This window comes from Peromyscus leucopus, chromosome X (genome assembly GCF_004664715.2).
Source record: "Peromyscus leucopus breed LL Stock chromosome X, UCI_PerLeu_2.1, whole genome shotgun sequence".
Classification (NCBI taxonomy): Eukaryota; Metazoa; Chordata; class Mammalia; order Rodentia; family Cricetidae; genus Peromyscus; species Peromyscus leucopus.
This window is the reverse complement of record NC_051083.1, coordinates 98,931,112-99,075,290: the sequence shown is the minus strand read 5'-3', so window position 1 is coordinate 99,075,290 and position 144,179 is coordinate 98,931,112. Positions and strand designations below refer to the sequence as shown.

The following is a 144,179-nucleotide window of genomic DNA, read 5'->3' as shown; positions in this document are numbered from 1 at the left end:
GCCCATACCCAATGCTGGAGTTGAAAACAAGTGCAGTCAAGCTTGGCTATTTACACAAGTTCTGTGGTTTCTCACTTAGGTCCTGTGCTCTTATCCACTGACCCAGCTCCCCAGCTCCTTCTGTACTCTCTTATGGCCTCAGCAGTATTTATTCTAGTAAGTTTAATAATTGCCCAATTCTTCTTTTTAGCCCAGAGTTTTCTTTGAGATGCAAGTCAATGAACTTTTAGAATGAATGTTTTCAGGCTATTCATTTTCACAGCTATAGTATCAACATCAGAATACTGAAAGTCTGAGAATTGAAAAAAAATGGTTTTAGAAAGATAAAAAGAATAGTATCTACAGGAAAACTTATTTTGAATGTTCATTTGATACACATAATTTAATCTCCAACCTTTCTTTTGAAACTCATGCTTTAGTATTTATTGAGAGTTCCATAAATATGAAACTATGGCACTTATATGCCCAATGGAAAAGTAATTTAGAAGTCTGAAATTGCTACTAGCATTGCCAAAATTGTGAATTTGCTCAGTTTTGTTCTGCATGTATCTGAAGGGATTTCAAAGGTTTATCGCTTGGTAATTTTTTTCAATGATGGTGCTTATAGTTATTTGTGCTCATTTGTGCTCTTGATTTCATAATGGCCATGACAAATTATGTCATGTCTTTGTAGAAATTATTCAGCAGGTGTTTCACAGATTCTGACAGCTGGATTTCATCCTATGCATCAAATAAGCACAAAATAAGCATAAAATAATCACTTTATGATTATTTGATATTTCCACAAGGCTAAATGTTACCGTTTATTTTTTGTTCAAAAGTACTGAGACAAGATAATTTGACACTAGTGTTTTGTAGTTCTGCATAAAGACCACGTTAGCTTTCCATTGGTTACATAATTACTTCCTAAATCCACTATGTTTGTAACAAGTAGTTTTCAAAATAGTAAGAATGTCTCTTTTTTATTTTATAATTTAATTTTACATATCAGCCACGGATTCCCTTGTTCTCTCCCATCCCGTCCCCTCCCCTTCCCCTCAGCCCACCCCCCATTTCCATCTCCTCCAGGGCAAAGAATCCCCTGCGGATTGAGTTCAACCTGATAGACTCAGTCCAAGCAAGTCCAGTCCCCTCACCCCAGGCTGAGCCAAGTGTTCCTGTACAAGCTCCAGGTTTCAAACATCCAACTCATGCACTGAGCACAGGACCTGGTCTCACTGCCTGGATGCCTCCCAAACAGATCAAGCCAATCAATTGTCTCACCTATTCAGAGGGCCTGATCCAGTTGGGAGCCCCTCAGCCATTGGTTCATAGTTCATGTGTTTCTATTCGTTCGGCTATTTGTCCCTGTGCTTTTTCCATACTTGGTCTCAACAATTCATGCTCATATAAACCCTCCTCTTTCTCGCCAATTGGATTCCTGGAGCTCCACCTGGGGCCTGGCCATGGATCTCTCTACATCAGGTTCCCTCAGTCACTGGATGAGATTTCTAGCATGACAATTAGGGTGTTTGGCCATCCTATCACCAGAGTAGGTCAGTTCGGGCTTTCTCTCATCCATTGCCAGTAGTCTATTGTGGAGGTATCTTTGTGGATTTCTGTGGACCTCTCTAGCCCTTTGCTTCTTCCTATTCTCATGTGGTCTTCATTTATCATGGTCTCTTATTTCTGGTTCTCCATCTCTGTTCTTGATCCAGCTGGGATCTCCTGCTCCCCTAAGCTCTCTTTCCCTCGAACCTTGCCCTTCATTACCCCCACTGACATACAGGTTGTTCATATAGATCTCATCCATTTCTCTGTCATTGGGTGATCCCTGTGTCTTTCTTAGGGTCATGTTTTCTAGGTAGCCTCCCTGGAGTTGTGAGTAGTAGTCTAGTCATCTTTGAAGCTCAAATGGCTGAAAGACATTTAAGGAATTGCTCAACATCCCTAATCATCAGGGAAATGCAAGTCAAAACAACTTTGAGATACCACCTTACGCCTGTCAGAATGGCTAAGATCAAAAACACTGAAGACAGCTTATGCTGGAGAGGATGTGGAGTTAGGAGAACTCTCTTCCACTGCTGGTGGGAATGAAAGCTTGTACAACCACGTTGAAAATCAATATGGCGATTTCTTTGAAATTTGGGAATCAATCTCCCCCAAGATCCAGCTGTACTACTCTTGGGCATATACCCAAGGAATGCTCAATCATACCACAAGGGCACTTGCTCAGCTATGTTCATATCAGCATTTTTTGTAATAGCAAGAATGTCTCATTAAGACTGGTAGCGTCTTCAGGAACGAACTTACGTAAGTGAATATCTGACAGTGTTTGGCAACTTCTCAAGTATATTTTGATCAAGTGCATTCCTTGAAACATGAAAAGTACTTAAGGTTATCAGAGGGCAAGTGGGCATTTTTTCATGCACTTGACTTGTCAATTGTATCCTGAAGAGTTTAAGATCTTAGAACTCAAGTCTTCAAAACTCTCTTTTCAAATTGACAAGCAAAGTTCTATCTGATAGCAGTGAAGGAGCACAAATATATGGAATTAATTTTTATGTAAAATAATTGTCTAGACACATATATTGACAAAAGTTTGTTTTTACTAGTAATTGTACAATTCACAGATTCCTTCAAATAATTTCCAATTGAAAAATAATAAAAAGTGAGTTAGTAACTCATAACCCATTGACTCTACTAATCAACTAAAGGTATTCCCATTTCAAAGGCAATGACATGAGAAAGGTTAATGTTTCAGATTTTCTGGGAACATGGAGTTCTCTGTATATTAGTCTATTTTTGTGTTAATACACAAATATTTCCACACCTTGCTCTCTTCTATCCTTATACCATATTACCAGTACACATACATACAACTATCATTGATATCAGTTTATAAAAAAATCACCAATTTTGACGATCTTTAGTTTTGTTTCAAGAATAGAAATCTTGTTAAATTTCATTAAAATCCCAAAGCAAGGAGGAATGATGTCTCATTTATAGATAAATGTTTATCTCTGAAAGTCAAAGTCAGTTTTTACAGTTATTCCACTTTTGGAAGAAGAACAATGGGACCAGAGGCCAGAGAAGGCGAGGTCAATGAATGTAGACCTCTGCACTGAGACACCTAGTTCTAAGCTCATCTCCAAACAACAGAAACCCTCAATAAACACTGAGAAAGATTCCTATTTCAATGTATAGCAGCAAACTGAGTAATTTTCAAGAATGTTACCCAAAGCTGCTGTGAAGGCCAAGGGTATTGGGTGGGCTCTAACTAATTATCTATATATGCACACAATTCTGGAAGTTCCTTTCCAGATCATATCTGCCTACTGAAAGAGAGCAATGGTTGTTCCTCATTGTCTGATTTCTGTAATGTGCAATTATTTTATTGGTAAATTTCAACTAGAAAAACATGGGAAAGTCATTACTAAAAAATGTGGTACTGTTCTTCTCTGTGTAGCATAGGAAGCATCTGAGGGTAAGTGATGCAGAGTTAATGGCATACCGTATTGCCTACCTATTGAGAATAAGTTAATGAGGAACAATAGTGATAGTAATTGAAGGACCAAGAGTGAGGTGTCTATAGGTGTTGTAGTATCACTATAATGAAGCAACATGACCCCTGTAGGTAGTGGGCAATGAGTTATTGTGACACTTAGTACTAAAATATAAAAAAAGATTTTTCTAATGTTCATGCCATCCTTATATATTATCAAGCGAAAGCATGTTTCTGTGAGTATTCACAACAGGAGGAAGTATGTTTTTTGTTTTGTTTTGTTTTGCTTTTTTTTTAAAGCAAGGATTATAAGATCCAGAGGTTGTAAAAGACAAGTGCAAAGGAATATTTTCCAAGGGTTACAAGATGTGGTACATAAGAACAAATAGCAGCTCTTTATTTGTCCATGCCCACGACCTTTACAGAATCTAACCAACCAAATTATACCAGGAGTCAGGGAGGAGCCTATGAAGTCTCTTTTTTTTAATTTAAGAAATGTTTTTATTTATTTTACATACTAACCACAGATCCCCCACATAGCCTTCCTCCTGCTACCCCCCAACCCTCCCTTCTTGATCCACCTCTCATCCTCTCCTCCAAAAGGGCAAGGCTTCCTTAGGGAATCAGCAAAGCCTGATACATTCAGCTGAGAGCACCATGCACCTTCCCCTTGCCTCAAGGCCTAGCAAGGCTCCCACAGTAGGCAATGGGCTCCAGAAATCCAGCTCATACACCAGGGATAAGTCTTGATCCAACTGCCAGGGGCCCCTCAAAACAGACCCAGTCATACAACTGTCTCTGGTATGCAAAGGGCCAAGTCAGATCCTATTCAAGCTCCACAGTTATTAGTTTAAAATTTGTGAATTACTATGAGCTTGGTTCTATTGTCTCTGCAGATGTCCCTATCATGATCTTGACCTCCCCTGCTCATACAATTACTCTTCCCTCTCTTTCAGCTGGACTCCCAGAGCTTAACCTGGTGTTTGACTGTGGATTTCTTCATCTGCTTCCATCAGTTACTGGATAAAGGTTTTATAGTGACAGGGTATTCAGCAATCTGATTATTGGGGTAGGTTAGTTTAGGCACCCTCTCCATTATTACAAGTAGTCTAATCTGTGGTTGTCCCTGTGGATTTCTGGGAATTTCCCTAGCACCTGTTTTCTCCCTAGCCCAATAATGTCTACTTCTATCAAGATATCTCTTCCATTGCTCTCCGACTCTGTCCCTTTTCCAGCTTAACCATCACATTCCCTCATGTTCTCATCCCCCATCCCCTCCCCTCTATTGCCCTCCCTTGCCCCCAGTTTACTCATGGAGATCTCCTTTATCACCTATGAATTTATATCCAGATCTAAGGAACTATTAGTAGTTGATGGCTTCTGGCAGAGGGAGAGCCAATTTTTTGTCAGGAATGCAATCTCTGGTAGGTTGACCATGCTCCAGTAGGTAACCCACATGCACACACATGTTGTTAGTACTAAATCAACCCAGTGCATTAAGTGGTGGGGTATTATGGGAGGAAGTGGAGAGTAGATTTGATCAAAATACTTTGTATTCATGTATAGAATTTGCAAACAATACACACCAAACCAAAAGAATTTAAAGTTAAAACAAAAATAAAAGAAGGCAGTAAATTTTAAATATTAAAAGAAATCTGATTGTAATTTGCTAATTCCCTGTGTCTCAGACAAAAAAAACTGGAACTGTAAAAGAAATTTATAGTATCACTCTCAGAAGAATATATTCCAAGAGTCTCTATGGATTTCTGAAACCAGTGAACCACATACATCCTTGTATACATACACAGTTTTCCTATATAGACATAACTAAGATATCATTTGATTTATCCATTCAGAAAGAGATTAACAGGAATGACTGTTGATATGGTAATATGCTGTGTGATAAATGCTTTTGTACACTGGTTTAATAAAACATTGATTGGTTAGTAGCAAGGCAGGAAGTATAGGCATGGTAAGCAGAAAAGAGAATTCTGGGAAGAGGAAGGGTTAAGTTAGGAGTCACCAGCCAGACACAGAAAAAGCAAGATGACAAGGCAGAACTGAGAAAAGGTACCAAGCCACATGACTAAAAATAGATAACAATTATGGATTAACTTAAGAGCTAGTCAGCAATAAGCCTGAGTTAATGGCCAAATGGTTCGTAATTAACATAAGCCTCTGTATGTTTATTTGGGTCTGAGCAACTGTTGACTGGGCAGGACACGGGAAAACTTCCAGCTACAATAATACAAGAGACAATTATAACAGTGTACTGTAATGAAAATTATGTTGAGCTGGGGAGCGGTGGTGCACACCTTTAATCCCAGCACTCAGGAGGCAGAGCCAGGTAGATCTCTATGAGTTCAAGGTCAGCCTGGTCTACAGAGCAAGATCCAAGACAGGCACCAAAACTACATAGAGAAATTCTGTCTCAAAAAAACAAAACAAAAAAAAAAAAGAAAAAAGATATTCCTGTTGAATAAAGTTGACCATATGTAACTGAGATCATAGATAAGGAGGAACTAAATTGCTTTTTTTTTTTTTTTTGCTGACTGGAATTTTGAAATATATATCTCCTGCTCAGTTGATTTTTTTTCCCAGTAATAAACTAGTAGCAAAGCGTTGACTCATGGAAGATAGTGATTTTTTTAACATATTCTCTAGAGTGGGTCTCTTCTCATTTAGGTGCTCAGAGAAGGGCAATGTTATTAAAAGGCAAAAGGTTTAAGAGAAATTGTGTAGTTGCAATAGCTGTTGAAGATGAAGACTCAATTTATAAATGTTTCGTTTGGTTCTTTAGTACTCCAATTGACATTCCTATGGCTTATGGCCATACTTGAATTACAGTATTGTTTGGAATTTTATTGTTACAATAACATTTAGATGTATCAACAGTATACTTTTTAATTTCCTAGAATATCCACTTGCCTTAAGGCTCCCTCCATGGCAAGATAGTCCTTGACATTCATTGCCTCAGGACACAAAGTTTATAGGAAAACGTTAAGAAAAACAACAATTTGAAGTCTATTTTGGGGCTAGTGGAAGAGAAATAGGTTAGAGAGATAACTTCCAAATGTCCATGTATTAACAATCAGAAGCCAAAGCCATAAAAAATTTATTAAGAAGAATACATAATGATGCATAAGCAATTTACCACTTACTAAAAGAAATAAGAAATTCTCTGAACTGGAGAGAGTGGGAGAATATAAGAAATGAGAAAGAAAATCAGTTGGTACTTTTGAGACCTGATTCTGAGCATTCATCTGTGCAAAATATGTCCTTGGTCAAATTGAATGGAAAAGAAAATCTATTTAGATTTGTCATCAGATAGAACAATGGGCTAATACTTTAACTTTTCATGTGACAATGAAATTATTTTCTCGTGCTTACTGTGGTTAAGCAACAATAGCATAGAAATGGTGTGTTTTATGGTGTTGTGTCTAAGACAGATAGCCTGAAACAATTCTAGTAATTTCCTGAAACCCAAGGGAGGAAGGGAAAAGATATCAAATCTTTCCTGGTGCCAATGAGATGGAAAATACTGTGGTTAAGAAAGGGACACTCAAAGTATGACAGTATTAGCAGGATGTAGTGATGTGCATGTGTCGTTACCTAGATCATCTATGGATTGCAGCAGATGCTAGAAGGAACATCTGCCAAGAACCAAAAAAGCAGCCATGTCTTCTCAATAACACCAAATCCTTGGAGTTTTGATCCAAATCTGGGATGAATACAAACGATAAAGAGAAAGTACAATTTCTATGAGAAAAATCCAGTTTAATTTGAATCACCTTAGAAAAATTATTCAAACAACAGAGGGAATGAAGCCTCAAACTATGAATTAAGATCTGTTTTAGAAAAAATATTGTATACCACAGACTGTATTTTTATAATTTTCGACTCTATTTTATTGTATTCTTTGAAGAAAGGGCCTGTATGATAAATAGAACATAAGCATAAATTTAATTGAAAACTGTTGAGTGTTATAAAACTAACAAAAATTATCAATGGGATCCAATTAAATAGTGAAAAAATGGGCTACATGCTTTTTATTTCAAAGGATTTTAGAAGAAGTTCTTTAGCAGATACCTAATGAATATTTTTAGCTCAAGACCTCAGAAATGAGTGTGTAATGTATTCTGACTTATTTCTGAAGATGAACTTTTTCTAAATATGGTACATTTGGGATTTTGAAGGTAGGCTATATATTGAAGACTATATATTGAAATTGAAGCTTTGGTATTGTAATGATATAACTATACAGTGCTTATTTAATAAAAATATCTAATGTTTAAATACATATTGTCTTTTTCATTACAACCTTCAATTATGAAACAATGTATAACTCTCATGTTTTAGCCAAGTGGACTCAAAGCCCTCCTCACAGGCCCATTTGGATACTAAGTTTTTGACTTACTGTACTTTAGAAGCAGAAAGTGGTAAATTGTTTCCTTTGGCCCAAGTTGGTCTAAGAATATGAGCATCTTATTTTATAACTGCACATTGTTCATTATTGAGTGATTTATTCATTTTGTTGGTACTAAGGATAGAATACAAGGACTTTTGCTTGTAGGCTCCATCATTGAGTCTGTGAGTGCATGCATGTGTGCATGCGTGCATGTGTGTGTGTGTGTGTGTGTGTGTGTGTGTGTGTGTGTAAGCTCTGAACTGGATCAATGCATTTATTACAAAATTTGTTGCATAACTTAAAAGCAAATTAATCTTTGATTATGTCAATTTGTAGAGAGAAGCATTTTATGATTATGAATGATGAATCAAAAAATATGTTATTTGTTATTCAGATACAGCTCAAGAACTCTGAGATATTCATACAAGTCTGCAGTAGTCTCATTTGCAAGAGTACTCTAATTCCTGTGGAAGAATATGTGAAGAGAAATTTTAGTGGTGTATTTGTCAGGACTCTGATGTTCCTGCCTTAAGGACCTTGCAAAATAATTGAGAATTCTGGAACTCTATAGGCAGAAGTTTTGAAAATTTGTGAGACAGTTCCTATATATATATAAATCCATACAACTTCGGTTTGACACAATGTCAGAATGGGTTAAGCAATGGCAATACCATTGCACATTTTCTGGATTTGACCAACTTTTCCCAACAGAGGGAGCTGTAAACCTGAAAGAGGAAGATCATTTTGCAGTTACAAAACTTGAGAGCTCTTAGAAATCAGAACATCTCTGATTGGCTCACCAGGTTTCTTCTGCCCAGCCTGCAAATCTTGTTTCAATGGTTGAAGTTTGGAGGCATATTCAGAAGAGTTACATATTTTATAAAATGTCAAGCCACAGTGGCTAAAGTAGGGGTATTGAGTTCCTGTAGGAAAGAAAGACTGAAAGGTTAAAAACAGGGACAGATAATTATGCGTCAGGATTCCAATAAAGGTTTTTGTTTGTTTGTTTGGTTGGTTTTGTTCGTCATTTAAGGGATAAATGACCATGCCCAAAGCTCACCTCTCTTTCAGTAATTCATACATATGATCTAGGAAATCGGTTTATACAGTTCATATTATTAATAAATCTGTGAAAATTAGCTGCTTTGAAGATAGCAGGAGAATGCTAGCATAGTTTGCTTAGCCATGTCTTTCACATACTCCTAGTTAAAAATCAAGAAATAACATCCAAATTAAAATAATTCCTTCATTCAATCATGCCGTAAGCACCTTCAATGCATCTGCATCATACTGTATCTCAAATACACACATAGTATTCATATTTTCAATTCCTATTGTACAAAGAAAAACAAATTTTCATATTTTAAATAACTCTCATTGTAGAATTTTCCAAAGTTTTTTTTGTAGTTATGACCCATGGACAAATACTATATAACATTTCCCTAAAATTATTTTTATTTATAATTTAAAAAATAGACAATGCAAAAAAATTTACAGAGAATTTTCAGGTGCTTAAAGCACTCTGCCTCAAACCCTAGTACAATCACAGAATATTAATGAATCTGGATAAAATTACCAAGAAGGAAATTTTCAGCTTTCTTAATTTATGTTTCATCCTTCTTTATTGACAATGAACAAAAAATTCTCTAAAGCAGATAATTAAACCTGCATGTACTAAGATGGGCTGTCCTATTACTTGTGTGGCTAGTAACAATTGATTGTTTTGTTGATTTATACAATTTTGTTCTTTCTCTCATATTCATCTCATAATAAAATTATACCACTAAAATATATTTCTAGGTACTATTATAGAGTACTTGCCTAGCATGCATCACACACTAAATTTGATCCCAAGAATAAAGAAAATGAAAAAAATTCCTCCAACATAAACAGATAATAGTACAGCAGAAGTAAATAGAGTACCCTTTTTAGACATTTTAAAAAAATTCCTCACTAAGAAAAATGACTAAGGGATTAAGAACAATCTCTCCTTTCTATTACAAAAATCCCATTATAATAGCCCACCTTTAATAAAAATCTCTTCACTGCCTCTTAAAAAGAAAACAGGCTAAGTTTTAGTGACATCAAATGATGGGAAAATTCTACAGTCCATCCCCAGCCTGTACATCAAATCTGTGTTAATATCTTTAGGTATTTAGGTGAATGGAAATCCACGAACTCATGATTGGCTTGGCATGTTAATCTCCTGTCACACTAAGCCATTTTAAGACACCTAACTCAAGAATAACAAAAAGCACTCAGCTCTACTCTTCTCATCTCTTAACTTCTGGAGACATGACAGAGGATGTAAAACAAGAGTGATGGAAGAGTTTACCATAGGCTCTTCTTGTCACTTATTTTGAAAGTCAGAGCAATTTGTAATTTTCTCTTCCTGGCAAATCTATCCAAATGGGACTTATCTAAAATGTGTCAAAGTTTCACAGTGGTGTCATTAGCAGAAAAGAGCATATTGATGTAAATGTGTTTGTCTAATCTTATATCCTACATGCAAGGCTATACTTTGAGACAGGATAACCAAACAAATATAATTCCCTCAATAATTGGAATCAAGCACTTCTGAATAAAAACCCTTATAACAGAAATATATTGTCTACAGAGGGTTTGTGCTGACATGAAACATGGTAATCTATGTTTTGATCTTTATCTCAGATTATATTCTAAGCAGCATAAACAAGCAAAGTATGTAGAAGAAAATGAAGGTCTGAAGAAATAATGTCATGAAAAACATCTACCTTTTTTATTCTATTGCATTCTAATGGACAACAAATTGTAACAACAGGTGAGAAAAAGCAAAGTGGAATAGTATATGGCTCTTTGGAAGATTTGGCCCCCAGTTTCTAGTGCCTTCTCTCTTCTACATCACTGAGTCCTGGAATGACACACTACTCAGTTTTTGCATCTTTTATTCTTACATATACTCTTTCTCTGGAGTCAAGGAAAAAGAAAGCTATGGGTTCCTTAAATTTTTCAAATCTCTGTACATATCCCTGCCTTACCCTCTAGTAAACTCCCTGATCTACTGTCAGGGACTTTCAAATTTAAATGTCCTTTCTGCCTACTTAATATATCCTCTTGGATAGCTCCATATACGTATCAAGTTACTTCTTTAAGTAGTTCATATCAAAGTCAATGACACTCAAATCTACACAGTTTTCTTTTAATTAATTAATTAAAATTTTTATTGAAAATTGATTCTTCTCTCATATGATACATCCCGACCATGGTGTCACCTCCACCCCTCCTAACAACCCCCACCTCCCATCTACCCTAGATTCACTCCCACTCAGAAAACTCAAGTCCAAGTGGATCAAATACCTTAACATAAACCCAGTTACACTGAACCTGGTAGAAGAGGAAGTAGTAAATAGCCTTGAATGCATTGAAAGAGGAGATAACTTTCTGAAGAGAACATCAGCAGCACAGACACCGAGATCAGCAATTAGTTAATGAGACCTCATGAAACTGAAAAGCTTTTGTAAGGCAAAGGACCTGCCAATAGGACAAAACAGCAGCCTACAGAATGAGAGAAGATCTTCACCATCCCCACATCTGACAGGATTGATCTCCAAAATATATAAAGAACTCAAGAACAAATCATCAAAAAAAAAAAAAACACCAAATAACCCAATTTAAAAATTGGGTACAGATCTAACCAGAGAACTATCAATAGAAGAATCTAAAATGGCAGAGCAATGCTTTGAGAAATTTTCGACATCATTAGCCATGAGAAATGCAAATCAAAATAACTTTGAGATTCAATCTTACATCAGTCAGAATGGATAAGATCATATACACAAATGGCAGCTTATGCTGGAGAGGATGTGGGACAAGGGGAACACTATTGCTGGTGAGAATGCAAACTTGTACAGTCACTTTGGAAATCAGTATGGCAGTTTCTCAGGAGACTGAACATCAATCTTCCTCAATCCCCAGCTATACCCCTCTTGGGCATATACCCAAAAGATGCTCAATCATGCCAAAAGGACACTTGATCAACTATGTGGTTAGCAGCTTTATTTGCATTAGACAATGTGGAAACAACCTAGATGCCTTTCACCTGAAGAAAGGATAAAGAAAATGTGGTGCATTTACACAATGGAGTATTACTCAGTTGTTAAAAACAGTGACATCAGGAAATTTGAAGGCAAAAGGATGGAACTAGAAAAAATATCATCCTGAGTGAGGTAACCCAGACTCAGAAAGACAAACCTGGAATATACTCAATTCATAAGTGGATATTAGCTGTAAAGGATAACCATGCTACAGTACACAGCCCCAGAGTGGCTAACAAGGAGGGCCCAAAGGCGGGGTGCATAGATTTTCCTGGGAATGGGGAAATAAAAGAGTTCTCCTTAGTATACTATGAGCAGGTGGAGATAGGGGCATGAGGGATCAGGTTGGGGGATGAATGGAGGGGAAAAGTACTGAAAGAGATGTCTTGATATGGGAGACATTTTGGGATCAGGTAGAAAATTGATCTCAGGGTTACCCCAATGAATCTACAAGGATGACCCCAGTTAAGACTCCTTGCAATGGTGGATAGGCAGCCTGATCTGGCCATCTCCTGTAATCATAGTGGTGACTACACTAATTGTCATCAAAGAGTCTTCAACCGGTAACTGATGGAAACAGATGCAGAGACCATAGCCAAGCACTGGGTAGAGCTTAGGGATTCCTGTTGAAGCAAGGGAAGAAGGATTGCATGAGCTAGGGGGATCAAGGTCATCACAAGGGATCCCACAGAAACAACTAACCTGGACTCAGAGGAGCTCAGAGTCTGCATTGACAGCTAGGGAGCCTGCATAGGCCCCTACTTATGTGTGACAGTTGTGTAGCTTGGTCTACTTGTGGGACTCCTAGCAGTGGGAGCAGAGCTTGTCACTAATGATTTGGCTGGCATTTGCAAACCTATTCCTCATACTGGGTAACCTTGCCCAGACTTAACACAAGGGAAGGAGCTTAGTCCTACCTCAACTTGAAAAGCCATGTTTTGTTGATTCCCATGGGAGGCCTGCCTTTTTCTGAATAGAAACAGAGGAGGAGTGGCTGGGGGCAGAGGGCAGTTGGGAGGGGATGGAAGGAGAGGAGGAAAGGGAAACTGCTGTTGGGTTGTGATATAAGTGAATAAATGTAATACAAAAACCTACCATGCTTCATGGGAAAACTTTTTTTGTCATTTCTAGCATTGATTTGGACTATATTACCCTTATCCTCTTCACTCCAAGCATCAGCAATTACTTCTGTGGCCAAGCATGTCTCATAGAAAGTAGGAAGTTTGTATTCATTATCAACTTCAATGAGTCTCTGACAGTTTGTAGCTGAGGAGATAGTCAGCTTCATTTTGGCTTAGCCAACTTCCTATGGGCACCATGAAAAATAGCTCTGATAATTAATGTAGGCACCAAGAACTATAAATTTCCCTTGTAAGAAGATTGCTTTCACTGAGTTCCAGAGCTTTGTTTTGTTATGTCTTCATTTTCATTTATTTTCAGGATTTTTTTTCTTTGACCCAGTCATCATTCAGTAATGAGTTGTCTGATCTCCATGAGTTTGAATATTTACTAGAGGCTTGTTTTCTTTCAGTTTTACGTTTTATTTCCTTGTATTCAGATGGGATCCCAGAGAGATTTCAATCTTTTGAATTTGTAAAGATTTGCTTCTTGTCCCAGGATGTGTGTTCTATTTTAGAGAAACATCTATTTGCTGCCAAGTAGAATATGTATCCTTTGGTGTTTGGATAGAATACTCTGTAGATATCTCTTAAATCCATTTGCTGTATGATGTCTGTTTATTTTTTGTCATGATGTCCTATCTATTGGAGAAAGTGAAATATTGAAATCATCCACTATAAATAACTGGTAATAATCTGTTTCTTTTAGTCCAGTAGTATAATTTTATAAAATTGGGTGCACCAGAATTTGGTACATATATGTTTAGTCTGTTAATGTCTTCTTAATTAATAATTCCTTTGTTCAGGATGATGCCTGTCTTCATCTCTCCCAAACAGTTTCAGTTTGAAGCCTATTTCTGTCAAATATTAGGATGGTGACACCTGCCTGCTTCCTTCCTGGTTCCATTCCATTAGAGTACTCTTGTCCATCAATTTACTCTAAGACAGTATCTATCTTAAAGCTAAGATGTATTTCTTGCAAATAAAAGATATATCAGAGTTTGTTTCTTAATCCATTCAATCAGCCTCCATCTTTTGATTGCAGAATTAAGGATACTGATATTTAAATTTATCCTCATCCAGAATGAATCTCAGCTGAACTGCTGCTAAAAGCCTAAAAGCTTAACAGGGCTCCAGTTCCTTATATAACTTTCTGCCTCCTGCCATCACTTCATGGGATTAAAGGCCTGTGTCACCATGCCTGGCTGTTTGAACTTACTTAAAATCCAGATGGCTCTCTGCCTCTAGAATGGTAGGATTAAAGGCATGTGCTACCACTGCCTAACCTCTATGTTTAATATTGTGGCTGTTCTGTTCTGTGACCCCCAGATAAGTTTATTAGGGTGCACAATGTATTGGGGAACACAATATCATCACACTAGAGCCTTGTTAATCTTTCAGGTTTTTAGCAGCAGTTCAGCTGAGATCCATTTGGATGAGGACACAGAAGTCCACTTTGGGGAGAAAAGATCAGCTGAGGAGTTGACAAGGTGAGGTTAGCTGTGGCTTGTTCTGTTTCTCTGATCTTTCAGCATTCACCCCAATACCTGGCTCCCAGGTTTGTTTTTTATTAATAAGACCCTTTAAGATTCATGTTACATAATTCTCATTGGCAAAAAATTCTGGAGGACTGGTAAGATTTTAGATAGAAGATTTTGCCATGATCTTTCATATTGTTGACATATTTGTGATGAGACCTTGTTATGTGGACTTCTTTTGTTAGTTCTAAGTCTGATATGGACAGAATAGATTGGGGCAGATGAGAGGGCATGCAGGCATTTTGAGTCTAAAGGTTGGAAATGGCTTGAGTAGAATGAAATCAGGTGAACTGAGAGGATAAGACTGGAATACTGGATGTTCCTCCTCATGTAAGTCTTGAGTATGGGAGTACACCTTACTGGGTGTAAAGATTATAGTGGCATGGGAGTTGCCCATGGCAAGTTGCCACTTGCATTAGTGAGTAAGTACACTGGTACAGATAAAAGCCTAGAAATTAGTTATTGTATAGACAGGGGTAGCCAGACTAGACTAGAGCACTGTATGTGGGACCTGGGCTTAGAACTGGAAGGCTGGGAAGAGTGCATGGATGGGATAGGTCAGGAAGACTTGCTGAGCTGTCCTGGAGAAGAATGTGCGAGACCTAGGTGAGTGAATAAAATGAATCCAAATTAATCATTTTCAACTGAGAATGTCATCTATTGATTCTTCTCCTTAAAATATTTTAAGATTTACCATTTCCTATATAATAAAAACTAAATTTCTGTTTTGATTGTTTCATTCTTTGGATTATTTGAGACAGTGTATCTGGCTATGTCACCGACTTACGTTGGGAATCACTAGGTCTCTCAAGTTGACCAGAAACTTGTGATCAGTTTTGTAGTCTTTCCCTTCTCTATGGCTCTATGGCCCACCATCAACTATACTGAACTATTGTTCTCTATTCTCTGAACTCACAACAGGCTCTTTTGTCCCTTAATTATTCTTTTGTTTTAAAACATGGTGATTTCTATAACTTGTCTCCACTCTCCTCATAATTTCTTTTTTTGCTTGTGTTTTTTTTGTGACAAATATGTTTATTAGTTTCCTAATAACACTTGGATTCATGATTCACATGATAGATCAATAAATGCTTACAATAATAATGATAATAAACAACAAAACATTATTGGGATGATTAAAAAGACTGAGCAAGATATCAATAAAAAAATATCAAACAGTCTTGTCATGCTTTCAACATGGACTCAGCAAAAGTGCCTGTAAGCACTGATGTGGTCCAGATTCTTCGTTCCTAACCATTCCTGATGTCTGTTTTTAGATTAATATTTCCAATGAAATAGTCTCTCTTAAGAGTTATGAGTTATTTCAGTCCTTGTGTTGAGTTATGGTATTTGAATCCCCCATTCAAAACATTTTCATCTACACACTTACTCCCCAAAATGACTTAACACTAAAGAAAATAAAATAAAAATAAGACACATAGTAGTAATTACAATCTTTAATAATTTTTCTACTGAATATTATATATATATATATATATATACAATTTACCCCTCAGAAAAAAACATATAAATAGATACAAATAGAGAAACTAAACCTTGATAATATTAAATTATATATCTCACTTGTTGAAACTGAAAAACAGAAGAAAAGATGTTAGAGTTCAGGTAATACAGATACACAGCCTTGACATTTATGTACTCCTAAATTCTTTAACTGGAGATATTTTAATTGCCCTCACCTGAATGAGTAATCTTTAACAAATTCCAAGCTACAAGCAACAAGACTTCAAGAATATGGAGCACCCATTGGTATGTAAAGACGAGTCATTTTAACCAACAAGTTAGTTTTCTGAGATCCCTTGAAATGACTGTTAAATGAAATGGCATGATTTGGTTTGGTCCTCAGCACAGATCTAGTGGTATTGAAAGAACAAGGTGACATTGGTTTTATATTCCACATTTACCACAGGCAATTGAACTACTTCAAAATAGGAAGCATTCATGAGGGAAGTGCTTCCTTTGTCCATCAAAGCAGTCTGACTGAACATCAAGTTCTGTTTCATAGTCAAAGGCTGACTCAAAGATACAGTTGATAAAGGAAAAAGTGTAACATGTGGAAAGAAATTAAAAACACACAGGCCATTATTGACTTTAATTTAATTCTTGAATATTTCTGTTCTAAATAGGAACTGAGATTATAGCTAGAATTTAGTGTAATTTTTGGTAAGGCCATCTTTGAGATCCCTGGGGTACTGTGTTATATTGAGAATAATATAATAGACTTGAAATTAGTTTGAACTTTCCATTTTGCACCATTAGTCTCTCAATGATGTGCAACTATTTGCCCTACAGAATAATAAACCTAGAGAATTGGACCTAGTTAAGAACTCTAAATGTTAGATTTTCCACTTACTTTATTTGAGCAGACTTTGTGCATTTATAGACAGAAATTACAGTGTGGATTTAGATCTCAGGAGCTATGGGACAGATCACATTTCTTTGCTGCCCCAAACTGCTTAATGCAGCATCATATGTTCTGTGTATAATTTCACTTCTCCACGAATCTAATCGTAGTTATGGTGAGAACATAATACAAAAAGAAGATTTCTTAAACTAGGAAACCTCATTCTTAAAAGTGGTAATAATGTGTACACACAACAGTTTCAGAACAGTTTACAGAGCAAAAGGAAGAAATAACTTGCCTTTTCCCATGAGTAGATGACACACATGAATATTTCTCATTAATATAAGTAGATCTGGTTAAGAGGATGGGGCCAAAGCTGATTGATTTAGTTTCACAGTAAAGGACACCAATCTTGTATTTTCTGCTTTGTTTTTCATTAACATTTGGAGAAAGTCAAGGTGACTTAAAATTTGTCTTTGTGATTATTGAGGATTGATGACCTCAGAAATGTTCTGAGCTATGGTCTACATTCATAGTTTGCATTAGTAAATTTACTTTGTTTTTCCATCAATTGCTTTGGGACCTACCATTTTTGTTCCATCTATAACGCCAAATGTATATAAGTCAAACACGACAGAATACACAGGTGCAATTTGAGGCGTTATTCTACAAAAAAAATGTTACCATGCACTTACATGTCCCTGTTATTAAAAATGCAAGATCCTTTGGAGAATAAAATAACTGAGGGAATTTTTGCAGCTTTGATATCAAAATCTCTGTCACTAACAAAGAAAGAAAAGTGAGAGTTCCCATAGGTTTACCATAAATGAATAAGACTCAGAGGCAGAGAGGAACTTCTCTGGTGATTTTTCAAATCAATTTATGGCTTAATATTTTAATATGTACCAAGAGGCTCATTGAATATAATTATGAATACATAGAGTTGACTGAATAGTAATTTTCCTAGAAAAGAAATAATGCTGAGCAGAGGGGAGTGCCACTGAACGCAAAAATGGACTTTTGTGCACAGTCAATTTAGTTTTGTTTTTGAGCAGTGCTATTGATGAAACATAATGCTATTTGGAAACAAAGAAGGAAAACAATGTGTGGCCACCAAAGGCACAATTATGCAGGTGTGTTAATAGCTAGTTGCCTACTTAACCATACATATAAGCATGTACAGGGGAGGATTCTGGAAATCTTTTGCCTTCATCATACCTACTAACTACTTGAAATTCGCTGATACATTTAACAGGTACATTTTAAAAGGTGACAATTAAGAAGAGGCAAGGTCCTTATTATTCTTGCTTTCCATGGTATACTGTTTTGTGGCATTAAGTGCATAAATCAACAGGAGCGTTTTTGTGACTCACAGATTTGAAGAATATTATGTGGATACTTAAAATAGGTAAAGAAAAAGTCTGAGAAGTTTCCCCACTTGACTATAGAATACAAACTTTGTTTGTATATAAATAGACAAAGAACATCTGTAGAATATAGACATTCTCTTAGACAAGACTGGAAAGACAATAATTCAGTTCTAATTCTTTAAAATTCTTCAGGGAAGCAGATCCACTACTAAAGTTTTATTGCAGTGACTACCACAGTTTGATAGCCATTATATTTTTGTCCTTTTCATTATACGAAGAAATTATTTATAAGATCAAAATAATATTTATAGTTTCTAATGGGGGAATTTTGCATATGAAAAGATGAACCTATGTGACACTGTTCTGTCTTTATCACTCTTGGAGTTGGGATAATGCCATTTTCTGACTTTCTCTCAACATTTCAAAGATCTATTACAATCAGAATGATCAGACCTTCTGGAATGATTTGGCAGTCAATCAACATCAGAACAGGCATTTAAAAAAAAACACCTTCATTCATTTTACATACCAACCACAGTCCCACCACAGAACAGGCATTTTTTAAGATATATTTTTTTTCTCAAATGTTGAAGATGATCTTTGTTCTGAATCTGCTTTGCTCTTTAACAAACATCCTTTGGACAGCTATCTGTGTGAGAAAGTGAAAGTAAGCTTTCTGCTATGGAGGATTTCTAAAAGTCATCAATCATGAGAAAATGTAATTAGCCTACAGCTAAATCATCAACCAAGGCATCACTGATGATTAGTTTTTAAATTTGTAATTCCCAATATTGAGTGAACATCTGTACACTAGTAGAAGATTATTCATCCCTCTTATGTGACTGTTACCCTTTTGGCTTTAAGTAGCAGAAGAAACAGAAGAGATTGTTCATTTATGCTGGTTATTTTTTGGCCAACTTGACACAAGCTAGGGTCATCTTAAAATAGGAAGCAGAGAGTCAATTGAGAAAACACCTCCATCACACTGGCATGGAGGCAAGTCTGTGGGGGCATTTTCTTGATTAATAATTAATGTGGGAAGACCCAGGCCACTGTGAGCAATGCCACTGCTTGGAAGGTGGGCCTGGAATATATAAGAAAAATACCTGAGCAAGCCAGTAAGCAGCATTTCTCCATGATTTCTGCTTCAGTTCCTGCATCCAGAATGCTTTCCTGTTTGAGTTTCCACCTGGGCTTCCCTTGGCTATATACCAAGCATTCTGTTGGATAGTAGAGTTTGGAAAGAACCACGGAAATAAGAGTTGCCTAATATTTAGTTGTACAACATCTAGTTGAGACAATAGCAAATAGTAGAAGAATTATAAATGCCAAGGAATAACAAATATTATACTGGAGAATATAAAATATGATGTGTAATGATAAAGTCTGTTTAATAATTAATTGTGAGTGTATGTATATGACTTTCTAGAATAAGGTTCTAATCTGAAAAGTGTCAAATTTTGCTAGGGAAACCTCAATTATTCAATGGAATGAATAAAATACTTTACCCACTGAAGTGATTAGGCCTGAATTGCAACACTATACATTAGTCACAAGAGTTATTCAACGTTATGACTGAGTGAAAAGTTGAGTGGAGTGTGACACATAAATGTTTAGGTACAAAAGTTAGGACATTTACATCTATCTGTCTGCTGTCTATCTACATACCTATCTATCTATCTATCCATCCATCCATCATCCATCCGTCTATCTATCTATCTATCTATCTATCTATCTATCTATCTATCTATCTGTCTGTCTTATAAAATGTATGGTATATGTACGACTCATTTAAGTATGAGTTTAAGGTATTTTATCACTCTGATTTTCATCTCTAATATATGGGGTTAATTGATACTACTATCAGCCACTTTATGAAATGTAAACTTATGCTAAAGTTTAAGGTACTATTATCAATACTTATAGATGTAACCAACCGTCCCACCAAATAAGAAACACAGAAACAATGCGAAAGAGAAAGCCGAGAGGTCAGAGCTCAGAGCCAAAATCTCACCCTTCCGCCTGCGGTGTCCCAGCCTCCCGAATGAGCGCCCTATTTCCTGACTGTTCGTCTATTTAAAGAGACAGAACAAGCCACAGCTATCTCACCTCACCAGTTCCTCAGCTGGTCCTGTTCCCTCAGACTGGAAGCTTCTGTGTCCTCATCCCAATAGCTCTCAGCTGAACTGTGTTGCTCCAAAGCCTGAAAGCTTAACCAGCCAAATGCTTCTAGTTTCTGGGTCTCACGCCTTATATATCTTTTTGCTTTATATCACCACTCCCTGGGATTAAAGGCTGGCTTTCTGGGATTAAAGGCGTGTGCCACCACCGACACACTCTTGCTATGGCTCTAATAGCTCTGACCCCCGGGCAACTTTATTTATTAACATACAATCAAAATCACATTTCAGTATAATTAGATTACCACCACAAATACTACTGAAAAAGATTTAGTTGATGCAAGCTGCATACACATAAATGCTTTTATTTTCTTTCCTTCAGTTATAGCTTGGAAAACTATATATATTAGAATAGGCCCAAGACAGAAACAAATATTTTCTCATTTCAAAGATTAAAAATACTCATTAAATTTAAGGATATACAAAGGAGACTGGGCAGGAGTAAAAATATAAATCATTGGGATTCCCTGCCAAGCCAACAGTTTTATATTTTGTTATCTTTTGGAACTTTTCAAAATAGTTTATCACTGTTATCAAGGAACATATTCCAATGATTATTTGTTGATCTAATAATATTGACACTGCTCATCCAAGGGCAGTAATAATATGGCTACAGTCTGTTTTACAGGACATAAAATGGTTATGTGCCAAAAGATGAAATAAAACAAATGGCAGCTTTGGCAATTTTAATATGCCATTTATAAAATTACCTTATATCAAATATATACACCACTTTTTCAACTAATGTCCTAAATAATGATTAAGTAGTTATCTGTCAATATATGTGAAAATAATCTATTATTAAGTACATTCTGATGGAAATAGATTGACAAGCATCATTTGACAGCTGGAAGTTTGTTCAACCAGTTCATTACACTTATCAGCTATTAGATTACAAATCATACTTGTTGAGTTTTTCATTTACTTGCAAAGTTTTCATGAGAAACTAAGGTTAAAATGACACTAATTCCCTGGCTCTTGTATATGAATAATCATTTGCCTTTCAATACTTAACAATAGTATTCATTTATAAGCACAAACACATTTGAGAAGTTTTTAAAGTCTGTATCCATCTCAAACGTAAAAACTTCCATTATAGTACAGTGACAATTAAATCTCCACATAGATAGTATAACTTTCTGCCATTTCCTTTGAATTATGATAGATGCAAATCTTCTTGTGCATTCATATAAAGGCATATTAAAGTGATACTGGTGGTAAGCACTACAGACTTGTCTAGCATGCACAAGACCCTTGTTTTAATTCTCAGTACAACAAACTAACCATCCAGCCAAGCAAAAACAAGATGAATCTCAAAGTTCTGCACAGTGTATAAATGTCATATATTTTAACATATAAGACTTTAGACTAAAACATTATGCTCCCTATAATCAAGTATAAGTTTTTACCAAATGTGAGGAAGAAACAACATTGATGCAACAAATAGATCTTTTAAAAAGTTTGTGAAGCCATCACTTAGAAATTCAATTAATAACAAGCATTCACTCCTCATTATGGATAATTACCACTAAATATGGGATGCTTTCTGTCAAATCTAATAACAGTTTTTGAAATATAATTTTCCAAGACCACAGGAGATGCCATGTAAAAATCTGATAGAATATTACAATATGAACTCTTGTCCTTAATACTTAAATAACCAAATCTCAGTTAAATGTAGATCACAAATATCTGAAGAAGTATAGTGTACCTCTAAAGTAATCACATACAAAAATCACTAATACAAAGTGCATATACCTTCCCAACACATGGTCACACAGATGGACTCAGTTAAGCAACACAAAAGAATATGAATGTAGAAAAGGGGGCTGTAGAAGGGTATTAGCAGTGGCAAAAGTTAAGAGTAATTAGAATGTATTTTATACATATATGAAAAATGATAAATAACAAATTTAATTTTTAAAAGACCTTTATTGCTTCCTCTCAACATATACACAAATTCACTAGATATACGTCATAGATTTGTTTGTCTCATTATAATACAATAGTAAAATTCACATCAATATTTAAAAGATGAACAAATTGAGCCTTTACAAATTAGATAAATCTTTATCCTCCAAAAGAAATACTTAGAAAAGATAAAAGTTTTAGGGGGAAATATGGGTATGCTCCTAGTTGACATAGGGAATTATCTAAAATAATAAAGAATTTTACCAAAGTATAACAAAACCCAATTAAAAATATGTCAAACATGTTAATATATGATTAATAAAAAATGATCCAGAAATGCGGGTTCAATTGAATGTACTGTTCAAGATTCCCTTTCTCATTTGTGAAGGCTTGTCACATCTCTGGCAAATGCTTTGTGGTCATTATGGTGGCTGTGCACATTCTTCAGTGGTTGGTCATCATGGTGGTCTCCCAGAATCTGCTTTTGTGTTTCATTGCAGCCCCTGCCTCTGACTAGATTTCATCAACAATGAATATTCTGTGCCTTTGACCATTTTCCAGTTATTCTGCAATGCAATTGTCCAACATACAGTCCGGTGACAATCATTTTGCATTCCCAGAGCATTCTGTTCAGAGAGAATTAGTATCACCAAGATGCTCACTCAACTAGAGGTCTTTATAAAGATGGCCTCTTTTCTCTGTTCTCATTGCCAAGAAGATTGATCACCCTGTTGCTGTCATGTGCAACTTATGCTTACCTCTTCTAGTTTTCTGTTTAAAATATTTGTTATTAAATGTAAAATCCCACTTCTCTGATGTTCTCTGCTGTAAGCTGTGGTCCATGTTATCTTCTGGGCTTTCTTTCCCTGGGCAGATAAACCTTTCTACATCATGTCAGTCTTCAGGAAAGCACTCTGATATTTTCTGGTTGGCTCTGAAAAGTTTATTATTTTACATTGCTATTGATGCTAGAGATATTTTTGCACAATACCCAGGTGTTCTGATAGCTTTTGTCTAACTATCCTTGATTTATTAATACTCAGAGACCATAGATGATTTTTCAGGCTTGTCGTTTGTCAAGCCCCATGCTAATTTAATGATGAGGATATAAGACCATTAAAAAATATATCTTTTAAAGCCTGATGAGGTGGCACTTGCCTCAAGTCCAATCAGGAGGCAGAGACAGGCAAATCTGTGAGAATTTGAGGCTAGCATGATCTACAGAGTGATTTCCAGGACAGCCAGAGCTATACAGAATAAACCCTCTCTCAAAACACCAAAAAATCTTTTAAAAGAAAAATACAAAAATTAAATTTCAATATCAAAACTTTCATTAAAAAATAATTCATGAATCAAAACACAAGCACAAAAATTGAAATGCTAACATTTTTTCAGATTCTGTATTCTGGTTTCTTCAATTATCGGGGCTTAAATTAATAGATTTTAGGCAAATTTAACTTCATCATTTTTCCTTGCTCATTAAAACCAGCCTTTAGGGTTTCTTCTTTTTGTACTCCTGGAAGGAAATTCACCCACGTCCTAGAGGCTTGCTTTTCTTCTTAGATCATAAACAAATAATTTCTTTATCATAAAAAGGAATGTCCTAATTCAAAGTTATGGTGACATAATTATTTAGTCCAGTATTGATAATAAAAACTCTTCTGCCTTTATTTAATTTAAAACTTCTGCCTTCTCTTGACTGTACATTGATCCTGGGAAGAAACCTGGAGTTAGGGAGGAGGACATAATCTATCACTTCTGTTTCCTAATCCACCTCCTTTTTCTTGTTCACTACCCAAAGTTTCTAGCCTTTGGAAGCTTTCAACAGTGGAGAAAGGTAAGTACAGAAAAATGGTAGAGCAGTATTGCTCCTTTTGGTATTAAATATTTATGCTTTTAGATTTTCATATATCTGTTCAATGAAATATGATCACATCCACCTCCTGTTTTTCTCCTCCAATTCCCTCCATAGCCCCTCAACATGTCCTATTTCCAACTTCATATTTTTGTTTGTGTCTGTGTCTGTTAATCCAGTAAGTCTAATTATTGCTGCCCATATGTCATGGAACACCTACCAGTTACCACACCTACCCTGAAAACACAATGATTTTCTCTCGTCCAGTAAATATCCACTGCCAATAGCTCCTCGATATTGATTGTGTGTAGGTCTTGTGCAGGTAGCCACAGCTGCTGTGAGTTAATGAGTGTGACAGCCATAGCCTGTCCAGAGGACAGCATTGCACAGCACTCCTTACCAGCACTGCGATTGTTGATTGTTACAGGATTCTGGAGGGGTTCTTTTCCTACTGTGAATGTTCTCATGTGGAAATTTAACAAGAAAACTTTTCCTTAACTGACTACTTATTATCTTTCCTTTATAATCTGATAAGAAAAATAGCCTCATTCCTCTGTTTCCAATGCTTCCTTCATTTGGGATTATTGTCTTGCTTTTTGACAGTTTTTGTGTACTGACAATATAACGATAGCTTTTAAGATAGAGGGATAAAACAGAGGCCTAGAGGTGAAAGCATTCAGACTAATTAAGGTCATTTGTTATAAATAAAAAGAGATCAAATATAAATTTCAGGTTGGTCACAAATATTATACTAAGGGAACTTTTAATATATTTTCTACAGAGTTAATTAAGGGTTTCTCTTATTATTTAGGTTCCTAATTGGTTTCTACTTTTTTTTTTTGTAGTGAGATAGTTCAGAAGATCCTAGGCAGAAATACTGAATAAATTATCATATGTTAAGCAAAATGTGTAAAAGTTCTGAAGTCAACAAGCTGTTATGAAATGTAGTTAAGGATCATGAACTTTGCAATGGAATCTTTTCAGAAGAGCTGGGACTCTTCCTAGATCTTATGACATGCTGAGCACAGATGGCTGCATCAAAGACCTAGCATGAACAGAAAATAATTTGCCTTCTCAACATGTAAGTTTTGCATAATTAAATTTTGGCAGATTTGTAATGAAACATGATGATAAAGATTACAAAAATACCCTGGCTTTATAAATTTTGCATTTTAATTATCCTATAAAGGAGTACTATAATACACATAATGTTTATAAATATTATTATCTCCTGTCTGAAAATGACAGGCACAACATTTACTAAAATGTTTTTCTTTTGGGTAAGTTTATTACAAGAAGGATTTGATTGAATTTGAGTAGTCTATCATTCTTTTTTTTCTTTAATAGAGGTATAATCATCATAATGAGATATCACATTAAAATAACAAAAACATTAAGATAAATATATATTTTACAAGCACAATACAGACTTTGTGCACATTGGGAACAAAGAGAACTCTATGGGAACTTTTGAATTCCTATATGATGAATTCAGCTAACATCATCTGAACCTTTATATATATCAATGAAAAACATACAAATAAGGCAGAAGAATACTCTGGTTTCTCTTCAGATCGTATAAATCTTTCGCCTTTTACAAATAAGGCAGAAGTGGAAGCTCAAGAGGCAGAACCAGAAACATATTGCTCTCAAAAAAAAAAAAAAAAAAAAGGAATTATTTTTTCCAGAAAGAAGGGACTGAGATAAATCTAGCAGCTATTAGACCAGAAACCTGGGCAGTATTGATTTTTAAAAAGTGAGTACAGAAGTGTGAAAATTCAAAAGTAGCAGTCTTCATAGAAGATTTGAAAGTTTACTATGAGTATTGTGTGATTATCATATGGTATTTGGAGTAAGAAGATGTCTTTGTGGCGTCGATTCTTTTCTGCACCTTTACATGGGCTCTGGGGAAGGAATTCACGTTGTCAGGCTTGCACTGAAGAGATTTTATACACTGAGCCTTTTTGCTGTGCCAAGTAGCAATCTTTAGAAGATAATATGCCTGATAACAAGAGAAGCAGTTCAGAAGAAGGCTCCATTTCTTGAGTACTTGGTACAGATGAAAACTGAAAAGAGAGCACACCAATGGTCAAGAGTACAAAAAGAAAATCATAACATCAAACCCATCCACTGGAGAAAAATGTTTGCTTATAGAGTCCTGAAAAAACAAGATGGAAAAAGAGAACCAACACTTGAAAGTTGTCTTGTGACCTCCACCTAGGTTAACCTGAATGCATATGCTATGCATACTCTCAAGCTCATGCGCACAAACATGAAAATAATTAATTAGATGAATAAAACATAAAGAAATAAAAAACAAAAGGAAAAGTGTAACTTGCATCTATATAAAACTATAATGATAAAAATAGTTTTATCATTTCATAATAAACTAAAAGAAGGAACACATTCTTTCAACTGGTAAAATTTATCCAGAAAGAAACAAAGCAGAATCTTAAAACAAACCACAAAGCAAAACTGAAACAAAACAGATATAGAATAAAACTTTGAATCAGAATTTCTAGCCATCAGAAGACACACACCACCAAAAAGAAATAAGAGATGATTCAACTTAGGACTGAAATTGAAGAAAAAAAAGAATGTTTAAAAATTGACGATTATTTGGCAAGGAGCACAGGGAAGATGTATTCAAATAAATAAAATAAAGAACAAAATAATGACTAAGTGCTTGATAATGACTGAGTATGAACCTCTCCTATAAATTACAATTATACTCTGAACATAAATCAAAGTCATAAAGGAGTAAACAAAAGCAGAGACATTTGACTTGAGGGTCTGCAGACTGACAAGGGCAGATGCATCCTATAAACTCAGTTTTTATTTTTTCAGTACCATAGTTGATGCAGATTTGTAAGAAAAATTGGAGGCATTCTAGTCTGAGGAATAAAAAGATTGAGTCTGGTGTAGTCATGAACATTGCAAAGAGAAAAAAGAGACAAAGAACAAGTGTGCACACATGTGGAGAATGAGAAAGCAGGTCACCTAAGAACCAATACAGGAAGTCATCAGTCATTCAGGATAGCAAATTGGGAGGCATCCAGGCAGTGGGACCGGGTCCTGTGCTCACTGAGGCAGTTTGAAACCTGGAGCTTATGCAGGGACACTTGGCTCAGCCTGGGAGGAGGGGACTGGACCTGCCTGGACTGAGTCTACCAGGTTGATCTCAATCCTCAATCCTTTCAAGTGTTGGTTCTCTTTTTCCATCTTGTTTTTTCAGGACTCAATCCTCGGGGGAGTCTTTGCCCTGGAGGAGATGGGAATGAGGGGTGGGCTGGGAGGAAGGGGAGGGGGCGGGAGGGGCGAGAACAAGGGAATCCGAGGCTGATATGTAGAATTAAATTATATTATAAAATAAAATAATAAAAAAAGAAAGCCTTGACAATACAGTCTCTTGAACCCATATGTTAACCAAATCAGGTTTTGTACCTGGTCCTAGTCCCCAAGAGGAGAAGACAAATTAGCTGACACAGACCGCAGGCTGGCCAGTGCTTGAATTACTAAACTAGGATTGTGAAACAGATGTTGTCAATTTTCTCAACATTATAAAAGCAGACGTTCATAAATAATGGAAACAAAATTTTAGTGCATAAATATTAAATTTCAAAGAATCAAATGGAAATTGGAAAAGTGAGAAAGAAACATAGCTGGAGATGTTTTTAAAATACAACTAAAAAAATTAACAGTGATTAATAAATCTTACTAATCAACTAAAGAAGTTAATGCAGCAATGAGGTATTAGTTTTGCTAAAAAGGAAAAAAAATACTATTAATGAAGTTCGTGGCTTTAGCAATTCTCAACTTGTTGGTTACTACCCCTTGGGGGTCGCATATCAGATATCCTGCATAGCATATATTTACATTATGATTCATAACACTAGCAAACTTACAGTTATGAAGTAAAACAAAATAGTTTTATGGTTGGGAGTCACCACAACATGAGGAACTGTATTAAAAGGTCGCGGCATTAGGAAGGTTGAGAACCACTGGGCTAGACAGAGAAAACTGGTCCTTTCTTTCCCAATAACTGCCAACAGCTGGGACTTGGTCTGGGTTGAGTGTACACGGGCTTTTGTATGTTGTCACAATCACAGTGAGTTCATATGTGCAGCTGTCCTGTTGCATCCTGAGGCTATTGTTTCCTTGTCCTCTACTGCCCTTGGCTCTTACATTCTGTGTCCCCACTTCCTCAATGAAACCTGAACCTTGGAAGGAGGGCTTGTGACACAGCTGTGCCATTTAGGACTGAGTGTTCTGCACTCTTGTTTTCTGCCTTTTGGCCAGTTGTGGGTGTCTGTGTCAACCACCATCTATTGTAAATAGAAGCTTCTTGGATGAAAATTGAGAGATACATTAATCTATGGGTATAATGATAATGTATTAGGAGTTGATTTAGTGCTCTGTCCATTTAGCATAATAGTTAAAATAGGTTCTTCCCTAGGGTCTATGACCTGTTAACCCAGAGTTTCTGGGCCTATTTATAGTACCAAGTATGGGTTTCATCTTAATGGGACTAAAATATAATTAGAAAGTTGTTTACTCCTATGTTTGTGTCAGTATTGCTCCAGTGGGAACACCTTGGCAGGCCAGACATATATTAAAGGGTTAAGAAAATGTTGCAGCTTTATTTCATGCTATAGTTATGACATCATCCTGTTATTACTCACCAGTGAACCAAAGTACACTCCTACAGAAAGACAACTAGATCAAAAATCCAGTTTTAGAAATGTGGTTAAGCTGGAAAACTGAAAAATAAATTAGTTCCACAGAAATCTCTGAAGACAGCAAAATAATTACATTATATATCTAAATAAATATTTTAAAGGGAAATGAACCAATCACCCCTGCAAGGTCAAACAGCATTTGTTGTGCTGCGATCCCATTAAGCACCAGGCTGCAATTGGAACACAGCATCATATTCATTAATTTTGCTTTCTACCTCATTTCTCAATAATTTTATTGTCATTTTCCTTGCTAATCTGAAGATTTTGGAATGTTATAAAATGAGTGAGATTCTAACAAAACTCCAAATGACTGGGAACTGATAGATACTAGAGGTCTATGTAAAGTAGTGTGTCCTGACACTTTTTTCCTCCTCATAGCTGCTGTCTGCATCAGTCTGAGACATTGTAAGAAGCCACTTTTCTTTGCATATGGGATGGGTACATTTGGCTTCAGCTCAGTGAAGAGCCACACATTTGTATGAATAACCAAGGAAAGATTTTGAGCTTGTCTCTACTTCATATCCATATGTTTAGAAAGTATCTTTTGAGTCGACGACTAAAGAGTCCTTTGAGCCCTGTCTTTCTTAGAAATCTGCGGTCATGTAAGTGACTACTAAGATTGGTAGATGTCCACTATGATGAGAAAGGGAATTAGATAATATTCTTAAAGAAGACTTATTTTGGAACTGCAAAGTTGTAGCACCATTTTCGTTTTCATTTGTGGATTCATCATTAAGGCAATTATCTCATGATTCACTAATAAAGACAGATGGAGTATAAATTTTCTTTAACACATCAATGTTCTTGGATTCTGTGCTAATGAGGTCATTAGAATCAACATTGTGAACTATCACTGCTTTGATTTCTACGTTCTGTGCATCTAAAATCTGCACATCAAAATTATAATGAAACTTTCTAATGTGTCAGATGAATTTTCTTCTGGTGGTGACAACAATATGAATTCACAAGCATTCTCTGGTTTGAATTAAATAAGAAATCATTTAAAAGTTGGAAATTTATAACAAAATCTTGCTGGGAGAATGTCAAGTATCTGAGATGCATTTTCAAAATTATACATACAGCAGGATATAGAAACAAAGACCTGAATAGTCAAGAGAGAATAGGAGAGAAATGACTTCTTGTAATCTCACCTCAACACTGTGTTGATTAGTTTAGTATAAAGGTTTACCTACCTTTGAAAAGCCTGTGATTCCTTTACAATATGTAAATGATATGTACATGTGGATGCACAGTGTCTGTATTGATGTGGGAGAACTCTATTATAACTTCATTCCTCATGACTGAATAACTACACTAATACTGACAGTCCAGAGTATAAAGGGGAGAAAATATGATATCCCTATTGACATTTTCCGAGAGGACAGATATTAAATCCTGTGATCATATACAAACACAAACACATACAAATGGAAATTACATATTTTGTATACATACATGTTATGTAGTAGCTAATCATTTCATAAGATTTTTGCATATCAAGATATTAACTTTCACATGTTACATTTGTCACCTTGGCCAGAAAAATGCATGGTTATGTATTTAAATTGCTTAAAACAAGATAAACTACTGGGCTTGGTGGCATACACTTTTAATACCAGTACTCAGGCAAAGATAGGCAAATCTCTGAGTTTAAGGCCAGCCTGGTCTACAGAGTGAGTTCGAAGACAGCCAGGGCTATAGAGAAACCCTGTCTCAAAAAAACAACATATAAACAAACAAAAACAACAACAAAAAGAGATAAACTAACAATGGAGGGTAAGTCTTCTTTAACTTCTTTGGATGATCACAAGATATCTTGAAAAGTAGGCATTTATTAGGTCAAAGAGAATCTCAGTAAAATCCATAAAAAGGAAAAGAAAAGGAAAAAAAAGTCTATAACTAACATTATGTGGTGAGAACTGGGAGCCTGCATTAGACTGACCTAGGCACTCTGCATATATGTTACAGTTATGTAGCTTGGTCTATTTGTGGGACTTCTAACAATGGAATCAGGAGCTGTCTCTGACTCCTTCACTGATTTTTGGGACCCTACTCCTCATACTGGATCACCTTGTCCAGCCTTAATACATGGGGCAGAGGGAGTGCTTAGTCTTACTGAAACTTGATTTGCCATTGTTTTTTGAGACCTGCTCTTTCTTAAACAGAAACAGAGGAGGAGTAAACTGAGGGGAGGAAGAGAGGGAGCTGGAGGGAACAGAATGGGATAAGAGGAGAAAGGGGAAACTGTGGCCCAGACATAAACTAAATAAATAAATTTATTAAAAAAAAAGAACACAGTGATGCAAAAGTGCCAGTTTGAGCTTAAATTTTCCTTTTCGTTTTTTTTTTTTATCATGCTTCTTTGTCTTTTCATATGTTTTATGACATTTATTACATTCAGGAACAGTAAATTTTGCCTTTGACTAATGCTCTGTATTTTATATTCCAATAGAATTTCTTAAGTTTTGTTCTAATATGCTTTTAAGTTACTTGGAATTGTTTTGCATTTTCCAGTCTTGTTTTTCCTCTTCAAAAGGACCAGAGAACACCAATTAATCTAGAGATAATCTGTCCTACTTCGGGAAGAAGTGCATCTCATGAGTTGTTCTGCTCTGACCAATGGGAGCAGTTTCTAGCCTTTCTTATCTCTTTGATGTCACTGCCACCCTTCATTGTCTGATAGCCAAATCTTGAAAAACATCTTCCTACCTATTTTATTGAGTTGTGAACACCAACTCAGTCTGGAGAAAATCTAGTCAATGTTTTTCATTTCTAACCGTGTGATAGTTTTACACATTCCAAAATAGAAATGGAGAAGTTTGAGAAAACAAACATGAAATGACCTATACACTGTGATAAATGTTATATAAAACTGATAATCACAGAAGAAAAACAGCTTTTAAGTATAGCAGACATTAAACACAAAGAATGCATAAGAAAGTCATGAGCTTTTTCATATGGTTAGTAATAGATTAGACAGTGATTTTGCAGATGAGAATATGAAATCAGACATTTGCAAATCATGTTTCTCTGTTTATAAGTAATGTAAAAATAGACTACCCCTTTCCTGTTATATAGACACATATAAACACTCCTGCTTTATAAGAAAGCTTATACTTAATAAATGAACACCAATAAACCTCTGTGTTTATAATTTGTTATTTTCATCTTTCATTAATTTTTGCTTATATTAACTTTTAATATTATTTTAAATACTTGAGCTTTAACACATTCCTACATCTCACAGATTCTTCATAGTTCAAGTATTTCCAGTTACCCTTTTAGATGGTCAAGGGATCATGGGGTAGCCACTTTAAGGGACTTTAATCTGTGACTTTTGCTCTGTTAGAGATGAGTCACACTTTTAAATCACTTTTGTTTTTGGAAATAAGAAGGATGTGTGGAACTAGGCTTGTTTCCCTTTAATTAGCACTTAAAAAAAACATTTCTGGTGTAAAACTGTGGTATGGACTGAAACTTGGTTACTAACTTAGATAAATAAGATAACTAATTTAGATAACTAAGATAATTACAGACTTGCTCTGCTGTGAGCAGGGTGACAACATTATAAGCAGGTACAGTGTCAGTGTTGGAAAATGGATCATATTTCACGTAATGAATTCTTATTTATTTTTCAATTTAAATTAAATGATTTGTCTTCAAACCTCTACTCTGCATAAAAATAAATTATTTTCCTTGTAACTCATTCATTTGGATTTTCAACTCTTCTCTCAAAATATAATTTTATTTTTCTTAATGCTGTAGGCCCTCTTGAGTCATTGACTACAATTTTATAATAACTTCATCTATTTATTTCCAGAAATGTTACTACCTTTATTATATTGGATTTGGAGATCTTTTGCTTTCTAATTTACTTTAAGCAAGTTTACAAAATGCTTGAAATGTTGATAACATCCATCAAAAAATAGCCACAATCAAAGAATGGAGGAAGGAGAAATTAACATTGAGATTATGATACATCTGTTGATAAATTACTTCTCTTTTGTAATGTTATTGATTTCTTCCTTGCTTTATTTTATTTATTTATTTATCTATTTATTTATTTTGGTTTTTCGAGACAGGGTTTCTCTGTGTAGCTTTGTGCCTTTCCTGGAACTCACTTGGTAGCCCATGCTGGCCTCGAACTCACAGAGATCCGCCTGGCTCTGCCTCCCAAGTGCTGGGATTAAAGGTGAGCACCACCACTTGTCTTCTTTGAGACAAGACTTTCTTTGAAGCCCAGGTTGGCCATGAACTTGCTATCTTCCTGCTTTAGTTTCTTGCTGGGATAACAGTGGTTGCTACCAACTTGCTGTGGGCAAAGTATAAAAGGGCTTACTAGAGATGGTGACGTATTCTGAAGCAGCAGAACATGAAAGTTATGACAGCTACTAGGTTTGAAGAAAATGAGGGGAGAACACATTTAGGAAAATCTCAAGAGAGGGCTTGACCATGCGTAGAGATCAGTGAGAACATAAGGATTGCAGGAGAGACTGATGGGCTTCAATAGAACAATATAATCAGGCCTTCTATTATATAAGAATATAATCAGGAATCAGGAAAATAATTACACAAATTCACCAGTGCATCTGGCTTCTTGTCTTTTCTTGCCTCATGTTATGGGATAATCCCAAGTGTAAAATGAGGACAAGAGTGTGCAGTGATGTGATACATAAAACTCTGTCTCCTAAAGCAACAGCTGAGCAGAACAGGGAAGGTAAGACATTTAGAGAGAGTTGAATAGAAAATATTTAGTAACCCTCTAAGGGAAAGATCCTGCCTCTTTGTAAGTTCTAAAATATTCAATATCAATTTGCTTTATTTCATGTTAGCTCTAATTTAAGAGTCTGAAAATAGGAAAGTGTCATGAAACACTGTCATCCATATGTGACATTGCTGTTGCAACCTTGAACACATAGCAGCTATTGACACGTGCATAAGGCTGAGCCCTGCAACTTCCCACCATGGATATAGGAGGCACTCATAAGGATCAACCCATACCTCAGGAGCTAATGGTTAATGATTGATTGTTAATTAATGGTTATTAATTCCTGGAAGTTTGGCTGTCATTTTCCCTAATGGTATAGCTACTGCGGGACTTGGTAGGAAACAATTCAGAAGGAAAGTAAGGGGGAATTCCACAGGGTTTTGGGAGTAAATATAATCAGAATATATTGTATATGTGTATGAAATTGTCAAAAATAAAAAGTAGAGAAAATATTCTCAAAAATTCCTAAAATCATTTTTTCTTCTCCTACTTAAATAAAATCGTTATCCGTTTGCATGCTCCATCTAAGAATGTGACTTTCTTAATTGATTTTCCTACCAAACTAGCTATAGGAGTTATGTCCTGGAATAGACCTTTAGAATATTTTTAGCCCATCTCTTCTTTTGAAAACTACTTTTATTTATGTGTATCTTAGTTACTTTTCTATTGCCTTGACAAAATACCGGGACCAAGTCAATTTATAAAAGAAAGCATTTAACTGAGACCTTGCTTACATATCAAAGGGTGAATCTGTGACAGTCATAGCAAGGAGCATGGTAGATAGGAAGGCATGGAGCTGGAAGAGTAGCTGAGCACTCATATGTTGAGACAAGAAGCACAAAGCAGAGAGAGAGAGACTAACTGAGAGTGGTGTAGTCATTTTAACCTTCAAGCCCACCTCCAGTGACACACCTTCTCCAAGGCCACACTTCCTAAGCCTTCCCTAACAGTTCCAACAACTATGGAACATGTTTTCAAATATATGAACTTATGAGGGCCATTCTCATTCAAACAATATGTATGAATATTTTGCCTGCATGTATGTATGTATACCACGTGTGTGCTTCATGCTGGTGGAGTTTAAAAGATGACATTGGATTCCCTGGAACTAGAGATATACATGGTTGTAAACCACCAGGTGGGTGCTTGGAACTGAAACAGACTCCTCTACAATATCATCAAGAGCTCTTAACTGCTAAGATCTCTCTCTAACCCTCCCATCTCACCTTTAATCTCCGTAATCTTCATTTAGCAGTTTTAAAATTCCTCCAAGTATTATTATGATAGATTCCTATTATCAACAAGCACTTCCCCTACTTATTGTATCCTTTTTCATTACCATTCATAAAATTTACTTCACTTCATAAAACTATATTGTATGTTACTAAGATTGCTTTTAAAAGCCACTGTCTTATTTTCTCCCCAACTATTGCTCTGCTCATATCAGTCAACATTATATTGTGACCTGGACATTTTTTTTATTAGATCATTCCATAAAAGTCAAACTCTTTAGCTTGAGTAATCTATTCCAATTTACGTATAATTATAGCATGTTTCCCTCTTCCTCACATTAACATTTTGCTTTAATAAAATCCAAATGTCTACAGCACCTGACACACATTTACTTTTGTATTTTTTACAGCAAACAATTGTAAAACCTATGATATTTCTAAGAAACCTGTGATATTTCTGACACAGAACTGGGTGACGCGTATAAGGAAATGAATGAGACCAAGTCCATCTTCTCAAAATCCTCACTTGAGCATGGGTCTTTCTGCTATCTGAATGCATTTCCCATTTGCTGGCTCAGGAAAATTAGTCACTCAAGTTAAATTAATCTAGATTGAGTTTGAACAAGTTTCCTTTGCTCAGCTCTCTCTGATTCAACCAATTAAAGCTAGCTACTCCATCTCCCATGGGACTTAATACCTTTTGCACATCTCTGCTCTAACATTACGCCTTTTATTTACTTATATACCGTGCTCTATAACTTGACCCTAAGTTATATTAGTATACTTTTCAAGTCTTAGTGTCCTTGAGGCCTAGTAGCAATATCAGTAAATATTAAATGAACATATAATTGAGACTTATGAATTAGAACAAGGGAGCAAAGAGACCAAGCCCACTGAAGCGAAGGGAGAATGACAGAGCCTAGAAGAAAGCTGCCACAACACTGATTTTGAGTCTGATTTAGCATAAGAGTTTTGAGTTAAAACAGTAGGAAGATAACTAAGGTTTTGTAATGTCCAAATAATTCACGTGAGGCAATTATCTTTATAAAAGGCTCTATTCCAAGAGCTGTATTTTGTGTCTGTTTTAATTAACTGAAAGTGATTAGGCATGTCAAGATTTGGAAGGCCTACATGATAACCTCCTTATACTCAGTGTAGAAGCCCATATATAATGTTGTTCACATATAAGGTCTTACGTAGAAGCATGAAATTTTATAAATCATATCTATAAACACTAATATGTAGAAAAGATCTCCTTTGGCACTATTACATACAGTGTCTGTTTAAATATATTTTTCAGAAATAAATCTAGCACTAACACTGAACTGGAAGGCATCTGATTTGCAAAGGAATTATTTAGGATGTTTTCTTCTTTTTTGGGGGGGAGGGAGTTTCAGACAGGGTTTCTCTGTGTAGCTTTGTGAATTTCCTTGAACTCATGCTGTAGCCCAGGCTGGCCTCAAATTCACAAAGGTCTGCCTGCCTCTGCCTCCTGAGTGCTGGGATTAAAGTTGTGTGCCACCACCTCCCGGCCCTGGATGTTTTCTGTAACATAAGTTATTCCCAAAATTCTGTTATGTTTTTACCAATGCTCTGTCTGTAAAAATGTAATCTTAAGTTAACTGTGTGTCCAATTATTTTACGAATTTATTTCAATTATTTCTTGTTTAATTGCTGTGTTATTCAAAATATAGTAATAGAGAAAATATGTTTTGGGAGGAATAGTAGAGAAAGCACTGTTCAGGGTCATTGGGTGATTTAGGTTCCAATTCTTGCTGACACCTAATTAAACAAGTTAATATTAGATTAAGTACAATTTGGACTCCAATTTTCTCTTCAAGAAAACATATACACCTTATTGTATCAGAGGCAACAACTAGAACATCACAGTTTGAATCTCATATATGATGGGTTTTTATTGTGCTTTCATCTGTGTGGCCTAACGAATGAGTTAGGAGGCTTCAGGTGAGCATGTGATCGCAGATCAACCTGTTCACCTCCTGTCCTCTCACCTTTAAATGGAACATACTCCTAACACACCTGAGGAAAAGCAGCAGTTCCTTTGAGAATCAAACTGTGACATGACACTGTCAAAGACCCTTTCCCAACTCTATGCTAATACCTATCTTTGTTTTGTCATTTAGCGGTCCAATTTCAAACATTCCCTATCCTCACAGAAAAGTGAGGAAGGAATTTGTAGTGTGCAGGACAGTGATCACTGAAGCCTCTTCCAATGTAATGTCCTGTGTATTTTCTAGAAAAGTTTTGATACTTCAACAAGGAATGCTGTTTTTTCTATCTCTAGGAAAGTCTTTGGTACTGCTTACATATTTTTTTTTTATTATTGAGCTGAGGCTTAATTCTCTGACATCCTTTGGAAAATCTGTTCACTTTTCTCATTTCTAAAATAACACAACACAATTACATTTTATGACTTTTGTGTTGTGTGTGTATGACAGCGAGGGGAGAGAGACAGACAGACAGAGACAGAGTATATATACGTTTGTTGCATTCATGGGTCAGAGAAGGATTTGACATGATCTACTCTGTTTCTCTCAACCTTCTTCCTTGAGGCAGGATCTCTCACTCTATTTACAGGTGGAGGCCAGCAAGTTCCAGTGATTCTCCTGTCTCTGCTCCCAAGACTGCTACAAAGACATTGCCAGCCACAACATTTTCACTTAGTGCTAGAGGTTTGAATTCAGGTCCTCTTGCTTAAACAGCAAGTGCTCTTACCCATTGAGCCATCTCCCAGTCTACACTACATTTTATATTCTTCAGTGTTACTTTAATATTCTTTACAAGAACTTCTCATGGACAAATAGTACATGGTAAATACATGCATGAATGTATATACATGCATATATATTTTGCAGTGATATAACAGGATCCCAGAGGTTCATGCTTGTTAATCATACTCTCTACAATTTACCTACACATCTATCCTAATCAATGATATTTTGAATGAAAAAAAAAAAACATCGAATGATATATATTAGCCGACCCTAAAAGTTGTCAATAAGCAAAACTTAATAAAAATAGTTAGAGAATACCTTGCCTAAATAAATATTCATTTTTTTCAAACTTGGTAAAACAAACTTCTGTCAATTTTTCTAACCAATGTTTCAATGAAAATAAATATAGACATCTAGTGTATATTTTTTACTTCTAGGGTTACTAAAAAAAGTTTTGTTTGATAAACAAAATACCAGCACACAGACTTGATAATATGGCCATTTATAGAAATTACCCACTAAGAAAATGTTCGCAGTTACATTCTGAAAATCGAAATATCATTATGTGTTATTTGATCATCTGAAATTTTACCATGCCTGTTGAGGTGTGTCTTTTCCATTATGAGATCTCCAGCTTCAAAGAAATTGCACAATGACTCCTTGTCACCTCAGATTCCAGATACATTGCATAAGCAATTGTTTAGAAAATGTCTTTCTAAAATAGAAGATGACCGGAAAACTGCAAAGTCATTGCCAACTTAGATTGGCAATAAATCATAAGAACTTTGCATTTTCCTGCATGTTGTTTCTTAACTGCGGTTAATCTTGAGATAAAACTTTCTCCTTTTGTTTTGCATTCAACTTGAAATAAAATCAGAGCTGCTTTCTTATTAAATAGAAAGGAAAATAGAGTTTATGTAAGTTTTCTCTACTTCAACAGCTGGGCACTAGTGACAATGTTTTTTTTTTTTCTTTTTTACACTAATGGATTGCTGATAGTGAAAATAATTAGAGATCACTCACGAACTATTAGCATAGGAAAAGAGTTAGGTTTTGGCCTTTGTGATATCTTCATGTATTACTTATGGATTTATCCTATAAAATAACTTTGCTACTTACAAATATATGGGTCATGTAAACCGACATGTGGACCAATGGAATCGAATTGAAGACCCTGACATTAACCCACACACCTATGAACATATAATTTTTGACAAAGAAGCCAAAAGGGTACAATGGAAAAAAGAAAGCATCTTCAACAAATGGTGCTGGCATAACTGGATATCAACGTGTAGAAGGCTGCAAATAGATCCATATCTGTCACCGTGCACAAAACTTAAGTCCAAGTAGATCAAGGACCTCAATATAAATCCAGCTACTCTGAACCTGCTAGAAGAGAAAATAGGAAGGAGTCTTGAACGCATTGGCATAGGAGATCACTTCCTAAATATAACACCAGTTTTCACTCATAATGAATAAGCCTACTGAAATATATTGGTTATATCTAAACCCTAAGACAAAGAACTTTAAAAAGCTAACAATTGGCACATTGAGGCAGGGAATTAAAACTTGGAGAAGTCTGGTGGTGAAGATGAGAGGTTTTTTTCTTGTAGTTGTTTTGTTTATTTAAGTTTTAATTGCAGTTATAACTCCAGGGCCGATTGACCCAGTAACTGTATAGCATATATACTCATATATACTCCTGTCTTCGTAACTCTCCATTTCTATTACTTATTCTCATAGCTCCCCTTACGGCAATCTCCATCCAACACACCAGTTCTGTAAAGTAACTAGGACAGAAAGCTCGACTCTCAGTGGGATAACTGGGATAAAGGGTATTTTTGTTATGCAAAATGCAAGCAGAAAACTCATAATTTATACATCTTTCTTTTATCTGACTACCTGATTCAAGTACTGGGACCTGCCCAGCATTTAGGGAGCTAAAATGTTTTAGAAAGGTCCATCTTTGTAGACATAAAAATATGGATTCTTTAAATATACATAAAAATATGGGTCCTTTAGAGGATTTTAAAGAAACTCTTGAAAGAAAAAAAGTAATCAAAGGAGGTGACTGATTCAGAGTTTGAGCTAATAGAAGTTAAGTGCTCACTCTTTAAAGTAAATGTGCATGAAGTATATCCACAATATATACCATAATACCCAACAATTGCAATGTAAAATTCGGCTGCGTTTCAAACCTACCCTTAAGTGGCATATAAAGAGAACCCAAACATTAATTAAAGTCTATGGAAAAATGAACTGGCACTGGAATCCCTCAAAAAGGAGACAAGACTAATTTTGAAGTCTGAATCTAGCCAGGACCATTTCCTGCTGATAGAATTGCATGAGTAACTATAGCAACAACAAGAAATAAGATACTCAAGAGTTAATTTTTTTTTTCTCTCTTTGACATTGCTGAGTATCAAATCCATGCCTTTGGCCATGCATTCTACCATTGAACTACAACCTAGTTCCTGGGGTTTGGAAAGAGATTCAGCTTCAACTGGCCTTGATATCTCAGATGGCTCCAGACTTGTAATTCCTTATCATTTGTGCTAGGATTGCAGGCATTCGGGGCTGTCCTCAACTATGTGGAAACAAAGGCTTTTTCACATTATTCAAATGTCAAGGGTGCAATGCAAAATTACTCTACCAACTAAGAAACAGAAAAATATATTAGAATCTCAAAATAAAATAAATACATAGACACCAGCTTTGAGATAAAATAGATCTAAGTATTGTCAAAGACCTTAAAATAGCTTTAAACTTTACAGTATTTATTTAGTTTCATGCCTGATTATGATGTGATTCCATCAAATACACTCCTACTCCCTCCTCTCCAACTACTCCCATACCACCCTAATTTCCCTCCTAACATCATACACTCTCTTTCTTGATGTACTCACTCCACTTAGTACTGCCTGAAGCCTTTTAATTAGGGGTGGGAGTCCAAGAACCCCTCCCCCATCCTGCTGGAGTTTGGGCTGGCTTAGTCTTGTGCAGGTCTTGTGTGTTTATTCACAACACCCATGAGCTCATGTGTGCAATGGCTCTGTAATATCTGGAAAATACAGTTTCAATGAGTACATACACTACCTCTGGCTTCTCCAATCTTTCCATCCCCTCTACCTTGTTGATCACTGGAATGGGGTTCTGGAAGAGTTGTGATATAGGTGTTAAAGCTAAGTACTCTATGGTCTCTTATGCTCTTCACATTGATGAGCTGTGGGTCTCAGTATTAATTGCTATCTACTATAAAGATAAGGATTTAGGGAGTAGCTATTACTATGTCCATTTAGCAGAAGAATGTTCTTAAGGTCTTCCCTTCAGCCTGACCTAGTCAATCAAAGATTCTTGTCCTACTTCGCAGTACCAGACATGAGTTCTGTCTTGTGGATCAGGCTTTGAATTCAATCATAAAGTGGTTGGTTATACTCCAAACATTTCTGCTAATACTGCACCAAAAGGCATATCTTGTTAGACTGGTCATTATTGTCAAACAGGTTTCACTATTATATGTCATTAAGTGAAAGCAAAGAAATGCTCTGAAAACAAATGTAAAAGATAATTTCTCAAAGAAGCAGTACAAACCATACAAAGATACATCTTTTGAACTTAAAAGACATCTTAAATTTAAAAAAAGATATACTGAATGAGCACAATGATGTAATAAAATGACCAAGGAATCTAAGTTAGGCCAGTAGAAAAAGTACAAGTTGAAGAGTAGGGATAAAATATCAAATTTAAACAACAGAGTTTCAATGTCTTCTTGAACTGCGTTTTTTCCATTTATTCCCATGGCTTCCAAGTAATTCCCTTTATCTAGGGTTACAGTACAGGCATTAATTCCCTCCTGTAGAGTGGTATCACATCCAGTCAGAAAGTAAATGGTTACACCCACAATAGCCTTACCAGCATTACACCTGTGGGCATATTTTACCAGATTGATAATCTAACACATAGGCTCAAAAGTTAAATAAGACTATTGATACGAATTCTCACCTGGTGTTTTATATAGCACTTTCTGCCATTACAAAAGCTAGCCAGCAAGTAGGAAGCATCCAGCACAGTTCCAGCATGATTTCATTGTCTTGTAACTAAAAGATCTCATCAACATTTCTGAAACTAGTTTTGAAATGTTCCTTTATCAGACCATGTTTTCATTTGCCTTGTCTATTGCTGAGTCTCATATGGATGTGTGTGTGTGTGTGTGTGTGTGTGTGTGTGTGTGTGTGTGTATGTGTGTGTACATGTGTACATATTTGTGTATTGTGTGTTTTTCACCGAAAAGCTGGTTATGATGTATTAACAAGAACAGAGATACTCTAAAGTGTATTGATGAAAATGTATCTTGAAAGGTAGGGTTTAATATTTACTGTAGACAATGCTGGCCACCCTTATTTCATATCCACTTTTGACTTGGTATTTCCTAAATAAGAGTATGGACCCTGGTAGATTGGTCAGACTCCAGTGGAAGACTGTACTTCAAGAGCATATGGAAAGTATTAACTCTAATTGATAATTTTTGTTTATTTGTTTTTTGCTTTAAAAGAGGACACAGAGTTCGGTGGGTAGTGAAGACAGGCTAGACGTGGGAAATGTTTTAGGAGGTGGGATATGATCAAAATACATGTGGGGTGGCTTGAGAGGGAGGGCTGGGAGATGGAAGGAGGGAGGAGATGGGATCTGTGGGTGGTATATAGAGTGAGTAGAAATTTTCTTAATAAAGAAAAATGGAAAAACTTTAAACAGCAAAGCCAAAAAAACATTGTATGAAATTCTAAAAGAATTTATATAAATTATTATTTTACCAATTTTTTTCTGTTGGTAAAATGTGGGGAAGAAACAAAAAAGGAAAAAAAATCATTTTATAATATCTTTATTAAACCTGAATATTTTTAGTATATGTCTTCCTATTAAGCCATGGCTAGTCTTAAACTTACTATGAACCCTAGACTGGCTTTGACGTCACTATCCTCCTGGGTATACTTTTAGATGGACAGAATTACACTCTTGTGCTATGACACTTAGCCTAAATATCAATTCTTAGAAGATCTATGTTTCTAATTACCTTTACAACTTCTTGATTTTATAGTTTTTAGATAACATTTTACCATGGAGCCCAGACTGGCCTAGAAATATGATAATCCTGCTCCAGCCTCTCAAAGGCTAGAATTACAGGTGGAGACCATCATAATTGGATACAAATGCTTTTATTAAATAGTTAAAATGTCTTTTGTTTACTACCCAGTGTTTCTTTTGTATCTGTTGCAATATTTCCCTGTTCATTACTGATTCTGTTAATTTGAGTCGTCTGTTTCTTTATTTTGGTTAGTTGGCCAAAGGGTCTGTCAATATTGGTTTTCTACTCCAAGAACAAACTCTTCAATTATTAATCCTTTATATTATTTTCTTTGTTTCTAGCTCATTAATTTCTGTTTTCTTTTTATTTCTAGCCACCTGCAGAGTTTGAATTTTTCTTGTTTTCCTAACTCTTGAGTTGAATCATTAAATCATTTATTGATACAGTTTCTGATCTCTTAATGTGAGCTTTTAGGGCTATGAACTTCCCTCTTAGAACTGCTTGTATGTGTCCCAGAGGTTTTGGTGTGATGTGTTTTTATTTTCATTTAGTTTCAGGAATATTTTCATTTTTTCCTTGATTTCTTCTTTGACTCATTCTACCTGAAATAATGAGTTTTGTAATCTCTGTGAGTTATAACATTTGATGGAGTTTTGTGTGCTGTCAACTTTAAGTTTTTTTCCCATAACGTTCAGATAGCATACATGAAATTATTTCAATTTTTCTGCATTTGTCAAGGTTTATTTTGCAATTCTACATGTGGTTTATTTTAGGAAATTTTCCATGTGCTGCTAAGTACAATGTATATTCTTTGGCATTGAGGGGGGGCAGAATTCTGTAGATATCTGTCCATGTGATGTAACATGTTAAATTCTGATGTTTCTCTGTGTGTTTTTTTTTTCTGATGGCTTAGCTGTTCAAGAAAGTGGGAAGTTGAAATTGCCTACAATCATTGGGTTAGTGTTAATCAGTGTTTTCAATTTAGTTACTACGCTTAATATTATGATGTTTTCCAGGTTTGATCCCTTGATAATAATCAAATACACTTTTCAGATTACTTTTAGTTTGAAGGCTCTTTTGTCAAATATTAGGATAGGAATGCCTGTTTGCTTTTTTCCCCCTCAGAAATAAAGTCTTATATTGATCTGGAGAGACAGCTCAGTGGTTAAGAGCACTGGCTGCTCTTCCAGAGGTCCTGAGTTCAATTCCTAGCAACCACATGGTAGCACATAACCATCTGTAATGAGATCTAGTGCCCTCTTCTGGCATAAAGATGTACATGCAGAAAGAGCACTCGTACATAAAATAAACAAATATTAACCCATACATATAAATATAAAAGACATTTTAAAAGAACTATAAATTTTTGCATATGCACATTTTATGACAAATCTAAATATTCACAGTAGACATTATTAACCTCTAAATCTATGAGTGACAAAAAAAGATAAAACATGAAATGCACATTTTCTTTAAACAAATATTTTATTTTACTAACTGGTTGTGTATGTCCAGGTGTTCATTATCATACTCACAAGCACATATACACATACACACACACACACACACACACACACACACACACACACACACACAAACACAGGGGGGGAGTGCAGGAGAAAGAGAGCGAGAGATATACAAATGGAAAGATATGTCAATGGAACAAAAGGAGAAAACTGCTTTAAATTTAGTATTACATAAGCCTTGGACACTAACCATGTTCCATACATGTATATGCATGGTATTATTAGATAATTATAGACATTCCTTCACATCACTTTTGAGAACTTAAAATGTAAGGAATGCATTTAGGGGTTATTTTGTTTGTTTATTTGTTTGTTTTGCTTTTTGTTTGTTTTTGGAGACAGGGTTTCTCTGTGTAGTTTTGGTGCCTGTCTTGATCTCACTCTGTATACTAGGCTTGCCTCGAACTCACAGAGATGGAGGAGAGAAAGGAAGTAGTAGCTAGAGAAGGAGGAGGACTCCAGGGGTCAGCCACCCAGTTACACAGCAAGCCAAGGAGAAAAAGTAAGATTTACAAAAGTAAGAGAATGGGAAAAGCCCAGAGGCAAAAGATAGATGGGAAAATTTAAAGGTAGGAAAAGCTGGCTAGAAACTAGGCCAAGCTAAGGCCAGGCATTTATAATTAAGAATAAGCCTCCAGGTGAGTGATTTATTTGGGAGCTGTGTGGAGGACCCCCAAAAGAGAAAAAATAAGCAACAACAGCTTTTGGTGGTTTTGATTTGTTGTACATGATTAGTGTTTAAGATAACATGCCATGGAGTGGTGTTTTTGTTTGTTTTCCTGTTTGGGGTCTTGTCTAGTTGAAGTTCCTGATGCTTCTTGTATCTATATGAATGTCTTTCTTCGATTTGAGGATGTTCTCTTCCATTATCTTGTTAAATATCTTGTCTCTATCACTGACCTGGGATTCTTCTCCCTCAATTCTGCCTGTAAGTGGAAGATTTGGTCTTTTGATAGTGTCCACATTTTCTGCATGCTCTTTCCTGTGCTTTTTTTTTTAACTATTAATACCATTTGCTTACCCTCTGATTTATCTTCAAGACCTGATATTCTTTCTGAAGTTTGATTCATTTTACTTGTAAGGCTTTCTTCTGAGCTTTCTAGTTGGAATATTGAGTTTTCCAGTTCCATCTTCATTTCAGATCATGGTCTCTTCAATGTTTTTTATTTCTTTATTGAATTCAGCTATGTATTTGCATCTTCTTGGAAGTCATTCAAGTGTTTATTCTTACCCTCTTCGAGTTCAATGATGTTACTGGATTCTTTTTAAGTTCTTTGATAAATTTTATGATTATTCTTTTAAATTCTGTCTCCTGGGGTCCATCTAAGTGATTCATATTAAAGAACACTTAGATAGGACCAGTGGGTTTGATGGGAGGCATACTGTCTTGGCTATTCCTGTTGTTTATGGTTTTGCAATTTGTCCTGTACTTGTGGGCTTCTTTCTTTGTTGTGTGTCTGATGTGATAATCTGGCCTTCTTTATATTGTGCCAGTGGAGGAGAGGACTGACTTAAACTGTGCCAGGAAGCTGATGATAGGCTATTTAATTGGAATAAGGAAAGATGGCTTTGAAACTATGGGTCTGTCTTGGGCTGGGTTTATGAGTTCAGAGATGAACACAGGTAGAGAGAAGAATAGGAGACAAAAGGCACATCTCACCAAGGGAGGCTCTCCATGAAGATGGGTTTTAAGACCACCAATCTGGAGCTAGGCCTGTAGATGTGGAGATGGCTTAAGGTAGAGGCTGGTGTTGGCAGTGAACTGTCTCGTGTTAAATTAGAAGAGTAACTCAAAAGCTACCCAGATATTTCTACTTCCTCCTTTAAAATTGCTGGCATTCATATTAGGAGTTTTGCCTTGGAGATTTTATATACATATCCCTGAGGCACTCCCTTATTGATACTTCTCCCAAAGGAGAATTTGGCTAAATCAGTAAAATTATACTGTTTGTTGCAATATTTAAATAGTTCATCTTGGGGTACTCATAACTACTTCCACAAGCCTCTTAAGTGTAGTGTGGAACTTCATATTTATCCCTTCCATGAGACTTCCAGAGTTCCTCATGACCTAAAGCTAAAGTGTAAATAAGGAGTCTAATACAGAATCCTCCACATCTTTAGTAAGTACTATTAATTCTCTGGTGTTTTATTGGAACTGCTTTAATCCAGATAGACCTGGATTGGTGTTTATACGCACATTTATGTTCAAAGTCTTTTTGTTTACTTTCATTTTTATTAAATTATATTTAAAAATTTATACTTCTTTTCTGTATTTACATCATCACACCCCCTCTTTCTCTATATTCTCAATTAAAAATCATTATTGGCCACCCAAAGGTATCTTTGATATTATAGCACTAAGCATCCTTCTGAGGGTATTTCATATTCTTTGGTTATTCATCGTTTTTGAAGAAGCATATTGGAGGCATGGACTCATACATCCCAGGATATTCTAGAATTTACTATGTAACTGAGGATGACTTTTAACTTGATTCTCTTTTCTTCGATTTTCTTAGTTCTGGAATTACAGACATTCAACACCATGTCTGGCTCAGCTATAAGTCTTTTATTGAGTAACAAAAAACTTTGGTATGTGATTTGTGGTGGTATTCTCATTGTACTGAAATGTGATTTTGATTGTATGTTAATAAAGTTGCCCGGGGGTCAGAGCTATTAGAGCCATAGAGTGTGGCGGTGGTGGCACACGCCTTTAATCCCATAGATCTCTGTGTGTTCAGGGATACAGCCAGCATTGGAGACATATGCCTTTAAGACCTAGGGGGCTGTACATTCAGACAGTGATGAGGCAGTCACGTGTTTGGGTTTACAACCAATGAGAAGGCAGAACAATAATACTATAAAAAAGACGTACAGACAGGAAGTAGCGCTCTTTCGGGAAGCTGGGACACCACAGGCGGAAGGGTGAGATTTTAGCTCTGAGCTCTGACCTCTCGGCTTTCTCTTTAACATTGTTTCTGTGTTTCTTATTTAATAAGACGGTTGGTTACATCAATAGTGATTAATATACTTTCATCATTCATCTTGTTAATGAAACCTAATAACTCACATAAGAATCTATCTGAATTTTTTGAAATAAAACAGAAAGTACAAATCTGAGATATTTTAGACTTTATTTAAAAAAATCTGAGATATGTTACAAAGGAAAAAATAAAGTTTTTTCTCTAATATTATTTAGCTTTATTTATAAAACTTTAGGTATAATGTACATTAGAGAAAGGTTTTATGCGGAAGTATAGACAAGCTTGAATGGTCTTTTCTCATTTATGGGTAAGTTTCTTAGTTGGTTGTTTTTCATTCATCAAATGAAGTAATTTGTAAACCATAAATGTGGAATACACTCATAAAAAGAAAGCCTCCCATTCAAATTTCATCAATTAAAAGATTACTTATACTTCTATTATATAAGAAACAGCATGTTAATACTTAAGAAGAGCCCAAGTGTTTTTGAAAACTGTCAAGCAAGTAAGAAAATTGAGTATGTCGAGATAATTGAGAGCAAATATCAGTAAAGGGCAATCCTTAGATGCTTGCAAAAAGAAGCTTTCAGGTTCATTAATTCTTCTTCCATGGACTAATGACTATACTAAACTAGAAATGAATCACTTTAAACAAAATCAAACTTCTGTTGGTAATAGAAGTAAAAGCCTAATGCATAATAATGAACAGATGGCTATTTCTGTCTTTGCCATCGTCTGTCCTTGCTCCCTAAAGTCTAACATAGAGAATCACTCATTTAGAATGAGCACCAAGCTAAAAGATATTTCCAATGTTCCCAATGATAGGGTTGTATGCGTAAGAATTGTAAAACACTTAAAAAACACAAACATAGCAGTTGTGGCTCATACCCCATCAGAATTTATGATGTAAAGGACTCAAATCTGATGTTTGAGCCAAAATCACAAATTATTCTAGTGAGTCTCCTGATCAGGAGCAGCTAGACTAGTCTACTTTTCAAAACAAATGTCTTCTATAACAGAATTTGATATACTTTTCCTGTAAAGAACATGATAATGAACATATTTTATACCATTCAGAGCACATGCCTATCATGACTTCACAATTCTGTCACTGTAATGACATACTTACATAATGCACAACTATAAAACCTGGTGGTGTACCAATAAAACATTATTGAGAAGTCGTCTGAGGGGAGCCAGCAAACATGGTGAGGTAAATTCTCTCCTCCATAAAAACAGGGAGAAGGAGGCAGAAATCCACATAATCAACTTTCTTAGAAATATAGAGATCCCTCAAAAACTGTAGCAATTGAAATATTTATTCAAAAAAGTTAAAGCTGTATCTTAGCAGCAGCATTGTCTTTGTGGCATTTTAATTTGCCTGCTGTTCCCCTCCTGTCCTCTCCCTGTCCAGGCAGAGAAAGCTGCAGCTCTCACTGTTAGAAGCCAAATGCAAATGGAGCCCCTTTGATGTTTCTTCCCAGTGACTGGCATTAGTCAACTTTTCTGGAGGTTCTTTAGAAGTTTCCATTTGTAAACATTTATTTGTCCAATTATTGAACTCTTCCAGAATAAATAGAAATCACCCCTGAGCTGGGGGAAATGACCCTAAGGTGTGGACAATAAAGTTCATGTGACATGAAAATCAAGGGGATAAGTGTAGATGTGGAAAGATTTAAACAGGGGTGGGGACTAGGTGTGAGAGAAAAACTGAGGTTGGAGTTGGCTAAACAAAATTAAGGATATAGGTGGCAAAGGTCATATAGAAAGCTATATGACTGGACTGCTACTCACATCACCAGTGAGGCTACCTGGAAAACGGGACCCCAAAAAAGACACGGAGAAATGGATGAGATCTACATGAACAGCCTGGTCATGAGTGGGAACAATGAAGGGCGACAGTCTAGGGAAAGAGAGTGGGAGATCCTAGCTGGATCAAGAAAAGAGAGGGAGAACAAGGAATAGGAGACCGTGTTAAATGAAGACCACATGAGAAGGGGAGGAAGCAGAGAGCTAGGGAGGCCCACGGAGATCCACAAAGATACCCCCACAAAAGACTGCTGGCAATGGTCGAGAGACGGCAGGAACTGACCTACTCTGGTGATGGGATGGCCAGACACCCTGTTAGTTGTGCCATAAACCCCATCCAAGGTCTGAGGAATCTGGATGTAGACATCCACGGCTGGGCCCCTGGTGGAGCACTGGGAGTCTAATTAGTGAGAAAGAAGAGGGTTTATATGAGCGAGAATTGTTGAAGCCAAGGTTGGATAAAGCACAAGGACAAATAACCAAATGAATGGAAGCACAGGATCTATGAACCAAAGGCTGAGGGGCCCCCAACTGGATCAGGCCCCCTGAATGGGTGAGACAGTCATTTGGCTTGATCTGTTTGGGAGGCAGCTATGTGTTGGTGACTCGTTGCATGAGTTGGCTGTTTGAATCCTGGGACCTATGCAGGGACGCTTGGCTCGGTCTGGGAGGGGGGGACTGGACCTGGCTGGACTGAGTCTACCAGGTGGATCCAGGTCCTCAGGGGAGACCTTGATCTGGAGGAGGTGGGAATGGGGGGTGGGCTGGGGGGAGGGGAGGGGGCGAGAGTGGGAGAACAGGGGAATCTGTGGCTATTATGTTGAACTGAATGGTGTTGTAAAATAAAATAAAAATAAAAATAAAATAGAAAAAAAGAAAGCTATTACATTATAAACTAACTACAAAATATAATTAAAATAAAAGATTTTAACCTGAGGTAGCCTGTATGATTGGATAATTCTCCTTCTCAGAAGCCATAGGTATTTGAATAAAAATCCCAGTGCTAGGTGTAGCATAGATCCCAATGAGTTATTTGCAAAGGAGGCCCCAGAGGCTCCAAAACTGTGCTATTATTCTTGGTTGCACACTAAAATTCAGTGATAAGAAACTATTTCTAAAGTCACAATACACTTTGGATATAGGACACACAGGAATTAAACTGGAACTAAGCCTCATTGTTCTTCCTGTTGGTTATATTTCAAGTATATAGGAAGGGTTAGTTAGGTTTCTAGGGAAGGAAAAAATCCATCAATAGCCTTACCAAACTGTGGGCCCGCTGTGACACAAAACTGACCTACCAAGCAAGACAGGCCAACTGTTGTAATAGAAGCATGTCTGAATAGGATGTGTTCAAGTTAGCTTTAATTGCCAAGGTGGCGAGGCTTAGGATAACCTGGAAAGAGTCTTAAAAAGAGTTATCTAAAACAAGTTGTCCTGTGAATATGTCCGTGGAGAATAGTTTTTATTGTTAATTGAGTGTGAGCAGCATCATTTCACGGTTCAGTCCCTGAACTGTGTAAAAGTGAATAAAGCTAGCTGAGCATAGCAAGTAAACGATCAAGGACACACTTTTTCCCTTGCTCTTGACTGTTGATGTAAGTAACTTGCTAGCTTGAAATGAACAGGTTTGCTAGTGTACACAATATCATTCAAGACTGCCAAAATGTGTAAATGACCAAAAATATCTATTAATGGATAACCTTGAAGACATTACATGAAATGTAATAAGCCAGATATAAAAAGGCAAATTATTCTACTGATATCAAGTTTCAAGTGAGCAGGATTTGTACAGGCAGAAAAGAGAATGATAGTTGCTGGGCAGTGGTGGCACTTAACTTTAATCCCAGCACTCGAGAAGTAGAGGCAGGCGGATCTCTGTGAGTTCAAGGGAAGCTGTGAGAGTGAGTTCCAGGACAGCCAGGGCTATTATATACACAACCCATGTCTCATAAAACCAAAAAGCGAAGAAGAGAGAGAGAGAGAGAATGGTAGTTATGAGGATATATGTTTTTATATAGTCATAGCATCTATTTAAAATGAATGAATTTTATGCTGTAATAAATAATATTTTTCTTTGATTTTTTTAAAAATGTTTATTAGTATATGGGAGTATATTTTATTTATTTATTTGTAGAATTATTGAAATCTGGTGTTGGTGATGGATCTGAAGACCTTGAGTATACCATGCATGCATGTTACCACTAACATATACCTCCAGATCAAACACCTTATTTGATTCTGTGTCCTGTAAATAGTTTTCAAGCCGCCCTTAGACAAGTTGGAAGATTGTAAAATAGTCACCTTGTTTCATTTTTGTTGAGCAATTGATGAGGGGGACGGCCTGTAGCTTTCATTCTTCTGTATCATCTTAGGGGTGAGCACATTTCCTAGGGCCTTTTTAAAATGTATTTAATTTTTTTCATTTTACATACCAACCATAATTTCCCCTCCCTCCCCTTCTCCCACTTCCCCACTCCCCACCCCCCAGCCCACATCCATTCTTCATAGAGGGTAAGGCCTCCTTTTAGGGAGACAACACAAACTGGTGTACCAAGTTGGGACAGTACCAAGCCCTGCCCCGCTGCATCAAGGGTGAGCAAGGCATCTCACCATAAGGAGTGGGCTCTAAAAAGCCAGTTCATGTACCCAGGATAAGTCCTGGTCCCATTGCCAGAAGCCCCACAAACAGATGAAGTCACACAATTGTCACCCACATTCATAAGGCCTACTTTGGTCCCATGCAGGCTCCCCAGCTATAAGTTGAGAGTCTGTGAGCTCCCACTAGCTCGGATCAGCTGTCTCTGTGGGCTTCCGCATCATGATCTTGACCCTCCTTGCTTCTATAATCCCTCCTCCCTCTCTTCAACTGAACACCAGGAGCTTGGTGCAGTGCTTGGCTGTGGATCTCTGTATCTGCTTCCATCAGTTACTGGATGAAGATTCTATGATTACAATTAGGGTTTTCATCAATCTGATTACAGGGGAAGACTAATTCAAGCACCCTTTCCACCATTGCTTGGAGTCTTAGCTGGTGTCATCCTTGTGGGTTCCTGGGGATATCCCTAGCAGGAGGTTTCTCCCTAATTCCTTTATGGCTCCCTCTGTCCAGATGTCTCTTTTCTTATTTTTTGCATACAATGTTATTTTATCCTGTTGCTAGTCTTTTTCTTTTCTTTTCTTTTTCTTTTGTTCTATTTTGTTGTGTTCTTTTAATTTCTGTGAGAGAAAACATTTCCATGTTACTGACATCCTCCCAAATTTTGAAAACATATTTTAAAAGCTCTGATGTTGCTTTATACATTCTAGAATACATATCTCTACTTTTGATTACTTTCTAAAACTACTAAGAATTTATTTAGCTCCTCCATGATTTCTGAACCACGAAAAGTAAATTTGGGTGATTCCACTGATATGTTCCATAAAGATGGATAGAAATTCCTTCACACATTATGATCTTGTGTTTCTTTCTATTCTCTTTAATTATATTTTAAAGTTGTACAATTATGATATATCTGAAAAAGCAGGACACAGTCTAAAGCTGAGATATGTTCATTCTTGTCATGTACTAACAGTTTATGCTCTACCCAAGATTTCAATTAATTTAAATCATTACCTCAGCTCTTTTTTTCTAGTCACCTTGATTATACAGTCACAAAACTGTAAACCAGTGCTCATTTAGAAGATTCATTTATAGTAAAAATGATTTCTCTGGAACTTGATATTAATAATCATAGCTCCTGTTTATGAGAATATTTAGCCTACCCTCATTATCATTATCTTAATCTTTTAGTTTCTGTGAGGGGACCAGGGTTCATTTGGCTTCACCACAATGCTCCCTTTCTGACAACTAGAATACATAGGAGTATCTATAGCCCATAACTGAATACAAATAGTTAGTTATCTCAAAATATAGCCTACTTGTGATTTAGAATAAAATAAAATAGCATCTATCTCACCAGAGCTAATTACAAATACAAAAACTTTCCTATATGAAATACTGTGTGTCTTAAAAGCATAAAGTTACAAACTTAGCCTCACACAACTCTCTGTCTTAGAATTGTCATGTTTTTTTATATTCTTAATTGTGATAATATTTTATTTGTGCTGAAATGTGACTATTTTATATTTTTATGTTAATAAATAAAGTTGCCTGGAGATCAGAGGTCAAATAAACAGAAGTCAGGTGGTAGTAGCCCATGCCCTTAATCCGATTACATGGCAGACAGAGTCTCTGTGTGATCAAGGACACAGCCAAGCATGGTGACACGAGCCTTTCATCCCAGTACCAACCATAGAGACCTGGAGGTCTGTATAGACAGGCAGTGATGAGGAAGTCATAAGGCTGAGCTTAGAGCCAATGAAAAGGCAGAACAGGAAGGTGATAAAAGCACAGGTCAGGTAGTAAGAATCTCTCTCTATGGAAGCTACTGCTGCTGGTAAGCTAAGGCTAGTCATGGCTATTGCTCTGATCTCTTCAGCTATTACCTCTATATTTGACTCTGTGTTTCTTATTTAATAAGGCTGTTTAGAAATTCATCTACTCTTAATTTCCTTGAAGGAAAACATTTATGTACCTACTCTCATATTAGTTTAGTGTAATTACTGTAAGAAACTACTACAAAGTGTGCCTGAGAACACTACAAATATATCCTCCATGATTGACAAGGGTGGGTGTTTGAAGTAACATCAACAAGACTACTTATATGGATCTTCCTGTCATGTTTGTAGTTTCTGGTGGTGGACAGTGTGCCCACAGTATGGCAATGTGTTCACTGAGATTTAGTTATATCCAATCCAGTCTTCGATTCTATCATCACATGGTGTTTCTTGTTGTATGTCCTTTGTTTCTTTTATAAAGAAATCCATTATTTTGGATTCTAGCCCACCATAGTGAACTCTAATTATAAAGACATCAATTCTAAATATGTTCAATTTATAGGTATTCAGGCATTAGTACTTCAACACAATTTATTAAAGGGGTTTCTTGCTTACTTTTCTAATGTGATAAACACCATGGCCAAGGTTTCCCTAGAAAGTTTGGGTTATGGTTTCAGGGAGTTAGAGTCCATGATGGCAGCAGAGGGCTCACATCTCGATCTACAACCACAAGGCAGAGAGAGAAAAACAGGAAGTGCATGAGTCTTTTGGGACCTGAAAGTCCACTCCCAGAGACACACCTCCTTCAACACATCTCTAATCCTTCCAAACAGTTTCTCTAACTGGCCTATGAGGGCCATTCTCACCTCAACGACTACATTCCACTCCCTGACCTCGAAGGCTCCTGACCATATCGAAATGCAAAATGTGTTTACCCCAACTTCAGAAGGCCAGCCTTTAACACAAGGGAAGTCCCAAATCCCTTTTGGAACTGAAAGCAACCTCTTCACTGTAAGCCCCTGTAAAATAAAAAAGCCAATTATATCCTTCAAACATACAATCTCATAGAATGTACATTACCATTCCAAAAGGAAGGAATCAGGGCATAGTGAAGAAATACTGGAGCAAAAAAGTTCAAAGTCCAGCAGAACAAACTCCAAATCTTGTAACTCCATGTCTGACGGGCTTAGATGTCTCCACCATTCCAGCTTTGTCTCATGAAACATACTTTTACTCTCTTGGACTGGTACCATTGCCTATGTGGAACTTTCTTTGGAAGATATCCCATGGCTCTAGCACATCTGACATCTTTGGTCTTCAATTCTGTTCAGTCTTTTATAGCTTCACATAATAGCCTTTTAGGGCCTTCATGAAGGGACTTTACTGCTACATGACTGACCTCAACAACTATCCTTCATCATGAAGAAATATTCTACAACCCCATTACTCATATATCCTTCATGTTTAAGGCCCCTGAGAGCTCACATCTTGAACCCAAGTAGAAGGCATAGCTGAAAGCACTGAGAATCATATTTGTCTTTTGAAATCTCCAAGCCCAACCCCGGTGACACACCTCCTCCAAGACTACATTTGCTAACACTTCCCAAACAGTTCCACCAACCGGGTTCCAAGTACTCAAATATCTGAGCTTATGGGATCATTCTCTTTCAAACCAACATACAGATACACACCAATTAATAACAACTACCAAAGTACAAGTAAACAAGTGATTAATTCCATAAAAAGCACCACCTTTTTCAAATATTTTGAGAAGCATTACTGCAGACATCTTCATTAAACTGTATATTTCAGCCATATAGAAAATTGGTAAAGATTATAAGACATCTTAGAACAAATAAATTCTAATTTTCTTTGTCACCAGTTATTAATGTCAATGCTTTTCCAAAAAAAGGAAAGAATTTACAGATTAGTGCAGATTGTCATATCTGACAACAGGTTAGAACTCTGATGCTCACAATTGCTTTCACACCTCCACAAGGATATGGGGAAGATTTGAGAAAGCATATGGTGGAACTGACTTGCTGAAAACTTCTCCTTCTTTCTACCTATATGGTAGTAGACTCATAGGAAAGAGAAATAAAATATGAAAAGAAAATGAATTTGATTACATTTCTGAACAAAATAAGCTTTGCTTTAAACATAGTATTTTCAATAAACATGAGAAGATACTAAAACTTTATCAATTAATGAAGCATGTATGTAAACTTAATAGTATGGAATTTTTCACTTGGTAATTTTATATGGCAAATTATAACAATTCCTTAAAAATTTAGAGGATTTCTGGCCCCTTTGCCAGGAATTGCTTAGAAAAGAAAACTTAAAATGCAAATCTAGGCTTCTCCAATATTCAAAATTCCAGAGGTAATAAAACGTGTTTGTCTTAGTAGTAGCAAATAATCTATTTATTTAGTTATTTTTTCTTCCCAAAGAGAAAATAAAATTTTAAGACAGTAAGAAGAAACAATTTTATACTGTCTAAAATATTTACCAATACATTTAGAATTATGACCAAACAGTAAGTACTCAGAAAATGTCTCCCTAATAACTAAACAAACTATGGAATCCTGGGAATAACAGCTATTTACTCCATATTAAATTTTGCACGGTCTTAATATTTAACTAGACTTTAAATAACTTTTTCTTTTAATTAAAACAGGATAACAAATATAAAAGAATATAAACTGTGAAATCCCTTTCAAATGCAATTAATATAATTAATGAGTTGATAAATGACATTTTCAATAAACAAATGCTTTTAAATCCTTATGGGTCATTTATTCTTTCCCTTCTGATTATAGTACAATATTTGATTTTCTCACTATTATTGTGGCTTCTTTTATTGTTTTCTTAATCAATAAAGCTTGGGAGTCAAGTATTAGGGAATAAACCTGATTGATCCATTGAGAAGACTTTGCATCATTTAAGCCCCTCCTTATTATCTTTGTGTCCCTCTATCCTTCTTGAGTCGGCCAGAAAACCCTATGATGCATGCCATTGGCAGTCTCAGAGTGACAACACAAAGAAATCTTCTGAAATACACTATATTAATTTTTTTATTATAAGATGACTTTCAAATGTCTTTAAACTGAAACATATGGGTAACTATAAGAATAAACAATTCCAATTGCAGTGATAATGTAGGACTTGTTTTTTTTTTTTTTTAAATCAAAGCTTACCATTGTCCAAATACATTTTATGAATAATCTATTTATTAAAATTTTATATAACAAATCTTGTTGAAATATAAATTAATGCATTTTAAGTGATGATTCCTTAAACTTAGAAACACTTAAACTTTTTTTCAGTGAAATCTAGATAATTTCAGAAGAATTGACACTATGATGGTAATTATCCTGAAAGTAAACCGGAGGTGTGGCTGTCAATTAAATACTGGTTTTATTTTATTTTATTTTGGGACTGGGGAAACACAAAGAAGCATGAGCAGAAGCAGAGGTTACATGCAACAGAAATAGCTGGGAGTTTATTATCTTGTTCCCAGGCTCAAGACATAGCCCATATAGACTCTTCATTTTCTTTCTTTCTTTTTGTTTGTTTGTTTGTTTTTTTTTCACATTTTTTATTTTATAATTTAATTTAATTTTACATATCAGCCATGGATTCTCTTATTCTCCCCCCTCCTGCCTTCCCCCCAGCCCACCCCCATTTTACATGGCTTATTATATTTTTATGTGATTTACTTTTTTTCCTTTTATTTTATTTTACAATACCATTCAGTTCTACATATCAGCCACGGATTCCCTTGTTCTCTCCCATCCCGTCCCCCTCCCCTTCCCCTCAGCCCACCCCCCATTCCCATCTCCTCCAGAGCAAAGACTCCCCTGAGGATTGAGTTCAACGTAGTAGATTCAGTCCAGGCTGGTCTAGTCTCCTCCTCCCAGGTTGAGCCAAATGTCCCAGGTTTCAAACAGCTAACTCATGCGAGGAGCCCAGGACCTGGTACCACTGCCTAGATGCCTCCCAAACAGATCAAGCCAATCGACTGTCTCACCTATTCAGAGGGCCTGATCCAGTTGGGGGCCCCTCAGCCTTTGGTTCATAGTTCATGTGTTTCCATTCCTTTGGCTATTTGTCCCTGTGCTTTATCCAACCTTGGTTTCAACAATTCTCGCTCATACAAACCCTCCTCTTTCTTGCCAATTGGATTGACCATGGATCTCTGCATCCGGTTCCCTCAGTCATTGGATGGGTTTTCTAGCACGACAATTAGGGTGTTTGGCCATCCTATCACCAAAGTAGGTCAGTTCACCCAATGACAGAGAAAAGGATGAGATCTACATGAACAACATGGACGTGAGTGGGGGTAGTGGGAGAACAAGGAATAGGAGACCATGGTAAATGAAGACCACATGAGAATAGGAAGAAGCAAAGTGCTAGAGAGGCCCACAGAAATCCACAAAGATACCTCCACAATAGACTGCTGGCAATGGTTGAGAGATTCTTCATTTTCTAGTTATGCTCCCTCCACTCTTTTCTGGGAAGACAGGTGTACTCATGTAACATAGATATGAATACAGTATTCATGTTTTATACCTTCTAATAATGTTCTATTTGCTTAAAAATGAGGATCGAATTTGTTACTGTGCCCTTTAAGATGCCTCACAGTCCTACTTCTTTGCTTCTAATCCCTTTTCTCAGTATCTTTTTCATCACTGTTACTATTCCTATTAGACTGCCAGGCTCTGGTTATGTTAACCTGATATCATTATCTTACCTTTTTCAGTAACTCTTCTCCTGTTCATATGATAAACAGCAAATACATTTTAAACAGGTTTAGACCATAGCAACGTTTAGCACAACTATGTTCCAACATAGTTGTCCCCACATGCACTATTTTCTCTACTGTCAATATCCCTGATAAAGAATATTTATTCCAACTGGAAATCATACATTTAACATGTGATCATCTCTACTGAACTATACTTTACATAGGATAAACTCTTGATGTTACAAATATCACATAGTATGACACAAATATAACAAAAATCTGCAATTGTCAGAATTTTCTGGTTCCACTGACCCCAAAATTCTCTGTGCTTTCCTTACTCACCTCTCCCCAAGAGCTCTACTTTTGATTACTTCTAGACTTTTATTGTCTCAATTTTTTTCGCCTTTAATGGAATATCATGAAATTAAAATTATTTAGCACTATTGTCAATTTAGTTTAGCTCTTTTTTTTGTAAGCCTTATATACATTTAACCTTCCTTTTTGTTTTTCTTGGGACTCTTAACTGTATTCCACTATCTGGACACACACACCACAGTTTCCAATTTAGCTATGAAGGTCATCCTATTTGTTTCCAAGTTTTGGAAAGCATTCATGGACAGACATTTATGTCCACATGTTTTTGATATCACTGACTAAGGAATATGATTATGCCATAATATGATAATAGCATATCTAGTTTTTAGGCAGCTTTCAAAGTGGGCACACCATTTACATAACCTTCAATAATGGAGTTCTCATTGCTCTGTATCCTTGCCAACAACTGGTGTTGTCAATGTTTTGTATGTTCATCATTTATTTAAATAGATATGAAATACTATTGTTTGATTTTGTTCTTTGCTGATGACACCTTATCTGGGTCATTTCTTCACATACTCATATATTTTATGTGTATGTTTATTGATGAAGTCTCTTTCAGGCCTTTGGCATATTTTGTTTGATTTAGGCATATGTTTTGTGGTGTTTGAAGACAGAGTCTCACTCTGTAGCTCAGTTTGTCCTGAAACTCACTTTGGAGATCTTCCTGCATTAGCCTCCCAACTGCTTGAATTGTAGGCATAACCCACTATGATTGACTCTTTTGCACATATGAAAAAGATGTATTTTTTTGGTGAGATTTAAGATAATCTTTGTGTAAGTTAGATAACATTCTGTGTTATGAAATATACATCTTTTATGAATACCTTCTCCTACTTTCTATTTTGCCTTTTTCATTCTGCTGATAACGTATAGAATAAACAATAAATGTTTACATTTTTCTTCAAATTAAAATTATGACTATTTCAATCTTTGGTCATGATTTGCATAATAAAAATGAGACTTCTTATTAATTAAGAAAGTTTAGTCTATGACTTAGGCTTGCTCTTAGCTAGCTCTCATAACTTAAATTAACCCCTTTTCTATTCATCTATGTGGTGCTCTGAGGCTTGTTTACCTCTTCAACATACTGCCCATTCTGCTTGCTCTGAACCTCATGGTGTCTCCTCGTGACCCTACTCTTTTCCTCCCCAGCATCCTATGTGCTTTGAAATCCTGCCTAGCTATTGGCCATTCAGCTTTTTATTAAACCAATCAGAGTGACACTTCTTCACAGTGTACAAAAAGATTATTCCACACCATTTAACTTTTGAACATTTTGTTCATTCTTAATTTTGAATTCATGCCAATGATCTATTTTCAATTTATCTTGCGAGGATTGTGAAGTATTTATCTAGGTTCAATTTACTGTATGTTTATGCCCAATTTTCTCTGCTGCATTTGTAAAACTGAATGATCTGTTAAAGATATCTGAATATAGAAATTGGTAATCAGTTTATGGGTACTGTAGAATTTAGTAGATGCAAAATTGGCAATAGTATATAAAACTGAAATTCTAAGGCTAACTACTTTAAAACCTTTCTTGAATTTTCTAGACAAAATTAGAGTCCTTTTTTGCTTCATTTACATTATACTCATTCCTCCATTATGGCTTTACATTATTGCATTTATTCACTCTCTGTTTATTCATTATCTTCTGTATATACAGTATGGTAGCAATGTTCTTGTTACAAACATGACAATAAATATTTGTCCAATGACTAAATTTATCAACATATCCACCAACAAATCTATACCAATAGGTATTTAAACAGTGACGAAATATCAAAGCTTTTACTTTAAATAATTACCCAAAACATAAAATGTAGTATATTTATTACTTATATTATGTGTATAAGCTCTGTTGTCCATAGTATAACAGAAAAGGACAAATTAATGTTTGTGTCTACAGCACACATATCTCATTTCTTAAGATATTTTTACTTAAATTAATATACCATAGATAATGATAATTGGTGTTCATGTAAATTTCATATGCCAAAGTGACTATACACAAATTGTTTTTTAATGTGATATTCAAATATTTATACTTACTATGGACATACATTTAACTATAAAATGAGCTGGGATAATTGTCGGAGCCTGCTGACAGTTAGCTGGGTAGCTGGGTAGAGGTGTGTGAATTGTAGAGTCTATGAAGAAGACAGAAAATTGTTGAGAGGTCTACCAGCCAATGCCAGACATTCCCGAGTTTATTTCACAGCCAGCTTATATACAGTCTTGAAGGACAGAGGTAGAACAATGCACAGCACAGGCATTCAACAACTATCTATCTTGCCTTGCATCAAGGAGCAGGCAGTTTCATTTTCTATCTCAGTGTACCTCTGGCTGGCATCAGGAGCCTGCATCTAGCTAGACAGTATATTCCTTCCTGTGGGCTAATCAGTGCTTTCTTACAGCCCTTCAAGGAGACTCTGTGAGCTAATCAGGACTTTCTCACAGCCCTGGAGCAACCAAGCTTGAACTCTATTGACTCAGAACAGACTTCAGATTCAAACTGGGACACTGAGTCAAATGTGGGTTCCCATAGATAACAAAGACAGAATACTTACAGAATATCACTTCTAGAATTTGTGGACTATGTTGTTTGGGAACAATAATGCATTTGGCAACATAAGACCATGTCATTCTCAAATATAAAAGCACCTGACTAAATGCAGTGAAATGTACCAATGTTATGTAAAATGAGATATGTGACAAAGGGGAAATCAAAAAGGCAAGTTTGATTTGTGACTTTTCTCAAAGCACCTAAGTGTTCATAGAAAGAAGCTAAAATGGTAAAAACTGTTTTCCAGATCTCATATTTAAAGGAGAATATATGGAAATATGTGCCTCCCGGAGTAAAAGTCCTAGTAAACACTCTAAATTAAAACCCTGAAGGGTACACATAAAGAGCTAGTGTGAACTTGGAAGTAGAATTGCTATCATGATAATTTAGGATCAACTTTAAACAAATTAAATACATCACACTATAATCTACTCTTTGCCTACCTGCTTTCCAGAAGCAAAATTAAAATGTCCCTAGATCATAGAAAAATCCAAAGCCTCAAGTAATCTCAACTATTGTTCAAATACAGTCAATAATCAGTAAAAAGGCTGAAGTTAAAAAAATTGATGAGAAATGAATAAAAATATATCATATAAATGAATTAACATATTAGCTAGATATTTACTTGTAAGACATAATCTGAAAATTGAAACAAGTTTAAGCAAGGACTGCACAATAATAATACAAATAGATGTGCTAATGCTGAGGTCGAAATCTTATTAGGTTCCTTTCCTAGACAAAGAACTACAGGCACCTAATGACCACTGAGAAGGGGAGAATCAGCCCCTCAAAGTAATTAGGCTCTAATTGGTTATCTAATCAAAAGTGGTCAACCCTGAAATCATATACACACAAGTCACAGTATGTGGACATGTCAGGTTGTGTTATATATTTATGTTCATATATGTCTGTCTATCTCTATCTCTATCTATCTATCTATCTATCTATCTATCTATCTATCTATCTGTCTGTCTGTCTGTCTGTCTGTCTGTCTGTCTGTCTGTCTGTCTATCACCTATCTATCCATTTATATCTATCTATCTATCTATCTATCTATCTATCTATCTATCTATCTATCTATCTAATTGTCCAAAAGAGATGATAAATTTGAGGGGAAGTATAAGGAATGCATAAGAAGAGTTTGAGGGAGGAAACATGGGAGGTGTTGTAGGTAGGGAATGTAAGGGGGAAAGTGATATAAATGTACTTTAATATTAAAAGATAAATTCAATGGCAAAGCAAAGAATTCAGGAGACAATTTGGAACTGAAACAAACAAACCAAAATCAAGTAATAATCCTAGAATGAGAAACAACTAAACCTAAGAAATTTTGAATGAGTTTAGCAGCATTTAGACATAAAGAATAACAAAATAAATAAATTGAAATATGAGTGAGGTTTGAGGATAAATTATTTTAAAAACTAGAAGCAAATGAATGAAAAGAGTATGAGATACCTATTGGGTACAGGGAAGAAATCTAATGCATATGCAATTGTCACCAAAGGAGAACAATGCAAACCTGGGACAAAAGCAAGGCTTGCAGAGACAATGGCTAAGAATTTGCCAATACCTATAAGTTGTATCAAGGTACAGACAGATTCAGTCTGCTAGAAAGTACAAGTTGGGCTCATGTGAGATAAATGAATAAGCATAGCTTGACATATCAGAGTCACAACTTCTGAAGATGAAATATATACATATTTTTATCTTTAATTAAATCTGTTCATTTGTTTTACATCTGTCTGCAGTTACTCCTCCCTCCTCTCCTCCCATTCCCTCCTCCCTTCTCTCATCTGTCCAATCCACTCCTCCTCTGTTCAGAAATGAGTAGGCCTCAAATGGTATCAACAAAACATATTAAGTTGAGGTTGGACTAAGTCCCCCCACACACACCTTTTGTTAAGGCTGTGCAAGACTACCCAGTGTGAGGAATAGGTTCCTGGAATCCAGTGAATGCTTTAGGGACAGGCCCTATTCCCACCAATAGGAGTCTCACAAGTAGTTCAAGCTACACTACTGTCACACAGATGTAGAGGGCCTAGGTCAGTCCCATGCAGACTCTCTAGCTGTCGTTTCAGAGTCTGTGACCTCCTATGAGCCCAGGTTAGTTGTTTCTGTGGGTTCCCTTATGATGACCTTGATACCGCCCTGGCTCATACAATTCTTCCTCAGACACTTCAACAGGATTCCCCAAGCACAGCCCAGTAGATCTCTGCATCTATTTCCATCAGTCACTGGACGAAGGCTCCTTAATGACATTAGGGTAGTTAGCAATTATAGGAGACAGTTCAGGCTACCTACACATTATTGCTAGGAGTCTTAGCTGAGGTCATGCTTGTTGATTCATGGGAGTTTCCCTTGCACCAGGTCTCTACCAAATGCCCCTTACATCAAGACATCTCTTTCATTATTCTCCGCCTCCATCCACCCCACAACTCAATCCTTCATATTACCATCCTTGATGGCCCTCAGTCTACTCAGTGTGTTACCCCTTCCCAGGGAAATCCATACATCATTGTTCCCCTTTGGGCCCACCTTGTTTTCCTAGCCTCTTTGGGTCTCTTGATTATAGCACGGTTATCTTTTACTTTACAGGTAATATCCTCTTATGAGTAAATACATGCCATGTTTGTCTTTCTGGGTCTGGGATATCTCACTGAGGATAATTTTTATAGGTCCAACCATTTGCCTTCAAATTCCCTGATGCCATTTTTTTAACAGCTGAGTAATACTCCATTGTGTAAACGTACCACATTTTCTTTATTCATTTTTGGGTTGAGGGGCATCTAGGTTGTTTCCAGGTTCTGGCTATTATGAATAAAGCTGCTAAGCACATAGTTGATCAAGTGTCCTTGTGGCATGATTGAGCTTCCTTTGGGTATATGCTGAAGAGTGATATAGCTCTGACTTCAGGAAGCTCAATTCTTAATCTTCTGAGAAACTGCCATATTGATTTCCAAAGTGGCTGTACAAGTTTTCACTCCCACCTGTAGCTTGAATTTTCCTGGTCCTGCCTGGCCCATGGTCAGGACAAATTTGTCTCACCTGCCAATCCCCCAGCTGCTTAGACCCAACCAAGTAATCACACAGAGACTTATATTTCTTACAAACTGTATGGCCTCAGCAGGCTTCTTATTATCTAGTTCTTCTATCTTAAATTAACCCATTTCTATAAATATATACATTGCATGTGGCTTGTGGCTTACGGTACCTTACATCTCCCTTGTCATGGTGGCAGCTGGCAGTGTCTCTTTGCCTCAGCCTTCCACATCCCAGAATTCTCTTCTTTGCTTGTCCCACCTATACTTCCTGCCTGGCTACTGGCCAATCAGTGTTTTATTTATTAACAAATCAGAGCAACACATTTGACATACAGAACATCCCACAGCACCTACCAATAGTGGAGAAGTTTCTCCCTTGTCCCTCATCCTCTCCAACACAAGCTGTTTTCAGTGTTTTTGATCATAGCCATTCTGATAGGTGTAAGATGGTATCTCAGAGCCATTTTGATTTGTGTTTCCCTGATGAGCAAGGATGTTGAACAGTTTTTTAAGTGTCTCTCTGCCATTTGAAATTCTTCTGTTGAGAATTCCCTGTTTAGCTCTGTAGCCCATTTTTTAATTGGATTGTTTGTTATTTTGATGTCTAGTTTCTTGAGTTCTTTATATATTTTGGAGATCAGTCCTCTGTCAGATGTGGGCTGCTGAAGATCTTTTCCCATTCTCTAGGCTGCCATTTTGTCTTATTGACAGTGTCCTTTGCCTTACAGAAGCATTTTCAGTTTCATGAAGTCCCAATTATTAATTGTTAATCTTCGTATATGGGCTACTGGTGTTCTATTCAGGAAGTTGTCTCCTGGGCCAATGCGTTCAAGGCTACTTCCCAATTTCTCTTCTATCAGATTCAATGTAACTGGATTTATGTTGAGCTCTTTGATCTATTTGGACTGGAATTTTTTGCAGGGTGTTAGATAAGAATCTATTTGTGCCTTATACATATTGACATCCAGTTATGTCAGCACAATTTGTTGAATATGCTTCCTTTGTCCTTTGTATAATTTTGGCTTCTTTGTAAAAAAGAAATCAGGTGTCCTTAGGTGTGTGGATTTACATCAGAGTCTTTGGTTCAATTTTATTGATCCACCTGTCTGATTTTATGCCAATATCATGCTATTTTTATTACTATACCTCTATCATAGAGCTTGAAATCAGGGATGGTGATACCCCCATAAGTGACTTTATTGTACAGGATTGTCTTATCTATCCTCAGTTTTCTTTCCATATGAACTTGTGTATTCTTTCAAGGTCTATAAAGAATTATATTGGAATTTTAATGGAATTGCATTGAATCTGTAGATTGCTTTTGGTAAGATGGCCATTTTTACTATGTTAAACCTACTGAACCATGGCATGGGAGATCTTTCCATCTTCTGATAACTTTTTCAATTTCTATCTTTGAAGACTTGAAGTTCTTTGGAAGTATATTTTCAATTTATAAAATTAGTCAGAAATAAAGCATAACCTTTATAGGTTGGTTCATGTTGTGTCTTCAGCTATTTCCCTTGAGATAGTTTCATTTTATAGTGTTAACATAAAATGTTAACCTGTGAGAAATTTGAGGAGATCATTTATACATACATATATAGTTAATATTATACATATGTCATATGTGTCATAATTACATATTCTTAATTATTGAATTTATGGGATATTTCTGAATATCTGTGTTTGTTTTGTATTCTTACTTAAATACCTGACACAGCTTTCCACCTTTAGATTTTTAAGATATGTGTCAGCTTGTCTCTAAGATTTTGCATGCTTAAAGTCGATATTTATCACCTCTGAAATGCCTGTTATGTGTTCTGGTAAAGTGACTAAACCCTGCCCTGAATGTTATTGTTAAGGAAGTAGATAAAGGCCAATCAGCCATTTTAAATTCTTCTGCTGAGGATTCTCTGTTTAGCTCTGTAGTCCATTTTTTCATTGGATTGTTTGATGTTTTGATGCCTATTTTCTTGAGTTCATAATAAATTTTGGAGATCAGCCCTCTGTCAGATGTGGGGTTGGTGAAGATCTTTTCCCATTCTGTAGGCTGTCATTTTGTTTTATTGACCATGTCCTTTGCCTTAGAAAAGCTTCTCCGTTTCAGGTGGTCCCATTTATTAGTGGTTGCTTTCAGTGTCTGTGCTACTGGTGTTATATTTAGGAAGTGGTCTCCTTTCCCAATGCATTCAAGACTGCTTCTTACTTTCTCTTCTATTAATTTCAGTATAGCCCGATTTATGTTGAGGTCTTTGGTCCACTTGGACTTGAGTTTTGTACATTGGGATAGATATAGATCTGTTTTAATCTTCTACTTGTAGATATCCAGTTATACCAGCACCATTTGTTGAAGATGCTTTCTTCTTTCCATTGTGCAGTTTTGGCTTCTTTGTCAAAAATCAGGTGTTCATAGGTGTGCAGATGAATATCAGGGTCTTCAATTCAATTCCATTGGTCCACATGTATTGAGAGCTGCTGTTAGCAAAAGACCATGGGAGTATATAGCATGTGACAGCTAGAGTTCACAAGGTCATCCTATCAGAACTAAGGTTCTGTTAGAGGAAACCATCATGCAAGGCATTGTGGAATTACTGCCTTTTGAAAGAATTGGCTGTTTCTTGTTATAAACTTTTTGTGCAATAACAGCTATGATGATCCTCATTTACCGTGCATTTCCATGTTATATGTACATGTAATCTCATAACTGCATCTCAATCTTATAGGCACACATAATTGTGGACAGTCTAGAAGATGGTTTCATATTTAACTGTACAAGTTTTATGAATAGAAACATACTAAAATATGCTTCATACTAGGTCTATTGTCCCATATGGACTGTAGACACTTAGAGGTCTTGTTCTCCATCCTTAGCAACTGACAAGGTAAATATTGGCCAAAGTGTCCTCATAGAACTTTCATAGAGCAGAACTGAAGGTGCCTGGCCTTGTTGGATCAAAACTCTTCAAAAGAATTATAGTGAAGTAGAAGTGACAGTGCCGGTATCTGGCCTTGGGGTATCTTAGTCCTTCAAGATATCAATAGCGTCTATGTTGTCCTAAGCATCCTTGACCGGCACCTCCCCACTCTGATTCAAAAAACAATTACCATTTTGTATTTATTCTACACCAGTTTTTAATGCAAGATATTAGGCTCAGTAGACTATGTATATATAGGTCCTGAGATTTAAGTGATTAACAGAAAAAGGCTGTTAACTGACTAACCATGTCTGGATATTATTAATTATATAAAATAGTATATGTATTCCTTGCCTTTTACTTAAATCTCTCATTGGTTTAATTTCTTCCCTTGTTTCCCCTGTAGCTATCCCTTTAAGAGATAGCCAGAACTTTTTTACAACCTACAGCTGTTGTCAGTCACCAATTAAGCTGACTAAGTCTTTGCCAAGTGTGACTCTTATCAGAATACTTGTCCCTGAGAGTTTACTTTGTAGTTTTTACTAACAAGTTGCTAATGAACAGATTATATGTGTGTGTGTGTGTGTGTGTGTGTGTGTGTGTGTGGTGTGTGTGTGTGTGTGTGTGTGTGTGTGTGTGTGTATGCATGATTGGGGGAGCAAAGAGAAGGATGAAGATGGAAAGAACTAGGTAGAATCATGAGAGAACAGCAAAAGGGACAGAGAGGAGATAAGTATGTGAACAGAAAAGAAGCTGTATAGATAGAATTGAATTAGAAGAACAAAATGAATAAAGTGAATGCACTAAAGGACTCATTGTGCTGAGATTCATTTGATATCCCTCAGATCAGTATCCTAGCCTAGTTTTTGTTTTGGACCCTGGCAGGCACCTGTGGAGAATTTGATACACATGTCAATTTTTATGCCAACACCAAGCTATTTTTATTACTATAGTTCTATAGTAGAGCTTGAGGTCAGGGATGGAGATGTCTCCAGAAGCCGCTTTATTGTACAGGACTCTTTTGGCTATCCTGTTTTTTTTTTTTTTTTTTTTTGGTTTTTCCATATGAAGTTGAGTATTATTCTTTCCAGGTCTGTGAAGAATCTCAAATGACTGAAAGATATTTAAGGAATTGCTCAGCATCCTTAGCCATCAGGGAAACACAAACCAAAACATACCATCTTACATCTGTCAGAATGGCTAAGATCAAAAAGAGTGAGAACAGCTTATGATGGAGAGGATGTGGAGCAAGGGGAAGTCAGTATGGCGGTTTATCAGAAAATTGGGAATCAATCTACCTCAAGACCCAATGATACCACTCTTGGGCATATACCGAAGGGATATTCAATCATATCACAATGACACTTGCTCAGTTATGTTCATAGCAGCATTATTTATAATAGCCAGAACGTGGAAACAACCTACTCAACTGAAGAATGGGTAAAGAAAATGTGGCACATATACACAATGGAGTACTACTCAGCAGTAAAAACAATGACACCATGAAGTTCACAAGCAAATGGATGGAACTAGAAAATATCATCCTGAGTGAGGTAACCCAGACTCAGAAAGACAAACATAGTATGTACTTGCTCATAAGTGGATACTAGATGTAAAGCAAAGGATAATCAGACTACAACCCACAGCTCCAGAGAAGCTAGCTAACAAGGAGGATCCTAAGAGGAATGCATGGATTACTCTGGGAAAGGGAAATAGATGAGATCTCTTGAGTAAATTGGGGATAAGGGAGGAGCAATAGAGGGTAGGGGGTGAGGAATGAGAATATAAGGGAACAGGATGTTCAAGCTGGAACAGGGACAGAGTGGGAGAGCAATGAAAGAAATACCATGACAGTGGGAGACATCATGGGGATAGGGAGAAATCTGGTGCTAGTGAAGTTCCCAGTAATCCACAAGGATGACTCCAGCTTAGACTACTAGTAATAGTAGAGAGGGTGCCTAACTTGGCTTACCCCAGTAATCAGATCGGTGAATACCCTAACTGTCATCATAGAGCCTTCATCCAGTAACTGATGGAAGTAGATGCAGAGATCCACAGCCAAGCACCAGGCCGAGCCCAGGAGTCCCTTGGAAGAGAGAGAAGAGGGATTCTATGAGCAAGGGGCATCAAGATCATGATGGAGAAATCTACAGAGACAACCAAACCAAACGAATGGGAACACATGAACTTTAGACCAACAACTGTGAAACCTGCATGGGACTAGACTAGGCCTTCTGCATATGGGAGACAATTGTGTAGCTTGGTTCTTTTGAGGGGCTCCTGGAAGTGGGATCAGTATCTATCCCTTGTGCATAAGATGACTTTTAGAAGCCCATTACCTATGGAGGAACGCCTTGTTCATTCTTGATGCAGGAGGAGGGGCTTGATTCTGCCTCAACTGAATGTACCAGGCTTTGCTGACTCCCCATGGGAGGCCTTACCTTTTTGGAGAAGGGGATGGGGTGGGTTGGGGGGGTAAGACTGATGGGGAGCAGGAGGAGGGATGAGAAGGGAGTCTGATTGAGTATGTAACTATGTAAAATGAATAAAATTTTCTTAATTAAAATATGCCCGATCGCTTACTCGTTCATAGACTATGGTAAAGAATATATGTATACATAAACATGTGTGTACATGTGTGCCTCTCTCTCTCTCTCTCTCTCTCTCTCTCTCTCTCTCTCTCTCTGTGTGTGTGTGTGTGTGTGTGTGTGTGTGTGTGTGTGCTTCCTAGTTGTAACTGGGAGCCTTGAATGACATTAAGAAGTAGTATGTTTTTAAATCATTTATTTTTGTATGTGTACATATGTGTGACTCTGTAAGTGTGTCATGTGTGTGCCAATACACACAGAAGCCAGAAGAGGTCATTAGACTCCCTGAATCTGAATTTTCAGGTGGTTTTGGGCCATGGTGCTGACCTGGGTGCTGGAAACAAAACTTGCGGCCTCTTCAAGAGCATCAGACATTTTTAACCACCGAGTTATCTCTCCAGCCCTAAAAATTTTAATTTTGAAAATATCCAAATGGAGTTTGTAAATAAGGCTTTATTTATCCTATAAAAGATAATTAGGCGGGAATGAAAGTAATTCAAAGTAAATACTTCAGTGACATTATCTTGCATGGCGATGATAAGTGTAGTGATGAATTATAAAAGTATTTTGCATGATTCTCTTTGGAATGTCCATTCATTTATGATATTCTGTCACATCTGTTGTTTTCTCTATCAGTGTATTCTAGCCACTTTGATTTCTACCCCTGTAATGTAGAATTCATGATTTCTTATACCATATGAGCAAAGGTAATATTTCTGGGGATATTATAATGAGAGCCACCAGTAGTTCACGGTCTTTTCTCTAATTTTTTAAAAGTTGCTGTATACAGCCCTTTTCTCTAATCTGTTCTTGAAAGGGGTTATATGCTTGCTGAAGCCTTATATAGTAAGGCTCATCATTAATTCATTTCATTTGTTGCAATCACTATTTGCTTCCATGAACACTTTTCAGAGACAGAATGCAGAAAAAATCAGTCTCTTCAGTATTAAGTGAAGGAAAGTGCATTTCTCTACCCAGTAACTGGCTTTCTGGTGTTTGGATGCAGCCAGCTTTTAAAAATATTTAGACACTGTCATCTTTGCTTATGTTTTTCAAAAATCTGTATTTGCCCTTGGGGCATGATAGTATAGCATTCCTAATCATTATTGAAGCTAGACAATATATTTTCACTTGATCAGCAATATAGTATTTCATTTACAGGGAAGTCTTGGAAGAGCTATTGACTGGCTTAACACCCATGTTTCCTTCCTAATAGTATACTGATAATGCAAGTTCATGTTGAAATAAAGCCACTACTACCTGTGCTCCAAAGTACTAAGAATGAGTAGAGCCAACTGTGCATCCCTTACAACCTTCTTTAACCTTTAGCTTGTAGCAAAACCTTTATTCTTCTTAGTCTATTTTAGCATTCATTGATTTTTGTGGTAGAACCTAAATTGTCCTTGTACAGACACTTGTTTATATCAGTTATTCAGTCTTGCATATTTTCCCTATGTAGCAATTGAGTCTAGATATTTAACACTGATTGTGACTGAGAGCATTTTCTTTTGAAGTACTATTCATCAATTTAAAACAATTAAAATTATTGAACCATCTTTGTTTTGAAGCAAATGTTACCTTTCTATATCTTCTACTCAAGAGCTCGTTTATGTAGTGGGATTAATTAATTAAGGAAAAGCACTTTTCTAAATTTCCTTACTGATATTCTGCAACTTGAATTTATAATTGCCTTAGGAAGTGTTCTGCTAAAACTATTTTTTGAAAGAGCTGAAATCTCAAACAACAGACCATGTTGAATGTAAATTAAACAGTGCTCTTGAGCAGAAAATTAAATTGGTTCCATGACATGGGTTTTAAGCATCCCACATAATATAAAGAGTGCTGCAAGTGACTGATAAACCTGCACACCCAATTGACACCCTACCTTGCTGATAACCAGAGAGAAAAATTAGAGTAATGTGCATAAGCATATCTCATCCACGTTCTTTTATTCTATTATCTAAACAGGCCAGGAAATATTTTCAAGTAATTAATGACACATAAGTCAGGAAACATCAACAGGTTATATACTTTTACAATACTGTTATTTAGTTTTTATTGGAAAAATAACCTACTCACCAACTCACCACAATCTTAGATTTAAAACTCATGTTTAGTAGTTCAGAGTTGCTCATTATTAGAGAGTATTTTACAATGAGAATAGAGAAAAATATAGTGACCAACCTACTATAACTTCAAAGCACTAAAACTTGACATTACCCCAAATTGGCTTCCCAAGGCTCATTCACATTTCCTGAACTTATAATATAGGTTATTAATTTTTTATATTATAAAGTAGAAAAATATTCTGCAGAACAATTAGGAAAGGAAATAAACACGGTCTTCTCAAATATATATCAAAGACATAATTTTCTACCCCAGAGTTAACATACCAATACTTGGACACCTTGCTTTATAGAAGAATGGAGTAATACACACAGTACCCTTATCCCACTACTAATTCACATAGCATATTCTACCTCAGTTTGTCATTTTCTGACATTGTATTAATTGCTGTGGTCTATTGTTCTTTTCTCAACTCCTAAAAGGCAAGTTCTAGGTTTAGTAAGTGATGATTATTTGTATTCCCAGCAATAACCATATTTCCTAGGGAAAATGGACTCAATCAATAAATCGATAATTTAACATACAGTGTACATTATGAGGAAAAAATAGAGGTTAACCAGTAACCAATGTCTTAAAGAATAGACATTTATGGTTTGCAATTCTGGAGGCTGAAAATTTTAAGGTCAAAATGCAGGCAGATGCATGATCATGATTGTGCTGTCTTCATCATATACAGAGAGTAGAAGAGTTAGAGGAGGGAGACAAGACAGACAAAAAACCCTCTAGTTTCATGAGAACCCTATGAGTCCCTTGTGAACTCGATTACTTCTCAGAGGCTCCATTTCTAAGTACAATTGTGTTGAGGTTTACAGCAAAAACTCAGTTTGTATGGAAAATAATTTAAAAATAAACTTAAGGTTGTTTTGGTTTGGTTTTTTTCAGTAAAGCACATTGAACCCATCACCTCATACATGGTAGATAAGCACTCTACCTGTAAACTACATCCTCAGCTAAAAAGAAATATAATTTCTAATTGAAAGATCACTTCAGGACTCTAAGATCTTTCATATTATTGGAAAGAATGCTGATTTTTAGGCACCTCCACAATCTGAGAGAAGACAACATTCTGATCAGTAACAATACTGGTAATCTGAATTACATAACTCAATAAAAAAAACAGATTTTGATTGTCTCTTAATCTTGGAGACAATGACAAAAGGTATTTCCCTGAGTTGTAATTTTTTGCCAGACTTAATTTCAAATTATTTTCTTTTGTAATCAAGTCTGTCCTCTGTATTTCATTTAACTATTGCTCTTTCTTTCTTTCTTTTTCTTTTTTTGGTTTTTCAAGACAGAGTTTCTCTGTGTAGCTTTGCGCCTTTTCCTGGAACTCACTTGGTAGTCCAGGCTGGCCTTGAACTCACAGAGATCCGCCTGGCTCTGCCTCCCAAGTGCTGGGATTAAAGGCGTGCGCCACCACCGCCCGGCCTACCTATTGCTCTTTTAATTGGATTTGTAGACATCATCATAACTGTTGACTGTAAGTGGATATGATATGTCTTAACCTTAATTTCTAGACATATATTAAAGAACAAGCTGTTATTTTTCTTACTTTATTGGGATTGGCAAATGCTCAAGTAATCAGAAAAATAAAATGATGGAAATGAAAATTATAATTGTATTCAAAACAGTTTTAATATATATAATAAGATATTATGTAAATCCAGAACAAATGATCTCCTATGGACTTTAGTCATCTGAGTCAAGTAATAGGAAAATAAAACTTGGTTAAGACAGTTTGGGAATTATGCCATGGGGCACCCCTAAAAGTATTAATTACTCATTTCTAGTATAGTCAACCAAGTTCCTCCATGTAATTCTCTAAAGTAAGCTAAGTAACTTTATTTGACCCAAATACATCTTCATTTGTATGAATGGTTAATTGGATGATTCAGTTCATTTACTCTTCTATTTAGCTGACAATTACCATACATACTTGATATGGATTACCTCTTTTCAACAAAATGACATTTCACTGTAAGGCAACACTGAACACAATTTATATTCTTTAATTACTGAGAAGGCACCTCATGATCTATTTATAGGACCTCGGGGATATCAGTGAATATCAAACATCACAATGATGGATAAATGATGGTTAAGGAATCAATTCATCAGAATTTCTTATGATTTCAATGTGAACTATCAGTTTGAACATATATTACTTGGTCTGATTCACTATAATATAGTATGTCAAACTCTTTAACAACATTTTTTATTTATTCTTTGAGAGTGCCATACAATGTACTTTGAACATATTCATACCCATCAGTAAGTCAATTAAACCTCCTTTCATACTTGACTGCATTTTATGAACTTCACTAGTAGCAGATTTCTGATAACTAGTAGATAAAATCCTTTATAAACATTTTCAACAGAACAATGCCAGTAGTAAATCTACTACAATCATGTGTCCTTACTTCAATAAAAAGAAATATATTATTTAAAGCATTACTATCATTAAAAAGTGATTCAGGGGCGGTGGTGGCACATGCCTTTAATCCCAGCACTCGGGAGGCAGAGGCAGGCGGATCTCTGTGAGTTCGAGGCCAGCCTGGTCTACAAAGGGAGTTCCACGAAAGGTGCAAAGCTACACAGAGAAACCCTGCCTCAAAAAAATCAAAAACAAACAAACAAACAAACAAAAAGTGATTCAGAGCATAGTGGGAAATTTTCTCTCACCCCTTTCCTTAGTTTAAATATAAATAAGTTTAGATGTAGAAACTAGTAAATTATTTATTAAATAGACTGGTGATATCATAAATATGATGACTTTTCTTAAAATCTAGTATGTATAAGTTTAAATCTTATAACTTGCATGTTTTTTAAATAGCATCACATAGAGAGTCACAAATATATCTAGATATCAAACCTACCATGTATGTTCTATGTGTTTGTGGTTGTTATTCTTCAAAGTTAATTACTTAATTAATTTTACATTCTAATGGCAGTTTCTCCTCCCTCCTCTTCTCCCAGTTGCTCCCCCCCCACACCCACTTCTCCTCCCTTTCTATTCAGAATGGAGAAGGCCTCCCATGGATATTATCTACAAAACAAAGCATATCAAGTTGCAGTAAGACTAAACACATACCATGTATTAAGGCTGGGCAAAGTGACCCAGTATTAGGAGTAGGGTCCCTAAGCCAGTAAAGGAGTCAGAGACAGCCCCTGATCCCACTGTTAGGAGTCCCACATGGAGACCAAGCTACATAACTGTCACATATATGCAGAGAGACTAGGTAGGTCCCATGCAGGCTCCCTGGTTGTCAGTTCAGTCTCTGTGAGCTCCTATGAGTCCAAGTTGGCTGATTCTGTAGGTTTTCTTGTGATATCCTAGACCCCTCTGGTTCCTACAAGCCTTCCTCCCACTCTTCAGCAGGATTTCCCAAGCTTGGCCTAATGTTTGACTATGCATCTCGGCATCTGTTTCTACCAGTTGCTAGATGAAGCCTCTCTGATGACTATTGGGCTAGGAACCAATCTGTGAGTATAGCAGAATATCAGTAGGCATCATCATATTGATGTTTTGTTGATATTTTGTTTTTCCTTCCCACTGCACCAAGGCTGTGCAAGGTGTCACACCACAGGCACCAGATTCCCAGAAGCCTGCCCATGCACCAGGGACAGATCCCGACCCCCCTGCCTGGGTGCCCCCCAAACAGTTCTAGTCAAACAACTGTCTTTCATGTCCAGAGGGCCTAGTTCAGTCCCATAGGGGCTCCACAGCCACCAGTCCACAGTTCATGGGTTTCCACTAGTCTGTCATCTCTGCGCATCCTCCCATCAATAGACCTGCCTAGGCTCAGTGAGCTGGGCTCTGCTGACTCCCCATGTGAGACCTCGATTTGGGGGGTGTGGGGATGCAGGGTGGCTTGGGAAAGAGGGCTGGGGTGTGGGAGGAGGAAGGAGGGAGGAGGGGGGGTGTAGATAGCATGAGGAGTGAGTAGAAAGTTTCTTAATAAAGAAAAATAAAATAATATAAAATAAATAAAAGATATTTTGTTTTTCCTCCAGTCGTGTTTGGTTCTGTCCTAGGTCTCTAGGCCTAGTGCTCCAGGCAGTGTCACAGGCAGGTTCATGCTTCATGGCATGAGTTCCAGGCTATACCAGTCATTGGCTGGCCACTCCATTAATCTCTGTGCATTACCGCAGCACATCCCATAGGCAGGACAGACTGTATGTTGAAGGTTATATGGCTGGGTTGGTGTCCCAGTCTTTTCAACAAAAGCCTTGCCTGATTATAGGAGATGGTCAGTTTAAGCTACATATCTGCAATTGCTAGGAGTCTTAGCTGGGGTCATCTTTGTAGGTTCCCTGAGAGTTTCCCTTGTACCCAGTTTCTGCCTGACCGCCAAATGTCCCCCTTTTCCAGTCAGCTCTTTAAGTACTACCTCACCACTCGATCTCTCATGTTCCCATCCTCACCTGCCTCCAGTCCACCCACAAAATGTCTTGTTTCCCCTTTCCAGGGAGATCCCAGTGTGTCCCTTTGGGCTCTCCTTGTTGCCTAGCCTCTCTGGGTGGGCAGATTGTAGCATGGTTATGTAAATGGAGGCTCTTTTGTCCCTTCCAGTCACGCAGTCACTTTTGAAATAATAACTCAGAGGCTTAATATTAATTTCAAACTGTTTGGCCTATTGCTTAGGCTCATTACTAACTAGCTCTTACAACCTAAATTAACCCATTTCTATTAATCTATGTTTTGCCATGTGTCTCGGGGCTTTACCTGTGTTCTAATACATCGTGTTCCTCTGGTGGTTGGCTGGCTTCTCTCCTGACTCTGCCCTTCTTCACCTTGGGCATTGATATAGGCTAAAGCAGCTTCTTTATTAGCCAATGGCAATAAAACATATTCACAGCATACAGAAGGACATCCCACAGCATGGTTAACTTTTACTTTACATCTAGTATCCACTGATGAGTGAGTACATACCATGTTTGTCTTTCTGGGTCTCAGTTACCTCACTCAGGATGACTTTTTTCTAGTTCCATCCATTTGCGTTTGAATTTCATGATGTCATTGCTTTTAACAGTTGAGTAATACTCACTTGTGTAAATGTACCACATTTTTATCCCTAGTTTTTGAACTCATTATATTATTAAACTTGAATAATTTATAGGGAAACTCACCAATTATGAATAATAAATTAGTACTAATAACAGAAAGGACCTGAAATGGCTTCATACAGCCAAATAAATTTAGTGACTATGAAACAATTTTCCAATCACTGTTTATGATACTTTTTTGATGATCTTTAAAATTGTGCTCTGTTTGGGACATGATGGTGTTGACACATGTAAGATTTATTCCAGAGTAGAATTAGTTCTTTCCTATTTCTTTGATTTTTTCCCAACCTCAGGCTTCTCTCACAGTAAACAGATATCATACATTGCTATTGTCTTTCCTTAAAAATCTCACGTTTATGCTTATTCAAGTGTCTAGTAAAAATGCACCATTATAACAACTCATTTCTTTCCTTCCCAGAATTCAAATCAGAATGTGTTTGGAAAGATGTTTGGTGATTTTTTTTATATTTTTAAAAATTCTTACTTTTAAGAGTTTCATAGATGTATACAATGACATATTATAATATATAGCTCCAATTTTCTCCTCAAACTGTATGTACCTCCCCAAACATGCTCCCCTTCAAACTTTATGTGTTTATTATTTTTAATAACTTACTAACTTCAGCTAGTATTGCCAATATGTGCATGGGTATGGGACCGTTCAATGGGCCATGGGAAACCTACATATAGCCACATCATCAAAAAAAAATCTTTGATTCTCCATTCCCAACAGCTATCAGTTTCCACTAGCTTCTAAGAACAGCATGGTGCCTGATGTTCCTCTACCCCAACTATGATACAATTTTTGCTGGCTTGATTTTGGACAAGTCTTGTGCATATCACTACAGCTGCTGTGAGTTACTAAGTATAGTAGCTGTATCATGTCTGGAAGAGATTGCTTAACAACACCTTTCTTCATTTTCTAGTTCCTTCTAGCTTCTTTTCCATAATGTTCCCTGACCCTTGGTAACATGGGGCTTAATATTGATGTTTCATTTAGGGCTGATCCCCTCAGGCTCTAATTCTCTCTACTTTAACCTACTGATTATCTCCATATTGACCTTGTTCTTCTGCAAAAAAAGTACTTCTCTGCCCACGGTTGGGAGTAGCCTTGATTTACTGGAACAAATGCAAATATTCAGAAGGCAATTTGACTGCATGGCCATTCAGCAAAATATCATCAAGTTCTAACTCCAGCCATGAGCTTTTGACCATAATTGCAGTACCAATCATGAAATCTCTTCCTATAGAGCAGGCTACAAATCTAATCAGAAAGCAGTCAGTAACTTCTAAGAGTTGTGCCGCTATTGCACCAGGGAGAACATCTTGCCTGGCATTGCAGTATTAAGCATGAATAGTTCAGTGATAAGCAAGAGCTCTGATATCTTTTCCATGACACCAGTGGTTGCATATACCTTCTATTACCATGAAAACTTGGAAGCAGGCAGGATGTTTCTAGGTCAGTTTGAGATTGTGTTCTTTGTGTCCTGCAGTGAAAGTGTATGATATATTCAGTGACAGGTTTTACTTTATAGCTGTGATGGGTTATCAAGGGCAATGGCTATAGCCTGTGTTGTTTTAAAGATGTCTGGTGCCTCCCTAACAATTCACAGGGTCATATCCTGTGGCTTGTACTGTGATTTCCATTTAATGACACATGTCTTCTGAGAGAACCCTTGTCCATCTGTGCAGAGTAATTTCATTCAAACTCTTTCTTAAGTTGTATTTGTAAAGTAGCTTGCTACCTAGTGTTTTTCCATAGGCTTTTCATAACTACTTAGCTTTGGTTAACCCATCCTCTATTCCTTCCTCTACTCCATCCCCTCATTCTCACTTCCACTAAATCCTTTAACCCCCTTGTCATCCCTTCCTTTACTTAATATATGTCCTACTTTCCCTCCAATTATTTTGTTAAGTTGAATTGTAAGATAATAATATTTCACAGAGCTTTTTGTAGTGGTATTTACTCTGCCCATGACCCTAGGCTATACTGCCCAAAGGAGGCGGTGCTTCCTGCTATTGTAAGTGACCTCTGAGGAGTTGAAGGGACACATGCCCCTTCTCCCTGCTCTTGCCTGAGAGATGGATTCACTCCTGTTTAGATCAGAGGATGACTTCTGCTGTCTAATACATTCTGTAATTGTGAGTATATTTCCCCAATTTATATCTTAATTCTGTTATCCATTTAACAGACTCATGTGGATTGATCTTAATAGCTTTTCATATCTTTTCCTTCAGTTTATCCCTCTCCTTCACACTCTGATTTCCTCCACATTTCTGTTGTCTTCCTGGTTAAGTCTTTCCATCCCCAGAATTCCACCTTTCTATTTTGGTTTTACCTATAATCTACTATTTCCCTCACTTAAAGTACCTTCCTGGCAAAAGCCTCCTTTCTGGTTTCCTGTCTTGCAGTTGTGTTCCAATTAAAGCTAGGAGCTGCATATGAGACAGAACATACAATGGTTGTCTTTCTAGGCCTGAGTTTATATATATTCCCAGTTTCATCTATTTACCTGATATTTTCATTATTTCATTTTTCTTTACAGTTGAGTAATATTCCATTCTGTATATATACCATATTTTTATCCATTCCTCTGTTGATGGAAATCTACATTGATTCCATTTCTAGCTGTTTTGAATGAAGCAGTAATGAACATGGGTGTACAAGTGTCTTTGTAGTAAGTGTCCATTAGATATATGGCCAGGGATAGTATGTCTGGACGGATCACATGGCTGCTCTATTTTTTGTTTCTGAGAAGCCTTCAAGCTGATTTCCAATGTGGCTACACTAGTTTTCACCCCTGCCAACAAAGTGTAAGAGATCCCCTTCACCACATTTGTGCTGGTATTTGTTCTGATTTATATTCATGGTAGTGTTCATTTTGACTGAATGAGGTGGAATATTAATTTTTAATTTGTATTTCCCTTATGGCTAAGAAAACTGAGGCCTTTGAAAAGTATCTTGTGGGCTGTTTGCATGTCTTCTTTAGAGAAATTTTTATTCAGTCCAAAAGCCCATTTTGAGTTAAGTTATTCTCTCTCTCTCTCTCTCTCTCTCTCTCTCTCTCTCTCTCTCTCTCTCTCTCTCTCTCTTTTTTGTTTTTTTTGTTTTTTGAGACAGTGTTTCTCTGTGTGGCTTTGTGCCTTTCCTGGAACTCACTTGGTAGCCCAGGCTGGCCTCAAACTTACAAAGATCCGCCTGCCTCTGCCTCCTGAGTGCTGGGATTAAAGATATGCGTCGCTGCCGCCGCCGCTGCTGCTGCTGCTGCTGCCGCCGCCACCGCCGCCACCACCACCGCCCAGCAAGTTATTTTCTCAATGATTAGCTTATTTTAGCTTTTTCTACAATCTAGACACTAATCCTCTTCAAAAGCAAAAGATGTCTCTCCAGTTCCAGGATTTTTAATATTTTACCATTTGGAAATAATAAATGTTTAAGAGACATGTTTAACCCAATCTAAACATTGTATATGATATATACATGTATGCATCACAGGGAGTTAAGAATAAAAAATAATATAAAAGAAGAGTAAATTTAGAATCGTAACTGTATTGTAAAACTAAAATAATTTGTTTTTAAAGTTCACTGTACATGAACATTATATAGAGTTTTTAGTAAATTGCAGATAATACTTTTTGGATTGGGATGAGCATATATAATCATAATCATCACCACAAGTGAGACAAATAAAGGTGTGTTTTATTGATTCCAAAAGTGAACCCCAACATCTCTGAGAGAAGAGCTTTACCTGAAGATGCTCCTAAATATAAGCATATTGAACTGGAGAGCTGAAGTAATTCAGCTAAAGCACCACTTGTGTCTACTACAAGGTCTATGAAAGACATTTGAAGGACATGCTATTTACATGTATTTCATTTATCAAAAGCAATGATCTGTAGATGAGATAAGATTTGCGTGGTATTTGCACTTTATCATTTAGAACAATGCCATTTAGAATCAAATTAGAATCAAAGATGTATTCTAAAGCTTTGTAGTGAGAGAACAGGCTAAAACAAGACATATATGGATGAGGTTATCTGCATAGCTAAATTAGTACCCATTTTTTCCTCTAATAACCTGTCAGTTTGGGAATAATAAACATTTTCTGGTAAGATCTATGACTTCCAATGGAGTTTTCAGTATTTCACAGAGACCTGAGACAATTTCTATTATTTATATTTTTCACTCAGCTGACATAAAGTTAAGACAAAAAGGACTGAAGACTCCATGCCACTAAAATATGCTGCAGAAATATATTCTGTAACATATTCAGATCAATTGTGTGCAAATTTCCTTTGAGTTTTAAATGTTTCAAAATATTATCATTGGTAGATTAGTAAGAAAAAGCATGTTTTTCAAATCTTTGCTGGAATAAGAGAGTTAAATTATGATCTTGAAGTATAAAAAGACCCAGAAAACTTAACTAATGGGATTTTGTGACAGAATACATTTAGATGGGAAAGCAGACAGTATTTTTTTTTTAATTTTTAAAATGTCTTATTACTACATGGTGGTGTGGGCGAGGCAAGGGCCTGTGCCACGGCCTGAGTGTAGAGCTCTGAGAGCTACTTTTTGGAGTTTTTTTCTCTCCTTCCACCTTTAAATGAGTTCCAGGAATTCACCTCACATCACCAGATTTTGACCTTTACCCACTGATCCATCTTACTTATCGAGATCAGACAATTTAAGTGTAACTTGTTCCTCATCTGATATGTAGGAGGCTTGCCATTCCACATAAACATAAAAACTGTCTGCTGTATATGGAGAATTTATCCGAAAGTAAACAAGTGTTAGTAATTTGAATTTGACTACAGCTGCACCTGCAATTCAAAGTAGAGGGGAAAATAGGGTGAAATTGTGCAAAAAAAAAAAAATAGTCAAAATACAAAAATGGATATGAGAATTTCTTTTAATTGAATCATGGCTTTCTTCCAGCAAGGTTTACCTGTTTCAACTAATTAGTACTTTATAGCACAGGAATCTAAAGGCATTTAGGTTTATGCTTATGGGTTTTCATGAGCAGTCTATAAAAACGTATGTTTAGGAATTATAGACATATCATTATAAATATGTGCTAATAGGTGAATCCAGGTAGAATAGCATTATAGCATTATATTTGTCACAAGTTCCTTGGTATTTACTAAAGGAACATATAGTATTTGGCTCAAGGAACAAAATCTTTCCTGATGAGATTATCTCCTTAATTTCTTATTGACTTTTGCTCTGCACTAGTAATGAAGATAAATTTCAGTTCACCACATTGTACAATAACTTAACTATGTGTGTTGTTCTCATATTCCTACATAAAATTAAGTGTGTTTTGTATTTCTTTGTTGTTTGTGGTTTTGTTAGTTGGTTGATTGGATAGTGCTTTGCTGCTAAGAACTTATTGTTTTTGAATTTCTATATTCAAAAGATTCTCCTGCCTCATCCCTGCAAGTAGGTGGTATTTAGGTCCATGCTGTAACAGCTGACTTGGGTTTTCCCTTTTATTCCTTGCATTCTTTAAAATGTCTATTTTTCACAATGGGATATTTTAACTTGTCCGTTTTCTCTTAAACATCACTACATTGATCTCTTACTCTGTGAAATTGACTTGGCTTCCCCACTGGGCAGGTAACACAAAGGGTAGTCAATAGGAATCTTCCCTTCCACTTGAAAGTTTTATTGCTTAGTGTTAAAAATATATTGATTTTTTTAAAAAAATCACTCTGTAAGAGTTTAGCTAGCAATTTCCAAGAGTCAAGTCTCCTCTGGAAAATTGTTAAAATTGGGTGTCTGACTTAGAAATTGTGAAGATCGTATCAAAGCACAGATAGTCATGGATGTCCGCTTTTAAGACAGTCAAATTTCTGTCTTTACCCCAGCATATATATTGTTGCAGCTCCTTTCCCTCTGACTTTGCATATAGATGTTTCTTGAATTTATTTAAAAATAAAATTCTTGTTGTTTCCTTTAAGTTCTTATGTGATACTCCACATTTCCTGGGAGTCAGCTGTCCTTTCCTCCATGTCACTGCAAGCCTAGCTCAAATCTTCTGATATTACCTGACACTCTCATGGAAACAAATAGTTGCCACCAAACCACTTACTGGAGTTTCAGAATTCAAATTAGTTGACATGTATTCATAGTTGATGAAACTTGTGTCTCCATCTACATCAGTGCTTCTCAAGCTGTGGGTCTCAACCCATTGAAAGGTTCATATATTAGATACCCTGCATATCAGATATTACATTGCGATTCATAATAGTAGCAAAATTATAGTTATGCAGGAGTAACAAAATAACTTTATGTTTGGGGGTCACCACAGCATGAAGAACTATGCTAAAGGGTCGCAGCATTAGGAAGGTTGAGAACCATTGATGAGTACAAAATGAACAATCATATATTTGTTAAATAAATAGGTGAATGGAAAAACTTCTAATAAGAATTAACTATATCATGTATGTTTATTTCACCACAGTTCTCTTACTCCTGATTTTTGCCAGAAATCATTTTGAACCAGTTCCTCCAAAGTTGTTCTGTTCAAGATAATTATAGTAGTCCCCCTCATCAATCAGAGATAGGTTCCAATACTCCTAGTAGATTCTTCCAACCACTAATAATACTAAAACCATATTAACTATGTTCTGTATATAGTCTATGTATAATATAAAAGTTATTACTGCACTATAATTAGTATATTAGATATCTATATACTGTGTCTTTAGCTTATGCAATTGAAGATGAAACAACAAAATAAGCATGGATTTATTTCCAAAGAATTTCACTAGTAGATTTGCTCTTACCATGTATCTTGGCAGCAGTGATGTGACTTTCATGTTCCTTATTTAAAATTTTCCTTGCTACATAATAGAAGCACTTTATAGTTTCTCTCTTGCATATCTAAACTGCTAGGCTTGGTCCTTTTGAATTTTAAGAGCATGATTTAATAAAATAAAGATTACTTGCATACAAGCACAATGCAGCCCTACAACAATCAGACAACCAGTAGAACTACTAAGTGGCTAGTGATCAGGTAGCATATATAGTGTGTGTATGGTGTATATATGACTCATGTCTCAGGTGAGACAAAAAAGGACAATATGAAATTTCATGACGACACACAGAATGGCAATTTGTGGCTTATGAGTTACTTACTTCTGCAGTTTCGCATTTAGATTGTTCAGGTCATAGGAAACCATAGGTAGAGGTAAAGAGATTCCTCTAATATGCTGTCTCCTCTCCACTCATTTTTCTTCTATTTTTTAGTGTGTGTGGGTGTTCTCATACTGTAGCACAGGATGTCTTCAAACTCACAATTTTTATGCCTCATTTTTAGCTTTTTGGTTTTTGTTTGTTTTACTTTTGTTTTCATTTTTGGAGAGTCGTAAACCTGCCCTTAAATTTAAAATACAATTAAGAAACTAGACATGAAAACATACGTATAAGTAACGTTATATGGACTAAACATGTTATATCTAGGAATATGCAAGTAATAACAATTAGTGAAAGAAAGATACCATGGATTTTAAGGAGAGTTGGGAAGGCTATATGGGAGAGTTTCGAGGGAGAAAAGGGAAGGGGAAAAATGTAATCATATAATCTCAAAATTTAAAAAGAAACTGTACTTGACCTCCTTATTTCCCTGCCTCTATCTCCCAAGTGCTGGAATTACAACATTCATTCCCATGCCTAGCTAGGCTATTTCTGCTTCTCGTTTTGTTTTAGTTTGGTTTGGTTTTTGAGACAGGGTTCCTCTATGAATCACATTAGTCGATTCTTTGGGTTTTCTTATAATGTCCTTGACTCTTCTGGCTCCTACAATTCTTCCTTCTTTTCCTCAGCTGGATTCTCTAGGCTCCTCCTAATGTTTGGCTGTGGTTCTCTGTATTTGTTCCCATCAGTTAATGGATGAAGGCTCTGTGATGACAATTAGGGTAATCACCAATCTGATCACAGAAAATGTTCATTTCAGGCTCCCTATCTACTATTGTTAGTAGTCTTAGCTGGGTAATTCTTGTAGACTCATGGGAGTTTCCCTTGTTTCTCTTGTATCAGATTTCTACCTGACCCCAAATGGCCCCTTTCCAGTCATCTGTTTCAGGACTCTGACCCTCCATCCACCTCCAAACCAGATCCCACAAGTTCCCATCCCCACCAGTCCCCAGTTCACTGAGAAGATCTCTTCTATTTACCCTTCCCAGGGAGATTCATGTGTCCCCCCCCGGGCCCTCCTTGTTACCTAGCCACTCTGTTCTGTAGATTATAGCATAGTTATCCATTACTTTACATTTATTATTCACTTATGAGTGAGTACATGCCATGTTTGTCTTTCTGGATCTGGGTTACCTCACTCAGGATGATTTTGTCTGGTTTCATCCATTTGCCTTCAAATTTCCTGATGTCACTGTTTTTAACAGCTGAATAATACTCCATTGTGTAATGTACCACATTTTTTTTATTCATTTTTCTGGCGAGGGATATCTAAGTTGTTTCCATTTCCTGGCTATTAGGAATAACACCGCTATGAACATATTTGAGTAAGTGTCCTTGTGGAATGATTGAGCATCCTTTGGGTATATGCCCAAGAGTGGTATAAGATGGTCTTGAGGTAATTTTCTGAGAAACAACCATATTGATTTCCAAAGTACCTGTACAAGTTTGCACTCCTACCAGCAATGAAGGAGTGTTCCCTTTGCTCCACATCCTCTCCAGCATAAGCTTTCATTAGTGTTTTTATCGTGGCCATTCTGATAGGTGTAAAATGGAATCTCAGAGTCATTTTGATTCGCATTTCCCTGATAGCTAAGGATGTTGAAAATTTCTTTGTTTTTCTGCCATTTGAGATTCTTCTACTGAGAATTCTCTGTTTAGATTCTCTGTACCTCATTTTTTAAAATTGGATTATTTGGGTTTTTTATGTCTACTTTCTCGAGTCCTTTGTATATTTTGGAGATAAGCTCTCTGTCAGATATAGGGTTGGTGAATATCTTTTCCCATTCTGTAGGTTGCCAATTTGTCCTATTGATAGTGTCCTTTGACTTACAGAATCTTTTCATTTTTGTGAGGTCCCATTGATTGATTGTTTCTCTCAGTGTCTGTGCTACTGGTGTTCTATTCAGGAAGTTGTCGCCTGTGCCAATGCATTCAGGCTATTCCCTACTTTCTCTTCTATCAGGTTCATTATAATTGGATTTATGTTGGGGTCTTTGATCCACTAAGACTTGAGTTTTGTGGTATGTGATAGATATGAATCTATTTGCAGTCTTCTAGATTCCTACATCCATTTATGCCAACACCATTTGTTGAGGATGCCTTCTTTTTTCCATTATATAATTTTGGCTTCTTTGTCAAAAAAATCTATGGGTATATGGATTTATGTCCCTGAGTGTATGGATTTATGTCAGGGTCTTGGATTCAATTCCGTTGTTCTACCTGTCTGTTTTTATTCCAAGACCATGCAGTTTTTATTACTATAGCTCTGCAGTAGAGCTTGATATCAGGGATGGTGCTACCTCCAACAGTTCTTTTAATATACAGGATTGTTTAAGCTATTGTTTTGCCATTTGAAGTTGAGTATTGTTCTTTCAAGGTCTGTAAAGAATTGTGTTGGAATTTTGATGGGGATTGCAATTATTCTGTAGATTGCTTTTGGTAAGATAGTCATTTTTTCTATGTTAATCCTACAGAGCCATGAGCATGGGTGATATTGCCATCTTCTGAAATCTTCAGTTTTTTCTTCAAAGACTTGAAGTTCTTGTCATACAGTTCTTTCACTAGCTTGCATAGAGTTATCCCAATATATTTTATATTGTTTGTAGCTATTGTGAAGGTTGTTGTTTCCCTGATTAGTTTCTAAGTCCTTTTATTTTTCATAGGTAAGAATGTTAATTATTTTGTTTTTAATATATCTTGCATCAAGTCACTTTGCTAAAGGTGTTTATCAGCTGTAGGGCTTCCTTGACAGAATTTTTGGGGTTGTTTATGTAATCTGCAAATAGCGATACTTTGACTTCTTTTCCAATTTGTATCCTCTTGAACTCTTTTCGTTGTCTTATCATTGTAGCTAGAACTTCAAGTACTATATTGAAGAATAGATATAAAGAGAGTAGAAGGCCTTGTCTTGTTCCTGATTGTAGTGGAATTTCTTTTAGTTTCTCTCCATTTAATTTGATGTTGGCTGTTGGTTTGCTGTATATTGCTTTTGTTATATTTAGGTATGTTCCTTGTATCACTAATTTCCCTTTATATTGAACTATTTTGAAGAATATGGTCTAACAAACTAGAGAATCTAGTCATTTTTAAAAAAAGATTTATTTGTTTATTATGTATACAGTGTTTTGTCTGCAAGTATGCCTCCAGGCCAGAAGAGGGCACCAGATCTCATTACAGATTGTTGTGAGCCACCACGTGGTTGCTGGGAATTGAACTCAGGACCTCTGGAAGAGCAATCAGTGCTCTTAACTGCTGGGCCATGTCTCCAGCTCCCAAGAAGCTAGTTTTAATCAGAGGACCCAATTAAGTAACCCAGATATTTGCAGAAGTCAGTCTGGGTTTTGGCATTTTTAGTTGTTACACATTTATTCATCATTCTCTGGAGTCCAGTGCCTTCAAGATTCTTGCCATATTGAAGACTTACTTCCCTTTCTGGTGATGCTGACACTGAACATTGGCAGTGACAAATTCAACAAATTCTCCATAGTTGAACTTTCTATAATTTTGGATTATCTGATCTCTTTATATCCTCTTTTACTTACAATGATAATTCTTTTCTTTAGGACACTGCCACCAAATACTAAATGATATATTTTTCATCTTGCCCTATACATTGTGTTTCCTTTCCATGACAATCCATTAAGCAACGTTGATAAAAAAGAATATCTTTACTGTGTATTTTAAAAACTTTATTGTGTTCATTTTGCCTTGAAATTCAAGAGAAGGGGGATATATTCATTACATGCACCCCTTTGAAGTGAGAAAATGAAAGATCTGATGATAGAGGCTACATCTTATTTTGAAGCCTGTGTTGATGTGGAGTGGAACTGTGTGTGTGTGTGTATGTGTGTGTGTGTGTGTGTGTGTGTGTGTGTGTGTGTGTGTGTGTGTGTGTAAGAAGTCAGTTTCATTTATCAAGATTAACATGTCACTAGTGGAAGTGATTAAGTTCTAAATTTTTCCATCCTGGACATTAGTGAAATATTCATATTCTGTTTGCTTGCTTCTCTTAGTTTTCTCTTTCTACACAGTTCTACTCTCAGAAGGAGCAAGAGATCACTTGCAACATGTGTTCATAGAATTATAACATGTAACTTCAATTTGAAGAACTTTTCTTAACAACTTAAAGATGTTTTCTAATTTTTTTATCTTACTATAAAAATAATTTCAGTTTATTCTAATACTGCCCTTCAGAAGCCATGAGATGATGGAATTTTAAATCAAGTTTTTATAAATCATCCAGAGTCATTAGTGTTACTATCTATTTAAAATATGACTGGATGTTTGGAAAAATTGTGATTCCCAATAATGATATTCAGAGTACAGATTGATACTTTGCAAAGTGGTAACTTAACAAAGTGGGTCAAGTGACAGTATGTGGTCACACAGTCACAGCAGTTGCATACTTTAATTGATGGTACTTTTAATGCTGGTTTCATCATTAACATCTGTAGAGTCAGACTCATAAATTCTTGTTATACTGAATCTTACCAAAAAGAGAAATGTTTTTAATATGTAGTTTGTCCATGTCCTGTGAAAATTCACCTAATCTACATTTACAAGAGAGAGGTATAAGTTTTAAAGTTAATGGCTAATTAGGAAGCATTTTAATACAATGATAGTACTACCTTCATGTTTATTGTAAAATATCTAAATTGAATAAGAAACCAAATGGCAAAGACTGAAGGAAGTAGTAATATTTGCTTCAACAGAAAATTGAGTATGATGCACTGTAGTTAAAATTAAGATAAAAATGATCAATACCCAGAAAACTTTAATATAGTTCTTCATAATATCATCTGATATATTATAGAGTTAACCTACATAGTGATATTTATATATTAGAATATTTGTATTAGAATTTCATGAATAAAATGCTTAACAAATTGAAAAACTGCATGGATAAAACTTTGGAATTTATCAGGAACAAAAGTAAGAACAGCCAAGAGCTGCAGATCAAATGATAGGAACAGTGAAAGAATGTATTTTGAGAGCTTAAAATGACTTTAAAGATAATCCACTTAGAATCTTTCATTTGCAGATAGAAAGTTGAAAGCTAGTGAAGGGATTTGATTTGCTCCAGGCCATGTGGCCTCTGGTTGGTAGAACTTCCACAAGGACATCACTTTGTTTTTCTCAATTTGCTCCTGTTTCCAGAATATCAACATTTTTCATTTTATAGCTGACTAATTTCTTTGTAGTGGATTTGGTTTTAGGAATTATATTCATTATATATGTGACAATTTAGAAAAAAAAGGCATTTCTCTTTCTGTTTTCCAGTACATTCTCTATGTATTTTGTACCCATATATGTTGAATAAGTGCAAGATGTACAGGTACAATTAGTAATTATTAATATACTTATTAGTGTACCTTAGTTATTATATCCTGTCAAAAGCTGTGTTCAAACTCTTACAATTACCAAGGTATTTACTTTGATAAGTATGCATAAGATTTAATTTCATGAATAAATATAACACTGTTGTATTGGGTAATAACTGATACATTGAGATTCTTTTTATTTTATTGACAATTTCACACATGTACATTATATATTTAATTCATTTTTTATCCCAATTCTCATTTTCCTTTCTTTCTCACTGAAATCTTTTCCCCAATAAGTCTCTGTTCTACTTTTATATCTTGTTTGACTCATTAAGTTTAGTTAAGGTTTTATAATATACTCAAGCATGGGTAGGAAGCTATTGATTATAGTGAGAACACATTACCAGTAGATATACCACAGAATAAAATGTGTATTAATATTCTTGAGATGAAATGTTGATTTTTTTATCTGTTATTCTTTCAATAGAAATTCAGGTATGATGGGTTTTCATCTTATGTTCTCATAGCCACTGACTATTTTCTCATCATCAATTAACAATTATAAACTTCACAGTGCCACAGTCATCAATAACAAAACACTGCCACTGTCCTCCTTGAATTCTGGGTAGAAGTGTGATGTTGATGAAAAATATTTTGAACTTTCTAGTTGTCTATCAGGTCTGAGGTTTTCTTTTTCAATTTTCTTCAGATAAAAAGACTGATAAGCTTATTCTGTGTCATTTTCTAGAAGGAAAAATGGATGTAATCATAGAGAAAAAAGTAATTTTGGATAAGAATAGAAGGCATAATGTAAAACCAATGAAAACTGCTTGTGAGAAAAAGAATAAAAACTTTCTAAAACAGCAGGAATAGAGGTAAAATACAGAAGAGACAGAGAAAACCAGTTAATTATGTCCATTTTAATTTGATATCTAGTTAGAGGAATTATTTGCTTCATTTTATATATTCAAAATATAAGGGGTGAAGGACACTGATTGCAATGAATGAAGTGTTAATTGAATGAAGGAGATGACTGTACTGGGATGTTTCATGCAGCTGAGTTTTTGGCATTTGATTTTAATAGGTTTTATTGAGTGAATTTCAAAATGTGCATTTAAGTGTTTATAAGTATTCATTTGTATGATAAAGATCACGGCATTTTATGATGTCTTATTGATTTTCTTTCATTTCTTTCTAATTTAAAATAATTGTGTCATCTGTGAAAACATTCACTGTAGGCACAAGTTGAATTTAGATGATTTCAGTAACTCTATAAGGGAAATATTTTGTTGTGGTAATTTGTTACCAACTTAGTCCATTGAGTAGATTTATTTAGGGAAATTTCTAACACCCAGGAGCTACTAAGTACAGAGTGTTTGAAGTGATTGTACAAGCAGACACTGAAAGAGTGTGGATTCTTTTGAAAAACATCATGACAATGATACATTTTCTGATAGTTAGTACTTCTAAAATTTTTACCACGCAGCTACAGTCTAAGCAATGCTGTGTCTGTCATGAAAATACTTATCACTGGGGCAGGCTAGTGTCACTCCGTCTCCTTCTGCTGGTATGCTACTGTCTAACGTATCTGCAAATACAACCTGCAGCTTCCATTAGTGTTGCTTGTATGTGTACATGTTTAGGAATGACCATTCTGGGTCACATAAACTATCAGGGGTGCTCATTCTTGGAGAAGACTAAATTGTTATTTCTCAACAGTCATTAACTATTTGTATTTCTTCATCTATGATGGGGCCTTTGTGCTCAAAAGTTTTTTGTGTGCAAGTGAGGAACAAAACAAAAAATGAAACATGCAACCAGTTTTTGACAGCTTCTCATTTTCTATGTAGCATTTATTTAATTAAAAAGTTGGAAATTCTATAATGGTAAGTCGTCTTTCCCATAAACTTAAGTTCAGACTACTTTTAGGCTTGAGATAGGGCAAAACATTGATGAAAAGTCAAAATTTAACTACATCTCTGAGACCTTAAGCCAGATGTTGAATTGAAATTAGTATCTATCTTGTTAATGAGCACCAACAGAAGTTTGCTTATTACAAAGTACTTGCAGAACGGGCTCTATTTTACTTTGGATAAAAATGAATGATGCATGAAATACCCATGATATGGGATATGATTTTCAGCTACATTTAATGAGAATATTTTTTTCTCATTAGCTCTATTAGAAATACTTGGTACCTTAGACTGAGTTTAATATTACTGCTGCTAATATAGTTCATAGAATTTAAGAGAAAGGAATATTTTCTTTAGGTAAAAAAAATTTAGAAGAAGTCTCATGTATGTATTTACAAATGTGCTTTAAATGGCCAGTCAGTCTCTCTCTCACTAAATTTATAAAACAAGGTAATTCCATTTTCATCGTTTAAGACAGCAGCTTTTCCCCACCTACTTTCAATAACATAGATTTTCTGGTCCTTTCCCCTCCCATTTGACATTTTTAAAGGGCAATATGGAATGCCTGGCAATGAAGGAGGTCAGACCTTTCATTTTAGACACCTACAGCTACCAAAACCCAGTGTAACTTGAAGAGTACAGGGACATAAACATGTAGAGCAAGTGGCTATCTAAGGGCAATTACTTGTGACTTTCCTCTCTACTATCTTGCCAACCTCATTCTGATTGCTGGGAGCTTGTAAGGACAGCAGTTTTCTCACTATTAACCATGCATCCTTTAGGAAGGTGACTTAGCTTCTTCTTCTGTGAGCTCTACATGTGATGGTTTAGTTTAGTGAGGTAATGTTGGCCCAAGGCAAATAATATGACAGCATGATTTCAATGTTTGTTGGGCCAAAGAAGGGAGATGAGCATTGATGTCATCAGATTTTGCCAGAGTGTTCTTCATTATCATGACTTGATACTTTACTTACCAATATTCAAAAGTCCTCTGATTATTTCTGTATTCAGAGATCACGTTACGCTTCAGTTTGTTATTCTACTTTTATAAGGCTAGAGAAGAAAACCTGACCTCATAGCCCCATCATTAAATAGCAACAGTTTTACTACATGAAAATTAATAACTTTGTCACTCTAACACTGTATATATGTGTTTGTGTAGGAATAATCTAATTCTTGCTTTTATTTTTATTTCAGAAATTAAATACTAAAGTAGCTATGTATTACCAGAAAACTGTAAGCCTGTTTCAAATAGCTGGTGAACGTCAGTGGCATTGTGGTGCACACAGCTGCATTTTAACTCTCTACCCAAGGCTAAGGGGGCATTGTAGAAGTGGTGTCAAGAGACTGTAAGAGACAGAGGCTCAGGAATTTTGCTGTGAGATAATGTCTTTTAGGAATGTCAGAATTAACACCCATGAAATTCATCAACTTGACTGCCTAAACATAAGTTAGACAAGGACCATAATATGTATGTGTATATATACATACACACAAAGATTTTTTGTAATAACAATTAATGAAAAAAGTTCATTAATTTAAAAAAGAACAATGGGGAGTTTTAGAAGGGGAAATGATATAATTATATTATATTCTCAAAATAGCAAAATATAATTTTCCAAAAAGAAAAGACAAGAAAACTAACACAATTTAAACCTTTTAGTTTAATATTTAGTAGATCATGACCTGCTTACTACATAAATAAAAGCTTCAGACAAAGTTTATAAATTCAGTGATTTTTCCTCATGGTTTAAAATCTACTTGCAGGGAATGCACTATTTTCTAGGCACAGTTATTGTCTGAAGACATGATAGAATAAGAAAGTTATAAATTTCTGATAGTGGCAACTGACTCTAAAATTGGGAACAAAAGGACTGACTGAAATAAGGATAAGGACAAAATATCTATATTTGTACTTCCTCTATATGCAGTCATTTTTGAGGATGATAACTAAATATTTAGCTAACCTATGAGTTTCTTATTATAACCAAACAGCAAAAATAAGGAATTATAAAAAGATAGACTCAAGTCCTATAGAAAAAGGTAGATTATTGAATCTACTCTGAAAAAAAAGATATAGAAATAATAAGAAAAAGGGTATATTTTTTAAATGGAGATATAGAAATGATAAGCTAGAAGGTAGACTTTTGAATTACTCAGAAAAGTAAAAGGAGGGAATATGGATAAGATAAGATAAAAGATAAATTATTGAATCTACTTTTAAAAAGGTACTACTTATTTTAAAAAGCATAAGAAGTGAAATTTTTGTCTGAATTTGTCAAATGTTAATGGACTGGACATTGTTAATGTATATAATGGGGTTTTTTTGTCTGAATCTGTCAAATGTGAGTGGACTAGACATTGTTAATGTAATTCTTGACTGTATATATTGTATATACTTATTGTATGTACTTTTTCTTATTTTTGTTATAACTTCTATATTTTAAACATAAAAAGGGAAATGTGGTTGATGTATTGTACACCCCAATAAACTTATCTGGGGGTCAGAGAATGGAACAGTCACTATATTAAACATAGGTTTCATGGTAGCAATGGTAGCACACACCTTTAATCCTAGCATTCAGGAGGCAGAGATCCATCTGGATCTCTGTGAGTTCAGTCACACTGGAAACAGCCAGGCATGGTGATACACGTCTTTAATCCCAGGAAGTGATGGCAAGGAGGAGAAAGATATAAAATCTGTGAGGACCAGGAACTAGAGCCTTTTAAGCTTTTACCTTTTAGCAGCAGTTCAGCTGAGATCAATTCAGATGAAGACTCAAAAGCTTTCAGTCTGAAGATTCATGGAAACAGGATAAGCTGAGAAGTTGCCTAGGTGAGGTTGGCTGTGACTTGTTCTGTTTCTCTGATTATTCAGCATTCGCCTCAATGCCTGGCTCCTGGTTTGTTTTTACTAATAAGACGTTTTAAAAATTTATGCTACAAAGTCCTGAATCTATAGAGCTCAGGGTCAGGTCGCTTCAGACTCTAGGGGGCCACTCTCCTTCACTAGAACTGCAAAGAAGAGGCCAATGCTGAGTTCCTGCACGCGCTTGGAAGCCATGCAGCTGTCATTGCAGTGATCAGCTTGCTTTTGTAGGGTATCAGGCTCCACATCTGGCTCCTCACTGTAGCCCAGAGCAGCAGGTGGTGCACTATGACGTCAGCGAAGCAGCGGATGGTCGAAGTGAAGTATGTATAGAGGGGAACATTGAGAGCATAGTGCTGGAACTGTGCCTGATCCTGCAGCATCCCAGAGCATAAGTACAGTGCCATCTGCATGGGCCGGGAGTACATATTGGTGAGCACCTCTTTCCGGGCCAGAGAGTACTTGTCATCTCCAAATGTTTTGGTCAGGCTTTTATTGAGGCTCCTACAGAGCTGACATCCATGGAGAGTCCCATCTGGTCACAGAACTCCACCAGGTCACTGAGGATCTGCAGGCAGAGGCCACAGCCCTCAAGCACAGTGCTGTCCTGACCCTGAGCGTTCCCTGGGCCTGGAGAAGGAGTCTGATGAAGAGCCTGAGGACTGAATGCTAGCCCAAGCCAGGCCTGTGCCTGCCCTGCCTTGCTGACTTTTAGGAATAGGACCTTTTGACACCAAAGGGGATTTTTAATTTGGTTTTTAACAACTCAGGGGTTTGTTTTTATTTTTATTTTACTTTTGCAGCTCAGTTTTTAAATGAACTGGGAAGGACACAGTGCAGTTGGGGGTCAGGGGAGGGAATGCTGAGGCCTGGCCAGTCCTTCCCTGAGCAGAGAGGGTCCCAGTCCTCCTGGGCAGGCAACCTCGCTTCTGCCCGGCCACCCACTGCTCTTCCCTGCCCAGGAAATGGGGGTTTTCAGCAAATCAGTGTCATGTAATAAAATCAGGTGTGAAGTAAAAAAAAAAGTGGGTTAGGATAAATAAAAAGCAGGCAAAATATGTGAAGAGAACCATGCTGTTTCTTAATAGTAGTTGTAGATGAATTTCTGTACAGTCTTATTAAATAAAAGCACAGAGCCAAATATAGGTTGAAAGCCTTAGAGATCAGGGAAATAGTGAGAGCCACCAGCTAACCTTAACAGCCAAAGAGAGGAAAGGGGATTTGGGGTCATTCGCATTGCATACCTAAGAGAGTAAATTGATCCTAAATAAACAGAAAGCATTCAAAGATATCTGAGTTTTAAATATACATAAAGAATTTCACAATAAGCTTGATTTTAAATCCTGATGGAACTTACAGGGTTATATAAAACTGAAAGATTTTAAAACTGCAATTCAAGGGGGGCAAACTACAAGAAAGATGTATTCTGTAAAGCAGATGGATGGTAAAAAGGGAGAAGAGAAATGGAAAAGGGGTGATGACAAGGATCTTTAAAATAAAGTATACGTAGAAAATGAAATATTTGCACACACGCTTCTCAGCAAAATTTACCAGACCAAAAGAAAAAAAAAACAAAAACAAAACAAAACAATTCTTGCTCAGTCTGAGTTGATAAATGCCAGTCAACTTGAAATTTTGTTGCTTGACATAGAAACCCGAAAATAAAGAAGAGAAAGTTAAAATTCATAGAGAAATAGTTATAAAATAAAGAAATTAAATTCTGCCATAAATGGAAGGTAAACTCTCAAAATATCCTCAAAGCAAAATAAGTCTGTAAGTCTACACTACAGCAAAAATGATGTATATTATGACAAACACTTAAAGGATATGGATGAACCTAAAACACTCAAAGAAATAAATTAAGGATTGCCATGGAATCTCATTTATTCTGTTTCCCTATCTAACTTATTTTAGTGTGGTTTATGAGGCAACATGGAATGATAAACCTATCTGAAAGAGAATTGGACATTTTTCATTACACCAATCATAGCTACACCAATTATATCATTGAACAAATCATGTTCTTAAATACTCTCCCAATCTCTACTAAAGTTCATTTGCACAAATATCTACACACAAATGTTTATGGAACCTTCACACAAAACATTCAATTGGAAATATGGAAGATGTTTTTCAGTAGAAGAATGGCTAAACTTCATCCAGATATTATGAAGAAATGATAGCTGGGGATAATCTCATGGGTGTTTCTTTCATTCTTTACATATTTATTTGCTTATTTTTAATTTTTAAGAATTCATTCTTGGAGAATTTCATAGATTTTTTTTATCTTGTTTACTTCCCCTGCCTCAATTCTCCTGATCCAATTTTGTGTGAAGTATTTTCTTAACATGAATGAGTCCCTGTGTTTTATCCCCAACCCTAGGGAGCTAACCAAAAACACAGCAAAAGTGACCAGTTTGTAAGAAAGTGTGTATAGACCATAAACACACATTGTAAAAACAAAAAACAAACAAACAAACAAAAAAAAAAACCGCGATCTGAGGTTAGCTACAGTATGGTTCCAGCTATGTGACCATCTAGAACAAAATAAAGCTCTGATGGTGGTAACTGAGTCAGCAGTTGTGGGTTTAGTCTGAGCAAGGGAAAATAAGTGAGCATTGGGTAAGGTTTTTAAAGCAGAAGAAGCTACTTACCTAGCAGGTTAACAATAGAAGAATATTGGTGAAATTATTAAGGCCACTCCACATAGTTAAAAGGAAGATTTATTTAGTGGGTAACTTACAAATGAAGGGATAGGTAGGTCGCAGGGTCTGGGGAAGGTGTATCACAATCTAGCCGTGTTCTCTGGAGCTCTGCTCGGTCAACCTCCACCATCCAGGGTCCAGAAACAGAGAAACAGCTGGCCCATCCAGATCTTGGGTCTCCAGGGTCCTCTCTTGGCCCTGCCTTGTAGTTATGACAGTTGCTGAAGCCTCAATGGGGGTTGGAACTTCCAGATCAAAGCTGGAATGGCTACCCACTACAGAAGGACTTGCAGAGCAATTCCATATATAAAATTTTACAAAATCGCTTAAGAAGTAAGCAGATCCCAAGATGGAAGGAACATTTTGTGAAAGGGATCTCATTTTTATTACGAACATACCATACAGCTTTACTGAGACTTAGGAAGATGGGAACCTGAAACTATTCTAAGAAGCTTGAGAAATGAGTAGTTATTAAAATTGAAGACAAACTATACACTATCACTGCAAATAACTTTTAAAAACATCTTCTATGGGAGAATAAGCTAATGATTCTGAAACTATAGTTCATGTATACTGGAACTGAAATATTCTTCAAGAGAATGGTAGATGAGGAAAAACAGATTTCTCTGATGGTTCCAGACATGAATGGTTCCTGTGGCATCATTATGGAGTTAAGATTCCTTTACGTTTGATGTAAACAATTGCATATAGAATGTTAAAAATATGTGAATATTTATCAGCTAAAAACATGTTTTAAGAAGAAGAAATTTCCATATAGTACAATGCTCAAGATGGATGGAATAGCTTCAATGGAGCAATTATTGTCTGCTTAGCATAATATATCCATTGTAACTATTATGAATGCGCCCAGCATGATGTCATTCTGAATCATTTTTCTCCCCATACTGCTAATCATTCAGATCCTAAGACTAGAGAAGTTCTTGAATATGCCCTTAGCCACCCAAAATCCAACCCATGAAGAAGCCCATATTCAAGTCATCGAAGAAGTTGGGCCCACAGCCACCCAGTATTTAGCGTTCCTTCCTCTGTTGCTCAGCTCTGTCTCATGCCAAAAGCTGATTGGAGGGTACTCATAGTCAGGGATACATTTTCCAAAATATGTATCTTTTAGCTCTTTCTGCCAAGATAGCCAAGTAGATGATACTCAAGAGAAATGAGTGTAATATTTATTTAAAAATTTATATAAAGGTAATAGCCAATAACAGAAACTATAGTGCTGTGAGAATGTGGCATATTAATGGACTAAGACATAAAATATTCTATATTAAGTCTAAGCTTCAGAAAAGAACATAAGTACTCAAACATATATGCATAAATACATGGACACACATGTGTGTGTGTGAACACACATACACACAGGGTATAAAGTTATCAAGTGGACATAAAAGTTAAATGAGAAAGATGACACCCAAACTATAATAATTTGAGCAGCAAAATAGAAAAGTTTGAATTTTAATGTAAATTAAAAACAACCTTGAGTTCATACTAGTAAAAGTAAGTGTTTGTATAAATAAACATAATAAGGGACACATAAACTATGCATAATAATTCTAAATAATTTATATAACCATTTCACCCTGAAGGAAAAAGAAATTAATCTTTTGCTATTCAGTATGGACAGCATATAGTGACTTTTCCCCAAAAAAAAGGATACAAACAAAATAATTTACCAGGAGAAAATATTTATGATTAAAATAATATATCTATGTGGCAGTACATAAAGCTAAGAATTGGAATTATATTGGTATTATGTGGCATTGACCTAACATGTTGAGAAATGATACTTTACCTTGCCCAATGTTCCTGTCGTAATCTTATAATTTTTCTCTGAGAGTGAGAGAGATGCATCCCAACTGAGGGGCATTCTGTAATATCACAATCATTGAAAACAAGAGAAATCCAAGAAACATCACAATCACGTGGAATATAACCTATCATATCAGATAGTAAACGGCTAAATAAGAAAATAGGGAAATAAAACTTAATTCTTAAAAGCCAATACTAACAATTATTATTTTTACCCTTTAAGAGGACATACACATAATGACCACTTGGTAGTTTACCAAATGCTATTGTTAGATCTTAGCTCATAAATATTGCTTTCCAATTAAGGGAGGCAGAGTCAATTGGATGAAGGTTAATTTTTAGGCTGCAGCAAACAAAAGATGAGTTTGCAAATTGTTCAATGGAGTTCCAGAAAGGAAGTCTGTGCTCAAGAAATACAAGGATGTAATATAAACAGAAAGAAAACAAGAACTCACTAGAAATCCCTACTCCTGTAAAATAATCAAATTGATGTGTGGGTAGGGATAAAAAGAACAGAGAAAAGTTATCTGTAACAATTTTATACTTGTATGGAATGAATTGTGATCATATTCACCCCTCATAACCCCCTCCACTTTTACCAACTCCCTTCTTTTTCCCAACTATGGCTCTCCTATCCACATTCCTTTTTCCTTTCTTTCAAAGGTACAGAGCTTCTGCAAATGAACATAGCCATGATGTATTCATGACTATATCAGCCACAAAATATTCAGAAGACAACATTGACCATGATTCCTCCCCATCATCCTGTTCCCACTACCTCTTCTGCATTTCTCACTGGTACTTGGAAGCTATCACTTAAACTCAGCACTTTTACCAGTTATGAGTCTCTGCTTTTACCAGTGCCCATTGTTGCAAGAGCTTTCTCTGACCAAGGTTGAAAGTCGCACTAGTCCATTGGTCTAACCATAAATAGGGCACTTCAACTGCATGTCTGTTTAGTAAAATTTAGCAATAAAATCTCCCACAATGCATTTCACCTCCCTATCCATAAGCTTTTGAGCAGGTATACCATAACATACATGTATTTCTTACTAATCAGGAAGTGGCTGGTTACTCACAGAACACTCATAACTTTTGTGCCAGTTAGGCATATCTTGTCAGGCATTTGAGAATTATGGCATGCAAGGACCATAGTTCGGTGTAATCACTGACAATTTCACTCTCCCAACAGCCTGCATAGCTCCTTCTGGCTCATTTACAACTTGATTTTCTGTGTCCTGAATACAACATGTGTAATGTCTTCAGCAATAGGGTAGGGTATCTTCTATCAAGATTATAAAGTTGTAGGTTCTATCAAGATTATAAAGTAGTAGGTTCTCATGATCAGTCATTTTCTATATTAGGAACTAGAGACACCACGAAAGATGAAGACTCAGCTGAAAATTGCTTCCACGATAATGGTTTGTGGGCATGTTGTGAGGTGTTTTATTAATTGCTATTTGTTGTGGAAGGGCCCACAATATTGTACACAGTACCATCCCTAGGCAAGAAGGACTAGGCTACATAATAAAGGCATCTGTGCAAGCCAGAGAGAGAAAGTCTGTAATCAGCATTCCTCCATGGCTTCTGCTTCAGTTTCTGCTTCCAGGTTTCTCCCTTGAGCTCCTGCCCTGACTTCCCTCAATGACGGACTGTACCTGGAAGTGTAAAATAAACCATTTCTTCCTTCAAGTTGATTTTGGTCAATGTTTCTCAGAGCAACTGGAACACAAAATAGGACACTAGGGTAAGGGAATCATGATGACTCTGGAATATCCTGTGGAACCAGAAAGGAAGAAAATGGCCAAATTCTGGGGCTTGTCAAAAGGGCACAAGACCTCCTATAAAAGTCACACAGATTGTAAAGGTAGCAAGGAACTTTTTTTTAATTTAATTTAATTTTATTTTACAATACCATTCAGTTCTACATAACAGCCACAGATCCCCTTGTTCTCCCCCTTCCTGCCCCCTCCCCTTCCCCCAGCCCCCCCCTATTCCCACCACGTCCAGATCAAGGCCACCCCCGAGGACTGAGTTCAACCTGGTAGACTCAGTCCAGGCAGGTCCAGTCCTCTCCTCCCAGATTGAGCCAAGTGTCCCTGCATAGGTCCCAGGTTTCAAACAGCTAACTCATGCAATGAGCCCAGGATCTGGTACCCCTGCCTAGATGCCTCCCAAACAGATCAAGGCAATCAACTGCCTCACCTATTCAGAGGGCCTGATCCAGTTGGGGGCCCCTCAGCCTTTGGTTCATAGACAGATGTAATGCAGACACTAAGAGACCATGGATGTCAGCCCAGACTAATATACCCAGCAAAACTTTCAATCATCATAGAGGGAACTTTATTTAAAGTAAAGAGATAGCACAAATCAGACAGGAAACATGCTCTCAAGAGTGACAGAAGGCATTAGTGAGAGTTCTCAAGGGTCTTGATTATTTCATGGGGTTTAAGACAAGAGTTTGCTTGACAAGTATTGTAGTATTGGCAGTTCTTTGTTTGACAGAGTTGTATTATATAAACTTTTGCTCAGTCCACACACCCTTTCCCATGATATATCTAATTTTAATCAAATGCACACATAATCATACATTAAGTATATGACTGGTAAATAAGGATGACTTCCTAAAAAGTCCATCCTAGGGAACAATTTATCTTATTGAATGTGGTCTCAAAACCAGTCTAGGCCAGGTAAGGCCATTTACTCATGTAATCAGGCATCATTGGAATATGACTGAATAGACTCTGCCCAAGATTATAGATTATTGTGGGGAGGAAAATCTTTCTGAATTCTTAGAACTGGGGTATTCATACATATTTGTGGAGGTTGGGATTATAGGTTGTTAGAAGGTTGCTAGCTATATTGTTTGAAGAAGGGGGTTCATGTGTAATACACACAGGTAAAGATCTCAAGCTATGTAATGCATTATTAGTAGAATGGTCTGCATGTAGTGTAATCCCAATGGAGTCTTAGTTTGTTATGATAATTCACATGATTACCTACCTAAAGTAAGTTAAGTTTTCATATGTAAAAATGGTCACAGAACAAATTAAATGAAATATAAAATGAGTAATAAAGATAATGGAAGGAATAAAGAAAACTACATACTCACCAAAATCAGATTTTGAAATTTTGTAAACACTCATAAGTTCAAATACTTTTAGGAATAATTAAAAACAACATAAAAGAAAAATCCATTTACATGAAGCTTTCAGGTCTACATTAGTTTTATTTCTCCATGTTTTATGTCTCAAATATGTGGGTCTTACCATCAAGTTCTGGAGGGTAGCTAAGACTAACAGCACCGGCATGCTGTGGGATTGTCTGTATGTCAAATTACTCTGATTGGTCAATAAATAAAACACTGATTGGCCAGTGGCTAGGCAGGAAGTATAGGCGGAACTAACAGAGAGGAGAATTGGAACAGGAAGGCAGAGGAGACACTGCCAGCCACATGTGAAGATGCCGGTAAGCCACAATCCATGTGGCAAGGTACAGATTTATGGAAATGGATTAATTTAAGCTATAAGAACAGTTAGCAAGAAGCCTGCCACGGCCATACAGTTTGTAAGCAATATAAGTCTCTGTGTTTACTTGGTTGGGTCTGAGCAGCTGTGGGACTGGTGGATGACAGAGATTTGTCCTGACTGTGGGCAAGTCAGGAAAACTCTAGCTAAACCAGCCTATAATGTTTGAGGTTTTATGGGACCTCACTGAGCAACAAATACAAAAGCAGCAACCCATGTCTGGGACTGGGTTTTTCATTTGTTAGCACCTAGTGGGATCATTATTGTCCTGTTACATGATAACTCCATTTATACTCTTTTTTTATGTACATGTATAGATATATTTTAGAAAGCATCTACACTAGTAGGATTTGATACAATATTTTTTAGGTCCAACTTTGTCATTTTTAATGAATTTTCTTTAGTTTTCTTTTATTGAAGACACATTTTTTTCATATACTATATACTGATTATGTTTCCCCTCCATCTACTCTTCCCAGTTCCTCCCCATCTCTCCTCCTATCTGGATCTACTCCCTTTTGTCTGTCATTAAAAAATAAATAAACTTATAAGGTATAATAACAAAATAAATTACAATATAATAAGATGAAAAGTATCAAAATAGGACAAAACAAACTCAAGTAAAGTTTCCCAAAATAGATATAGACACAGAGACCCCCTCATTTACATAGTCAGGAATTCCACAAAAATCACAAAACTAGAAACCATAATATATATGCAAAGTAACTTTAGGGTAAAACGAGAGAAAAAATAAAAAGTATGAAAGTTTTAGAAAGAAAAAGCCCCAACACTACATTATGTGACAAAGAACATCCAAAAATGCTTTCAAATTAATTTTCTGCGGCCATCTACTTCTGGGCATGTGCCCTACCCTAAAGAGTTATTTGTTTCTCCAGGTTCAGTGTATGTGGCTTTATGTTGAAATCTTTGATCCATTTGTACTTGAGGTTTATGCAGGGTGATAAATATTGATCTATTTGCATTATTTTACATGCAGACATGCAGCTTGACCAGCACCATTTATTATAGATGCTGCCTTTTTACCAGTGTTTATTTCTGTCTTCTTTATCAAAAATCAAGAGTCTATATGTGTGTCAATGTATGACTGAATCTTCAACTCCATTCCATTGATCAATGTCAATTCCAATGCCACGTGGATTTTATTACTATGGCTCTATAGTAGAGCTTATAATCAGGGATGGTGATACCTCTGGAAGTTCTTTTATTGTATAGGATTGCTTTAGCTATTCTGGGTTTTTTGTTTTTCCATATGAAGTTGAGAATTGTAATTTAAAGTTTTGTAAAGAATCATGTTGAAATTTTCATGCGGATTCTTAGTGTCTGCATTACATCTGTCCAGCTCCTCTGGCTTTCAAAGTCTCCATTGAGAAACTGGTTGTTATTCTGATGCATTTGCCTTGATAAGTCACTTGGCCTTTTTCCTTTGCTACTCTTAATATTCTTTCTTTATTCTGTACATTTAGTTGTTTAATTATTATGTGGCAAGGGATTTTTTTGGGGTGTCTAGTCTGTTTGGTGTTCTATAGGCTTCTTATATCTTCATAGGCATTTCCTTCTTTAAGTTGGGAAAGTTTTCTTCTATGATTTTGTTGAATATATCTTCCTGTGCCTTTGAGTTGGTATTTTTCACTTCTTCTATCCCTATTATTCGTAGGTTTGGTCTTTTCATGGTGTCCCAAATTTCTTGGACATTTTGGTCCATGACTTTGTTGGCTTTAGTGTTTTCTTCGACTGATGAAACTATTTTTTCTACTGTATCTTCAATGCCAGAGATCCTCTCTTCCATCTCTTGCATTCTGTTGGTTATACTTGCATCTGAAGTTCCTGATCTTTTGCTCAGATTTTCTATTTCCAGCATTCCTTCTATTTGTGTCTTCTTTATTTTTTCTATTTCCCTTTTCAGGTCTTGGACTGTTTCCTTTATTTGTTTCATTGCTTTTTCATGATTTTCTTTCAGTATTTTATTGTTTTCTTCCAGTACTTTATTGTTTTCTTCCAGGACTTTATTGTTTTCTTCTAATTTGTTTGCCCTTTCCTCTAGTTGTTTACAGTGTTCTTCCCATTTTTTTTTGTCTTTTCTTCTACACAAGCCTCTACCTTCTTCATGATGTTATTCATAAGGCTGTTTTCTTCTGCTTCTTCCAATTTTTGATGTTCAGGTCTAGATGTTGGAGGCGGGCTAGGTTCTGGTGATGCTGTATTGCTCTTCACTTTGTTGTATGTACTTCTGCCTTGACGTCTGCCCATCTCCTTGTGGTTTGTTCTTGGTCTTATCAGTGCACTCGGTTCAGACAGAGCTAACAGATTCAGGAAGACTCTCTCTGTCCAGATGGAAGCTCTCTTGTCCAAATGGGAACTCCGGGTCAGGATGGAAGCTCTTATCTGGACGAGAAGTCTGGGGCAGGATTGGAGCTTTTGTCCAGATAGGAAGTCCAGGGTAGGATGTGTGCTCTTGTTCAGAAGGGCAGTCCAGGTCAGGATGTGAGCTCTTGTCCAGAAGGGAAGTCCAGGTCAGGATGTGAGCTCTTGTCCAGAAGGGAAGTCCAGGGCAAGATTGGAGCCCTCTCTGGTCCAGAAGGGAAGTCCAGGGCAGGATGGGTCCTGGGGGCTGGTCTCTAAGTCCCAGGAAGTAGCTGGGGTCTCCAGCGGATGTCCGTGGGGGCGGGGCATGGACATTTCAGGGGGTGCTGGGGTTGGAGAAGGGGATCCTTCCCAGTGGAGCTAGAAGGGGACCTGCCTGGTGGCCAAAACCTGGGGCAAAGTTGGGCAGGTCTTCCCTGAGTGGCTGGTGCCCAGGGATGGGGTCTGGGTTGGGCCCAGATACTCACCTCTGGTCCAGAAGGGAAGATGGGGGCAGGATGGTAGCTGGGGGCTGGTCTCTAAGTCTCAGGAGGTGCCTGGGGTCTCAGGCAGATGGGCGTCGGGGCGGGGGGGAGGAGATTGCAGGGGCTGCCGGGGGGCCTGGAAAAGGGAATCTTTCCTGGTAAGGCTAGAATGGGACCTGCCCAGTGGCCAGAACCTGGGGCCAAGTTGGGCAGGTCTTCCCTGTAGTGGATGGTGCCCAGTGATGGGGCCCGGGCTGGGCCCGGATACTCACCTTTGGTCCAGAAGGGCAGTCAGGGGCAGGATGGGGGCTAGGGGCTGGCCTCTAAGTCTCAGGAAGTGGCTGGGGTCTTGGGCAGATGTGTGTGGGGGCAGGGCGTGGAGATTGCAAGGTCTGCTGGGAGGCTTGGAGAAGGGGATCCTTCCCAGTGTGGCTAGAAGGGGACCGACCCAGTGGCCAGAACCTGGGACCAAGTTGGGCAGGTCTTCCCGGAGTGGCTGGTGCTCAGGGATGGGGTCCGGTTTGGGCCCAGATACTCACCTCTGGTCCAGTGTTGGTTTTTTTTTTTGTTTTTTGAAGCATACATTTGCCTGCAAACCTCATGATGTCATTGATTTTTTTCTCTGCGTACTAGTATTCCATTGTGTATATGTACCACATTTTATTTATCCATTCTTTGGTGGAAGGGCATCTAGGTTGTTTCCAGGTTCTAGCTGTTACAAATAACGCTGCTATGAACATAGCTGAGCATGTGTCCTTGTGGTATGATTGAGCATTCCTTGGACACATGCCCTAGAGTGGTAAAACTAGGTCTTGGAGAAGATTGATTCCAAATTTTCTGAGAAAGGGCCATATTGATTTTCAAAGTGGCTGTACAATCTTACATTCCCACCAACAGTGGAGGAGAGTTCCCCTTGCTCCACATCCTCTCAAGCATAAGCTGTCTTCAGTGTTTTTGATCTTAGCCCTTCTGACGCCTGTAAGCTGGTATCTCAGAGTCGGTTTGATTGGCATTTCTCTGATGATTAGGGATGTTGAGCAATTCGTTAAATGTCTTTCAGCCATTTGAGCTTCCTCTGTTGAGAATTCTGTTTAGCTCTATAGCACATTTCTTAATTGAACTGTTGGGCATTTTGATGTCTAATTTCTTGAGTTCTTTATATATTCTCGATATCAACCCTCCCATCTTTCTTAAAGCACCCACCATTGTATTTTTCCACTTGGTAAATGATTGATAAATATTTCTTACAAAAAATAGCTTACTTAATGCACACAGATATCCATTTTGGATCACCGATATTGACATTTAAAAACACATTATCATTGATGGGATAATAAGTACTAAGACACAACAGAGAAAGGAATTCATTATAGTGTTATAGAACAAAAAAGTATAACTATAGTCTAAAATAAATTTTATATATTTAAAAAAAACAAGCGAAGGAAAAATTAAAGGTTCCCAGCACAGAAATGCAAAGGATTGGTAAGATAGTGTGGATTACCTTGATTTCATTATGAAACATAATATTTAAATACCTGTGCCAAAATATCACACTAAACTCTATAAATAAATGCAACTAAACAATCATGAGAACTAAACAAAAGATAAAATAATATGCATAGTACATATTATCAGGAATTTGACATATTTAGAGCAGGCACATAGAACAGAGACACATTGTAAGCCCTTTGTCACATTCATATTGAGTGGAGAGTCCAAATAGGCATTTATCTTAATGTCACTGAGGAGATTTCATTGATTATAATTGGTTAATTTTGGAATTTCTACTAATATAACTTAAGACTAACTTACAAATCTTCTGTGAATTATACTGACGTTCTTTCCACTCTACAGGAAGTATAGCCACAAATCTGTGGTGATATTGTATTTGTGCTCTAACAAATAAAGCTTGACTGGAGATCAGAGGATAAAGTCAGCCACTATATTAAATATAGCGGTCAGGCAGTGGTAGCACAAACCTATAATCCTAGCATTTGGAAGGCAGAGATTCATCTGGATCTCTGTGAGTGGAAGGTCACACTGGGAACAGAGACAGACATGGTGGCACACACCTTTAATTCCAAAACTAGTTAACCATAAAGGTATGGAGGTCTCTACAGACAGAGAAGTGATAGAGCTGCAGAAATATGAAGTGATGTAGTTAGATGGAGAAAGGAACTAAGATGGCAGGGCACAGAAAGGTATATAGGCATGAGTATTCAGGAAGTAGATCTCTATTGGGCTGAGGAATTCCTAGTGATAAGAAGTGGCTAGCTTGTTCTATACCTCTGATCTCTCAGCTTTCATCCCAATATCTGACTCTGTTTTTTTTTTTTTTTTTTTTTTTATTAAAAGTCCATTTAGCAATTCATGTTAAACAAATCTCTGGGCCTCTTCTGAGATTACTTAAGGAACAGAACTTCAGACTAGACAATCAATTATTTTTTTCAAGTTTATCTGTTGGTAATTTCATACATGTATACAATGTCTTTCAATTATATCTACACTCCACTCTTCAGGTCCACTTTCTTACAGGATCCCCAACATGCCTGTCCTAACCTCATGTTCTCTATATTTATGATCAGCAGAGTCATGATTGTGGGGACATCTACTGGAGCTTGGGAAACCTATCAGAAGCCACACCCTAAGGAAACCAATTGCCCCTCCACTAAAAGTCATCACCTGCTAATAGTTATTAAGCTAGAAGTAGGGAACTGATGAAGCCTTTCACAATCCCTGCAGGAATGTCCACTGTCTTAATTCTGTGCATGTCTTATGAAGGCAACCACAGCTGCTGTGGGTTGATGAATGCAATGGCTTTGTCATGTCTAGAAGACACTATTTTGCAGCAGTCCTCCTAAACTCTAGCTCTTACAATCTTTCTGCCCCCTCTTACATAATATCCTCTGGGCCTTGGGTAGGGAGAGAATGGGATATCATTCTCCTATTTAGGGATGACCACACCATAGTCACCGCTTCTCTCAACCATATCCTCTTGTGAGTCTCTGAGTTACTTTCCATCTGCCGCAAAAGGGAGTTCCTCTGATGCATGGTAAGCATTATACTGATATGTGGGTGTAATGATAAGTAATTAGAAAGTGATTTGATACTATGCCTATTTTAGAAAAGTAGTAAAAGTAGGTTTTCCCCTAGCGCCTGTGACCTCCCCAGCCATGGATACTAGGCCAGGCATAAGTCCTTCTGTGAAATGGGTTTTAATTCCAATTACAAAGCCATGGTTTACAACCATAACATTCATGGCACTTTTGCACCAATGAACTTATCTAGTTAGGTCAGTCATTAGGATGGCCCACAGACTTCACAGTTGAGTAAGATTGCTGATAACTTCCCCACCCCCTACTAGTCAGCATAGTACCTTCTAGCACTATGTAAGCTAGACAGTTGGGAGGAATCTTCCAGGTCACTATCACTTGAGTTTGTTTTGATTTGCTTTTATGTCCTATGTACAAAATTGTGTGATGTCTTCGATCATAGGAGCTGACTGTTAAGTTCTGATGGATGACAAGAAGCAATGACAATAGCCTGAATTGACCCAGGAGTCTCTGGGATGCCTATGACCACACTTTGTTGGATTTCTCTCACACTTGGCACTAGGCTATTTGTTTGATACCCTATGGATTCTCAGAGCTGCATTATTCCCTTACATAGGGCAACTTCAATTTAAACTCCTTTGAGCCTACATTTTTTAGGAAGCTTTTAAAATATAGGTTTCTATGTGGCCTTTTCAAGCATTCTTGTTGATAGCTCTCCCTCCTGATATGCCACCGTGTACCCTAGACTTCCATCCATCCTCTCCCAACTTAAACTTCCCCATTATTCTCTTTTCTCCCTTCATATGAACTGTATTCTATCACCCCCTGTTTTAATCTCTTTCTCATCCCATCCCATGGCCTCCCTTTATAGGTTCATAGTCTCTACATGTCCTCCAAGTTAAACACACAAATCTGAAACTTTGCTGCTAGGATTCACATATGAGAGACAACATATAGCATTTGTTCTTATTGGGCCTGGCTTACCCTTTTTTTTCTAGTTTCATCCATTTTCCTGGAAATTTCATAGTTTCATTTTTACCTGTAGTTCAATAAAATTTCATTGTATGTTGGCACCACATTTTCAATATTCACTCATAAGTTAATGGATATTTAGATTTTTTTCATTTCTTGGATATTGTGAATAAAGCAACAATTAACATAGATGAGCAAGTATCTCTGTTGCAGGATATAGAGTCTTTTGGGTATATGCCCAGGACACTAAAGTTTGTCCATACATCGAATCTCTTTTTAGAAATCCACACTAATTTCCATCATGTCTACATCATTTTACATACCCACTAAGAGAGAATAAGGGCTGCTATTTCCCCCACAGCCTCAAAAGTATTTGTTGTCTTTGGATTTTTAATCGTTTTTTAGCCATTTTAACTGGAGTTAGGAAATAAAAAACAGATTTTTAAATTTACATTTCCCTGATTCCTAAGATGTTGAACAGTTTTTAGGATATTTAGGATAAAAAGATAGTATTTTATATTGTTTTTTATGAAAATTCTGTTAAAAATTGAAGCCCAATTTGTGACTGACTTGTTTTGTTGATGCTTTGTTTTTAACATTTTATTCTATTTATTAATTTTCTAACAGATGTCTGCAAATAAATAACACACACTTAGATCATTAAGAGACAAGGAGAAGAGTCAGAAGGGAAATTAGAAAACATTTTAATATACATGAAAACGAAACATGATATACACAAATGTAGCAATTGTATGTTAAGTGATGTTTAAATTAATGATCATCACTGCAAGTGCCTATGTTAAAAGATAGCATTCTGCACATTTATTGAACCTTCTATTTTAAGATATTAAAAACATTTAAAGAAAGCTCAAACTAAAGCAAGAATAAGTACAGGTAATCAAAATCCAGCATAAGGCTGGGGATAGCTCAATCTGAAAAGGATTTGCTTTGCAAACCCTGAGGCTCTAAGTTTGATCCTGAGAACTTACATAAAAAATACCAGTTATATGGCTTGTGCTTGTAATCTAGGGTTCACTGGTCAGCCAGTCTTGCCTATTCACTAGATTGTAGGCAAATAAGAGACCCTATATCAGAAAACTTGATTGATAACTGCAATATATATGCATGATCACATATAGGGACTGGCACACACACACACATTTGCAAATAATTTTTAAAAATCAAGTATCTAATAACAAAAAAAAATCAATATAACCAAAGCCTCTGAAACTTTAACACTTTGCTTTTGGCCATACTAAGGTGAACCTGGTTTCCTCCAGTACATATCCTCAACATGATTTACTCAGTCACCACAGGTCCAAAACAACAGGGCCAAAACCATGGATTGAAACCACAAGTCAAAATCAACCCTTAATCCTTATTAAATATTTATCTGGAGCATTTTATCACAGGAATACAAAGCCGACAGACACACTCCCTTACCCCTTGTGAGAGAGACCTGTGGACCAAAGGAAGTTTGGAAAATGATGAGAAATCAATCTAATTTGTTTCCAGACTCCAGTACAACAGAATGGTCAATCATCCTCTGGTTTACTTCAGTTAAGGGGCAAAAGCAATATTTGTCATGTTACTGATTTTGTCATTCTTACCTGCTCTCTAAGGGAATTCATATGCATCTCCTGATACCTGAATAGCCTTGGAGTAGGTCATGCTGGAGGTATATTCTAGATCTACATAGAAATCGTGCCTATGGAGATTACCATACCAGTGTATAACTGACCCAACCAAATGTCATAAATATTCTCAAGCTAAAGTACCCTGACCTGGTGTTATATGCTTGCATATGTTGTGGAGTTAGGCACAGACAGGCTTTACAATGTCAATTGGAATGGTGTCTGCAATATGCATCATTCTTTTTCACTGTTGATAGCATCATAGCTTGAAGCCTTTCTTGAACCACTAAGAGAACTGTCTTCCTCAGGAAGATAGAGTGAATTTTGTGTCTATACAACAATGTGATTACTATTCCCTAGGTTCACTGTTTTTCACCCTAGAGACAATGTTCATGAAGCCCCATTTACTTTCTTCGCTATGGATATAATGACATAAGCAGTAGAACAGTGGTTCTCAACCTGTGGGTTGTGACCATCAGAAAACACCTATTTCTGATGGGCTTAGGATCTGATACATGGTTAAGTAGCAACTTATACTTATGAAGTAGGAAGAGAAATAATTTGATGGTTGAAACGGGGAGGGCTGAAATACATGAGGCACTGTATTAAAGGATGATAGCATTAGGATCATTCAGATCCACTGCACAAGGAGGTCAGTGACACTATATTAATTCCTTTTCCAGTTTTAATGGAAAGTAGTCTGGTCTTAGAAGACATCCAAGTTGAATAAGGTATGTTTGTGGTTGTTAGTGACTCCATCACATTTGACTTGATTCCATTCATCAAATGGAACAAGATAACTAAAACAGCAGTTTATGTTTAACACTGTATAGCTGTGGCTCTTTACTCCTGTCCCAAACCTGAAACTGATATTTGGTGCTGTACCTTCAAAATCCAGTGTGTAGCAAATACTTATATGGGGGGGGGGGTGGAGAGGAGTGCACCAAACTGGCTATCCTCATATAGTGTTGCTATCTATGACATTTTAGAATCTTTCTCATTCCTATTTGAAAGTCTTTTAAGGCACAAACTTTGAATTGGAAGTTCCAACTACCACCTTGCTATTTTGGTGCCATCGTGGAAGTGGAAAAGTAGGCAAAGGAAAGGGTTACTCTACTGAAGGGACAAAAGGACCATATGGAAATGCACAATTAGAGTTACTGCCACACAATCAGAAAGAAGAAGAAACCAAGAGACTTTAGAGAGTTTTTAGCCCTTAATTTCTAGTGATAATGATAATTAGGAAGTTATGACACCACCCTTTAACAAGGGGAAACGAAGGAGAAATGCATACAATGAGTATATTGAGTAAATATCATGAATTTCATGGGACCGTTTCTGAACCCTCATTCATAGTCGTTGCAATGAACATGACTTAGAGTGATTGGCACCAGGACACTAGCAGTTCACTGTTTTGAATAATACAGTAGTTATCACTTTTGTCATTCTGTTTCCTGGTCCATGTTGCACAAACCCTACAGAAATAAAAATTAGGTCATACAGCAGAGTAAGGAGTATGACCACTTAAGGCTGTGGTTCTCAACCTGTGGGTCATGACCACTTTGGTTGAATGACCCTTTCACTGGGGTCACCTAAGATCATCAGAAAACACAGATATTCATATTGAGATTCATAACAGCATCACAATTAATGTTATGGAGTGGCAACAAAACTATTTTTGTGATTGGGGGATGGCCACAATTTGAGAAACTATATTAAAGGCCCAAGAATTAAGAAGGTTGAGAACCACTGATTTCAGATCAATGGGATAGTGGCAGAAGATAGTTCTAGGAAAGGAAAACTAAAAGAGAATAATGAAATAGAAATTCTTCGTTTTGTTAGATAATCCTAAGAAGACTGTCCTTTGCATTTAACATGCTTGTCCTCTTTTTTTATGCATTTATGGGACGATCAATGTGATTTTGGCAGTGAGCAAAAACACTTTCCAGGTCTGTTTAATTGTTTTTCACTTTCAACCCTTTTTTATGACTGTAACCATTTCAACATTTTACTATCTGGCTTTTTCTATCTCTTTTATTTTACCACTGCTGAAGCCTGAGCTATACAACCATTGGGTATTAAAGTTTTAGATCCATATTTTATATGTGCATAGGTGCTATTTCTTGAGTGTATGATTGTACATCATGTGTGTACAATGTCCAAGGACACCTGAAGACACCATATGCCCTAGAACTGGATTTAGAAATGTTGCTAACCACCATGTCGGTGTTGGGAATTGAAACTCGGTCCTCTGGAAGAGCAATAAGTGCTCTAATCCATCTCTCCTGCCCCTCTATACCTGTTTTATAACTCTGTCTATATTGGCATAACCCATGTCAAATAGAAGTCAGTGCAGGCAAGCTCATTCATATTGATACACTATCATTTTACTGACAATGTGATATATAGAAGACAGGGTTCCTATCGCCTTAAAAGGTATCCCAAGACAGTAAGGCCTCAGGGGAAAAGGTGTGATTCTGTGCAGTCCCCAGAATTTAAGGACCTTTATGGCTCATTGGACACAATACATGTCAATCACCATGTCTCAACCAATGAGCTTACAGCTGTGGTGACGTGTGAAATGGGCCATTATTACTCCTCAAGGCTCCGCCCCTTTATACCTGGTTCTCAGCCTTCTTGGGACTGGCCTCAGCAGGAGGCTTCTCCCTGGTGCTGTCTAGCCCTTCTTTTATAGGTACTCTACAAGTACCAACTCCATCTGCTGACTAGCTGAAAACTTTCCCTACTGCTCTCACTGCCTCCAAGGAGGTCCTTGAGGCCAACAGCCTCTCTCTACTTAGTGGTAGTCACCTTGACAACGCCTCATCCCCACCAACACCTTCAAAGCTCGAAGCTTCAGTAAGATCTTCATTGGCAGAAAATTGGCAGGAAATTCATGCAATGTCTGCTGTTGCAGAGCGGGACCTTGGATTGCCTGACCAAGAGCAAGAAGGTGGTAGGATGGATCACGATGCTGGACAAAGTGTCTTGAATGTGCTCACAATCCGTGAGGCTGGTGATGACATCGATGGAACCACAGGATTTCTTGGTTCACAGGCAGGCTCGAGAGCCATTCTGGGGGAAGAGCCAGGGCAGGAGGAGATATGGCCGGATACTGAGGAGATCTGCACTCATGTGGAAGAGGTCTGGCCTGATATCAAGGACATCTGGCCTGATGTCGAGGACGTCTGTCATAAAGTCAAGGACATCTGGCCTGATGTCGAGGAAACCTGGCCTGAAATCGAGGACTTCTGGCCTCATGCCGAGGAAGTCTGGCCTTGTATCAAGGATATCTGGCCTGTTGTAGAGGACCTCTGGCCTGATATCGAGGACATCTGGCCTGTTGTAGAGGACCTCTGGCCTGAAATCGAGGACATCTGGCCTGATGTCGAGGAACCCAGGCATTCTATCCAGGACATCTGGCCTGCTATGGAGGACGTCTGGCCTGATGTTGAAGAACCCTGGTATTCTATCGAGGACATCTGGCCTGCTATGGAGGACATCTGGCCTGATGTTGAAGAACCCTGGTATTCAATCGAGGACATCTGGCCTGCTATGGAGGACATCTGGCCTGATGTTGAAGAACCCTGGTATTCTATCGAGGACATCTGGCCTGCTATGATGGACATCTGGCCTGATGTGGAAGAACCCTGGCATTCTATCAAGGACATCTGGCCTGCTATCGAGGACATCTGGCCTGATATCGAAGAAATCTGGCCTGTTCTCGAGGAAGCCTGGCCTGATATTGAAGAGGACTTGTATGTCTGGAATAGCGACCAGGAGAACGAAGTAGTTCAGGAGGAAGCTGAAGAAGACCAGGACTGCAATAATGAAGAAAAGGAGGAGGAAAAGGAGGAGGAAGAGGTGGAGGAGGAGAAGGTGGAGGAGGAGGAGGAGGTAGAGAAGGTGGAGGAGGAGGAGGAGGAGGAGGAGGAGGAGGACAATAAAGATGACCACTATGAATATGAGAAGAAAGGAGAAGATGAGGTTGAGGATCAGGGGAAGAAGATCATCCTGCATGCTGTGAGTTTACCTATGGGCTTTAGGTCTCGCTAGAGAAATTTCATTTTTTCTAATACATCATGCCCCTAAATTGTGTATGCATGCTATTAATGACCACATTCTGCTTCACCCAAGCTATGACAAGTTCAGTTATTGGAGCCCCATCTATTCAGGAGAGGGAAAGACCCTCCAAGAGGTCCAGACCCTGCCAAAGGAAACATAGAATTGGGAGGGTGTGTCTAATAGAAGGAGCTAACTCTAGGCAGTCTGTCTTTTATAATACTTGGAGTGGGATTCCAAGATATATTACACCCCTCAGAGGACCCTGAGCAGGACATGTTCTAGTACAGTGAGTCCTTGACTAACACTTCTGTAGTCTATCACCTGCTGATCTTTGCAACAAAGGGACCAAGGCCACCAAACATTAGCAAAGTTTCTTATTATTCAGTGTCTGTTGGCATTGGAAGCTCACTTGCAGGCCATACACAAGGGTTTGAGTTTCATGAAGAAAATATGTTCAATTTTTTTTTAAGAATACAGAAAGATATAAGGTAGACTATTTTGTTAAGATTTTAAAAGTGGTTCATATCAGTGTTTTACAATTGTTAATTATCTCTTATTTCTCCTACAGATTGAGGGCAACGGAAGCCATGGATGAAGATAGGATCAATTAATCAGTTCTTTGTGGATTTGAGATCATCTAACATTCTTTATCATGTGGAAAGTTATCATCAGTGATCCTATTCTAATATTCTTCATCCAAATATATTTACTTAAAACTTCCCCTACTGTTTATGCATCCTTTAAATTAAAAATAAAAATTATTTGAAATGAATAAATGGAGTGTCTTTTATAAAAAATATAAACAAGTTGATTGATATGGTGGTATTCTATTTGTACTGAAATGTGATTTTAATTGTATGTTAATAAATAAAATTGCCGGGGGTCAGAGCTATTAGAGCCATAGAAAGAGCATGGCAGTGGTGGCCCACGACTTTACTCCCATACAGCTCTGTGTGTTCAGGGATACAGCCAGCATTGGAGACATATGCATTTAAGACCTAGAGGGCTGTACTTACAGGCAGTGACGAGGCAGGCATGTGTTTGGGTTTACAACCAATGAGAAGGCAGAACAGAAAGACTATTTAAAGACATACACACAGGAAATAGGTCTTTTTCGGGGAGCTAGGAGCACCGCAGGAGGAAGTTTAATATTTTAGCTCTGAGCTCTGACCTCTCAGCTTTCTCTTTTACAATGGTTCTGTGTTTCTGATTTAATAAGATGGTTGGTTACATCTACAGATTGATGTCTATTTCTTTTTGTTTTAGCCTAGCGGTCATTGAAGCAGATTACTTTTAACTGTTTTCAGTCTTCTTATTACACTGTCAATAAATTTCATTAGTATGTTTAGCCCACTTATGAAAAAGAAAACAGACATGGAGGTCTAGAATAGTCAGAACTTTATTCACAGAAACTGAGAAGTGACCCAGTTTGTCTGCAAGCAAGTTGGGGCACTTGAACACATAGGACAACAACAGTTGCAGGTGAGCAATGCCAACTCCTTAGCTCCATTCAAAATGTATTAGATAGTAAATTCTCAGAATTGATCTGGCACAGGTTCTGAAGACCTTTAGTTTATCCTTCATATCAACATAGTGTGAGAACTACTGATTTAGTGTAATGCTTCCCTGTGATTGGACTAAGGTTATGTCATTGAATTGAGACCCTTTAAAATAAATTGAATAAAATAAAAAATACTAGATCCTGAATGAGGTTTTGTATAGGAAAATACTATAATTCAGAAAGGTCTAAGACACAGAGAAAACCTGAAAAGGCAAATATTGGATAGTGCAGTAGAGAAAAATTATTAAAGGAAAAAGCTAACTTCTGGATACATTATGATGTGCATATAAAGATTAAATATGCAAAGCAATAACTATAAGTATGTATAGACATATAGTAAAATGAATATGTGTGATGCACGCTTATGTAGCACAGAGAGCTTACTAGGTATATTTTTAAGAAAAAGGAAGTATTTAATTGGATAGAAGTACATGCTGGACTTCAATGGCATCATAGTTCATCACTTAGGTTAGCTCAAGAGTGTATACTTCAAGTTCTCACTGCACCTTTGTTTACATTAACAGTGTATCTTGAAGAATAAAACAGTAATAGGAAGTGTAAATTTAAAAAAAATTTCAACAACTGGAATCTGCTTAAGGAAACAAGTGTAGTTGGATGTGACAAGATTAGGGGTCAGAGGAGAAAGGACAGGATTTTGAGGGTGTAAAGCTATGTTCTACAGGTATTTTAAGGTTCATAAGTACTCATTTGCCTTAATACCTTCTGTTATATTCTATGGGAACACATCTCATCTTACAACATTCAGTAGCACTATTCATGTGTGTACCTATATCATTCTCTAGTGGTCAACTTTCTAAATTAGTAGGAACTTTTAAAAGTTTGACTTGTGCTTCTTTCCTTTTTTATTTTATAATTTAATTTAATTTTACAAATCAGCCACGGATTCCTCTGCCCCCCATTCTCCTGCCCCCCTCCCTCCCCCTACCACAGTCCCTATTCCCATCTCCTCCAGGGCAAGGAATCCCCTGGGGATTCAGCTCAACCTGGTAGATTCAGTAGAGGCAGGTCCAGTCCCCTCTTCCCTTCACCCAGGCTGACCAAAGTATCCCTGAAAGGCTCCAGGTTCCAAACAGCCAGCTCATGCACTAAGGACAGGTCCTAGTCCAACTGCCTGTGGGCCTCCCAAACAGTTCAAGCTAATCACTTGTCTCATTTATCCAGAGGGCCTGATCCAGTTAGTGTCTCCTCAGCTATTGGTTCATAATTCATGTGTTTCCAATAGTTTGGCTATTTGTCCCTGTGCTTTTTCCAATCATTGACTCAACCATTCTCCCTCATACAATCCCTCCTCTTTCTCGACAGTTGGAATCCCAGAGCTCCACCTGGGGTCTGGCCATGGATCTCTGTACCCACTTCCATCAGTCATTGGATGAGAGTTCTACCATGACAGTTAGGGTGTTCGGCCATCCAAAAACCAGAGTAGGTCAGTTCGGGCTTTCTCTCGATCATTGCCAGTACTCTATTTTGGAGGTATCTTTGTGGATTTCTGGGGACTTGTCTAGCACTTTGCTTCTTCCTATTCCCATGGGGTATTCATTTATCATGGTCTCTTTTTCCTTGTTCTCCCTCTCTGTTCTTGATCCAGCTTGGATATCCTGCCCCCCTAAGCTTCTTTCCCTCCACGTTGGCCTTTCATTACCCCATCTTACATCCAGTTTGCTCATGTAGATCTCATCCATTTCTCTGCTGTTGGGCGATCCCTGTGTCTCTTTTAGGGTCCTCTTTTCTAGGTAGCCTCCCTGGAGTTTTGAGTAGCAGTCTAGTCATCCTATGTTTTATATCTAGTATCCTCCTATGAGTGAGTACATACCATGTTTGCCTTTCTGAATCTGGGTTACCTCACTCAAGATGTTTTTTTTTTTTTTTATTTTACAATACTCTTCAGTTCTACATAACATCCACAGATTCCCTTGTTCTCTCCCTTACTGCCCCCCTCCCCTTCCCCCTAGCCCAACCCCCATTCCCACCTCCTCCAGATCAAGGTCTCCCCTGAGGACTGAGTTCGAACTGATAGAATCAGTCCAGGCAGGTCCAGTCCCATCCTCCCAGATTGAGCCAAGCGTCCCTACATAAGTCCCAGGTTTCAAACAGCTAACTCATGCACTGAGCCCAGGACCTGGTACCACTGCCTAGATGCCTCCCAAACAGATCAAGTCAATCGACTGTCTCACCTATTCAGAGGGCCTGATCCAGTTGGGGGCCCCTCAGCCTTTGGTTCATAGTTCATGTGTTTCCATTCGTCTGGTTATTTGTCCCTGTGATTTATCCAATATTGGTTTCAACAATTCTCACTCATATAAACCCCCCTCTTTCTCACTAATTAGACTCCCAGCACTCCGCCCGGGGCCTAGCCATGGATGTCTGCATCCAGATTCCTCAGTCCTTGGATGGGGTTTCTGGCACAATTCTTAGCTTGTTTGGCTATCCCATCACCAGAGTAGGTCAGTCCCGGCTGTCTCTCGACCATTGCCAGCAGTCTTTTGTGGGGGTATCTTTGTGGATTTCTGTGGGCCTCTGTAGCTCTTTGTTTCTTCCTTTTCTCATGTGGTCTTCATTTACAATGGTCTCCTATTCCTTGTTCGCCCTCTCTGTTCTTGATCCAGCTGGGATCTCCCACTCTCTTTCCCTCGACCCTCGCCCTTCATTGATCCCCCTCATGTCCAGGCTATTCATGTAGATCTCATCCATTTCTCTGTGTCTTTCTTGGGGTCCTGTTTTCTAGGTAGCCTCACTGGTGATATGAGTAGCAGTCCAGTCATCCTTGTTCCATATCTAGTATCCTCCTATGAGTGAGTACATACCATATTTGTCTTTCTGAGTCTGGGTTACCTCACTCAGGATGATTTTTTCTAGATCCATCCATTTGCCTGCAAACCTCATAATGTCATTGTTTTTCTCTGCTGAGTAGTATTTCACTGTGTATATATGCCACAATTTATTTATCCATTCCTCAGTTCAAGTGCATCTATGTTGTTTTCAGGTTTTGGCTATTACAAACAATGCTGATATAAAAATAGCTGAGCAAGTGCTCTTGTGGTATGATTGAACATTTCTGGGGTATATGCCCAAGAGTGGTATCTCAGAGTTGTTTTGATTTGCATTTCCCTAATGATTAGGGATGTTGAGCAATTCCTTAAATGTCTTTCAGCCATTTGAGGTTCCTCTGTTTAGAATTCTCTGTTTAGTTCTAAAGCCCATTTCTCAATTGAACTGTTGGTCGTTTTGATGTCTAATTTCTTGAGTTCCTTATATATTCTGGATATCAGTCCTCTGTCAGATGTGGGGTTGGTGAAGATCTTTTCCCATTCTGTAGGCTGTCGCTTTGCCTTGTTGACCATGTCCTTTGTTCTACAAAAGCTTCCCAGTTTCAAGAGTTCCCATTGATTGATTGTTTCTCTCAGTGTCTGTGCTACTGATGTTATATGTAGGAAGTGATCTCCTATGCCAATGCGTTCAATACTACTTCCTACATTCTCTTCTAGCAGGTTCAGAGTATCTGGATTTATGTTGAGGTCCTTGATCCACTTGGACTTAAGTTTTGTGCAAGGTGACAGATATGGATCTATTTGCAGCCTTCTACACGTTGATATCCAGTTATGCCAGCACCATTTGTTGAAGATACTTTCTTTTTTCCATTGTACACTTTTGGCTTCTTTGTCAAAAATTATATGTTCATAGGTGTGTGGGTTAATGTCAGGATCTTCAATTCGATTCCATTGGTCCACATGTCAGTTTTTATGCCAATACCAAGCTGTTTTTATTACTGGAGCTCTATAGTAGAGCTTGAAGTCAGGGATTGTGATGCCTCCAGAGGTTGTTTTATTGTATAAACAGGATTCTTTTGGCTATCCTGGGTTTTTTGTTTTTCCATACGAAGTTGAGTATTATTCTTTCCACAAGAATTGTGTTGGTATTTTGATGGGGATTGCATTGAATCTGTAGAATGCTTTTGGTAAAATTGCCATTTTTACTATGTTGGTCCTGCCTATCCATGAGCATGGGAGATCTTTCCATTTTCTGAGGTCTTCTTCAATTTCTTTTTTCAGGAACTTAAAGTTCTTGTCATATAGGTCCTTCACTTGCTTGGTTAGTGTTACCCCAAGGTATTTTATGTCATTTGTGGCTATTGTAAAGGGTGATGATTTCCTTCTCAGCTTCTTTGTCCATTGTATATAGGAGGGCTACTGATTTTTTGAGTTGATCTTGTATCCTGCTATGTTGCTGAAGGTGTTTATAAGCTTTATCATTTCCTGGGTGGAATCTTTGGGGTCCTGAATTATACTATCATGTCATCTGCAAATAGGGAAAGCTTGACTACTTCCTTTCCAATTTGTATCACCTTAATCTCCTTATGTTGTCTTATTGCTCTGGCTAGAACTTCAAGTACTATATTGAATAAGTATGGGGAGAGTGGACAGCCTTGTCTTTTTCCTGATTTTAGTGGAATTGCTTTTATTTTCTCTCTATTTAATTTGATGTTGGCTGTTGGCTTGCTGTAAATTGCCTTTATTATGTTTAGGTATGTTCCCTGTATTCCTGATCACTCCAAGACTTTTATCATGAAGGGGTGTTGGATTTGTCAAATGCCTTTTCTGCATCTAGTGAGATGATCATGTGTTTTTTTTTTCTTTGAATTTGTTTATATGGTGTATTACACTGATGGACTTTCGTATGTTGAACCACCCTTGCATCCCTGGGATGAAGCTTACTTGATCATGGTGAATAATTGTTCTGATGTGTTCTTGGAGTCTGCTTGCCAGTATTTTATTGAGTATTTTTGCATCAATGTTCATGAGGGAGAACAGTCTGTAGTTCTCTTTCTTTGTTGCATCCTTGTTTGGTTTAGCGATCAGGGTAATTGTTGCCTCATAGAAGGAGTTTGGTAATGTTCCTTCTGTTTCTATTATGTGGAACAGTTTAGAGAGTATTGGTATTAACTCTTCTTTGAAGATCTGGTAGAATTCTGCGCTGAAACCATCTGATCCTGGGCTTTTTTGGTTGGGAGACTCCTAATGACTGTTTCTATTTCCTTAGGGGTTATTGGACTATTTAAATAGTTTATCTGGTCTTGATTTTACTTAGGTGTGTGATACCTATCCAGAAAATTGTCCATTTCTTTTAGGTTTTCCAGTTTTGTGGAGTAGAGGTTTTTGAAATATGACCTTATAATTCTCTGGATTTCCTCAATGTCTGTTGTTATGTCCCCCTTTTCATTTCTGATTTTGTTAATTTGGATTCTCTCTCTCTGTCTTTTGATTAGTTTGGATAAGGGCTTGTCTATCTTGTTGATTTTCTCAAACAACCAACTCTTTGGGTCATTAATTTTTTGTATTATTTTCTTAGTTTCTAATTTATTAATTTCACCTGTCACTTTGATAATTTCCTGGCGTCTATTCTTCCCGGGAGACTTTGCTTCTTCTTGTTCTAGAGCTTCCAGGTGTGCTGTTAAGTCACTAGTGTGAGATTTCTCCAACTTCTTTATGTGGGCATTTAGTGCTATGAATTTCCCTCTTAGCACTGCTTTCATAGTGTCCCATAAGTTTGGGTATGTGGTGTCTTCATTTTCATTGATCTCTAGGAAGTCTTTAATTTCTTTATTTCTTCCTTAACCCATTGGTGAATCAGTTGAGCATTATTCAGTTTCCATGAAATTGTAGGTTTTCTGTAGTTTTTGTTGTTGTTGAAATCCAACTTTAAATCATGGTGGTCTGATAGAACACAGGAGGTTATTCCAATTGTTTTATATCTGTTGAGATTTGCTTTGTGGCCAAGTATGTGGTCGATTTTAGAGAAAGTTCCATGGGGTGCTGAGAAGAAGGTATATTCTTTTTTGTTAGGATGGAATGTTCTGTAGATATCTATTAGGTCCAATTGGGTCATGACATTAGTTAAGTCCTTTATTTCTCTGTTAAGTTTCGATTTGGGAGATCTGTCCAGTGGTGAAAGTGGGGTGTTGAGATCTCCCACTATTAATGTGTGGGGTTTTATATATGGTTTAAGCTTTAGTAATGTTTCTTTTACATATGTGGGTGCCCTTGTGTTTGGGGCATAAATGTTCAGAATTGAAACTTCATCTTGATGGATCTTTCCTGTGATAGTATGTAATGCCCTTCTTGATCTCTTTTGATTGATTTTAGTTTGAAGTCTATTTTGTTGGATATCAGGATGGATACACCCGCTTGTTTCTTAAGACCATTTGATTGGAAAGTCTTTTCCCAGCCTTTTATTCTTAGGTAGTGTCTGTCTTTGAATTTGAGATGTGTTTCTTGTATGCAGCAGAAAGATGGGTCCTGCTTTCGTATCCATTCTGTAAGCCTATGTCTTTTTATAGGTGAAGTAATTCCGTTGATATTAAGGGATATTAACGACCAGTGATTGTTCATCCCTGTTATTTTTGGTGGTAGTGTGTGTGTACTTCTCTTCTTTGGGGTTTACTGCTGTGGCTTTATCTATTGCCTGTGTTTTCGAGTGTGTATCTGACTTCCTTCGGTTGGAATTTTCCTTCTAGTGCTTTCTGTAGGGCTGGGTTTGTGAATAGTTATTGTTTGAATCTGGCTTTGTCTTCGAATGTCTTGTTCATTCAGTCTATGATGATTGAAAGTTTTGCTGGGTATATTCGTCTGGGCTGACATCCATGGTCTCTTAGGGTCTGCAATACATCTGTCCAGGTCCTTCTGGCTTTCAAAGTCTCCATTGAGAATTCGGGTGTTATTCTGATGGGTTTGCCTTTATAGGTCACTTGGCCTTTTTCCTTTGCTGTTCTTAATATTCTTTCTTTTTTCTGTACATTTAGTTGTTTAATTATTATGTGTTGAGGGAACTTTTTTTGGGGTTCTAGTCTGTTTGGTGTTCTATAGGCTTCTTATATCTTCATAGGCATTTCCTTCTTTAAGTTGGGAAAGTTTTCTTCTATGATTTTGTTGAATATATTTCCTGTGCCTTTGAGTTGGTATTTTTCACCTTCTTCTATCCCTATAATTCGTAGGTTTGGTCTTTTCATGGTGTCCCAAATTTCTTGGACATTTTGGTCCATGACTTTGTTGGCTTTAGTGTTTTCTTCGACTGATGAAACTATTTTTTCTACTGTATCTTCAATGCCAGAGATCCTCTCTTCCATCTCTTGCATTCTGTTGGTTATACTTGCATCTGAAGTTCCTGATCTTTTGCTCAGATTTTCTATTTCCAGCATTCCTTCTATTTGTGTCTTCTTTATTTTTTCTATTTCCCTTTTCAGGTCTTGGACTGTTTCCTTTATTTGTTTCATTGCTTTTTCATGATTTTCTTTCAGTATTTTATTGTTTTCTTCCAGTACTTTATTGTTTTCTTGGAGGGCTTTATTGTTTTCTTCTAATTTGTTTGCCCTTTCCTGTAGTTGTTTACAGCGTTCTTCCAATTTTCTTGTCTTTTCCTGTTCGTTTACTCGGATATTCTACTTCCAGAATTCCCTCTGTGTCTTCTTCATTTTTTCTATTTCCCTTTTCAGGTCTTGGACTGTTTCCCTCATCTGTTTCATTGCTTTTTCATGGTTTTCTTTCAGGGATTTATTGTTTCCTTCTGCTTTATTTGTCTTTTCCTCTAGTTTTTTTATAGCATTCGTCCCATTTTTTGTTTTGTCTTTTCCTCAGTTTCATTTTTTATAGGTCTCTAGCATCTTTATGATGTTATTCTTAACGTTGTTTTCTTCTGCTTCTTCCATTTTATGATGTTCAGGTCTTGCTGCTGGAGGAGGGTTAGGTTCTAGTGTTGCTGTATTGCTCTTTATTTTTTTGTATGTACTTCTGCCTTGTCGTCTGCCCATCGCCTTGTGGATTCTTTCTTGGTCTTATCAGCGCTCTTGGTCCAGACAGAGGTGACAGATTCAGCATTTCAGGAAGCCTCTCTGGTCCAATGGGCGCCAGGGGCTGGTCTCCAATTCTCAGGAAGTAGGGGTGGGTCTCGGCTGGATGCTTGGGGGCAGGGCGAGTAGACTGCAGGGTCTGCTGGGGGTCTTAGAGATGGGGATCCCTTCCAGGGGCCCCGCCCAATGGCCAGAAACTGGGGCTAAGTTGAGTAGGGCTTCCTGGAAGGGCTGGTGCTCAGGGATGTGACCTAGGGGCAGGCCTCACTGGGTATGACCACAGGCACTCACCTCTGGTCTAGATGGGAGTTGGGGGCTGGTCTCCAATTCTCAGGAAGTGGGGGGAGAGTCTTGGGCAGATGGGTTTGGGGGCAAGATGTGTAGACTGCAGGGTTTGCTACTGGGCTTGGAAAAGGGGAACCTTCCAGCTGGAGTCCATCCGATGGCCAGAACCTGGGGATAAGTTGGGCAGGTCTTCCCGGAATGGCTAGTGCCCAGGGATGGGACCTAGGGGCAGGCCTCTCTGGGTATGACCCCAGGCACGGCACTCACCTCTGGTCCAGATGGGTGCTGGGGGCTGGTCTCCAATTCTCAGGAAGTATGGGGGTGGGTCTCAGGTGGATGGGTATGGGGGCAGGGTGTATAGACTGCAGGGTCTGGGGGGGAATCTTGGAGAATGGGAACCTTCCCCGAGGGCCTTTTATTTTTGGTTTTTTTGAGACAAGATTTCTCTGTGTAGTTTTGGTGTCTGTCCTGGATCTTGCTCTGTAGACCAGGCTGGCCTCACACTCACAGAGATCTACCTGGCTCTACCTCCTGAATGCTAGGATTAAAGGCATGTGCCACTGCTGCCTGGCAGAGTACAAATTTTTAAAGTATGACCTACACAACTGTCTCATTTATGCAGAGGGCCTAAGGGAGGCCCTGGCAGTAGGATCAGGATATATCCTTGGTGCATAAGCTGGCTTTTTGGGGCCCACTACCAGTGGCGGGACTCCTCACACAGTCTAGATGTAGTGGGAGGGGCTTGGACCTGCCTCTACTGAATGTACTATGCTCTGCTGACTCTCCACGGGAGGTCTTACCTTCTTGTAGGAGGGAAAGGGGGCTGGGAGGAAGGCTGAAGTGCTGGGAGGAGGGAAGAGGGGTATCTGTGATTGGTATATAAAATGAATTAAAGTTTTTCTTAATAAAAAAATAAGTGTGTCCTAATAACCCTTTGGATTTTCTTGGTGTCTGTCATTATGTAACATTTTTGTTTCTGTTTTATTTGGATAGTCTCTCTATATATTTTAGTTAATTTGGATAGGGGCTTGTTTGTCTTGTTGATTTATGCAAGGGACCAACTCTTAGTTTCCCTGACTTTGCATTGTTCTCTTTGTTTCTATCTGATTGATTTCTGCCTCCAGTTCAATTATTTCTTGAGATATACTTCTCTTGTGTGTGCTTCTTTTTTGTTCTAGAGCTTTCAGGTGTGCTTTTAATTAGCTAGCATGGGATCTCTCCACTTTCTTTATGTAGTCACTTAGTGCTATGACCATTTCTGTTATCAACGCTTTCACTGTGTCCCATAAGTTTGGGTATGCTGTGCATTCATTTTCATTGAATTCTAGAAAGTCTTTAATATCTTTATTTCTGTCTTGACCCATTTATCATTCAATAGAGAGTTGTTCAGTTTCCATCAGTTTGTAGACTTTCTTTTGTTTCTGTTTTTGATATCCAAATTTAATCCATGGGTGTTTTATAGGATGCAGAGCATTATTTCAATTTTCTTGACCATTGAACTAAAAGCAACTTACAGATACAAAGCAATGCCAGTCAAAACATGATGACATTCTTCACAGAAATAGAAGAAAAATCCTTAAATTCACATAAAGCACAAAAGAAGTAAGATAAATACAGCAATCTTGATGACAAAGAATAATGCTAGATAGATTGCCATTCCAGATTCCAAGATATATTACAGACCTATATTAATAAAAAACAAAATGCTTCTGGTGAAAAAATACAAATGTAGACTAATGGAAAAATATAGATACCCCCACCCAAAGAGTACATGTTACTAAAGCCAACTAACATTTGGTAAAGATGGCAAATATACACACTGGGGAAATGGCAGAAAATGGTGCTGGGGAAAGACAATGTTCACAAGAGGAAAAATGAAATAAGACCCATGTCTATCACTCTGCATAAAAATTCAATATCAACCCTAAGATGCCGGAACTGCCAGAGAAATGCACAGGCAGTAATCTACACAATGTAAGTGTTGGACTTTCTGAATAGACTCCAATTGTCCAGGAATAAAGGTCAATAATTGACAAGTGGGATCTCATGAAAGTAAAAAGTTTATGTACAGCTAATGAAACAATTAATCAAGTGAAGCAGAAGCCTACAGAATAGGGGATAATCTTGTGCCTGCTAAACTTCTGACAGAGTGTTGGTATCCAGAATATATGCAGATGCTTCAAATAACAAAGAATTAAAAAAACAAACTATGCAGTTAAAGGAAATAAAAATGACTGAGCAGTATTTCTTTCTTTCTTTCTTTCTTTCTTTCTTTCTTTCTTTCTTTCTTTCTTTCTTTCTTTTTTAAAAAAGCTCTTCAGCATTTGCAGAAATTTTGGATACAAATTAAAACAACTTCGAGATTACATGTCATCCTGGTCAGGATGTCTAAGATCAAGAAAACAACAGGAAATCCTAGACAGAAAATGGTGAAAGGGAAACTCTTATTTCCTTTTGGAGGGATTGCAAACTGATCCAGCCACTATAGAAGCCAATGTGGAAAATTCTCCTGTTATACCACCCCTTAGCACATGTCCAAAGGAATTGATATCCTAATCCACAGACACTTGCTTTGCCATGTTTATTTTTCCTTTATTTACAAAGTCTAGGAAGTGAGACAACCTAAATATCTTTGAAATGGTGGTAAATGGATAATAAAAATGTGCTACATATTCACAATTGAATCCTGTGCAGCTGTATAAGAAAAATGAAGTAATTGTATTTGCATGCGAATTGACAGATCTGGAAAATATTATGTTTAGTGATATAACCCAGAGAAATGAAAGCTACTTTGCTTTCTCTCCTCTCTGTTTCCAAGCTTCAACCTCCAGATGTGATAATATAGCATGGAGTAACCACAGAAAGCAGGAAAGAAAAAGGGAACCACGTAGTAGGGGAAAGACCTCTAGAAAGAGGAATACCAGAATAAAAGTTGATATAATAAAGGAACTGGTAAACAATGTGGGTACAGTTGTGACTGGGAAGAAAGGAGGGAGGACTATCCAGAAAAAGATTGTAACAACAGGTATAAATAAAATTAAGGATATTTGAAAAAGCTTATGGAATATAGTTAAAATTACACAGAATAAATATAAGTACATAAGAATACATAAAAGAATCCAGTATAGAACACTATATATGTGTATATGCATGTGTGTGTGTGTGTGTGTGTGTGTGTGTGTGTGTGTGTGTGTGAGAGAGAGAGAGAGAGAGAGAGAGAGAGAGAGAGAGAGAGAGAGAGAGAGAAGAAAGAGTTATTCCACTTGGGTTGATAATGATTTCCCCATATTTGTCTTTCTGAGTCTGGGTTACCTCACTCAGGATGATTTCCCCAAGAGCCATAGAGTACCTAACAAAAATCCCAATAGTAAGCAGGAGAAACCTCCTTTCAAGTTGTTGATTAGAGGAGTCCAACAGATCCCTAAAACAATGTAGGTTACACTGGGTCCTTTGCTGCCTCCTAGAAGTTGAAGGTAAATCCCTGTTAATAAAGAAATATTCTCTTTTGACATGTGACTTGGAGGAGTCAAGCTGGCTTATATGGAAGGAAAAATCTTTCTCCTTGAAATCTAGTTTTCCTAGTACTATAAGGATCTATGAAATCTACCAATGTAGAAAAGTATTCAGTAGTCTTACTCAGTTGTTAGGCCCATGAAACACAGTAATGAGAATCATGACATGGATGTCATGGAGGAAACCAACAGCTGTTTAATTAGACTTAAGCTGCATTCAATCAGACAGAAATCAGGCCTGGTACTGGAAACTTTGTCAACTACCTATGGCTACTGAGGTCATGATTCTCCTTTAACCTATTACTGTAAATTTCCTAAACCAGTAAAATTCCTAACTACATTCTGAATCATTGTCCTTATCTGCACAGACATGTGTAGCTCTCACCCGTCATCAAAGAATTTTCTTTCTGCAGCAAAGACCCTCACAGAAAGCCACAAGTGGTGAAAACAGAGAATAATTAACCATGGAGTTCCCAGACTCATGTTACATCATCAATCCAACCCCTACACCAGCATTTAGGGAACAGTATGTAAGAGGGAGCAGAAAGATTCTATGAGCCAGAGGACCAGGCAGTCTGCTATAAGATTGTGTGTAAATGAATTTCTAAATGATCTTATTAAATAAAAAAACATGGAGCGAGAATTTTGGATTAAAGCCTTAGTGAGATTAGGGAAATAGAGAAAGCCACCAGCTAACCTCACCTCCTCACCAATTGTGTTTTATATAACGCAGGGAAGCTACAGACATGAAATCTCAACAATATTGCTGTCTAAATAAGATCTGAACAATGACAAGAACAACTTGTATGCCAGTGTGGATGGGGAAATCTCATGGTTCCTATATGAGGAGTTATAGACAATCAATGACTGCAGAGGGAGGGAGAATAAGCCCTCCCCAGGTATGAGCCACATAATTGGTTATCTGGCCCCAGATAGCCAGTTCCCCCATATATATATATATATATATATATATATATATATATCACTAAACAGCCTCCTCAGCCGATTTGTGCTTCCTTTCTGTCAGTGTATTTTATCACAACAGATATAAAACTAGTGCAGTATTTATATATGGTGTTTCCCAATGACTTGCCAATTCCACTTATAAATACATTTCTACAAAATTATCACAGACGTCTTTAAGATGGCATACATTGTTTTTAGTGGCACAAGCTACAGTAGTCAGAAGTGTCATCAGCATTAGACTGAAATGGTTAAGAAGATTAACTTTGGGATACGCTATGCCACTTAGAAGCAACAGATGACAGGTACATGTTTAGCACAAACCTTGGTTAGAACCTGAAACAACAATGAGATCCACAATGCAATGGCCCTTATTTAAATTGCAAACACATGAACAAGATAAATATATACTTTACTAGAATACAATAAAAATAGTATGCATTAAGTAGATAGCACTTTGACTATGTAAGAATTTATGTACACTCCTTAAATAATTATTTTTAAAAATCAGAGTTTTCATTTTTTTCTTCCAGGGCATGGAAACTGTTGTAATGCAAAGTTTCCCATATAATTCCTAAAAAATAATCATGTAATTATTGAAATGCTTTAATTTTCACCTGTTTTGTTTAGATACTCTGCACTGATAAGGAGTATATTAGACTAAATATACAGGCCATGCTTACTACTATGGATGTTGCATTGCTGTTCATGTGTTTCTAAGGAAAAGCTGTTTTTTTTTTTTATTTTTACAGCAATTAAAATTTATTCAACACATATAGCCTTGCTCTGGTTACTAGATAATGGAAAATAAAATAGACACAACCTTGGGCTTTCAGGCTAAGGCAATAGCTCAAGCCAATGGAAAGGTCGATAATGTGTACATGCTTTTGTTCTTCTTGCTCTTTGTCCTATGGCAACTGTGAGCAATTCACTGAATGTTGGTACATGTGAAGAGAAAAATGTCACTCCTGCTGACCTTTGAAAGTGGTAATTGACTTAGCCCAGCAGCAAGGTAGTGATTTTGGAAACACTGTGAGAGTTAGGGGAGAATACTTGCCTGCAACGAATCTCAAGTGTTTTCCCAGCATGAATCCAGGCTTTGTGCAATATCACGTTCATAAAGACAGTCACTGTTAAATCAATCATTCAAGGATGTATCGATTGCAGGCATTGCATGAGGCATCACAGACTGAATACTCTCATTTGTTTCTGTGAAATTGCCATATCATCAAAGAGTGTGCTTTTTAGCTTCAAATGAAAGAGCATCTAATCCAGAGAAACGCAAAGCTGTCATCAAAAAAAAAAAAAACAGCCAAAACTGTTGGGAAGAAAGCTAGGCTGAGCAAAGGTAAACACTCCAATTTAATTATTTTCCTTCAAAATCTTCAAAAGCTAAATGCTGCTATTGTAGAACATGATCATTTCCAACAGCAGTTTGTTGAATGTAGCAGAGCAAATAAAACTATGATTGGAGGTTGTGTGGGGGGAATGTAATCAACACAAAATTAGCAATATTTCTTATCAAAATGGCATATTCTAAGATTCACCTGACTAAATTTATAGATGAATAGCTAACCTCGAGTTTGAATACATCATAAAATATGTAAGAACAAGAAATTGGCAGAGCACCAAGCCAAGCATCACACTCAAGCAAAATGTTTAATGATTAGTTTTTAAATTAGCATACAAAGTAATGGGTTTCATTATAGTTTTTTCCTACATAATTTGTTCTTGTTCTTTCCTCTCAGCCAGTGTTATACCCTATTCTCCTCAAACTTCCACTCTTCTGATAGTTCTTTTATGTTTTCAAATCACAAATAGTTTATTGTGTTGTTTGAATGAGACTATCCCTCATAAGCATGAGTATTTTAACATATGTTCTCTAGTTTAAGGTACTATTTGAGGTTAGAGGAAGAATGCCACCAGAGGCAAGCACTGGGAGTTATATTCTTCTGGTCTTAGTTCTAGTTCAAACTCTCTGCTTCATGCTTGCAATTGAACTTGTGATCTCCTAGTTTCCTGTTCTACTTCCTGATGCCATTCTTTCAATGTCATCAAGAGGTCTTCCTCTGAAACTGTATGTCAAATAAACTCTTCTTCTAAAAATTGTATCAGTCATAGTATTTTATTAGAGAAAGAAAAGAGAATGAATATAGAAGTTGGTACCAGAGAAAGGACTGATACTGTAAAGAATCCGATCATGTGTTTTGGACATATGTGTAAGACTTTGGAATTTTGTTGGGTTAGAAAAGTGATTGGATGTTGAGAGAAAAGCAGTCTGTAGAGGCCTTGATCCAGAGGTTTCAAAGGTAAACAAGGACTTAATAGCAACAGGGACAGGGGCCATTCCTGTGATATTTTGTCAAATAATTCGTCTGCCTTCTGCCTATGTTCTGACAATGTGTCTAAGGATCAATTAAAGAGTGGTGGGCCTAATTTCTTTGGGGGAGAAAACTGAGTCTGTGGCATAGCTGTTACTGATAACCTTTAGGCTGACAGTAAAAAAAAAAAGAAAAAGAAAAACATGAAGCAGAAAAAGACACAAAATGCACATTTTAGAGAAGAGAGAAGCATAGGAAACTGTATCATGAATTGCTAAATGGTGTTTTAATAAAAACCTGAAGCCAGATATTGTGGTAAATGCTGAAAGATCAGTGAGACAAAGGAACAAGGCATAGCAGCCACCTCTTGCCTCACCAACTCCTCAGCCTGAAAAAAATCTTTGGTTCCTGTCTCCCCATGCCTTATATACCTCTCTGCCCAGCCATCACTTACTTAGATTAAAGGTGTGTGTGCTTTCAAAGGCATGAGAACTTATGATCAATCCATGTGAGTCTGTTAAATGGGTAACAGAATTATTAAGATATAAATTGAGGAAATACACTCACAAATACAGAACGAGTAGACAGTTGAAGTTGTCTTCTGATCTGACTGGGAGTGAATCCACCTCATAGGCAGGAGCAGGTAGTAGGGGTATATGACCCTTCTTTAGCTCCTTATAAGAGGTCACATACAATGTCAGGAAGTACCACCTCCTTTGGGCCATAAAGCCCAAGGTCATGAGTGGAGCAAATACCACTACATTTCCCCTTTTTATCTAAATAAGAAAGTTCTAATCTTAATGCAAACTATATACAATAAGAATGATTATCAAGTATTGTCCAGGAAAACAAAGGGTAATAACATAAACAAAAATGAAACTGCTGTGGGATGTTCTCTATGCTGTGAATGTGTTTTTCTGATTGGTTAATAAATAAAGTGCTGATTGGCTAGTAGCCAGACAGGAAGTATAGGCAGGACAAAGAGAGAGGAGAAATCTGGGAACAGGAAGGCTGAGTGAGGAGATGCAGCCAGCCACTGCCATGAGAAGCAGATGTTAAGATATCAGTAATCCACGAGCCATGTGGCAACTTATAGATTAATAGAAATAGGTTAATTTAAGATATAAGAACTAGATAGCAAGAAGCCTGCTGCGGCCATACAGTTTATAAGTAATATAAGTAATATAAGCTTCTGAGTGATTATTTTGTAAGTAGGCTGTGGGACTGTGGGAGATAAGCAGGACCTGGAGAGAAACCCTCCAGCTACGTGAAACTACAGCCAAGAAGAATAACATTAAACAAGAACGACATGATAAATATCCATAAATATCCAGAACATAAGTAAATGCCAAATTACCGAGATTACTCCAATAGCTGTCCTGTCTTGAAGATTCTAACTCTAGTACTAATATGTTCTAGCTAAGACACAATAAGATTGTAACTGTGACTATCTAGTCTTCAGCTCCATCAAAGACCTGAGAAGGAAAATAATAATAACAGAGAAAATGGAAAATGCAAGCAAGCAATTTCTGAAATTCTTGTGAGAATAGACAGATACAGCTGGCAGCCTGGACAGTCACCTAAAGTTTCTCAGCATTGTTGAGGCATCCATTCTGGCTACAGAACTAGAGTATCTGACAGACCATTTTTAGAAGCAGAAATTGTGAAAGACCATTTTACGCAGTCTTGGCAAGTTTCAGTAGTTGCTCTTCCTTGTGTCATGTTCATCCAGAAAGGACAGTGTTCATACTGTCAGCAGTTGAAGCAAGGGCAGTTCTTTGCCCAGCAGGCCAATTTGTGCCAAGAAGACAAACTTCCAAATGGAAATGTCATAGAAGCCCAATATTCTCTTGGGATCAGATTGCTGCTACCAGGAGCAGTCGTGTCTTGTGTCAACAGAATTTTAAGTTATCGAAACATTTAAATGCCATACTCTCTAGGTCTATGAAGTATTTGAAGATTGCCTATCCATCTGATATATGTTTCTGTAAATCTGGACAACCTGACTAATGTCACTATAGAAATGACAAGCATGGGTGACTATAATTCTGTAAGATTATCTACCCAAATAACTTAAGGACTAAGGCTTCATATTAACAAGGTAAACAGTCTGTAAGCAGATATACCATATAAGGACAATGACCTCAAAATTGTGACAATACACAAAATATCTTAAGCAGAGGTGGAAATAATTAGTGCAATATGCAATATGACAACAATATTCTTAATATGTATCAATATGCAAAAATCCTAAACAGAGGTAGAACATACATATACTATGATAAATATAATATTATATTTGTATCAATATACAAAACACTTCAAATGAGAGTAAGAATATGTGTACAATACAACAAATACAGTTTTGTATTTTATGAATATATAAATTATCTTAAATAGGAATATAGAATAGTTTACATTTGTATCAATATTCAAGAACCCATAACTACAAATTATCTATGGCTGATATTTTACTGAGTTAGTTTACTAGTAAATACAATAATCTATCTTAATATCCTATACCTATCCATTTCCCTTTTTCTTTTTTGTTTTTTGTTTTTTTTTTTTCTTTTTTTTTATTAAAGAAAGACTACATCAGCTCAGAATCCAAAATTTTTATTTTATTGTTCCACTCCCCAACCTTACAACCATCCATCCATAATCCTGAGAAAAATGAAACGTTTGGGAGAGGGGTATCATTTTCTTAGAATTACTTCCTGATGTTTAAGGGCAACAGTATCTCTGTGTGGTCCTGTAAGAAAGCTTAGATAGTTAGGTCTCAATAGAGATAGCTGTAGAGTCTGCAGCCAGTCTCAGTAATGGATAAGATTATCTGAGAATCTTACTAGATGTGTAGTATGATGGACCATCTCATCTTAGAACTGTCCTGAAGAGTTTTCAGTCCAAAGCTGATCATTGAGTTATGTTCTTTTACCATGGCATCTTTCTAAACCAAGTAGAGTCATTGTGGAGCCCCATCTTCCTATGGAGACATCAGAGATGCTCTTGAGAAGACTTGTTTTCAATGTGGAAAACTTGAACATTATTAATATCCAAATGTAAAGTTTGGATTTGGATTTGAAGATGACATGACATGTAAGGAAGGATTCTGAGAAATCAAGAATAAGCATGGAGAGAAATAGAATCTTGACAACAATGGTCCTTAGATTATTGGTGTTCTTCTGTCTCACACCAGTTGGCTCTTCAGATATGAGAAAGAATCTCTTAATTTTTCTCTTTTAACAACATGCATAGGTTTAGAGAAGGAGAGAGCCACAATCTAACTCTAAAGCCAGCTTGATTTATAATTGAATTGGGACCAGTACTATCCTAGAGTAAAAGAGATATTGATGTTAGGCAGTGAGATATTACCCTGTAGAGTATATTGGTACTAATAGGTCCTTCCCTTCTACTGTAGATGTCTAGGTGTCCAAGGCCTTATGATTTGTTGAAGATGGGTATTCCCATTACCCTACAAAAACAAAAAACACAATTATAATTTTCCTTGATTATGATAAAAATGAATTAGATATGAAATTTTAGACTTACAAATATAGGATAAATGACAGAATATTTTCTTTAATTTTGTCAAATACAAACATAATAGATATTGTAACTATAATTCTTGCTTGATAGCTGTTTTATTATAAATAATTTTACTATGTTACAATTAAAACTTTTTTTTGATTAGACATAAAAGGGGAAGTGCTGTGGGATGTCTTTCTGTATGCTGTGAATATCTATTGGATAATAAATAGAGATGCATTGCCTATGGCAGGGCAGGATGGAGCCAGGTGGGAAAATCCAAAAGATAAAGTGAGAGAAGAAAGGCAAAGTGGAGAGACGCCAGCCTGCTGCTGAAGGAGCAAGATGCCCAAAGACCGGTAATGCCATGGCCACATGGCAACATATAGGTTAATAGAAATTGGTTAAGTGATAAGAGCTATCTAGCAAGAAGACTGACCCAGAGGTCATACAGTTTATAAGTAATATAAACCTCTATGTGTTTTGTTGGGACCAAGCAGCTGCAAGATGTGGGTGGGAGAGATTCATCCTGACCACAGGACTGGGCAGGACCTGAGAAACTACAAGATCTCAAGTGCTGGGATTAAAGGCATATCACTCCCAAGTATTGGGATTAAAGGTGTGTGCCACCACTGCCTGAATCTGTTTCTCTCTTCTCATGTAGTCCAGGGAGGCTTTGATCCAGATACATCTCTGCTTCCTAAGTGCTAAGATTAAAGGCATGTGCCACCACTGTCTGGCCTCTATGTTTTATCTGGTGGTTTATTCTGTTCTCTGATCTTCAGGCAAAATTTATTAGGATACACAATATATCACCACAGGAAGCTTAATGATGTAGCCCAGTAAGTAGTTAAAGAAAAGCTGGAACTGGTAAGGAGATTAGGACAGTGAAGAGGTTTCCTGCTCTTCACTGGAACAATCATAAAGATATCCCAAGGGCAAGCACACAACCAGCTAAGCTTCCAATTTGTGAAAGGAGAAAGATTTCTAATGAGTTTTCTGCTCCCTAGAAACAACTGACTAAAATAGTTTCTGCTAATGTGATTCAAAGGTCAGAATTTGTTCCCAAGCTAGAAGTTGAAGTTGGCAACGTCTGTCATGCACATGATATGGTCTACATGTGAAAATTTGGAGTGGAAGTGTATTGTTGACTCTTCCTCCATGGTTTTAGAAAGCCTCTTAGTCTATGCAGTGTGTGTTGAGGGAGTTCCTCCAAGATGGTCCAGAGAAGAAAGATGCTATGAAATTCCATTGTGAATGGAGCAAAAAACAAGTCAAGGTTGTGGAGACCCCAAGATATTTGAGATCCAGAGCTCTGAGATACCTGCCAAGGAGACCTTCATACAAGGAGTAGAACCAGCCCAAGAGGGAGACATGCTATAGGCAGTGAAGCTTGAGGGAAGAACCATATAAGCCGTTTGAAATTAAAGTCCTAGAAATCAGATAATTGAGCTATGGAATTTGGTGTTTGCCCTGCAAGCTTTTGGTCTTGATGTGGTCTAGCAGTTCTCCACCATGCCTAATGTGATTTTTTTCCTTGCCTAATGTGATTTTCAGTTATACCCATTTTCATGAAAAAAGTATGATTTCCTTGCCTAATGTGATTTTCAGTTATACCCATTTTCATGAAAAAAGTATGATCACTTTACCTTATGGCTGCAAGTACCATATTTTTCTATTCATTGATGATGAGCATCTAGGTTGGTTTCGTTTTTAGCTATTGTTACTATAGTAGCAATCAATATAAGTACGTATCTTTATAGTACACTGATTTAGAGCCCTTTATGTAAATATTCAGGACTGATACAGCACTGTCATATGATAGTTCTCTATTTTATTGAGGAATAATACACATTCACCCCAGCAGTATTTAAAGGGTTCCTCTTTAGCCCTATTTTCACAAGCATTTTTTGTCATTTGTTTTCATGATGACTGTTTTCTGAATGGAATGAGATGCAGCTTTTTAAAATATAATATGTTTAATAATTATTTGAGAATTTTATGTATGTATAGAATGTATTTTGATAATATTAAACCCCAAACTTCCTGTAACTTTTCTCAGATGTACTCCCACTCTCTCCCTACTTTACGTCTCCCTTCTACTTCTATACCACTTAGTCCAATATGTGCTGCCTGGATATTAATGGATGTGTGGCCATTCACTGGAGACATAGTGTACTTATCACGGACCACACTTTTTAATTGGCTTTTTCTTTTATATAATACATTTTAATCATATTTTCTCCCCTACCATAGCTCCTCCCAGATTCTTCTGACCTTCCTACCCATCCAACTTCATGTTCTTTTTCTCACAGTCAAAACAATCAATTTCTTTAAAAAGGATCAAAACAAAAGAAAAAGGGTGTACATAAAATAAATATGGTGTGCATTTTGTGTTCGTCAACAATTCTCAAGCATGGAGAGTAGTAGATATACCCAGTGTCACCCCGCTGGAGGAAGCTGATTTCCCCTTCTCAGCTTGAATCAGTTGCAAATAGTTTGGTTAGAGGTGGGAATTTGCCATTTTCCCTTCTCTGTTCTTGAGTTTGATCTTATTTGATCCCATGATAGTCTTGTGCATGTTGTCACAGTCTCTGTGAGTTCATATGAACATTACCCCTGTTGTGTCTGGAAGACATTGTTTCTTTAGACTCATCTATCACCTTTCACTCTTACACTCATTCACCTTCTCTAATATAAAAATCCATGTGCCTTGGGTGGATGGGTTTGATAAAAGGTATCCCATTTAGAGCTGAGTAGTTCAAAGGGTCATATTTTAAAAGAAAACCGACTTCCACTCCTCAGCTTAAAGTGGGACTTGTGAGGCATTCCCCACTCTATTTTCTAATATTGGTTGGCTTGATCTTGTGCAGGTCATGTGCAGGCAACCACCAATTCCATCAACTCATGAGTACAGCCAGTACTTTCATATCCAGAAGGTACTGTTTTGAACCATTCGCCAATGGCTTCTGGCTCTTGTAATTGTTTTCAGTACAACCCTATCAAGAAAGTTGATAGCCCCCTTTAGATGGAAAAAGTGTGACACAGATATCCCATCTGGAGCTGAGAGTTTAATAGATTTTCTCTTTAATTTGAACAATTGTTTCTACATTAGCCACTACCCAATACACAATGTATCATCATAAGATCTGAGAGCTGAACTAAATTTATAGATACAGGATATATATTTATAGGAAAGTTTGACACTATGTCCATTTAGCAAACTAATGGCAGTATGTTCTCTCCCCTCTGTTCCATGAGCTCCCAAGCACCCCAGTTGCCCAAGAAATAGGAAGAACAATCAGAAAGTGGAACCTTATGAAATTATAAAGTTTCTGTAGTGAAAATGTAATTGTTAATCATTCAGCAAGGCAGCCTATAGAATAGGAAAAAATATTTGCCAGATACACATCTGACAGAAGGTTGTGGTATAGAATAGCAAACAACTCAGATCATTAAACACCAAGAATACAAATGACCCAAAGGAAAAAATCGCCTATGCGATTCTAAAGCAATTTTCCCTATTCACATTGGCATGACAACCAGTGTTACCATCATGCATTCCTCCATGGTTTCTGCTTCAAGTATCTGCTTGAGTTCCTTCCCTGAGTTGTTTCAATGATGGAACAGAACCTATAAGCCAAGAAAGCCCTTTTTCTTCGCAAGTTGTGTTTGATCGGCGTGTTTCACCATAGTGACAAATAGAAACTCAAACAAGCACAAATTGGGTTGCACTGAAAACTCTGATCTTGTACAGATAACATGATACTGCAGTAATACTGGCTGCCAAGCCTTGATCTCTTAGTTCTGTATCCTTCACAAATCCAGGATGATCACAAATGCTCTCATGACTTGTGTCAGATTACACCACAAAAAACATAACACAATGAATAAAATAACTCTTAAAACAAGGAAATATCGATCAAGAAAATACTGGATTTTTATGCTGATTAATATCTATGTTTTATAGGTCCTTGGCTTTCTTTTATTATTATTATTAATTAATTTTTTTCATTTATTTTATATCCCAGCCGTAGCTTACCCTCCCCCTTTTTCCATCCCCTCCCCACCACCATTCTGCCCCATCTCTTTCCTAAGCCTATATTTTAATAGTTATGTTAAGCTCCTGGCCTGAAATTTTAGTAAAGTTTTCTATCTGAACAGAAGACAGGAAGACAAAGTAAAAAAGAACTCTGGTGAGTTGTTCCTGTGTATAAAGCCTAGCTGTCCAAAGAAAATGCCTCAAAATGACCTAAATATAGAGCATCCCACTTGACCTTTTATGAAATTGATAAATGGCCAAGTCTTTTGGCACACATTTTTAAAAGAATATCTCGTTACCTCTTCCCAAGGAGTTATTTTTATTATTATAAATTCCCTATCTTATTTTGAACACGCAAAGCCAATATGGCATGCTTCCTCCAATTACTCAGAAGTAACAGATACATGCCACAAAGGAATGTCATGCAATTTGTGTTATTCTGCCTGGTATTCACTCACATGGATTATATAATTTATCTGATGAGAAATTTGGATTTTTATGAAAGCTTTCATATATCCTCTTCAGATTCTTTAAGTACAAACTCTACTAAATAGAGACCCTTGCTGCTTGAGAGCCTCAACTGATAAAGGTTATTTATATAGACAGTCTGCTGCTCAGAAGCAGCCATGCATCTCTAATTAAAACAAAGGAAGAGATGATCATAGATTAAAACCTCTGGGAGAAAGTTTCTACACTAAAAAGTGTCTCAGAATTAAAGTAATGATCAAGTCCATTTCTTACCCAATCACATATTTTTAAGTGGAAAACAAAGACAAAATATATACAAAACAAGTATTTTTGACTAATTTAATATACATTTAATTTCCAAATATTCTTCACATTCTAGATTTCCTAATTCTCAAAAAAACTCTGTATTATATGAAAGAAAACTATAAATATGCAAATATAATAATTTTATGTTTAACTCTGACCAATTAAATGCAGTCATAAATATTTCTGCCTACTTAGAATAATACTTCTTAAAGTCAGGTACCAATTTTCGAGTTACTATAATAAATACTCATACATGTCTATATAAGTAATATAAATATTTTTATACACATAGAAAACTATTTATCAGTAAAGTCATACTACAAGATACAGAACAAATTCAATAATAATTATGATGTTTGTCATTTGGTTAATATAATATGCTGAATTACATAATTTTTATTCCAAATGTTGAGATTGGAGGATAGATCAGCAGTGCAATTGACATTTTCTTTAGACTACCCAAACAAAGACACAGAGACTTATTATTAATTATGAATGCTCAGCCTCAGCTTAGGCTTGTCTCACTGGCTCTTTTAACTTAATTTAGCCTGTTTCTATTCATCTACATTTTGCCTTGGGTCTTTTTACCTTTCTTTCATTCTGTATATCCTACTTTTCTGCTTCCTCCATGTCTGGCTGGCTAGTCCCTGACATTTCTCTCTAGTCTCCTTTTCTTTCTTCTTCTTTTTTTCTCAAACCTAAATCTCTCCTCCTACTTTTCCTCTCTGCCTGGAAGTTCCACCTATACCTCCTCCCTTGCTATTGGCTATTCAGCTTTTTATTAGGTGTTTTAGGCAGGCAAGGTAAAATAGCAAAACATCTTTACATAGTTAAACAAATATTCTGCAACACAGCAGTTAGGAATACTTGGCTCTCTTATAGAGGACCTGAATTTGCACCCACCCAGTGGCTTACATTTTTCTGTAAGAATGAATGTATGTCATATCACAAACTTAACTCTAAACTTGTCTATGTATATTCATATAGCAAACTCCAATTTTCTGGCAAGAAAATGTTATAAACTATACTTTTGTGGGAATTGTGAGTTTTACATTTTATTTTTAGATTTATTCGGGGAGAATTGGTATCACCTATCCAAAATACAAGTCTATTTATATATTTTTAAAGTTATTTTCATTGTAAAGTATTTACACACAAATCTTGTTAGCTTTACCTTAGGTTCTTTATTATTTGGACATTGAGTCAATACACTGGTTATAAAAACTACCTTTTAGTTTAAATACAAGTGTGAAATATATTACTTTATCTAAAAGCAATGGAAAACTCAATAGTGGAGCTGACCTCTGGGAAAAATTATCCAAAGTGTAAAACTTCACAGTTTCTCTACACTCTCTTATATAGAGATATACACACAAATGAATAAATGAGAAGAAAAAAGGATATAAAAGCTGCATTCATCAGGGAACACAATTCTCAGGTGCTTTATTTTCACTACAGCAATATCATCAACCTTTCTATTTCTAATATTTTCATCACTCATACTTTTTTTGGTTTTTTGAGACAGGGTTTCTCTGTGTAGCTTTGTGCCTTTCCTGGAACTCGCTTGGTAGCCCAGGCTGGCCTCAAACTCACAGAAATCTGCCTGGCTCTGCCTGGCGAGTTCTGGGATTAAAGGCGTGTGCCACCACTGCCCAGCTCATTCATACTTTTTTATGTGATGAACTACAACGATATATATGTTTATTACAACCGAAGAGTGGCTATCAAGATGACTCAGTGGCTAAGAACACAGACTGCTCCTTTAGAGTAGGCAGCCCACAACCACTTACAACTTCAGCTCCAGGGAAATCTGATGCTTCACTTGCACACACCCATACAACACAAAAAGAACACACACACACACACACACACACACACACACACACACACACTTAAAAATAATAAAAAATAAATCTTTAAACAGACTTTGAAGAAAATTAATTTTAAAATTAAATAGAAGTCAGTGACAGAGCTCAGTGTCAAAAGGATATCAACTCTTAAATTCAAATTTCCAGACCATAAAAATAAACAAAAACAAAACAATAGATTGGAATGATATGTGTTTTTGAGGGTTTTTACTCTTTTTTCTTTTGGAGGCCCACCACCCAAGTCACTAATAAATAACCCAGAGGCTTATTTTTAATTATGAATGCTCAGCCTTAGCTTGGCTTGGTTCTTGACAGCTTTCTTTAATTTAACTTAGCTTGTCTACTTTGTGCCTCCGGGCTTTTCCCGTTATCTTACTTCTGTAAATCTTATTCTTACTCCATGGCTTGCTATGTTGGTGGGTAGCTGGCCACTTTTATCCTCCTCCTTCTCTCACTGCTAGCTCTCTTGATCTCTTTTCTCCACAGATTTCTCTTTCTATATATTCTCTCTACCTGCTAGCCCTGCCTATCCTTTCTCCAGCCTTGCTATTGGTCTTGCAGTTCTTTATTAGACCATCAGGTGTTTTACACAGGCACAGTAACACAGCTTCACAGAGTTAAACAAATGCAATGTAAACAAAAGTAATACATCTTACAATAATATTCTACTACAGATATGGATAAGTAACATGAGTGAATAGGAAGCTCCAGACTCTCATTAGTCATTTCAAATACTAAGAAATTAAAATGGGGAATGGGGTGGAGGGAGAGTACTGGGAGAGATGACTGGAATTGGGGGGCATTTTGGGATTGAGGTAGAAACCTAGTACAATGGAAACTCCCTAGAATCTACAAGTGTGACCCTAGCGAAGACTCCTAGTAATGGAGATATGGAGCTTGAATAGGCCATCTTCTGTAACTAGGCAAGGCTTCCAATGCAGTGATTAGGACACCAATCCAGCCTCTCATAAACATGTGACCTACAATTTGTCCTGCCTGTAAGATGTGCTGTGGTAATGGTGGCACAGAACTTGTGAGAGCGGCCAACAGATGACTAGCCCAACTTGAGACCCATGCCACTAGAAGGAGCCCATGACTGACACTGCCTGGAGGGCCAAGAACCAGAGGCTAGATAACCCAGAGATCCAGGATAGAACCAAAGAGAACTGGCAAAGCAAGTCAATGAAATGACTCCTAATAATACTCAGCTAGACTCATAAATTGGAGCCTAGCATAATAATCAGAGAGGCTTCATCCAGCAAATAATGGGAGCAGATGCATTGATCCTTTGCCAACAATTAGGTGGAGCTCAGGGAAACCTGAGGAAGAGGGTGAGGAAGGATTGTAGGAGCCATAGAGTCAAGAAAATGGCCTACAGAGTCAACTAACCTGAGCTCATAGGGTCTCACAGAAACTAGACTCACAATTAGGGAGCCTGCATGGGTCTGACCTAGGTCCTCTGCATATATATTATGGTTATGTAGCTTGGTCTTCTTGTGGGATTCCTAATAGTGGGAGAAGAAACTGTCTCTGACTCTTGCCTGTTTTGGAACCCTTTTCCTCCTACTGGGTTGCCTCATCTAGCCTTGATATGAGAGTATGTACCTAATTTTATTATGCTCTGCTTGGTTGATGTCCCTGGGAGGCCTTCTCTTTTCTGAGAGGAGGCAGAGGTTGGGTGGATCTGGAGGAGAGGGGAGGTCACTGGGAGGTACTGGGAGGAGAGAAGGGAGGGGAAACTGTGGTTGGGATGTAATGCATGAGAGAAGAATAAATTTAAAAAAAATGAAATTAAAATAGAAGTCAGGACTAGTGGTACAGGTAGGTAATTCCAGCCACAAAAAAATGCAAAAGGATCATAAGATCAAGGCCAACCTGTTAGCATTCGGATTTGCTCCTGGGGGCCTGGTCAATATGCAGGCAATACCTTGGCCTGCTCAGGGTCCTGACAATATCATGAGATCATCTGTCCATGATCTCTCTGTGAATGTGCTATGTCAGAAAGAATGATAATCAACACTGGTTACTGGGTGGAAAGGTCAAGGTCATGACAGAACCCAGACTTAGTTTTTAGAGCTTTATTAGGAGGGAAAGAAGAGAGCAAGGCCTAGAGAGAAAGATGGTGGGAGGGAGCAGAGCAGAGAGAGTGTGGGGTCTGCATCCAGCTTTTTAAGGCATGTATGTAGTCGCCTAGCCAGCCCTCCTGATGATGTAAGATGCAAGGCCTCAGTTGTGCACACAAAAGTGAGGGCAGGATCCTAACAATGTCCCCTCATAAAAAGGCAGGGCCATGCCTGCTTTCTCTCTATATATATCCCTTTGAGGTCGTAGGTGCACCTCCTTTCTCCCACTCTCCCATTTTTTCTCCTCTTCCTCTTCTCCCCTCAGCTCCCTTCTCCCAGTAAAACTCTCCACATGAGTGCGGTCTACATGGAGACTCCTACCTGCTGACTGCCGTGTACCGTTTTAAAATACAACACAACCTAAGCAAGTTGGTGAAACTTGCCTGAAATAACATATAAAGAAATTTTTTTTTTAAAAAAAAAAAGCAACACATAT

At 37.0% G+C, this 144,179-nt stretch overlaps 1 long non-coding RNA gene and 1 pseudogene across 1 annotated transcript; one reads left to right on the top strand and one right to left on the bottom strand.

Annotated features, from left to right (window-relative positions):
* Nucleotides 1-29,625: 29,625 nt before the first annotated feature.
* On the bottom strand, nucleotides 29,626-94,710 carry LOC114698300 (annotated as a pseudogene).
* A 20,056-nt stretch (nucleotides 94,711-114,766) lies between these two features.
* Nucleotides 114,767-115,682, top strand: LOC119086618. The gene is made up of 2 exons (XR_005089922.1): nucleotides 114,767-114,869; nucleotides 115,480-115,682. It is a non-coding gene; the product is annotated as an uncharacterized LOC119086618 (long non-coding RNA).
* The last annotated feature ends 28,497 nt before the right edge of the window (nucleotides 115,683-144,179 follow it).